General features: G+C 42.3%; 1 protein-coding gene across 4 annotated transcripts; it reads right to left on the bottom strand.

The window, feature by feature from the left end:
- Positions 1-15644: 15644 nt before the first annotated feature.
- AGTR1 (angiotensin II receptor type 1) lies at positions 15645-66549 on the bottom strand. 4 transcript variants are annotated; one of them, XM_045029790.1, is made up of 3 exons: positions 66308-66549; positions 28437-28461; positions 15645-17614 (listed from the first exon to the last, which is right to left on the bottom strand). In XM_045029790.1, exon 3 carries the CDS (start codon positions 17563-17565, stop codon positions 16486-16488), a length of 1080 nt encoding a protein of 359 aa, XP_044885725.1. In that variant the 5' UTR covers positions 17566-17614; positions 28437-28461; positions 66308-66549; the 3' UTR covers positions 15645-16485. The 4 variants fall into 4 exon arrangements, with proteins under 4 accessions (XP_044885725.1, XP_044885724.1, XP_044885727.1 ...); XM_045029789.1 differs by lacking the exon at positions 28437-28461; XM_045029792.1 differs by lacking the exon at positions 28437-28461 and having other exon boundaries at positions 15645-17610.
- Positions 66550-121896: the final 55347 nt, after the last annotated feature.

The following is a 121896-nucleotide window of genomic DNA, read 5'->3' as shown; positions in this document are numbered from 1 at the left end:
CTCCTTTGTCTTGATCCATGCTCCTGTTTGAAATGCTCATGATCTTTCTGTGTATATTTAAAATAACAGACGATACAAGTGTCAAGTTAAACAGAATGTTGATGTTACACATCACTTTTCTGTGTGTTATGTGTTGCATAAGTGATGTCAAAATAAAACCCTTCATGTTTTGTAATGGGAAGCTAAGGATATACCATTAATGAATTACCCCTCAGCAAGAAATGCTTATCCTTATTATCCAGCATATTTCACTGTTTTATGCAGCTGGGATACATCTGTTCCTACTTGGTTGTTTCTACAATTGTAGAAACATCAGATGTTAATATGTTTCTCTCATTCAGGGTAGAGGAAAAAGAAGCAAATTATGGATTTGCTTGAGCTTTTCATTCAAGTCATTCTCTTGGGTTTCTGGCATTCGTTCTTTAGCAATGGTATATCCATTCGCAGCTGTGTGTTTATGCTGGGGGATCGCAACCCATCATCATGGAATTCAAATTATAGTACTAAAATCTAGCTATTTTTGTGTCTGGCATCTTGCACCAAGTTGTGTTAACCCAAAGTAAGTTGTCATTGAATAGGCTGCATGTTTTAATTTATGATGTTAGTTTTCATCTTGCACCATGTGAATTGCTTGGTGGTGGTCAGTAGGGAGCTGGCATCTGACCTAGGTTTCTGCTAGACCTTGTTTTCAGCTATACAGGCTCTTCCTGAGAATGCCAGGCAATATGTGCAAGCGGAGAGTGAGTTTAAGAAAATCCAGGGCAGAGCCCTGACATGGGGCCCCTGTGTCTCTGCCCCTATAGCCCCATGTCTGCACTGGGCCCCCACACTTGGAGCAGGGCTGACAGCCCCCCTCCCCTCACCCAGAGAAGTAGTGGCATGAGGCAGTATCAGCAGAGGAGCAGGGGCACCCTTTCCCTCTGGAGAAGCAGGGTGACCCTCAATATTTACCCAGCAGCCAAAGAATATCTGCTTGTCTGGGTGGGTTGGGCTAGCTGCGCTCTTTTGTTACACACAGATCTCTGCTTGGGCCGTGTTGGTAGGGCCTCCTGGGCAGTGGTGCTTGGAGTTAAGACCCTATTCAGATGAACTGAACACTTCCCCCTCTTAGAACTGTTGTTTCATGCTGTCTGAAGACTCAAGCAAACATCATTGCATAGGTTAACTGTGATTATGTTTTCAAGCTTTCCTTCACAACCAGGAGGAAGGAAGGTCAGACCCACGGTCCATCTAGCCCAGCTGTCTTCAGACAGTGGCCGGTGCCAGATACTTCAAAGGGAATTAACAGAACTGGGGAATTATTGAATGATCCATCCCCTGTTGTCCAGTCCTAGCTTCTAACAGTAAGGGGTAAACATCTAATAACTTTTTTAAAATGAAAGCTGAGATTCTGATTTAGGCCCTGCCTCTTGAAGACAGGTGATTATAAGTATTTAGACTAAATCCCTTCGTTGATCTGGGTCATAGTGTCTGTGCCTTAATGTGGTCCTGTCAAATGAGATGAGGAGAAGGCGACCTATGGCAGTGGTTCTCAACCAGGGGTACGCAGAGGTCTTCCAGGGGGCACGTCAACTCATTTAGCTATTTGCCTACTTTTACAACAGGCTACATAAAAAGCTCTAGCGAAGTCAGTACAAACTAAAATTGCATTCAGACAAAATGAGAAAGTAAGCAATTTTCAGTAATAATGTGTTGTGACACTTCGTATTTTTATGTCTGTTTTGTTAGCAAGTAGTTTTTAAGTGAGGTGAAACTTGGGGGTATGCAAAACTTGGGTGAAACAAATCCAACTTCTGAAAGGGGTACAGTAGTCCCTTTCAGTGACCTAGGGGCCTGTTAACAGAGAAGCAGGTACAGGATCATGGGCAGGAACAAATGGAAGAGGCAGCTGACATGAAGAGCAGAAGAGACCAAAGAGGAGTAAATATGTGTTGTATTAAAAGCCGATAAAAATGTACAATGTCTTTCCCAATACTGCTTTTCTATATAAACTAATGCTGTAGTTGCCACAAGGATGTTGAATGATTTTGAATAGGTTTGATTGGAAGGGGAGGTGATCCAGGAGATGGTCTTTCTGAAGTGTGGTCCACATTTAAGAACACTATTCAGAATCCCCTGATCTTTGGAAACATTGTTGTGTTAGTGTAAGTTAACAAGAAAAGTAACGTGTGTTACTGCTAGATGGAAGTAGTAATTCTTGTGCAATTTTATTTGTAGCTATCTTTGTTCAGGTAGCGGTAGAAATTTTAGTGAAATAGCTGAAAGAGCTCATGTAAAATAGACTTTGTTACAACATTGACTTTTCTCTTTATAACATTTCTCTTTCTGTCATTTCTTCTGTCATTTTGGCAGTACTTAATAAAATTGTTTCATAACTGCTGTTCCCCTTATAATTCCTTTACTGTAATTGGGTTATATTATGTTGTACAAAGGTGGAAAATATGTAAGTGCTCGGTACTAAAGTGCATGTTATTACTTCAAAAACTCTGCTTGGGTGACAAGAATTAATTAGAATTCTAAATTATTACATAAGCCTTCTGTTCTACAGTGGGAGCTTTAGTGAAATGCTGACACTGGATAATTAACAGGCACTATTCTGTCTCTTCATTTTGGATAGTCCATAAAAGATTTGATGCTTCCTTTCCTGAAACAAACAAAAACAGCGTCTGAACTGTCAGAAAATAACAGCAGTTCTTGAAGGCTAATCATTACCAGCCTTTGTCATGGGGTTGTAATTGTTTCATGAATTCTGCTTCAATCAGGGAAAAATATGTTTAAGTGCCAATAAAAGTTTTTATGCTGCTATGATTTTTTCCCCCCCAATTAATGGCTTTATTCTACTGTTTGTGTCTAAGCAACACTGTACATGTTAACGCAAATTATTCCAAACTCTCAGTCAGTGAGGCACAATCTAGTGCCAATAGCATTGGCTTAATTTTCTGATTAATATGTGGTAAAAAGAAATGCTGTGGCACTGGAAAAGGCAGATACAAAGGCTAGGAAGCTGGTTTGAAGGTCAAAAGGGAATCAAAGATTAAATATTAATTTGAGTGAGTGTAGCAATTCCACATTTAAGAGCTGGCCCTCCTTCTTGAATCAGAGGCCCCAAAACTTCCCTGCCCAAGGTTCTATCACTTTGACTGGCATTGCTTTTTGTTAAGCAGCTCATGGGTCGCACTGTGTACATCCCATTGCGACACAAGTGCTGGCGTTGTGATTGTATGTCATTTTCATGTGTGTACAAGAAGAGATAACATTATACATCTGATATTTTACTTCTGATTGATTTTCAGTATTGGTGTGTTTCCACTGAAGTCAATAGGAAAGCCATCCCTTGACATCAATAGGACCAGAGCTAAATCAACACGAAGAGCTTCCGATAATCCCACCCATGCTATGCAACCTCTTAAATATTGTTCATTGCATGGGATTCCAAGTTAGTCTCATTTAACAGGCTTGAAATACAGTTTGTTCCCGAAAGTAATTCTTTAGGTAGAAAGAACTAAGGCAGACCCATCTCAGAATGGTGTGAGAGAATGCTAGAAGCCACACTGAAGGGTCATGTTTGATCACAGGACCATCTTATTTCAGAATTGCTTTTAAGGCTTGGTTATATGCTCACTGAAGTTGATGGCAAAACTCTTAGCATCAGGCCCTTAAAACATTGCTGAAATAAATTGGTGAAATATAGAATCTTCCAACAGTTTAAGTTCTAGGTATAAAACTTCATGTCCTTGCATGTATTTTTACATTTTTGATTGCTATAGTGCCGGGGTCAGCAACCTTTCGGAAGTGGTGTGCCAAGTCTTCATTTATTTACTCCAATTTAAGGTTTCATGTGCCAGTAATACATTTTAATGTTTTTAGAAGGTCTCTTTCTAGAAGTCTATACTATATAACTAAACTGTTTTATGCATGTATGTATGTAAAGTAAATAAGGTTTTTAAAATGTTTAAGAAGCTTCATTTAAAATTAAATTAAAATGCAGAGCCCCCTGGACCAGTGGCCAGGACCTGGGCAGTGTGAGTGCCACTGAAAATCCGCTTGCGTGCCGCCTTCGGCACGCGTGCCATAGATTGCCTACCCCTGCTATAGTGTATGAAGATGTAGATCTTTAAACCAAACAAAAATGGGAATCAGCCTTGATTGGCCCAAACAACATTTGCGCCCCCCTCCCCCTTTGTTTTTTAAAATAAAGAGCTGAAAAGGGACATTGAAACAGATTAGATTTCAAGTTGCCTAATTATTAATAGTAATATAGCGAAAATAGCTTCAGATACTACTCCTGCCAATGAGTCCCCCTCCCATTTTGTGTGTTTTTTATTACTTGTTTTCCATTTAAAAAAAAAAGTTTTCTGTCCTGTTGTGAAAGATCCACACAAATGGAAGGAGAAACTGAATATACAGAGGAAACAGTGAATCTTACTGCACAGGGAATGGTGGTAACTGTACAAAGTGAACAGACTGAAATTTAGAAAGAAAAATCAGTTTTTGTCCTTAGATCTTATTTAAAAAAAATAAAATAAAAAAAAACATTTTCACACAGAAACCTGACTTTTTCCAAGCTGATGATGTCCTTTAAAAGTAATTGCACATAATCTGAGGTAATAGACAAAGTCCACAAATAAGAGTGCCTTATCCTTTCTCCTTATGTTTTATTGAAGTGTATTGGATTTAAAAAAACTAGAAACATAAGATGACAAAATGATGGATTGCATCCTTGATATTATCCTCTGTGTTTTCCTCCACTTTAACAACTGTGGATCAAGTATTATCCGAAGGTTAAGAAAAGAACATGTATTACAAGAATTCAGCATAAACTTTAATAGATACAGTTAATCAAATTTAAGCCCCTCCAAAATCCTAAAAACAGCCAAACTGTACTTGATTAGCATTTGTAGTGTGTGAGAATGTGGCTACAACACAAATACTGCATGTGGTTGCTGGTTGGTATATGCAGTATGTTATAAAGGAAAATGAACAATGCAGGCACGGACATGGCTGGTTTAGTGTAGAATTCAAAGAAAAAAAGGTGTCGCAGCCTATGCAATTCATTGGGCCTTGATCACTTTAAGTAGGATTTTATTCCTCAAAACACTACTCAGCATGTCTAGAGATGGAATTTATGGAGCCGTAGATTTGACAAAATACTGCTAGCCTCTTCTGTTGCACAGACGCATTATCAACAAAATGGTAACACAAAAGAGAGCTGCTCTTATTCCTCTTTACCGTTACCACTTATTTTACACAAATATAATGGGCCAAATACTTTGATAGTGTAACTTTAAGTCAATGGAGTTAATTTGTAGAGAATTTGACCCTAAACCTGCTCCAAGATAAGCACTAAAATGCAGGGTGAAAAATGTGCCTCTTGACTGTAATTTATTAAATGTTTCCAGCATTCCATTGGAGAGAGGGTCAAAATTGAAGAACATAACTTAAGATTTTTCAAATGTACCATATTTTTGTAACATTAGGACAATACCGTAGTTCACTGGTCCACATAAAGGTAATGTATTGATCACAAACCTGAATTTTAAGGTTTCTTTTTGGCCCTGATCCTGCCAACTCTTAGGCACATTCTTAACTTTATTCACCTGAATAGTCTCACTGAGTTTAATAAGCATTTATAGTCTATCATGTAAACTAATTCACAAACCAAATTCATCAGCAAAGTAAAAATAACATTACCGCTTCCTAACCTTTAGGAGTATATATTGTAGAGAATTTGCATTTCCAATTGCAACCCAGCATTCTTTCTTTTGTTTTGTTATATATATACTGGGACTTATTTAAACTGATTCTCTATAGCACTGTTCAGCCAAAGATATCACACCGGTATTGAGAGGCTTCATTTTTAAAGAAGTAACAGGCCTGTCTCATCTTACGCTGGGGTTACATTCCGCGGTCAGCGCGTAAAGCGAAAACCGCGTATAGTCAAAATTACATTGAGTGTAATGGTGGGCGGAATCGCCCGCACTATAGGAACAGTATTTTAATTGTTGTTTTTCTCTTTTTTTGTTTTTGCCAACCGTGTAAAGCTGAATTCATGCATGTTAAATATTTCTGGGAAGATGCAAGATGCAACAGACCTGTATGACTTTCTTGTTTACCTATCAAAAAAAAAAATAAAGACTCTCCTAAGGTCACATATGGTATGTCTACCCCACAGTCAGGACAGCACACTTAAGCATACCAGATCTGGCTGGCTGAGCTAGCTTGCTAAAAGTAGTGTAGTGTAGCTGTGGCATCATGTTAGTTGCCCAACTGTGTACCTAGGATCTCCGGTGGAATTGTAGTCAGGAGGCTAGCCTGAGTTGCTGCTCATGCTGCCATGGCTACCTTGCTATTTTTAGTGAACTATCTCAATCAAAGCTAGCTCAGATATGCCTACCTGTGCAGTGATCATGCCTCCTGACTGCAGTGAGCCCTACCAGAGTCAGCGGCTGAGCCATTCAGAGCCCAGGTGTCTTGCCTCCTAGTTTGTACTGTCAAATAGTAGCCTCAGTAGGTTCACAAATATCCTGCTGAAGCTAAACACATGCATTAGACATTGTAGGCAAACAAAACTTGAACAAACCACCACTGGTTACAAACTGAAGATTAACTTGAATCAATGCTTAGTTTAAGTGCGACTGAGGTTGTTTTAATGTTTCTGACAGCTTAAAAAACTTGACGGGAAAACCTTTTGTGAAAAACCATTACTATTTCTGAGACTAGTAGTATAATTACTACTGGATTCCTGTCAAAATGTTGATAGATTTTCAAACTAGTAATACATGACTATCAAAATATCTCATATCTATTTAATGATTGTGCAATAAACACATCCGCTGCTCAACTCTCATGTAAAGATTTATGAGGGATAATAAATAAAATAGGTAATTGACAAAGTTAGTGTAAATACCCAGAGAAACTACTCAATTATATCAGATATACACCATTTCCATATGGAAAGCACAGAGATGCTTTGTAATATCATACTGAACAGTGTATAATATGGGAAAATGCACACTCTTTTCTGTATTTTTCTTGACATTCATACTAAAGTAATCATCTGAGCCAGCTTCTTGAAAAAGTTTAAAAATTAATATATTTTTATTATCTAAAATGTACACATAATAAAATTAGTTTTTACCATATCACTGAAGGGTACACTGCAGGTCATTTACAATCTTTCTTGGTGGTCATATGGTGTACACAGTGAGGGGATGGGGGTGTGTTTAAACATTGTTGGTTTACTTGATTATTTTTCACAGTGAAAAATTACATTCTAAGTTAATAATAATAAATATATAGACTCTTATTTCCAGCTCTGATTTGTTTTTTTCTGTGTATATATTTTATATATAGTAGATGTATATCTTTTGTGCAATGAACTAAGGAATATGTGATCGCAGGTTATTATGCATAGCTAATACACATTGCCGTATATTCCTTTTCATAGGTATAGAATTATCTATTGCAGTGGTCTTCAACTTTTTTTTCCCATTTGTGGACTCCTGAACAATTTCTGGAAACGGACAGAATTAAACCTATAAATGTTGCACATGCTCAGCATGGCATGTGATGCAGCATGAGAAAGGGCACTAAACTGTGGGCTTCTATGGTAATGACTACACGTCTGGGTTTTGACCTGTGGATGGGGATATTCCCATACTTTTGATCAGAAAACCAGGATGCCTTTTCTGGGCTCTGACATTTTTTTATTTTCATAGTTTTCTTTTATGGACCCTTAGACTGTGATCTAGGGACCCGAAGGGGGTTCCCAAACTGTTTGAAAACCATTGATCTATTGTTGCCTTTTTCCCTTAAGAACCCTTCTTTTTATGAAAGAGCTGCCAAACAGGGGCAACTAGCCACTAATAGATCCGGTCCAAAGATTTGATTTATTTTATTATTTGTGTTTGAGTTTTATATTAAAAAGCCTGTTTTTATGAACATTTGGGGGAATTTTTTTTGGTGCATGGGGAAACATTTTCCCCTCCTCCCCCACCCACAAGAAAACACCAAATTAAAACCTTTACAATATTCTGTTTTCCCCTTTTTCAGTGGCAAAGGGAGAAAAAGGAGCAGAAGGACCAATTAATTGCTAATTAATTGCTCTTTTTAAACCTGTGGGAGAAAAATGAGTTTGAAATTTTTGCACTTTTACCACAAATAACTAATTTTTATTCAGCTGGCTTCTAGCTATTGCCAATATGCTCCCCCAGTTAGATTATAAGCTCCATGAAGGTAGGTAGAGGGGTGTGTGTGTGTGTGTACACGTACACGCCTCCCATTAAAATGGGCCCTGATCCTGACTGGGGCCTCTGGGCACTTCCACAATATAAATAATAATAATAGAGATAATTAAAGTACATAGAGACCGAGTAAGTTAAATAAGAATGTACAGGCCCAGATGTACTATAATCCTCATCTGTTTTCTGCAGTGTGGAAATCTCTACAAGGCTGTGCCTACGGGCTGAGCACTGCTAAGTATTTGCATGGTTTCTAGAGTTCAAAACATAGACAGAAGTGGTGCCATTTGATTTTAGCCTAGAAGTTCTGAGTGCTGTGTTTGGGCCCGATCCTGCATTCTTTCTGCAAATAAACACTCCATGGAGTCTGGTGCCTGATCCAATTTACAATGAAGTCACGTGGAGCCTTTGCATTTATTTCAAAGGGAATTGAATCAGACCCTCCCCAGAGCACAATGAACACAGTCTAGTATTAATTATGAGAACTTTGGTATGACTGATCGTGATTGAGGAACAGAGCGAACATTTCATTCAAACTGCCATTATCTTTGCCACTTTCTCCAGTTTTCAGCTTTTCATCATAACTCTAATACTTCTTGAGTACTTGTAATAAAATGGAAACGTTTTAACTGTCACTCTCAAATGGCCAACATAACAGGAAAGCTGCCCCTGTGAAAAACATTATCTATTAAATGATGACCCAGGCATTAATGTTGATAATAAAGACAACAGAAGCAACTGTTATCCCATACAAGAATAATACAGTTACACAAGAAGGCCTTATGCAATTTAAAATAATTTCTAAGAAAGCAACAAACAGTTAACATTCACCACTTTACAAATTATCTGCACAAAAACACTGTAGAAAACATTCTACATTTAGATCTTGTTGCTTTAGTTTTTCATACGTATATTTAAAGTTATAGGACATCACACTAGCCACTACAATTATCACTGCTGCGCTGTTTTAAATTCATACGTTTTCCCCCCATAATGATCTGAATGAGTGTATACAGAGGGCTTGAACCTAAGGTGACAGTCAATGGCAATGAGCCTGACAACTCTTGCCAGTCGGATTAGCAATGTGCTAGTTCAGCCTTGGTAGCAAGGTTGCTGGGGAAACAGACTTGATGATTGATAACTCAGCCTCGTTGGCTTGCACCCTCAGGTGTCATGGGGTTTTGGCCAAGCCCATCAGCATGATGTAGTGGAACAGCGTGGAAGAGACCTTGGCCTTGCAGTGGGATAACAACAGCTTGATGAGGGTAGATAGATATTGTATATTTGGATCTGGTCATGCTGTTTTCAAAGATATGCCTTTCAAAACTTTTTCTAACTACTACTAACACAATGAACAGATTTTGTGTTTAGTGTTTTAACATCACATACTAAAAACAACTTTCTACAAACTTAAATGATAATTTTCAATGTAAGCAACCTCCCACTTTATAGGGTTTTTTTCAGTGTTTCTGACATTTGGCCCTCTTTCCTTTGCAAAACTTATCTTGGGGAACATCAACATGTACAATTGTAATATACAGTATATTTTGACAGGAAGCTACACAAGGAAAAGAGAAAAACATGGGAATCATACACAGCCACTGATGCTGCCAGAATGTCAAGTACATGATGACACATATCAGGGGGTAGCCATGTTAGTCTGTATCCACAAAAACAACAAGGAGTCCGGTGGCACCTTAAAAACTAACAGATTTGTTTGGGCATAAGCTTTTGTGGGTTAAAAACCCACTTCTTCAGATGCATGGAGTGAAAATTGCAGATGCAGGCATTATTATACTGACACATGAAGAGAAGAGAGTTACCTCAAAAGTGGAGAGAAGGGAGTACCTCACAAGGCAATGGCCCTGTCAACCCTGGTTTTCAACTTGTGAGGTAACTCCCTTCTCTTCATGTGTCACTATAATAATGCCTGCATCTGTAACTTTCACTCCATGCATCTGAAGAAGTGGGTTTTTTTACCCACGAAAGCTTATGCCCAAACAATCTGTTATTCTTTAAGGTGCCACCGGACTCCTTGTTGTTTAAGTACATGATGAGAATCTTAACAAAATAATTCTGGAAAACCAGAAAAGCCTTTTGGCATAATTCACTCTGCAGTACCTTGATGAACACTGTGAAACAGAAATCGTTAAGATAATGGCCAAATTCATCCCCGATATAACTTTATTGTCTTCATTGGAATTTAGTCCAGTAAGTGTGCACATATATGATGGAACATAAGAACACAAAGTACAAGCTAGGAGGATGTTCAGTATGAAACATGAGTCATATAAAGTACTATTACACAATAAATAGAATAAATATAATGCACATCTCAGGTATACCATTGCTTAAACATGATTCTGCCAGCAGAAAGGAAATACAAAATATTCATTCAAACATGGCAACAGCATATATGTGTGAAGTGACAGGAGTGGGTGAAGTAATTCCTGTATTTAGGACTGTATACTGTCCTTGATTCACAGCTAGAGACCCCATTAATATCTGCAGGAGTTTCCCATACTAACAGAGGAAAGTATAGAGATAGATTCATAGTTGGTAAAGTGCTGTGGCCCTTCTCTGGATGAAAGATGATCTATAAATGCATCTATTTTAAAATAGTCACATTATAATTACCTCACCACACATTAAGCTGTGGGCACCTTTGGCTGGCTTGTTGGAAAAGGTGTGTGCTCCATAAGAGTTAGAGAGCCAGGGAATGACTTTGCTGCAGCTGAAGACCAGGTCAGCATGGGGATGTTGATCCATCCCCCCAGGTTTATCAGAAGAGTGGTGGACTATATAGGTCCACACTGGTGCAGGAAAAGCCCTCTTTTACGTGAACCAGATGGAGCAGCACCTACCTGTGGAAGTAGTCAAATCCCAGGTTTTGTCAGGACTTGCTGTGGGCATTGTGTTCGGGCAGGTCTACACTAAGGGCGGGGGTCGAACTAGGGTACGCAAGTTCAGCTACGTGAATAGCGTAGCTGAACTCGAAGTACCCTAGTTCGAACTACTTACCCATCCAGATGCCGCGGGATCAAAGTCTGCGGCTCCAAGGTCAACTCCGCCACCGCTGTTTGCAGTGGTGGAGTACCGGAGTCGACCGGAGCGCGCGGGGAGTTCGAACTATCGCGTCCAGATTAGACGCGATAGTTCGAACTCCGAGAAGTCGAACTCACCGTGTCGACCTGGCAGGTAAGTGTAGTTGCTCCTTAGTTGCTCCTTTCTTGGGGTGCTGGGAAGAAATTTTTTTCCTTCACTGCCAGATTAACCAAGGTGAAGTGGGGTTTTTCCATCTTTCCCACAGTGGGTTTGAGGGAGCTTAGTTGGGGCAAACATGAAATGGGAGTTAGGCTATAATATCACAACTCTTTACATGGTTGGGCAGATGACCATTACCAGTACTCCATAGGGAATGGATACAGTGATCAGATAAAGTGGATTGGTAAAAGATTTAAGAAAGCAGAAACAGAAAGTGTTTGGGGCCCCTCCTTTATAGCCACCCCCTAGCCCTCATTTTGGTGAGGTCCCAGTAGCTGGCTGGCTGGGGACCAAGATGGGTAAGGGGGCGGGCTGATGGAAGCTCCTGGTGTATATAGTGAAATGATTATGGAATTACCTACACTGTACACGTTTATCTGCTGGGTACTCCCAGACACTTAAGAATAAAGTTGTGGCCTAATTAAACCACATCCAGTGTCTCCTGTCGTCCTTCCAGCATACATGGACAATGTGTACAGTATATTTATTAAACTGTGTATTTATTAAGCCCTTAGGGGTCTGTTCTCCTTAGGCCTGTATAACTAGCATTTATATAGGGCAAATTATACAGGCCTGATTAAAGGCCCACTGAAGTGAATTGGAGTCATCCGATGTGTCTAAGGAGCCAAATCTTACTCTTTCCTTCTGACCATACGCAAAGAGCTGAACTGCGACAGTAGATTGTGGAGAGGCAACTTTCTCCATAGAAGTGGAGAGGAGGAAATGGGGGCGTGGCTGGAGGGGTCTTCACTATGTGGATTCACTGGGCCAAGTCTCCTTCCCCATATATTAGGGGCAGCTGCTGTCACTATGGCCAATGGGCTGTAGTAGTGGTTATGAAGGAGCTGTGCTAGTGCTTTGTTCTCCCCCCTTACGCATAGCGAGCTCAGGCAGAGTTTGTGCAAGAGACCAAGAGTTGGCCTGTGGAGAGCATTCCAAGGCAGGCTAGGAGATACGAGGCACAAAAGCAAGAACACACTTGTGTTGCTGCAACAGCCCATAGCACTAGCACCAGGGATGAGTCTGCTCTTAAATGTCAATTTGGTGGCTTTGCAGAGGGCCCGGGAACTGTACATACTGTCCTTCCCACTCTTCTGACTCTGTGTTTTAAAAGAGTTAGCAGTGCTGCCTCCACCTAGCGTCTCTGGAGGCTGCACACTTGGAAGCCTGGTCTTTTTTTCAGATTTCTTGATTTTAATCTGTAGTATTTGGGTAGTTTCTTATCCACCATCTGTTAATTGGTTTTGCAAATGCTAGACTAGGAACCACACACATTTAGCACCTATTCTCTTCCTCTCCTCCAATAAAAGCCATGACTAAAGAATTATGTAGCAAAAGATTAATCCCCTACTCCCTCTAATTACCTATGTGGGGTTGGTTGTTCATTAAAAACACACCATGTGCACCCCTTCTCTACCTCTCCCATAGTCACACATCCAAGTATACATCTCTCTTATTTGCCCCAGATTTGTACAGGCTTAGAACCCCAAGCAGTAGTTTTCCTGCACTTGTTACTAAGCCACAAGCTTTCCTGAGGCCAAAGTGATCAAAACCACTGACCAATGTACCTCTCTGTTCATTTTCTGCTGTTAGACAATTGTTTTTCCCCCCAGATAATTTTAAAAATAAAACTCACAAGCCTGTGATGTGGTTACTCCTATGGAACTCATACCACAGATAGGAAGATTAATTGGCTTGCAGATGCATGAGAAGACAGGGAGATCATTTCTCATCTTAAGCTGATATGAGTATCCAACACACATAAATGGCCTTGTCCAGCAGATAGCATCCACAGCCAGCCAACCTGCAGATGGGAAAGATGGATGCTCTCTGGTAGATGAGGACCTAAATATCAATGCATATCTATATCTATATCCATATATATCAAAATCTAATACTCCTGCTTCAACTTAGAGTATTTAATGCAATGCAACTATTTTGGATACTTTCCAAAGTATAATGGACCAAATTTTGCCTTCAGGTACATATCTCCCATTAGTTTTAATTGAATATCATGTGCAAATCTCAGAGTAGATTTAAGATAATAAGTATTTAAGATAGTAAATGTAAGATATTAAATACATTTACATATATTTCATTGTCTAATTCTGAGCTATACATTAATATTAAAATCAATATAATAAATAATATAACAATAATGGTGCCTTTCATTTTCCACAGTGAAAATAAATCCTGGAATAATATTTCTCTGTGTATAATATAATATTCAGAAGTTAGAGATAATCCTACAACTCACAATCAAACTCAAAAACTAGTTAAGTGTCATCTCTAATTTGTGAAAATACTACATTTAGGATAGTAATCTCACTGTTATGTTTTGTTTATACCATTCATCTGAAATTATCAGGAACTTTTTCTTAAATTTTTATCTTTCTCTGCCAGACTGTTTTGTAAACAGATGATTTCCTTTTGCAGAGATTAGACAATTTTAAATTAGAATTGAACAAAGTTTTCTGGAAAGTTATTAGGTGAATTAAAAAGGAGGTAAAATGTAATTATGTCATTAGTTTAGGTTTCCTCAAAGGGGTGTCACTGTTCTCATTTAGAATTATAGAATCATAGACATGTAGGGCTGGAAGGGACCTCAAGAGGACATTTAATCCAACTCCCTCACTGAGATAGGATTAAGTATACCTAGACTATCCCTGACAACTGTTTATCTAACCTGTTCTTAAAAGTCTTCAGTGATTGGCATTCTGTAGTTTCCTTAGGTAACATGTTCCAGTGCTTAAATATCCCTTACAGTGAGAAAATTTTAAAAGTTAGAGGTTTATCAGCAGGAATCTGTCTGCAAATATATATATATGGCCAGATTTGCTCAGTTATTCAGATGTGAATAGGGGAATAATTCCACGTCCTTCAAGATGTCCTTCAGGATCAAATTTCTGCTCATAATTACTTTGGTGTAAATATAGAAATTGAGAGCAAAATTTAGTCGTACATTTTCATTTCTATGATTGAGAGCAGAATTTGACCCAATAAGTATGATTACATTTTTGCTTTGTGGAGTTTTGAGTGTCCAGAAATACTGAAGAAAATGTAACATTTTTAGGAGTTTGAGAAGTTCTGAGTGGATTGAATTAATGTGTTTATTTTTCATTTAGTGCTGTAATTATTCTATGAAAATAATTTTGGCTGATTCTTTAAAGCTTGCTAATGACCTCTGTCACAGGATGTCCAAATTTTGCTAATATGGAGCAGATTCTTATTCTCTTAGTCACATAAAGTAAAATTTTATTCCATGAGTAATCCCACTGATGTCAATAGGGGATATTCATGGTCAAGTGAGAGTAAGGGCTTGGCTACACTTGCAAGTTGCAGCGCTGGTAGAGGCTTTCCAGCGCTGCAATTACACCCTGTCCACACTTGCAGGGCACAACCAGCGCTGCAACTCCCTGGCTGCAGCGCTGGCCGTACACCCAGGTCTGCTTGGGGTATAAGGGTTGCAGCGCTGGTTCTGCAGCGCTGGTCATCAAGTGTGGACACTCACCAGCGCTGTTATTGGCCTCCAGGGTATAAGGAGTATCCCAGAATGCTTTTAACTAAATTATTCCCTTTGTTTTGTTATGCAGCCTCTCTTTGTTTTGTTGTCAATTCGGAGCTCCGGGCTCCGTGCACGGCACCGGGAGCTGCTTCAAACATAGCTCCTGTTTGCTGTCATTAATCTGTAACTACTGTCAACAATGAAATGAGATAACCCCCTGCAGGGGTTGAGTGTTTGCTTTGCTTGAGAGAAACGGGGGGAGGGGGCAGAGGGGGGAAAGAGTATGTTGGATGCAGGTTGTTTGCAGTTAACAGTAAGGGGGTGGGAAAATTTTCTGATTTTGCCCAGTGTCGGTTCCAAAAATCCACTCTCTCTCTCTCCCCCCCCCCCGTCCCTGTCACACTGCCCCACACCCCCCTCTTTTGAAAAGCACGTTGCTGCCACTTGAATGCTGGGATAGCTGCCCATAATTCATCACTCCCAACAGCGCTGCAAATGCTACAAATGTGGCCACACTGCAGCGCTGGTAGCTGTGAGTGTGGCCACACACCAGCGCTGGCCCTGCACAGCTGGACGACCAGCGCTGCAACTACCAGCGCTGCAGATTTGTAAGTGTAGCCATACCCTTTGACTGGTTCATATATAAACTGTGGCCATAAAAATACCCAACCTACATTTAACATAGTGATAAAAATGTGTGTGTACAAAGTAATGTTTCCTTGTATAGAATATAACTAATAGAAATATAGATTTATAAAAAATATATTTAATAAATAAAACTGCATTTTATTTTATATATTATATAAACTTTTGCCATGTTTAAAATGAATAATAATAGCAAAAATGTATGTGAACACAGTCTTGAAGTCCTTAAATCTCAATCTGAGATGGGAGTGAGACCTGCATATGTAGAATATATATATTTTCACCAACTGGGTGTATTATAAATGTAATGATACACTATATTTGTATCAAGGAAAAATTGATATTTTTCATATTTCAGACATAACTCTGTTCTCCACCATCCTCACCAAATATCATGTGAAAGAAAACAAACATTCTGTTTGACTCTGGCAACACTTTGTATAACAATTCCAAATGGTTAGCTTAGAATTGCTTATGTATGTTGAAAGTAAATTCTGCAGAGTTCATATAATTCACAAGTGATCATGCCATAACCTAAGTTCTGAGATCTTTTCAGGAGCATCATGTACGCTTCTTCCAAATTTCTGAGCTCTGAGGCAGGATGCCAAAAGACTGCCATCTTCTTGGGTTGCTTCAAATAAAAATAACAAACAGTCCTCTTGACAATATAAAAGGCCACTGCTAAATCTTCCAAAGATGATTTCTAGTAGATGATTTAATGTCTTAGTAATAATGTGCAGTAAGCTGTGATGGTCAGGACTGTGGGTGAACTTTGACACTCTTGCTATTTCATATGCAAGGTTGTTCTAGAAACATATAGCACAAAAGACATCACTCAATGTCAAAAGACCCAATAGTCTTTTTCATGGATAAACTTAAGTTTTCTGATGGTCGATAGGAAAGGGAACTCATTTTTGTTGTTAGACTTGGATGTGCTCTGAGATTTGGTGGAATGTATTTTAGTAGCTGCAGGAAATATTTTTTAAATTTTTTCCCAAAAAAACCATAAAGAAAGGGATTCAAGCAATTGTTGAAGTAAGCTATGCAGATGGTGAAGGGCATAGCTGTATCCACAACATCAACAATTTGGCATTCTGTTATGATACCTAGCTGGATTAATACATCCAGAAAGGTAAACACTTGATGAGGAATCCAGGAAAAGAAGAAGAAAAGTACTATTGCCACAATCATCTTAAAAATCTCATCATTTCTGGTCTTGTTTTTCTGAATTTGGTAAGCTTTCTTCAGCGTCTTCCAGATTAAGGTGTAACTTGTTAAAATTATCAAAAAGGGAATTAAAAAACCCAACATGTTCTTAGATAAACCTAGCCCAACAGGCAGTGTTGTATTATGGGTTTTGTACCGAAAAGCACAAATTGTCATATTCATATTCTCGACAAAAAATACATCACGGTGAATTAGGACAGGCAAACTAGCCAATCCTGCTAGCAGCCAGATGCCAATGCAAGTTATTTTGGCAACAAGCATGGTGCGCTGAAGTCGGGACTTCATTGGATGTACTATAGCCAGGTAACGGTCAATGCTAAGACATGTGAGTAGAAACACACTGGCATACAGGTTGAAACTTACCACAGCTGATGCTAATTTACATAAACAGTTGCCAAAAGGCCAGTGGTATTCCATGGCTGTGTAGGCTGCCCACAGTGGCAATGTCATTAGGAAACATAAGTCAGCCAGGGCTAAGTTCAACAGAAAGACACTAGCCACAGTCTTTAATTTCATGTAGAAGCAAATGACAATGACCACCAAGCTGTTCCCGAATATGCCTACAATAAAGATGATGCTGTAAACAGTTGGAACCATAATGTATATATAGGCATGCCTTCCTGAAACGGGGCAGTCAACATGGATTCTTTTAACAGTCCCTTCGGTAGATGAATTAAGGCTCATCTTGATCTCTTCAGTTGCAGGTTTGTTTCAGGCACAATATAAACTCTATCTGGGTGAAAAAGAAAAAAAAATCATGAGTGAAGGTTTTTTGGGGGCTTTTTTGCAATTAAATTTCAAGACTGTACCTTATGTAGCAATGATGAATCCAATTCACTGAAGGAAATTTTAACTACACTTCTAAGGAAATGAGGACATGAGAAATTAATCTACTTTTCATTAACTGAACAGCTCCATCTGATTCAGTTGAAGTCTGGGTTACAGGCCAAATCCTTAACGAGCCCTTGTTCAGGCAAAATTCCTGTTGCAAACTGATGGGGAAACATTTTCCAGCTCTTTATATTTCTCTCAATGTGTGCTGTCTTCTCTTTGTATTAATGTACCCTGGGCTATACATGCCTATTTTATGTATTTAACACTACCAAAATCCTTAATTCTTTTAAACCTCATATCATTGTATTTATTCTATTTAATTTTACACTCCCCCAGCCATATCCTGCCATCATTCTTTATGAAATCAAAATTTCAGTGCACAAGTGGATGTCGGGATAGGGCCTTTGGTTAGTTTCAGGTGGAAGCAAACATTCAGTGGTGCAAACTCACAGGTCTATTTTCCCCAGACCCTTTGCACAAAACTCCCATTGATATTAACTGTTTCAATCCTGTAGTTGTTTCTTGCCTGGAACTCTTATTGTGTGAATTTCCCACTGAAGTCAGAGAATCTCTGTAATTGGACATAGGTGGAAATAATATGCATGGAACAGGTAGAATATAGTTGTTGCTGCATAGGACCAAATATGGAGTACAATAAAAGTTGTGGTGATGATTAAATTCCCTAACCAAGTTTGCTCTCTCATTGAGCCAATGACGTACCTCAGCCAGCACTGTTCACTGATTTGGGATGAGAGATAAAGTCAGGTAATGAATTAAGGGCCTGATCAACTCCCATTGAAATCCACAGGAATCTTTCTGGGGATTGGATTGAGCCTCTGCAACGCACTGCCCAATACCAAAGCAGTAACAAAAGAACAAACCCACCTATGGGAATCCTCAACACTGGCCCACAAACAGTATGAGGCAAAACTCAAACAAGGAACAAACACAATGCCCACAATGTGATACATAATGTCAGTGCTGTTCTGGAAGGTAAAAACCACCCCACTGCACTACCAATTATCTACAGCAGGGGTAGGCAACCTATGGCACATGTGCTGAAGGCAGCACGTGAGCTGATTTTCAGTGACACTCACACTGCCTGGGTCCTGGCCACTGATCCAGGGGACTCTGCATTTTAATTTAATTTTAAATGAAGCTTCTTAAACATTTTTAAAACCTTATTTACTTTACATACAACAATAGTTTAGTTATATATTATAGACTTATAGAGAAAGACCTTCTAAACACATTAAAATGTATTACTGGCATGCAAAACCTTAAATTAGATTGAATAAATGAAGACTCGGCACACCACTTCTGAAAGGTTGCCAACCTCTGATCTACAGGAAAAAAATATGTCTTCCCATCCCCAGAACTGGCAGTCAGCTGCTTCTCTAAGGCCTGGTCCACACTAGGACTTTAATTCGAATTTAGCAGCGTTAATTCGAATTAACCGTGCACCCGTCCACACCAGGAAGCCATTTAATTCGACCTAGAGGGCTCTTTAGTTCGAATTCGGTACTACACCCCGACAAGGGGAGTAGCACTAAATTCGACATGGCTATGTCGAATTAGGCTAGGTGTGGATGCAAATCGAACTTACTAGCTCCGGGAGCTATCCCACACTGCACCACTCTGTTGACGCTCTGGACATCAGTCTGAGCTTGGATGCTCTGACCAGCCACACAGGAAAAGTCCCGGGAAAATTTGAATTCCTTTTCCTGTCTGGACAGTTAGAATCTCATTTCGTGGTTGGACATCGGGGCGAGCTCAGCAGCACCGGCAGCGATGCAGGGCTCTCCAGCAGAGGAGTTCATGTAATCTCTGAATAGAAAGAGGGACCCAGCATAGACTGACCGGGAACTCTTGGATCTGATCGGTGTGTGGGGCGAGGAGTCTGTGCTTTCGGAGCTGCGCTCCAAAAAACGGAATGCAAAGACCTACGAGAAGGTCTCCAAAGCCATGAGAGACAGAGGATACAGCCGGGATGCAACGCAGCGCCGCGTGAAAATCAAGGACCCCAGACAAGGCTACCAAAAAATCAAAGCGGCAAATGGACGCTACGGAGACTGCCACCATTGCCCCACCAGTGACCATGGACTCTGACGATGGGACAGTGTCGACGGCCAGTTCCTCGGCGATGTTCGCGGACGGGGAAGATGAGGAAGGGTTTGTGGACGACGAGGCAGGCGACAGCGCTTACAACGCTGGTTTCCCCGACAGCCAGGATCTCTTCATCACCGTCACGGAGATCCCCTACCAACCGTCCCCGGCCATTAACCCGGATCCTGAATCAGGGGAAGGATCAGTCGGTAAGTGCTTTAACCATGTAAACTTTTATTCTTAATATAACAGGAATCTGAAGTATGTGAAAAGGAGGTCTCTCTATATATGGGGATAGAACAGAAATCCTCCTGGGAGATCTCCACGAAGCTCTCCTGGAGGTAATCAAAAAGCCTCCGCAGGAGGTTCCTGGGGAGAGCTGCCTTATTGGGTGCTCCGTGGTAGTACAGTTTTCCGTGCGAGGCTTTCATGAGCTACTCAGGGAGCATTGCCTCCCCGAGCACGGCTGCATAGGGCCCTGGTTTGTGCTGGCTTTCACGCAGCATGCGCTCTCTATCTCCTTCAGTGACCGTCCTCAGAGTGATCTTGCTCGGAGACTCCTGCATCTAATTAGGGGAATTACTGTAATGTTACGCCTGGTCCAAAGTATTTTTAAAAAATCTCCGGACAGACGGCATAGCAGAGACTCAGCACGCTGCTGTGTGACGAGCGTAACGGAAACCCAAAGAATCAAATGGACGCTCATGGAGGGAGTGGGGACTGAGGACGCAAGGTATCCCACAGTTCCTGCTGTCTCCGAAAAGGATTTGCATTCTTGGCTGAGCTCCAAATGCTTCTAGGGTCAAAAACAGTGTCCGCGGTGGGTCAGGGCATAGCTAGGCAATTTACGCAGCCCCCCCACCCACCCCCAGAAGTGAAAGGGAAAACAATCCTCTCTTGACTCTTTTACATGTCACCCTATCTTTACTGAATGCTGCAGATAGACGCGATGGTGCAGCACTCAACACCAACATCCTTGCTCCCCCCACGCTATGGATGGCTGATGGTACAATAAGACTGATATCCATCGTCATCATCAGCCTATTGGCATATGGGGCAGTGCAAAAGGACTGGTAACCATGCAGACTACCATCTGTTAGGTCGATCAAGGGCGCCTGGCCCTAATTTTTCCTGGTAGATGGTACAGTATGGCTGATAACCATCGTCATCATAGCAACAGGGGGCTGAGCTTCATCAGCCCCCACCCTTCATGTGTCAAGAAAAGATTCAATTGCCCCTGGACTAGCAGCAGGATGCTGGGCTCCTCTCCTCCACACTCCTTAATGTCCTATCTGGACTATCATAGCAACTGGAGGCTGCCTTCCACTCATTTCTCACTAACAAGTCACTGTGTCTTATTCCTGCATTCTTTATTACTTCATCACACAAGTGGGGGGACAATGCTATGGTAGCCCAGTAAGGCTGGGGAAGAATGGAATGAACAGGTGGGGTTGTTGCAGGAGCACCCCCTGTGAATAGCATACAGCTCATAATCTATGCAGGATCTGACACAGAGCAGCTGTGCTCTCTGGTTCTCTGATACAGTGGTTCTCTAGTACACTTGCCCATATTCTAGGCAGGACTGATTCTCTTTTTAGATACCAAAAAGGAGGGATTGACTCAGGGAGTCATTCCCAATTTTGGCTTTTGCGCCCCTGGCTAAGAGCAGCCAGGGGCACTTATGACAGCAGCAAATGGTGCAGTGCAAAAGGACTGGTAACCATGCCCATCTTATTACCAATTTATGGTATGGTACATGGTACAGTATGGCTGGTAACCATCTCTGCTGTCATGCAAAAGCATGCTGCTGTGTAGCGCTGCTGGACCGCCTCTGTCAGCGGCATCTAGTACACATATGGTGACAGGCACAAAAGGCAAAACAGGCTCCATGGTTTCCACGCTGTGGCGTCTGCCAGGGCAATCCAGGGAAAACGGGCTTGAAATGATTGTCTGCTGTAGCTTTCCCGGAGGAAGGGATGACTGACGACATTTACCCAGAACCACCCACGAAAATGGTTTTTGCCCCATCAGGCACTGGGATCTCAACCCAGAATTCACAGAGACAGACTAGACTGTGTTCATTGTTCTCAAAAATTTATCTTTGCAAGGAATTCACTCCCTTTTTCCCATCACACAGCTTCGACTGTCTCCAGACCCGCCACAGCATCCCCCTCACAGAGGCTGGCAAAGATTAGGTGGCGAAAGAAAAAGACAGGGGACGAGATGTTCGCTGAACTTATGGGGTGCTCCTGAGCCGAGGCGGACCAGCAGAGCCAGTGGAGGGAGACCCTCTCTCTGTACCAGCGCTCACACAGCGAACGGGAGGAGAGGTGGCGTGAGGAAGACAAGCAGGCGACTCAAACGCTGCTTGGACTAATGAGGGAGCAAACGGACATGCTCCTGCGCCTTGTGCATGTTATGCAGGACCTCAGGCAGGAGGACAGAGCCCCCCTGCAGTGTATCTGCAACCGCCCTCCCCCGCCACAAAGTCCCATACCCCCCTCACCCAAAATAACCAGAAGGAGGGGCGCCAGAGGCCGTGTAAACTGTCACTGCACTCCAGCAGAGTGCTCAAGTACCCAAAAGCTCTCATACCCTAAATTTTGAGAAGTCCTTTCCTTCCCGCCTCACCCAAGCCCCCATCCCAGTTTCATCCCCTAACTGTCTAGTTGATAATAAAAAATACTTTTCTGTTAATTACTTTTTCCGTCATGTTCTTTTAGAGGAGACTGTGTTTGAAGGGGGGGAAGGGGGTTGGTAATTTGACAGGACAATCACCTTTACCAGGGTACAGACATGGGGGCAGGATCAGCAGCAGGTCACACACACACTGCTGTCAGTACGCACCCTGGTCGGTATGGGAGGTGGTTTGCAGGTTCTGTGTGGGTGGGGGGGTACGTGACTTTGTAGCGGGGGAGGGGGGCTACAGATCTCATGCAACGGTCCCTGTCCTGGACCACAGAGCCACGCAGCAGAGGAATCTGTATCCGTCCTCCCCCGCCAAAAGGCCACATAGCCCCCGCACACAGAGTCCCAAAAAGGAGGGATGGCAGGCTCCGTTGAAACATCCAGTCCGGCACTGCAGACCGCTCTGGGAGCAGGAGCCTGTCATTCCTCGAGTTTACAGGCGGTCTTTACATCACTGCACACCCTACCCAGCACAGTCCGTGTCCCGGTTTCAACCCTGTAACGCAAAGTCATCAATAAAAGAAACCTTTGTAAAGTTACAGTGGAACATGTATTTTATTTTTAAACGTGTGTTGGAAGTTGGGGAAGCGGGGTGGGCGGGGTATGTAACTGCAGATGCTAGTCAACAGTCACTTGGTAAAGAAACAGGGGCAGGTTCAGCTTCTCTGTAAAGAAACTGAACAGTCACAGGTCACGCTGCTCGCTGCTCGCTGGTACTTGAAGAGTTCCTTGTCGCTGTGCAAGGTGCCTGCACAGAGCTTCACGAGCCAGGGCATTAGCGGGTAGGCTGGGTCCCCGACGATCACTATAGGCATCTGCACATCCCCAAGACTTATTTTGTGGTCCAGGAAGAAACTACCTTCCTGCAGGCGTCTAAACAGACCACAGTTCCTGAAAACACGCACGTCATGAACTTTGCCTGGCCACTCGACGTTGATGTTGGTAAAATGTCCCCCATGGTCCACCAGTGCTCGCAGCACCATTGAAATGTAGCCCTATTTCTCAGCAGCTGACTGTGGAAGAGGTGGACGATAAGGTGCGAGGAGTTGACAACGGCCATAACTGCAGCGGGATCCGTGCTCAAAGTGCTGTGGCGCCCGCGCTGTCACTGAGCAGAAAAGTGCACGAACAGATTGCCCGCAGGCGCTTTCAGGGAGGGAGGGAGGGTGTGATTGACGGTTCAATTATGACAGTTACCCAAAACCACCCTCGACACATTTTTCCCCCCAGCATGCATTGGGGGGAAATCCCAGAATTCCAATGGGCAGCGGGGAGTGCGGGAACTGTGGGATAGCTTCCCACAGTGCACCACTTCCAAAGTCGACGCTGGCCCCGTTACTGTGGACTCGCACAGTCGAACTAGTGTATTTAGTGTGGATACACAACTTCGACTTCATAAGGTTGATTCCACAAATTCGAATTAAGTTGATTCGAAATAGTCTTGTAGTGTAGACATACCCTAAGCAAACCAGAAGATATGGTTTATATACCACACTCTTTAGTGGAGAACAGCAGGCTGAAACTGACAACACTCAAATGGAAAAGTATTACTTATAAGTTGTCTTAATGCATACTAAAGAAATGGGGAAAAGAAAGAGGATGTGTAGCTGTGTTCCACATTTTTCTGTGGCACTGTAAATAAAAAGGAAAGTTTTAATTTAGCATAAATGATTCTTTTATTTCTATGACACTATCTTTCTAATGTCATTGCAGTAAAGACTAAAGATAGTAAATTTCCATGGTTCCAAAAGTCCTTGCTTTCTGTTCCAGTTCAGTCATGGGAAAAAACTAATTTTAACCACCTAAATAAACTACTTTGAAATGCAGTGAGAATTTTGTATCTGTCCCGAACATATGTTTGGCTGCTCTCTGGAAGCCATGGCAAACTATATGAATTGTGTTGAAAAGATTTGCCTTGCAGCCTTCAGAGGTTTACCAGCATTTCTAACTCTCTGAACATGCACAAAAACCAGAAGGCCAGAGCCTCAGCTGCTATAAATTGTGATAGCTCCCTGGATTTCAATGGAACTATCCTCACTTACACCTGCTGATGGTTCAGCCCACAAAATGTTTATTCTTACAAATTCTAAAATATTTCTCATAACATTTTAATTGTAAATGAAAAATTCTGAAGTGCTTACTCAGGTAATACTATTAAGAAGGTCAATAGGCACCCTCTGCCTCTCAACTGAACTGAACATGAGTAAGGTCTTTAGGATTTGGTTCAATAGTGATAGCTTCTTTTGAAAGGCAAGGTAAAACTCAGATTCAGTACAATTTTCAGTGAGGCTGCAACTTAAAGCGGAAATAGCTAATGACTATGCAAAAAAGCCTCCCTGTGATAACAGGCAGGTAATAAAAAAAAAACCCATGTAATTACATTTTAGAAGAATCTTCTGATATCCAGGCTACTTTTTCAATAATCATAAAAATGATGTGGCAAATGGACCAACTTACTCAGATGTCTTTTAGATTCTATACTTGGATGTCATGCCAGTCCATACAGTAAATATGATACATGTGCCATAGGCTAGAGTTTTATCTAAAGCTGTGAATTCAAGCTAGGTACTTATTTTCTTCTATGGTATCTGTACTCTAATGTTCTTTTGACATAGTAATTTAAGCCTAATTTTTTAGGACTATTTGGAGGTTATATAGGCAGAACTGAGTGTGTCTTACAACTTAGTGGTTTGTTGCATTCACCAGGATTGTAACACAATCCTGCAAAATTTGTCGTTTAATTGACAATGAAAAACAAATCTGTAAAAATCCAGGGCCAGATTGTTTTTGTCCCACACTGAAACCTTTAGAAAGGTTTCAGGGGAAGGAATCACAGTTCCATTACCTCTTCAGTTAGTGCCTAAATATGGATCTACGTGCCTAAATTTAGGTGCCCAAGTGTGAAAATTTTGACATAAATCTACTAAAAATATATCCAAGCAATGTAAACATGTGCAAGTTGTGTAAAATCTACCTTTGGCTTTGCTAGGGCCTCTACGGTATGCACAAACAACTTATTTCTTAATGAATTGGAACCTCAGGGTGCAGTTACTAAATTATAACTGAAACAGACAGAACATTTTCTCAACCATCTACAGACCAGCAAATTTTGCACCCAAATTAGTGGAAACTTACAAGATGACACAGCATTCACTTGACAAGTCCGTGAGGACCCTAGCTGACTATCATACCTAACTTGTGCCCGAAACACAGATTAATATATTGGCTTTACTCTTAAAACAACCTGGTAAATGTAAAGTCACTGTTACAAAAATGAATATGCCCCTAAACCACTGGGGCATTATAACTACTTTACTTCATTTAAAAAAAAAAAGACATCTGCAGTACTGTACAGGCAACGGAAAACTTCAGGGACTAATACTGATACTTTGTTGTTGCTCATTATTTATACTACAGTAACACCAGAGGTTCCAATTAAGATCATGATAAAAGTTTTAAACAGACATAGTGGGAGACACGTCCTGTCTCAGAGAGCTTAAAACCTAAATATACAAGACAGACAATGGGAATATTATTTTCCCTTTTTTTTAAAAATGGGAAACTGAGACACAGAGAAATTAAAGCTCAGATTTTTAAAGGTATATAGGTGTTCTGCTCAGTGTTGCAACATCTATCTGATTTACAAGTCTACGGGCTTGTCTACACAGCCCTGCAGTTTGGACTGGGTGTGAATTGCAGCACACACCAAAGTACTGCGCTGTATCTGCCCCATGTGGATCCTGTTGGCATGAAGTAAAAGGTACCTAGTTCGTACTAATGTAGTCCTGTTGGAAGAGGGCTAAGTTAACGCAAACTAGGTATCATGCTGGCAGTGTCCACATGGGGGAGTTACAGCGAAGCACTTTGGTGCACACTGCAGTTCACACCCCTGTAGTCCACACTATGCAGCACAGCATAGAAATAGCCTCCGAGTATGTCTACACTGCAGTTGAAGGCCTGATTGCAGTTTGGGTAGGCATACTCATGCTAGCATGCCTAAAAACAGCAGTGAAGACACAGTGGCTCCTTACAAGCCCCCTTTGAATCCTGGGTAAAGCCTACGCAAGCTGCCATCACACCTCTGACTGCAGTGTCAACATAGCCTAAGTCTCACTGAAAGTTAATGGGACTTAGGTTCCTAGGTGCCCAAACCACTTTGGCCTTCCAGTGTTTAGCTGAGGAATGCTGAAAAACCTTTAAAAATCTGGGCCTAAGTGACTTGCCCAAGATCACACAGGAAATCAGGCAGAGTCAGGAATTGAATTAGATCTCCTGAAGCTCAAGCCAGTGCTTTGAGCCACAAGACCATCCTTTTACTTTAATAGGTTGCTCTTTTCTAAAAATGGAGTGAGCCTCAAATATGTTTTTTTTTCCATGAGTAATGATCTGTTAATGCTTCATTTATCCTTCTGATACACTTCCTTGTTCTAGGAATAATGCCGGACTTACAAAGCTGATTAATTTAAAAAAAGATAAAAGGGCAATTTCAAGATTTAGCTTCTTGGGAATTACACCAAGACTGGAATATCTAATTAAATGTAGCTTTAAATACAAAACTTTTACCAAGAACTACAATTAATTCCTCCCAATCTCAGCAACTCCTTCTGTAAATTACAATCTAGGTACCTCGTTTGTTACAAATGCCTCAAAAAACCCACCAAAAAGAAAAACAACAAAAACAACAAAACCCTCCCAACCAACCCTCAGTTATTTTTACCATTTTTTTTCCAAGCAAAAAACTCACGCTAAACCAGCTGGCACAACAAATACCTTATATTCTGATTATCAGTGGCATATTAACTTATTAACCCCTCAGGACTCAAATTCATGGTGTCCATGCCTCACAAAATCTGGCATGTCACAGGTTTTAGCTTTGTGGCCAGTCACATTATCCAGATCCTATAAGGAAAATAGCAAATACTCCCCTGAAGCACACTGTGGAGCCACCCACCATGATGTGAACTCCCGTGAATGCATATTTTTGTAGCTTGTGCTCTGCAACAACATGGTCCATCTTTTTATAACTTGCCTCAGCTCCAGGCTGGGACTGTACAGTCTGTTAGCCATTATAGCCTTTCTTCATTCATATAGAATCACAGAAGTATTGGACCAGAAGGGACCTCAATAGATCTAGTCAAGTCCCCTGCACTCAAGGCAGGACTAAGAGCAGGTCTACCCTACAGCCTAAGTCGATATAACTTACATCGATCAGGGGTGTGAAAAAGTCTCCCCCATTCCCAAGCGACGCAAGTTTCATGATGTCCACATTGGCGCTATGTTGGCGAGAGATGCTCTCCCACCAACATAGCTTCTGCTTCTTGACGAGGTGGAGTAATTGTGCCCATGGGAGAGCGCTCTCCCGGCGGCACAGCATATCTTCCCCAGATGCACTACCGCGATGCAGCTACATGAATGCAGCTGTGCTGATGTAGCACTGTAGTGCAGATTTGCCCTAAGTAATAATTAGGCCATTCCTGACAGGTGTGTGTCTAACCTGTTCTTAAAAACCTCTAGTGATGGAGATTCCACAGCCTCCCTAGGTGATTTGTTCCAATGCTTAACCACCCTGACAGGAAGTTTTTCCTAATGTCCAACCTAAACGGCCCTTGCTGCAATTTAAGCCCATTGTTTCTTGTCCTATCCTCAGAGGTTAAGGAGAACAATTTTCTCCCTCCTCCTTGTAACAACCTTTATGTTCTTGAAAACGGTTATGGTCCCCTCCTCAGTCTTCTCTTCTCCAGTCTGAACAAACCCAGTTTTGTCAATCTTCCCTCATAGGTCGTGTTTTCTAGACCTGTAATCATTTTTGTTGCTCTCTTCTGGACTTTCTCCAGCTTGTCCACATCTTTCCTGAAATGTGGGGCCCGGTACTGGACACAATACTCCAGTTGAGGCCTTATCAGCATGAAGCAGAGTGGAAGAATTACCTCTTGTGTCTTGCTTACATCACTCCTGTTGATAAAAAAAAAATTAACAGAAATCTGGGATGTATTTGCAACAGGGTTACACTGTTGACTCTCATTAGCTTGTAATCCAGTATGACCCCCAGATCCCTTTCCGCAGTACTCCTTTCTAGGCAGTCATTTCCCATTTTGCACATGTGTAATTCATTGTTCCTTCCTAAGTGGAGTACTTTGCATTTGTCCGTATTGAATTTCATTCTGTTTACTTCAGACTATTTCTGCAGTTTGTCCAGATCATTTTGAATTTTAATCCTATTCTCCAAAGAACCTGCAACCCCTCCCAGCTTGGTATTCTCCACAAACTTTACAAGTGTGCTCCTTGTGCCATTGTCTAAATCGTTTATGAAGATATTGAACAGACCCAAACCTAGCACTGATCTCTGCAGGACCCCACATGATCTGCAGCTTCCAGCTTGACTGTGAACCACTGATAACTACTCTATGGAAATGGTTTTCCAACCAATTATGCACCCATCTTATAGTAGCTCCATCTAGGCTATATTTCCCTAGTTTGTTTATGAGGAGGTCATTTGGGATAGTATCAAAAGCCTTACTAAAGTCAAGATATACCACATCTACTACTTCTACTCAGGGCCGCCCAGAGGGGGGGGGGCAAAGGGGGCAATTTGCCCCGGGCCCCGGGCTCCGCAGGGGCCCCCAAGAGAAGAGCGGAGGCTCCCGCCTCCGCCCCTCTCCTGGAGCCTCAGCGTCTCCGGCGGGGCCCCTGAGCCCCGCCCCGCTCAGAGACGGTCCCGGCCCCAGCCTCTTACCGAGCACGTCTCTGGCGGGGCCTGAGCCCCGCCCCGCTCAGAGACGCGTGGTGAGCGGGGCGGGGCTGGGAGCTCCAACGGGGCCTGAGCCCCGCCCCGCTCAGAGCGCCGTGGGGAGGGGGCGGGGCAGCTGCCTCCGCTCGGCGTGGAGCTCACATCCCCGCCCCCTCACCACGCGGCTCTGAGCGGGACGGAGCTCAGGCCCCGCTGGAGACGTGCTCGGTAAGAGGCTGAGGCCGGGACCGGGGGCGGGGGGGAGGAGCGGGACCGGGGCGGGACTTGCCGCCGCCGAAGCGCAGCCCGGTCTTCGGTGGCGGGGGGCCCCTTCTGTTCCGGGACCCGCCGCCTAAGTGCCCGGAAGGCCCGCGGCGGGGACACCCCCCCCGCCACCGAATTACCGCCGAAGACCGGGCTGCGCTTCGGCGGCGGTCCCACTTCGGCGGTAATTCAGCGGCGGGGGGCTCCCACCGCGGGTCTTCGGGGCACTCTGGCGGCGGGTCCCGGAACGGAAGGGCCCCCCCACTGCCGAAGACCCCGGGCCCCCGGAATCCTCTGGGCGGCCCTGCTTCTACTCATCTACAAGACTTGTTACCCTGTGAAAGAAAGCTATTAAGTTGGTTTGACATGATTTGTTCTGGACAAATCCATGCTGGCTGTTAGTTATCACCTTATTATCGCTTAGGTGTTTGCAAATTGATTCCTTAATTATTTGCTCCATTATCTTTCCGGGTACTGAAAATATCAGACCAGTCAGCTTAATTCCCCAGGTTGTCCTTATTCCCCTCTTTATAGACTGGCATATATATTTGCCCTATTCCAGTCCTCTGGAATCCTTCTGGTCTTCCATGAGTTTTCGAAGATAATAGCTAATGGCTCAGATATCTCCTCTGTCAGTTCTAGGATGGATGAATTTCATCAGGCCCTGCCGACTTGAAGACATCTAACTTGTCTAAGCAATTTTTAACCTTTGATCTTTTCCTATTTTAGCCTCAGACCCTACTTTATTTTCACTGGCATTCACTATGCCAGATGTCCAATTGCTACTAACCTTTCTAGTGAAAACTGAAACAAAAAAAGACATTTAACACGTCTATCATTTCCACGTTTTCTGTTATTGTCTTTCCCCCGTCATTGAGTAATTGGCCTACCCTGTCCTTGGTCTTCCTCTTGCTTCTAAGATATTTGTAGAATGTTTTCTTGTTCCCCTTGATGTCTCTAGCTAGTTTAATCTCATTTTGTGCCTTGGCCTTTCTAATTTTGTCCCTACAGGCTTTGTATTCATCCTTTGTAATTTGACCCATTTTCTACTTTTGTAGGACTCTCTCTTGAGTTTTAGATCATTGAAAATCTCCTAGTTAAGCCGGGGGGGTCTCTTGGCATACTTCCTATCTTTCCTACACTGTGGGGTAGTTTGATCTTGTGCCCTTACATAATATCTCTTTAAAAAACTGCCAGCTCTCTCAAACTGTTTTTCCCTTAGGCTTGCTTCTCATGGGATCTTATCTACCAACTCCCTGAGTTTGATAAAGTCTGCCTTCTTGAAATCCATCGTCTTTTTATTCTGCTGTTGTCTCTCCCATCATTCCTTGGAGTCATGAATTCTGTCATTTCAGGATCACTTACCAATAGACACTTATAGATTTGAAGGCCAGAAAGAACAATTATCATCCATTATATCATCTAGTCTGACCTCTTGTATGCTAGCTAAGAACCTGATTCTACCAGTGTTGTGCTGAGCTGGACCTTACTCCATGAGCAGACCCACTGATTCCAAGTAGTAAGGTCCTACTCTATGTGTGTAAGGTTGGTGGAATTGTGACATAAGATATGTATTGAATACAACTGTGGATTTCATAGCAAATAGTCAAGTCATGTCTAATGCAACATTTGGTAGATGTCCCTCTGCAGAGGGTTTAAGTATTTTCCTCTCAAAACAGGTTGCAGCTTTTATGGTTGTGCAGTCCATGAATCTTGAAGCATTTCTAATAACCAGCAGGAATACCGGGCTCTCTCTGTAGATTGGCCCCACCTTTGGAATTTATTCCCTTTGGCAATGCACCACATAGTTTAGTGTGCTTTGGGGTATGCATCAGTATTTAGGTTTTGACTTCCCCTTTCTGCTCACATGGTGGCTAATGTTTCTGGTGAGAGCGGTGGCCTTGATTAATGCTAACTATTGTTATCTGTGTTTTAAATGTTTGTAAACAAGCACCTACCTTAAATGTTCTAAAAATCATTACAATCAGCAATAAAATCAAGTTTGTTAATTTGAGCCTGACCCTGTAAGTTTGTGAGCACTTTCTGTGAGGTACTGAATGGCCACAACTCCCTTTGAAGTGAGGAGGGAAATAAGGAAGTTCAGCATTTCATAAGTAGAATCAGGGCCTTGGTCAGGAAAGAGTTTTTTGAAATGCTGTACATGAATACTAAATTAAAACAGCCATTTCAAAGTTAACAGAACAAGCTCATTTCTGGTGTACCACCACTCATTTCAGCAGAGTTACACCAGGGATGAATTTGGCCTGTTATCATCTTCAAAATATATCAAGCAATTGCAAATATTTTATTAATTATTCAAATGCACATGTACAAAAAAGGAAAATATGCTAATTCTAATTACAAAATGAGAAATACCAAAATAATACAGAGCTGAGGAAGTGGAGAGTGGAGAAAGAGATTATTAAGAAGGAATAAGGTAAGAAACTTAGTTTTGTTGCATTTTCCTTATAAGAGATTTTGATGCATCAGAAAGAAAAGAATGTTTTTGTGGATATATTTGAAGTGTTAGAAACACACACAGTAGCTTTGTAAAGTGTTTGCATGCAATAGGAATATGGAAGGACGTTTCCTTTGAGTGCAAATAAAGAATGTGGACCATGTCTTCCTAGGAGAAACAGATGTGTAAATTTCCCCTGATTGACTAACAGTGACACACTTGTAATCTTATCACCTGGCTGTATGTTGTGCTCTATATATTTGAGAGCACAAATGGCTTTATATCACTGTGAGACTGAATTTCTGAATGGCCTGACATCTTAAGTTCCCGTAAGGAAAGCATTGCTAATACTCAAATGGGACTTTTACAGTCTAAGGAACTCTTAATGTTTCAAAAGAAGACACAGTTGGTTTTGCTTCTCAGGAGATGCACATCCCCCTCACTGCTCTGGAAACTCTAAAGCGATAGAAAAAGCTTGAAACCTGAAGTGGAAACTCATTCCTTCTGAAGAGCTACTCAAGATGGCAGTTCTGAGAGAGGTAATGGAACATCACTGTTGATGTTGATGTCAATTCCTTGCAGTGAACTGTGCTCTTTCTTTGCTAGACATCACTGGGGTTTAGTTACATTAAAGCTATACAGAATAGAATACGTTAATGTGGGACACTTCACCTACTGCAATCTGCATCATTACCTCATCAATGAGTGCCAAAGCATCAAAATAATCTGAATGGTGCATAAAAGACAAACACAGAGGCTGCAGACAGACAGATTTTACTCTAGCCAGTGCCTGGGAACTTTAAGGGTGACATGGCAGTAGCGTTTGCTAAAAGGATTGATTTCAAGTGACTGAGAATAGGGGGTGGGGGCTGCTTCAGAGTCAATCTCTAAGCTAAGTGTCTGGTGAGCTGCTAATCCTTGTTGTACATTACTGTCCTGTTTGACCTTTTATTTTTTTAATTACAATGATTATAATAAGTCACTGGTAATGCAGGGTTTCAGACTGTTCTACTAGCTATTATTTACCACTCTATTCATTTCCTGTGTTGGATGAGCATGCATCCTAATTAAACTGCCTGTGGTAACAAGGCAGGATGCTGGGCCCAGGCAAGGTAAATAGTGCTTTGCCAACTGAAACATAAGATGAGATACCACTGACTCCAGCTTCCTGTGAAAACTTCATTAGCTATAAATGGGTAACCAGATGTCAAAGGTTTGAAACAAACAAACAAAAATGCTTTCAATATTTGTGCTTTGGCACTGACTCTATCGATACAGGCAGACCCAGCCTTAAGGATTTAGCTGTATTACAGTAGGTAATACGCCCTTTTTCTTAACCCAGCCAGCATCAGGAGATCTGTTCCCCCTGTAAATGAGAAATAAGACTTCTCTGTGTTTATCAGGATGAAATCTTCTTTTCACATGAGAGGGCTGTGGATTTAACTCAGAGTAAACTTCCTGAGACAGGCTGGAAAACATTTTGGAATATGTTCTATAATAAAAAGTGTTTGTTTATTGTTCCTTTTTTAAAAAACTCTGTCCCAGGTAGTCTTGCTTTCATTCCTTCTCTAGGTCTGTTGTAACTGGTTGCTGCAAAACTATTAAGGTTTTACAAGCTTTTTATTTCATTGTCCTTTTCCTTTACAGCAGTATAAACAGTATGTTCATCCCCACAGCCATAAGTGACTGTACTTTCTTCCACCTCATATGATCACAAATTCATCCTCCTTTCCTGCTTATCTCCCAGGACCTCGCTTCTCACAGCAATGAGACAGACTGCATCCTGTAAACACTCTGCCACCAACTAGGACCAAAGCCTACCCACAGAAAAAGTAGGTGGTGGTAGAATTCTTGTTTAACAAACAAAGATACAAAAGATAAAGTAGTAGATGTACTTAATGACACTCCTCTCTGCCTGTACATGACAAGATATTTTGGCAGAAAAAATACAAGTGCTTAAATAGGATAAGTTAACACAAGGTGGTCTGAATTCTAAAGAGCCCTGTGATTGCTCCTCTGCCCAGACTTATGGTACAGAGGGAAAACTTGATGGTGAAGCCTGATGAGCACTGCTGGAGAGGCTGCTTCCTCTAGGTTGCTGGGTCAATCCAGTACAAGTCAATAGAAGCAAAAAATGTTAACAGTATGATGGCTACTCAGTGGCCTGTCTAGAATAAGCTGCTGTTTTCAGACTGTTCCCTAGTGGGCAGCTTTCCATGTAACAGCTGTAACTTGCAGTTCAAGATAGAAACATGTTTGGTTTCTCAGATTTAAAGATGAGTTTATTTTAAAAATATTTTTTTTAGTATATATAGTAGGCTGATGGGCAAACTATGTGGCCTGGTCTCACTTTAGTTACAATCCTAAATAAGAATTTGCAAATAGCTGCAGGGGATTTTCTTTCTTATTTTCTGTGTACTTGTTCAGCTCCAGCTAAAGCCTATCCCAAACCCAGCAGGGATTGAGCTGAATCACGGGGTTTCCCCTGCGGTTACAATTCCTGGATTTCAAGAGCTCCTGTGGGGCAACCACTGAAGTCAGGGAGTCCGGCTCTTCTCCTCTGCTCTCAGTGCTCACCCTAGTGGCATCCAGCTGGCATGGAACAACCAGGTGGGAGAACAGGCAGCAGCAGCCTCAGGGCCTTGCTGGCAGAGGGGCAGAGACTGGAATGGAGGGTGGCAGGGCTTCAAATGGGATCAGAATGCAGCTCTGATCAGAACTAAGTGCCAGAGACTTTCCCAGGGCTGTTTCGTATAGGTTTTTAGGGAGCTATGGCATGCACCTTCTTCTGGCAAGACATGAACTCCTCAGACCTGTCACGTTTAACCTGCTGTTCAGCCACAATCTGCCCTTCTGCTGGTTCAGGGATTTCTACCCTTCCCCCCAACAAATGGCTCCTTAGGTCTCTCTAGTCCAGAGTTACTGCTGAGGAGCCCACATGTAGGCTGAGGAGACTGTAAGAAATGTGTTCCTGCCGTTAAATCACACCATGTAATTATAAGTATTGTAGTCTTCCTATTTGCATGGGCTTTACAGTCACGTGACAGCCTCCCCACGTTTCACGATGCTTAGTGCCTAAGACTTTAACCTTTTACAAATATAATCATGAAGAATAGATTTAGAGAAATACAATACAGAACTAGAAGTTTTTCTCCAGATATGCTCATTTGTATCATACAAGCAAACAGAAAAGCAGCTTTGATAATAACTGTTGAATTTGTTGCTGCTTGGGCACATTTTGGAATAATTAGATAAAACAGTGATTTAGCATGTGAGTCACCAGAAATCCCAGGAACTATATGCCTTCCTGTCCATTTCTAATGTATTTGGACTCTTTCACTAAGCAATTACCATAATCACATGAGAACTCACTACCAGTATTATTTAAGTGCTTTCTTTCTGCTACAATCTTTTGAATTGGATTAAGCTACTTTTTGGTTTTATGTTTCACAAGTATTAGTGAATGTATGTCCTTGTATTGACTGTTAAAATGTACTGTGTAAAAGTACTATTGTTTGAAAAGCAATGTCTATTTGTAAGATCTGCATTGATATGCTTTTGGCTGACCCTGTGCTACTCTCATGTATGCTCCAGTCCATTTATACGAGTATATAATCCCAGTGAGCTCAGCAGGACTACTCCTGTGTGTTCAAGTGTTTGCAGAATTGGGGCCCTAACTTGCAGTCATTATTTTGGTTGCTTTCTTTCATTGTGTTTCTATTTCAGGGCCGCCCAGAGGATTCAGGGGGCCTGAGGCAAAGCAATTTCAGGGGCCCCTTCCATAAAAAAAAGTTGCAATACTATAGAATACTTTATTCTCGTGGGGGCCCCTGCGGAGCCCGGGGCAAACTGCCTCCCCCCCCCCCCACCGGGCAGCCCTGTTCTATTTAGGCTTTGTAAGAATGACACAATTAGGCTAATTACTTGTGTACTCTACATACTTGGTTAATATTTTCAGCTGAAGTAATGCATGAGTAGACAGAGTGAGTTATTGCTTGCCCTGGACAGTTAGATGATCTAAATACCATTTTTTTAGATCAAAATATTTTAAATCTTAAAATTTGCAGTTTGTGATGAGAACTTTCAAATATGTGACAACAGTTTTTAAGCTGCCATGGTAAAAGCTGGGCTGCTTTATGGTGCCAGTTTTTCATAATCAGCAAACTGCAAGGGTGAGGCCTGACATCTTAGGAGGATGTGAATTTCATCATTAGAGTGAAACACTCACTTTCCTTGTCAAATTAGCTTTCATGATATTGGCTCTTGAGTAGCAGAGGCCCAGCTATTGTTAGCCTGTAAACTGGTACACTTTGTGATGCCGAGAACTCTCCTCTATATTTATCTCCTTCTACATACTTCAGTACTTAGAAAAATCAAATTATTTTCATTTCTTGCTTTTCTTCCTTACTTCCAGTTTTTCATACTCCCCCACCCCATCTGCTTTCCTGACTTTGATTAATTTTTTGACTTCGTTACCAAACCTCATTCAACTTTGCTCAGTTTTATCAGTGAAAGTTTCTGTAAGGGAAAAGTGCAGATTAATGTGCATACTCTGTGGGAAATCATCTACTTTCCGAAGGAGTAACCAGGGTTGAAATTATGGGGAAGGTATTTTGAAGGATTTTTTTTTTTGAATGGAAAAGCAATAGGAAGAAGATAATAGCAATAATCATAGTGATGCTGTTTAATTTGCTCTGAAATCTACTCACACTATGTATGACATTCTGACCACTAGAGGTCTGTATTTCCTATTTTAAAAAATATAAAAAACCAGTTTTTTTTATTCTCAAGTGTCATCATTCAGTGTCAACCCCAGAATGTTGTTTACATGAAGAATTGCTTCAAAGACACAAACACAGTACAAAAAAGTACTATCCTTAAGCTTTGCATTTAAGCACCGAAGAGTATAGCAGAAAGAGCAATTTTAGGATGGATTATAGGACATAATAGTTGTTTTCTCTCTCCAATTGCTATTAATCTAGGATATTCCTGGTTTTGCTGACATTTAACCCAATATCCTGTTCTAGTAAATCATGGAGCAACATCCTGACATTTGTTTTCCCAAGGACACATGGAGTTTGACCTCCCTAAATTTCCTGATGCAAATTTTAAAAAATGTATTTGCAGTCTGGGAAAAAATTATAGTTTCCTATAAAATTGTAAATGAAAATACTTGGCAACTAAATATTATTCTGTAAGATTTTTAGTTCTTTGTTATTAATTATACAGCATGTTTTTTTCAAATGCCAGCCAGAGAATAATACTGAAAGTAATTTTAGCTAATTCTAGGTCTACTTGACTTAAACATTCATTTTCCTATTTAGTGGGTGGTGTTTTTGTTGTTGAAGTTGTATGAAGATTCCACTTCAGATCTACTGTGGTTGTTATTAAAAAAAAATAGCACCATTTTTTTAAATTGGGATTTTGGAAAAGTACATGGCAATGTGATTCTATATTGATTTTTAGTACCCACACTGTCAATTTTAGATTTAAAGGTCTTGACATATTTAATTTCCTGTAAAATCAGTTTCAGGTTTTAAAATAATAGTTGTCTGATTTCCCCTCCTTCTGTTTACACACCTAACTCTCACATTAACCCTTGGGGCCCTCGTGAGACATGATGGTGTTTATATAATTGTTCTACTAAAATAATTCTCTTTTGAGCTAGGCAGTCTGCCAGTCCCCATTAAAGTAAACATCATTGTAACACTTTCCTCCATACGAGACTTCTAAATCTACGGGGAGGTGAACTTCTGTAGTAGTTGATTGCTACAATGGTATTTATTTATTTGGGGACTGGAAGACTATCATGTCAATAGAGGAACAACAGGGAACCACAAGTGAGTTATATTACTTCATGCCAGACAAACAAATAGTGTATTCTACTTTTCACTACCATGTCTCATGTTTGTGTCCAATAAGGTGGTTATGTTCTGTCTGATGGTGAATCCTTATAAAGTTAAGGAATGACGCATTGTATCTCAGATCCAGCAAAAACAGCAATATTTTTGAGAGAAAACAAAGGGATCTGAGAAAATGGGGGATGATGGGGGTGGGGAGAAGGGTTGGACATCTGTGGTGGCTGTAAAACCCAAGGTGAACGGATGTCACCAGTGCCACCAATTTTCTAGGCTGTTTAAAAGACAGAATAAAGAAAAAAAGGCTTTCACCTGCACAGGCCCAAATTCCGCACTTTGCATGAGAGTGGACTGTGGCAAAAGTCAGCAGGAACAACAGGCCTCACCTAAATGCTGGGGTGGGGGACACATCTGCACTTTTGCAGAGGAACAATCCAAGAGGCTCTCCTTGGGAATTTCTCCCAAAGTAATATCATTGGAGGAGGACTGGATTTGCCCCTTCCCCCCACCAACACACATAATGAGTTCTTCTGCCCCCAGAAGCCAGCAGATCCTCCAGGATTCAGAGGAAACAAGGAACATCTGCATAGAGGGCCTGTGCTTTGAGGCTCCAATACCCTGCTCACTCCAGTATCCTAGCTGTGCAGCTCCAATAGGACTACATTGACAGGGCCTCTGTTGCCAAAGTTCCACAAGGTTCAGCCTGAAGCAGCATTCTTTCTTTCTAGTAATCTGCAGGGATTGGTGAGGAGAATGCAGCAATTACAGCCTTATTTCCAGCCCACCCTCTTATCATAGAATCATAGGAATGGAAGGGACCTCAAGAGGTCATCTAGTCCAGCCCCTGCACTCAAGGCAGGGCCGAATATTATCTAGACCATGCCTGTCAGGTGGTGTTTGTCTAACCTGCTCTTAAAAATATCCAATGACAGAGATTCCACAACCTCCCTAGGCAATTTATTCCAGTGCTTAACCATCCTATTAACCAACCTAAACTACCCTTGGTGCAATTTAAGCCCATTGCTTCTTGTCCTATTCTCAGAGGTTAAGAACAACAATTCTCCCTCCTCCTTATAATAGCCTTTTATGCACTTGAAAATTCCCCTCTCCCCCTGTCTTCGCTTCTCCAGATTAAACAAACCCAATTTTTTCAATCTTCCTTCATAAGGTCTTCCTTCTAGACCTTAAATCATTTTTGTTGCTTTTCTCTAGACTTTCTCCAATTTCTACACATTCTTCCTGAATTATGGTGCCCAGATCTGGACACAGTACTCCAGTTGAGGTCTTATCAGCATGAAGTAGAGTAGAAGAATTACTTCTTGTGTCTTGCTTACAACACTCTGGCGGATACATCCCAGATTGCTGTTCAATTTTTTTTGCAACACTGTTACACTGTTGACTCATTTAGCTTGTGATCCACTATGACCCTCAGCTCCTTTTCCGCAGTACTCCTTCCTAGGCTGTCATTTCCCATTTTGTGTGTGCAACTGATTGTTCCTTCTTAAATGGAGTACTTTGCATTTGTCCCTACTGAATTTCATCCCATTTATTTCAGACCATTGCTCTAGTTTGTCCAGATCATTTTGAATTTTAATCCTATCCTCCAAAGCACTTGCAACCTCCGAACTTGGTATCGTCTGCAAATTTAATAAGTGTATTCTCTGTGCCATTATCTAAATCACTGATGAAGACATTGAACAGAACCCTAGGTGTGCTTCATCACTGCTCTCTGTCGGCATGGACCTGGCCATTCTGAAAGCCAAGAAGTTGGAATGGGATGAGTGACACACCTGCCGCGTATGGGGCAGGAGAGAGCTCCATGGGCATCTTGGGACAAAGTCATGCCTCCAGCATGTCAAAATCATAGGGCCTGACTCCCATTTGACATCAGTGGGCTTTTGATCAGGCCCTTAAGGCAGGACTAGCCAAGTATTAACAACATTTATTCAGAAAAGTTTTCGCTTTAGTAAAACATCTTGTTACTATTAAAAGGCAGAAATAATGTTTAGTAATACTACACCGTATCAATAAAAGAGTGTGCTAAATTGCCTACACATTTGTTGTGAGTAGGGCTGTCAAGTGATTAAAAAAATTAATCATGAATAATCATGCAATTAAAAAATTGCGAATAATTGTGCGATTAATCGGGCTGTTAAACAATAATAGAATACCATTTATTTAAATATTTGTGGATGTTTTCTACATTTTCAAATATATTTATCAATTACAACACAGAATAAAAAGTGTACAGTGCTCACTATATTATTATTACAAATATTTGCCCTGTAAAAAACAATAAAAATAATATGTTTCAATTCACCTAAATATAAGTACTGTAGTGCAATCTCTTTATAATGAAAGTTGAACTTATAAATGTAGAATTATGTACCAAAAAATAACTGCATTCAAAAATAAAACAAAGTAAAACTTTAGAGCCTACAAGTCCACTCAGTCCTACTTCAGCCAATTCCTCAGACAACTACTTTGGTTACAATTTGCAGGAGATAATGCTGCCCACTTCTTGTTTACGATGTAACCTGAAAGTGAGAACAGGCGTTCACATGGCACTGTTGTAGCCGATGTTGCAAGATATTTATATGCCAGATGCGCTGAAGATTCATATGTCCCTTCATACTTCAATCACCTTTACAGAGGACATGTGTCCATGCTGATGACGGGTTCTGCTCAATAACAATCCAAAGCAGTGCAGACCGACGCATGCTCATTTTAATCATCTGAGTCAGATTCCACCAGCAGAAGGTTGATTTTCTTTTTTGGTGGTTCGGGTTCTGTAGTTTCTGCATCGCAGTGTTGCTCTTTTAAGACTTCTGAAAGCATGCTCCACACCTCGTCCCTCTCAGATTTTGGATGGCACTTCAAATTCTTAAACCTTGGGTCAAGTGCTGTAGTTATTTTTAGAAATCTCACATTGGTACCTTTGTGTTTTTTGTCAAATCTGCTCTGAAAGTGTTCTTAAAATGAACATTTACTGGGTCATCATCTGAGACTGCTATAACATGAAATCTATGGCAGAATGTGGGTAAAACAGAATAAGAGACATACAATTTTTCCCCAAGGAGTTCAGTCACAAATTTAATTAATGCATTATTTTTTAACGAGTGTCATCAGCATGGAAGCATGTCTTCTGGAATGGTGGCCAAAGCATGAAGGGGTTTATGAAAGTTTAGCATATCTGGCACATACACACCTTACAATGCTGGCTACAAAAGTGCCATGCAAATACCTGTTCTCACTTTCAGGTGACATTGTAAATAAGAAGCAGGCAGCAATATCTCCTGTAAATGTAAACAAATTTGTTTGTCTTAGCGATTGGCTGAACAAGAAGTAGGACTGAGTGGACTTGTAGGCTCTGAAGTTTTATATTGTTTTGTTTTTTAGTGCAGTTATGTAACAAAAAAAATCTACATTTCTAAGTTAAGCTTTTATGATAAAGAGATTCCACTACACTTCTTGTATGAGATGAACTGAAAAAAACGACTACTTTTGTTTATAATTTTTACAGTGCAAATATTTGTAATAAAAAATATAAAGTGAGTACTGTGCACTTCGTATTCTATGTTGTAATAGAAATCAGTATATTTGAAAATGTACAAAACCAAAAAATATTTAATAAATTTCAGTTGGTATTCTATTGTTTAACAGTGCGATTAATGATGATTAATTTTTTTTAATAGCAGTTAATCTTTTTGAGTTAATCGCATGAGTTAACTGCGATTTAATCAACAGCCCTAGTTGTGAGTAAATTACAGAGTGGTAATTCCACATATGGAAACTACATCAGTTGTAACCAAAAGTTTCATCATTGTTACAATTTTGCCTTTGCACTAATACTTACAATGTCCAGGAACATTATATATTTTTCTTCACATTTAGCAGCATATAGTTAATGCTACATAGACCTAGGAGCTGTAATTTCCCATCTCTCATTTGTGCTCTCCTGCCAGAAGTTGGGAAATCCTGATATACAATTTATATTCATACATGATAGATGGCACCACCCTAGGATTGTGCAACTTTAGTGGTATTCAGACATTAACACTAAACTGACTTTTTGTTTTAAAATACTTTTATATATACCACAATTTGTTGTATGCTGTTTGCTGCTTTGCAAGCACATTTGTGGAAGGGTTAGCTGAAAGAATGTTATTTTCCAATTTCCCATACAGTTTTAGCAAAGTACTTCACTTTGTACGTTTCATTTTTCAGATCAGTTGGATTTGGTTTGAAAGTGACCTTTGATTTCCATATGCTCTTCTTCCTTATAAAGGGCCTGACTATGCTCTGACTGCAGTTAACAGAAAAACTCTCTCTGACTTAGGACTGAACTAAAAAATGCTGCAGAATCACTGCATTCCAAAACGTTACAGATTCACTGGATTTCATCACAACCTCAGAAGCCATCGGTGAGGCAATGTAGAGTGGGCAAAACATGATGCCAACGGAGGCCACCTCTCTACACTGAAAAAGCAATCCCCATGTCATGGTGTACTCCTTGCTCTCTCGCAGACTTCTGCAACCTTGTGATACAGGAATTGCCCAGAATCCACATGTTGACAACCCTGGCTGCATACATATTTATTTTCCCTCAGCAGTCAAAGTACCTGCATTGTCAGTTCCAAACCGTGACCCTATATCTCTTTGCAAATGCCACATTAATTTATCCTTCAATCAGGAAGTAGCCACTTGCCCTTCCCTCCCTCCCCAGGCCTAGTAAAATACAGATTTTTCCCCACCACTCCAAGGTTTACCTACTACCCATACTCATTGCCTACCCTCTCTGCAGCTGCAACCCCTCGCCCTGTCCCTCGTCCTCTTCCCCAGTGTCTCCAGTTCCTCCCCTACTGATATAACAAAAATTTGGATTAGACCAAGTGGTGACTATTCTGCTGTGTTCACTGTAAATCTTCCCATAAAATAAAAACATTCTATTGTAACAGAGACAACTTGTGACAAGCAACATGAGTTATTATATCTTTATTGCACAGGTGTACAAAGGTTTGGACTAGACACATCAGTGTCAAGGTGTTCACCAGAGTAATGGTGTTGACATATTCCCTCCAACTGTCCAGGAAAACAAAATGTCTGCCTAGAAACCTTCTCATGGTTTCAGGCCCAGTGAGAGAAATTTGAGGCCCTGGCAGGGCCGGCTCCAGAGCCCAGCGGGGCAAGCACCCGCCTGGGGCGGCCCTGGTACATCATATTCAGTGGGGTCCCACACCCTCCCATTTCACTTTATTTATACAGATGTTACAGATGTTTTGGTGCATACTGAGTTCGGGGCTCAGTACAATTGACACTCATTCACCCCCAGTTCGCCCTGCGTGTTTTTTCTTTATTGGTGCATGCACACTATAAGCCTTCTAGACGATACATCTTCACAAGCGAAGAAGTGAACATGTTCTTAAATACAATGGTTAATCTGGGTCCCCCAAAGATTCAGTGGGGGCTGTGCACTTCCTTGGCAGAGTGAGTTTGACCTGCATGAAATCAATAGTTTGAGCTGTAGCTCTGTGCAAAACCTACCCCCGTAGCAACTTTTTGAAAAATGGGCTACTTTTTTTTAGGGTTATATCTCTGCAACCTAGGCTGACCAGACAGCAAGTGTGAAAAATTGGGACAGGGGGTGGGAGGTAATAGGAGCCTATATAACAAAAAGCCCCAAATATTGGGACTGTCCCTATAAAATTGGGACATCTGGTCACCCTACTGCAACCTCTATCTTGAATGACTCTTCCCCTCCCACACTTTGGGTCAGTAACCCTACCCTGAACTCCCTGAACACCAAATTTCAAAGGGACTCCAACTAAGTATGTTGATTTTAGAGGCCTTGGAAAGGTTGACCTTTATACAGAAATTGTGACACAACCGTAACTGCTGTGCCACAGTAATAACAGAGACAGTCCCTAGCCCGAAGAGCTCACAACCTAAGTGAATTTGTGGATGTGGCCGGGGGGGTTGAGCACAAGTTGGGGGGCACTGGCAGAGTTGTAGGATGTAGGGGGATTGGGCTGCACTGGCGGAACTCGGGGTGTCATGCCTCCCTCATCTTCGTCCCACCCTTTCTCCCCTCCCCCTACCACTTATCCCCATTTATCCCCCTCCCCATAACCTCCTTCCCCTCGCTGCAGCCCCAAGACCTCTCCTGGGAAGTATTCATATGTTTCCCCCCCAACTTACATGCCACCCATGACTCTCAAATTATAGCAAACTCCTTTTATTTTAGGTGGGGAGCTTGTCATTCACTTTTCCTTTGTTACATGAATTGAAGGGAGAGTTCACAGCCATCAATCTCAAAAAGGTCTGTGACATCCAGGCTCGAATATTAATTGTATCTAGAAACACAGGTGCCGGCTTCCTCTGGGCCCCAGGAGTGCTCACCCCTATGCACTGCCCCAGGCCCGGCCTTCACCAACCCCTTCTCCCCAAGGCCCTACCCCCACCCCTTCTCCCAAGCCCCCGCCCCACCTCTTCCCACCCAGTTCCACCCCCTTCCCCGAGCACGGCTCATCCTTGTTCCTCCTCCTCTTCCCCAGTGCCTCCTGCATGCTGCGGAACAGCGGGCTGGAGGCGCTGAGAGGGAGTGGAAGGAGTTGATTAATGGGGCTACTGGCGGACGGGAGGCATTGTGGGTGGGAGGGTGGAGCTGGCTGCTAGAGGGTGCTAAGCACCCACTAAGTTTTTTTCCTGGGGTGCTCCAGGGCTGGAGCACCCACAGAGGTGCCTATGTCTAGAAATGAAGCCATTGCCTTGAAAAACAGTGCATCGTCAACACAGGTCACAGCTAATGCATCACTGCATTGGTTCTCCCTTCAACAGAAAGAGTCCAAATGAAAATCTCTGCCCTGATATTCAAAGCCCTCCCCATGATTGGGCCTCACTACCTGAGAAATATTCTTCCCCCCATGGCTGTGACAGCTAAATTCCATTGGAACAATGAAAGTGTTGATCACCGAGGAAAAGATCTTGACTGTGAAAGTCAGAATGTTCAGAGGGCTGAATATACATTATGGAATTTGCTTCTGCAAGAAATAAGGATGACTTTGGAAGTAACTACATTCAGAATGATATACATAACTTATTCCTGTGATTTAGCTTTCCTTCAATAAGTTACACACAAACACTAAACTACTCAAGCTATTTCTCCTACAGGCAGGAGAGGGTGAGAGATTATTATTGTTATTTCTATTTTTATATACTTGGGAGGCACCCAGATGCTATGGTGAAGAGGACCATATAAGTACCTAAAAGAGAGAGCTGAAAGGGTAGATTAAAGTGGATATAGAATTTGCATGCAAAGTTTAACACTCAGGAGCCATTTAAAAAATGGTCAGAAAGAAAGATTGATCAGTATTCCTGATCAATCAACTCTACTTACTGCTGGATGGCACTGCCTCCTGGCGGTTCTGGGGATTAGCTTGGTCAGGCCAACGCCCCTTCCAGTGGCTGCACCCCATCAGTTTCTCCTCTGTAGCCCCACTCTCACGAGCTTCAACTGTCCTCTTCAACGGCTATCAATGGCTATCTTACATGAATTTATCTAATTCTTTTATGAAGCCAGTTGTACTTATGGCCTTCACAACATCCCTAGCAACAAGTTCCACAGTTTGATGGTGTGTTATGTGAAGAAATACTTCCTTATATTTGTGTTAAACCTGCTGCCTATTAATTTCATTAGATGACCCTTGGTTCTTGCATTATGTGAAAGGATAAATAACACTTCTTTATTCACTTCCTCCACACCATTCATGATTTTATAGACCTCTATCATATCCCCACTCAGTTGTGCCTTTTCTGAATTGAACAGTCCCAGTCTTTTTAATCTCTTCTGATACAGAAGCTGTTCCATACCCCTAATCATTTTTATTGTCCTCTCTGTACTTGTTCCAAAGCTAATACATCTTTTTTGAGATGGGGCAACCAGACCCGCACGCAGTATTTAAGGGTTGGGGTACCATGGATTTATATACTGGCATTATGACACTTTCTATTTTATTATCTATCCCTGTCCTAATGGTTCCTAACAATCTGTTAACTTTTTTAACCGCTGCTGCCCATTGAGCAGATGTTTTCAGAGAACTGTCCATTATGACTCCAAGATCTCTTTCTTGAGTGGTAACAGCTAATTTAGAGCCCATCATTTTGTATGTATAGTTGGGATTATGCTTTCCAATGTGCATTACTTTGCAATTATCAACTGAATTTAATCTGCCCTTTTGTTGCCCAGTCATTCACTTTTGTGAGATCCCTTTGTAACTCTTCTCAGTGAGCTTTGGATTTAAGTATCTTAAGTAATTTTATATTATCTGTAAACTTGGCCACCTCACTGTTTACTGCTTTTTCCAAATCATTTAAGAATATGTTGAACAGCACAAGTCCCAGTACATATCCTTGGGGGACCCTGCTATTTACCTCTCTCCACGAAGACTGTTGATGATTTTTTGAGTCTGACTCATAATTTTTGAATGCTTGTGGCTGGCAATATTAAGTATAGAAAGGGGACAAAGGGCAGGGAGCAGGCACACTCCTAGTTAGTGTGGTTGGCAAAGGGACAGTGTTCTAGGAGAAAAATGTTTGAAGCACAGGAACCCAAAAACTGTTTTGGGTGTAGAGAATCCTCTTGTGTGACAGTCTTATTATTTGTCAAAGAAGAGACAATGGAAAGATGAAGCCATCTATCTGGTAGAAGTTTCAAACATATGTTGAGACTTCAGTTTGTATGATATTGGTGGAAGTTATTTTTACATAGGACTAAGGACTGTTCCAAGATTAATAATCTCCAAAGTACCACTTAACTCTCTTTTGTGACTTTGAAATCTTTCATCCTTTGATTTTTTCCCCCCTATATACACTTTTGGTTTTAATTTATTGTAGATCACAGTTGTGACACAAGGAATCCCATTGAGCTCAATCCACCAAGTAATTTTTCAGATATTTAGTCTTTATCCATGTTGAAATCCAAGGGACTTTGTGCATGAGAAAAGACTCTTCACATAAATTAGGGATTGCAAAATTGAGCCTGTGACACTGCATCCCATATTCTTCATCGTGATATTATTACGATAGGAGTATGGCGTAATTATGATGTATTTTAGGCAAGATAGGTCATGTGAGATATCATTGAAAAGGTTATGCTTTACTGAATATGATTATCCTATTTGTATGCATGTATCATTTTTGTGTCTGAAGTTAGGAATACTGACTATGTATCTGTATTTCAAATGTGTTTATACTTGGGGAATACCCACTAGACGAGATGCTTTAATTCTGAAAAGCTGGGTGGGGAACGGCCATTCGAGAACAATAGGCCATAGAAGAAGCTTATCTCCCACCTGGGTAGCCTTCCTGAGGACGCTGCAGATGGCCTCCAAGTCGTGGCTGCTGTGACACTACAGGGACATATGACCAGGTCACCTGGTGCTGGACTCCATCCAGGGATATCAGTATTTTTCCACTGGCTGGCGTGGGAATCAAGCTTTGAAACAAAGGGTTTCTGCCATATGCAAAAGCTGTATAAGGCAGGGGAGTGACATCATCATGGTTCTTCACTGACTCCTGACCCGAAGAGACTCCTGGAAACACCTGAGGAACAAAGACAGAACTGGGAGAAGTGCTGGACCCAGGCCAAAAGGATTTTTAGCCTGTGAATGGAACACCTGGGGATTCCAAGCTGTAAGCAAGTGCAGCTTGCCCCTTAGGAGTCTGCAGCCTGCTGGTACCATCACTTAGGGTGAGAATTTGCTATTCGTATCTGATCTATGTAGTATATTAAGCTTAGTTTGTGGTTTTTGTTTATTTGCTAGGTAATCTGCTTTGATCTGTTTGCTATCCCTTATAATCGCTTAAAATCTATCTTTTGTAGTTAACACATTTGTTTTTACTTTGTTTAAACCAGTGTGTGGGAGTCATAACTCAGGGCAGAAAGCTACTGCGTATTCCTCTCCACAGTGAGGAGGGGCGAATTTCATGAGCTTGCGCTGTACAGTTCCCTGTGCAGAGCAAGATGGTATAATTTTGGATTTACACTCCAGTGGGGGTGCATGCCTGAGTAGCTGGGAAATTGCCTAGCTGGAGCCTTCCCATGTAGGGCTGATCACAGCATCTGCATGTAATTGCAACTGGGTGCAGGGCTGACGGGGGGGTGGGCAAGGGAAAGCGGGTACAAATTACTGGGGCCCGGCAGTCTGGAAGGGGGCCTGGGGCCTGGCTTCATCGGCCCTGTTTAGCTGGTCCGCCCTTGCTGGGGGGCCCGAAAAAAATTTTTCACCAGGGCCCAAACCCGCTCTTGGCAGCCCTGACTGGGTGTGTCCCTTCCTGTATATGTGCTGGAGAAAGTGCAGGCTGGTCACAGCAGTACACTGTAAAGGGAGTCCAGGCTGGTGGGTCAGGGCTCAGTTCCAGGTGGCACCCCTGGGGGAACCCGTCACAGAGCCCATGAGTATTAGAGTCTCTTGGGCTTTCTTTGCTCATGGAAATAAATAATTCTGGTTCTCCAGGATGTAAGGGACTGAAAATATACATAAAGGGCTTCCTACCAGTGCACAGAGTGTGCAAATATTTTCTATATATTTCTGAACTAGAGTTAAAAAAAGTCTATATTTTTAACTCTAGTTCAGAAATTTAAATCTCGTTTAACAGCTCTTTCTGCCTGAGTCATTCCTATAAGAGTAAGAGATTCCTATTCCACAGAAAAGCGGTGCTAGTCTAGTAGAATGTCTGCAGGGAAATGATTTGTAATTGTCTTTATAAAGTTCACTTTTCTTCTAGAGACTCTTGTCCCTTGCACTGGGGAGATTTACCACCCTCAACATTTGTTTTCTATGGATGAGTCGATGATTTAGGAAAATATCTGATAGCTGTTTCTGAATCATGAAGCATATCAAGGCTATTAAATTTGGATTGAAGTCTTATGCACTTCAATCTGGGCCCATGCGCCTTCTCAGCCTGGAGAGAGAAGGAAAAGCTGACAAAACATAGAATTATCCTTCATATTCTCTTGCATTTGCAAAAGCCATAAAAAGGCCTGTCACATGGGGGGAGGGGGGAGTGAAATATGATATGCTGGGAAGGTATACGAGAGGATTCAGGACACCTGGCTTGGGCAAGTCATTTAATCTCTCTGTGCCTCAATTTGTCATCTGTATCATGGGGATAATACTTCTCTACCTCCCAGGGCTGTTGTAAGGATAAATTCATTAATGTCTCTGAAGTGCTCATTTATTATGGTGAGGAATGCCGTAGAAAAGCCTATAAGTAAATCTCTTTAGACACTTGGCACACGTTTTTGATTTACAGTAATTCCAAGAAGAACATAGGTAGTTTATGAGGGGTGCCTGACAATCAGGGGCGGCTCTAGAAATCAGGCTGCCCCAAGCAGCGCGGTGCGCTGCGCCGCCCTTCCCCGGTCCTGCGGCGGGTCCCCTCTTCCCGCGGCTCCGGTTAAGCTCCCGCAGGCATGACTGCGGCAGGTCAACCGGAGCCCGGGACGAGCGGACCTGCCGCAGGCATGACTGCGGCGGGTGCCGTGGTCCCGCGGCTCCGGTTGACCTGCCGCAGGCATGCCTGCGGGAGCTCAACCGGAGCCGCGGGAAGAGGGGACCCGCCGCAGTCATGCCTGCGGCAGGTCCGCCGGCCCAGCCTCCCGCCCTCCCCGGCGGCAGGGGACGCCCCCTACATTTTGCCGCCCTAGGCACCAGCTTGTTTTGCTGGTGCCTAGAGCCGCCCCTGCTGACAATTAACCAAAAATAGGGTTTAGGAAGTCTAAAATTGGGGGATTAGAATATTCCAAAGCATTGTAATATGTAGGTAATATGCATAAGGCAAGAGACCAACATCATTAGCATCCTTATTACTATGGACAGAGATAACATGTCATCACAGAAAGAGAGATCAAAGATATAATCACCTTCTGGGCCAAGTCATTCACTCACACAGGAAAAACTTGTGGGAGAGGAAGAGTCCTGTTGTAACTCCAAGCATTAAACTCTTGGTCCTGATTCTGATCTCATGTATATCATTATGAATTAGGAGTAACTCCAGTGAAATCAATGGAGATACACCCTTATGAAAATGGTGTAAGTGATATAATAAGCAGGCCCTCAAATTTTCTGCGGCAGTCTTGCTTCAATAGGGAAGCCTTTGTCTGCATGAAGAAAGAAGGGGATGTGACTGGCAAACTCTGAAGAGCTCAAGGATCTGTGGGCAAGACTGCAGGGACTTCCTCTACTTGCTGTCAAATTTTGCTTTTTGCCTTTCCTTCCTTCTCCTGTCTTGTAGCTTGGCTTATTCAGGGACCATACTGCCCTTGGCCTTCTCCCTCACAGCTGCACATTTCTCCCCCTCTGCACAGGCAGAAGGTGTTTTTTCCTAGCTAGATCTCAGGTCATCCACATATGACAATGTTCTGTAAGGTACAGGGGCTACCACAAGCACATTACACCTGTCCTCTGCTCTTTAGGCTGGCTTCCCATGGAATGCAAAATCAAGTTCAAGGTCTTGGTCCTTAACTTTGAGACACTCTCTAGGCCCAGAACACGTACAAGTTTGACTAAAGCTCTGGGATTAGGATTGTGGTTGATAATTTCATCCTTTAGGCACAATGCAGCTATTCACAACCAGGGTAAAGCTCATCTATGCAGGAGATAGAGCCCTTGGGGCCAGTCCCAGACAAGAATAAACTCCCACATGAACTCAGGCTCTCAAACCTCTCCACTTTCCATTCACAGCAAAAGGTGTGCAACTTTGAGCTTGCTGATATAAGGCACACAGCATAGTGTACATATAATTAAATAACAAGCACTGCACTGAACACACACTTTTACCCAGGGGAAGAGGATGAGAAAGAGATGAACCATACGTAACAGATGTTAGTTACATTACTTAATGCACTATTAGAATATACTTATGTACTCTGGTGATGAGGGTGGTGTAAGAACCTGGATAGAATAAAATAGCCCCTTCTGCATTGTACTGCAAATGGGGAACTGTTGGGCCTCTCTAGATGGCGTGTCCTTGGCACATCAACATTTGACAGCATCGTGGCTATAAAGTAGGTTTTAGTTTCTTCCTGGTAACAGGAGCAACAGTGCTTACATTTGGTGTGCAGAGCCTCATGGTTTAGAGAGAGACTTTCAAAGATACGGTGCTTGACTGACCTACATGCCTTTGAGAATCTGCACCTACATTCTACCCTTGTTGCTCATTCCTGATGCTGAGGTGTGGTATTTCTACCACGTTAGTCCTTGGCAAGGCCACCTTTCCATGTGGCTTTCTCAAAGTCACCAGGTATGAGCAGTGTTTCAACAATACACTGCTAGAGCCCTGATGTCTTAAAAACCAACCTGTCCTGCAGGGAGGGAGGGAGAATCTTTTATTCTTGGAACTAAGGTGTTACTAGTATTCACCTGCTGGACAAATATAATTTGATGGCTCCAGGATAATAGATTTTCCACTGAAACTTTTCAGATAACAACATTATAGCACATAATGCATCTTCATTTGCAACTAGGAGTAACCTCACCAAAATAAAACCAAACTAACCCGCCTCCACACACAAACTGGGAAGAGAAACAAAGTAACTTCATGTTGGCATACTGCACCCAGGCACCATCCCCCTGAAAATTAAAATCTCCCCACTTTTTAGCCAATGTAAAGAGCCTATATGACCAACTAATCAGCTGTAAAAAGTAGTTATTATACATCATACTTAGAAAGAGAGGGTTTCTCCCATCTACTAAATATAGGATTTACTGACTATGATTTGGTATAATACATAAGAATATTCCTATTTGGTACCAATGAGGTTAAAGTTAAGGCTTCAAACTGAACAAGTAATGTTTGTCTTACTGTTTAAGTCTGAAAGTAAAAACACAGTTTAAGTTCAGATGCACAAAAATAGCTGCTTATGCCCCCCCCCACAACCCAAAACAACTTGTGCTCTTATAACTCAGAGATACATGTTTTCAATGTGTTGTTTTGATTTAGTCTTCAGTAACAGGAGTAGTTATAGGATGCAAGTGTGACTGAGCCACTGGGTGACCCTTGTGTAATTAAGTTAGACATCCTCACAGCAGGGGCAACATCCTAAGACACTATGCTTCAGGAAAGGAGACTTTAAAGAAGGGGAGGATGTTAGAAACAGCCTGAAGGAAAAAAGTTAAAAAAGATTAAAAGCCACAGAATCAGCACTAGTCATAGTCATTATAGTCGATAGACTATAGTCATTATAGTCTCAGAAGGAAACCATAGGTGAGAAGGTAAAATGGTATGGTTAAATGGCAAAAACAGACAAAAAACAACAAACAAACAAACAAACAACAACCCCACCCCACCTACTAACAGAAAACTTCTATCTAATTTTGAATGCAGGGTTGGGTCCTAAGAAGATTAGGTGGATATTTGAAGAACAAATTGCAAAAGATATAGACAAATGATAAGAAATCTTTAAATACAGGTATGTTGGTAATTTTGGGCAAGTCAATGGGACCACTACAGTGCTAAGCGGACAATCAAAGAGGATGAAGAACCAAATTCTGCCACTTCTATGCATGTATAGAGAGAAAAAGTTACCAAAAATAGAGATGATGGAACAATCTGAGAATTTAAATAGATTGCCATTGTACTTTATTTCCTGTGGGGCCTCAAGCATCTTCCACTTTAAAAATTAAATATTCTTCAATTGTAATGAATCGCCAGTAGGGTGAGCAGATAGCAACTGTGAAAAATCAGGATGGGGGTGGGGGGGTAATAGGCACCTATTTAAGACAAAGCCCGGAATATCGGGATTATCCCTATAAAATCCGGGACATCTGGTCACCCTCATCGCCAGTACTGCAAAGGAGATCTGAAAGTAGTGAATGGAGCAGCTGCACTATTAAAAAAAAACAAACTTGTAGTCTGCCATTGTAATACAATATATCATTTCAACATCTATGGGCCAGATCCTGCTTCACCTGAGTAAGGGAGGTAGAATCTGGACTTTAATATATAATAGATCATCAAAACATTTACAGCAAAGATTGGAAGCTGACAATAATACTTAGCATTTTAGGTAGCACTTTATATACTGTATTCGAAGCACATAAGAATGGCCACACTCAGTCAGACCAATGGTCCATCTAGCTCAGTATCTTGTCTTCTGACAGTGGTCGGTGCCAGATGCTTCAGAGGGAATGAACAGAAGAGGGCAATTTATGGAGTGATCCATCTCCTGTCATCTAGTTCAAGCTTCTGGCACTCAGGCCTGGTCTATATTACGCGTTTAAACCAAATTTAGCAGTGTTAAACCGAATTAACCCTGCACCCGTCCACACAACGAAGTCCTTTATATCGATATAAAGGGCTCTTTAAACCGAATTCTGTACTCCTCCCCGATGAGGGGAGCAGCACTGAAATCGGTATTGCCATGTCGGATTAGGGTTAGTGTGGCCGCAATTCGACGGTATTGGCCTCCGGGCGGTATCCCACAGTGCACCATTGTGACCGCTCTGGACAGCGATCTGAACTCGGATGCACTGGCCAGGTAGACAGGAAAAGCCCCGCGAACTTTTGAATTTAATTTCCTGTTGCCCAGCGTGGATCTCTGATCAGCACGGGTGGCGATGCAGTCCCAAATCCAAAAAGAGCTCCAGCATGGACCGTACGGGAGATACTGGATCTGATCGCTGTATGGGGAGACAAATCTGTTCTATCAGAGCTCCGTTACAGAAGACAAAATGACAAAGCATTTGAAAAAATCTCCAGGCTATGATAGACAGAGGCCACAGCAGGGACTCAGCACAGTGCTGCATGAGAAGCGTAACGGAAAGCCAAAGAATCAAATGGACGCTCATGGAGGGAGGGAGGGGAAATTGAGGACTCCAGCTATCCCACAGTCCCTGCAGTCTCTGAAAGCATTTGCATTTTTGGGTGAGCTCCCAATGCCTGAAGGGTCAAAAACATTTTCCCGGGTGTTTCAGGGTGCATGTCGTCAATTTACACCCTTCTCTCTCCCCCTCCCCCCAGAAAGAAAAGGGAAAAAAATCATTTCTCGCCTTTTTTCAATGTCATCCTATGTCTACTGCATGCTGCTGGTAGACGGGGTGCTGCAGCGCTGAACACCAGCATCCCCTTCCCGGTGGGAGATGGTGCAAAATGACTGGTAGCCATCGTCATCATCAGCCCGTGAATGCTCCTGGCTGGCCTCGGTGAAGTTGGCCGGGGGCGCCTGGGTAAAAATGGGAATGACTCCCGGTCATTCCCGGCAGATGGTACAAAAGGCTTGATAACCGTCCTCATCATAGCAGTTGGAGGCTGAGCTCCATCAGCCCCTCCCTTTCATGTCTAAAGAAGATTCTGTACTCCCTGGACTATCATAGCAGCGGGAGACTGCCTCCTCTTCATTTTATCTCACTAAAAACTCAGTGTTTCTTATTCCTGCATTCTTTATTACTTCATCACACAAATGGGGGGACACTGCCTCAGTAGCCCAGGAGGGTTGGGGGAGGAGGGAAGCAATGGGTGGGGTTGTTGCAGGGACACCCCCTAGAATGGCATGCAGCTCATCATTTCTGCGGGATCTCTGGGGCTCTGACCCGGAGCAGCTGTGCTCTCTGGTTCTCTAGTACACTTGCCCCATATTCTAGGCAGGACTGACTCTATTTTTAGACAAAACATAAAGAAGGGAATGACCCGGGGAGTCATTCCCATTTTTGTCCATGCACCCCCGGCAGACCTCAGCGAGGCCAGCCGGGAGCACCCATGACAGCAGCAGACGGTACAAAAGGATTGATAACAGTCATCGCCAATTTCCAATTGCAAACGGTGCAAAATGACTGATAACCATCATCTCATCGCCAATTTACAATGGCAGATGGTGCAATAGGGATGGTAACTGTCTCTGCTACCTTGCAAAGGCAAATGAATGCTGCTCTGTAGCACTGCAGTACCGTGTTTGTCAGCAGCATCCAGTACACATACAGTGACAGTGACAAAAGGCAAAACAGGCTCCATGGTTGCCATGCTATGGTGTCTGCCAGGGCAATCCAGGGAAAAAGGGCGCGAAATGATTGTCTGCTGTTGCTTTCACGGAGGAAGGATTGAGTGACAACATTTACCCAGAATCACCCGCGACACTGTTTTTGCCCCATCATGCATCAACCCAGAATTCCAATGGGCGGGCGAGACTGCGGGAACTATGGGATAGTTACGGGATAGCTATCCACAGTGCAACGCTCCGGAAATCGACGCTAGCCTCGGTACACGGACGCACACCACTGAATGAATGTGCTTAGTGTGGCCTCGTGCACTCGACTTTATACAATCTGTTTTAAAAAAACGGTTTCTGTAAAATCGGAATAATCCCGTAGTGTAGACATACCCTCAGAAGTTTAGGGACACCCAGCGCCTGGTGTGGTATCCCTGACCATTTTGGCTAATAGCCACTGATGGACCTATCCTCCATGAATTCATCTAATTCTTTTTTTTGAACCCAGTTATACATTTTGGCCTTCACAACATCCCTTGGCAACAAGCTCCACAGGTTGACTGTGTGAAGGAGTACTTCCTTGTATTTGTTTTAAACCTGCTGCCTATTCATTTCATTGGCTGATTACTGGTTCTTCTATTATGTGAAGGGGTAAATAACACTTCCTTTTTCAATTTAACCAGACTATCCATGAATTTGTAGACCTCTCTCATATTACCCCTCAGTCATCTGTTTTCTAAGCTGACCAGTCAAAGCCTTTTTAATCTTTCCTCATATGGAAGCTGTATATATCCCTAATAATTTTTGTTGCCCTTCTCTGTAGCTTTTCTAATCTAATCTATCTTTTTTGAGATGGGGCTACCAGAACTGCACACAATATTCAAGGTGTGGGCTTACCTTGAATTTAGATAGATAAGACAGTGGCATTTTGATATTTTTCTATCTCCTTTCTAATGGTTCCTAACATTCTGTTAACTCTCTGAACTGCTGCTGCACATTGAGCAGATGTTTTCAGACAACTATCCAGGGTGACTAAGCACAGTACAGACATTAACAAATGTCATTAGGGATTCTGAAGGTGAAAGACAATTTGGGTGAAAGTGATCACGAAATGATGGATATCATGATTCTAAGGAAAGAAAAGAGTAAGAGCAGCAGACTAAGGAAAACAGATTTTTAAAAAAGCAGACTTTAACAAACTCAGAGAACTGGTAGATAAGGTCCCATTGGAAGAAAACATAGTACCTAGCTTTGAAAAGGGGAACAAAGAGGACCCAGGGAAATATAGACCAGTCAGCCTAACTGTGATACCTGGAAAGATATCCGAACAAATTATTAAACAATCAATTTGTAAGTACCTGGAGGATAATAGGATAATGAGCAATAGTCAGGTTGGTTTGGCATGATTTGTTCTTGAGAAATCAATGCTATTTTCCATCTTTGACAGGGTTACTGGCTGAGTGGATGTGGGGGAGCAATAGTTGTGATATGTCTTGATTATAGTTAGGCTTTTGATACAGTTGCACATTGCATTCTCATAAGCAAACTAGGGTGCGTGCACAACTGGTTGAAAGACCATACTCCAAGAGTCATTATCAGTGGTTGACTGTGAAACTGGGAGGGCATATTTAGTGGGGCCCCACAGGGTCCAGTACTTTTCAATATTTTCATAAGTGACTTGGATAATGAAGTGGAGAGTATGCTTATAAAAATTGCAGATGATACCAAACTGGCCAACTGGGAGGGTTTGTAATAACTTTGGAGGACAGAATTAGAATTCAAACTTCCTTAATAAATTGGAGAACTGGTCTAATTCAATAAGTTGAAATTCAATAAAGACAAATGAAAAGTGGTTCATTTAGGAAGGAAAACTCAAATTCACAACTACAAAATGGGAAATAACTGGCTTGGTAGTAGTACTGCTGAAAAGGATCTAGAGGTTATGGTGGATTACAAAATGAATATGAATCAATGTGATGCAGTTGCAAAAAAGGCCAACAAAAGAATGTAAGAATGGCTATACTGGGTCAGAGCAAATGTCGATCTAGTCCAGTAACCTGTCTTCTGACAGTGGGCAATGCCAGGTGCCCCAGAGGGAATGAACAGAGCACATAATCATCGAGTGATCCATCCCCTGTCACCTATTCCCAACTTCTGGCAAACAGGCTAGGGACACCATTTCTGCCCATCCTGGCTAATAGCCATTGATGGACCTATCCTCCATGAGCTTATCTAGTTCTTTTTTGAACCCTGTTATAGTCTTGGCCTTCACAACATCCTCTGGCAAAGACTGATTGTGAGTTTTGTGAAAAAATACTTCCTTTTGTTTGTTTTAAACCTGCTGCCTATTAATTTCATTTAGTGACCTCTAGTTCTTGTGTTATGAGGAGTAAATAACACTTCCTTATTTTGTCCACAACTGTCATGATTTTATAGACCTCAATCATATCTCCCCTTAGTCATCTCTTTTCCAAGCTGAAAAATCCCAGTTTTATTAATTGCTCCTCATATGGAAGCCATTAATAATTTTCATTGCCCTTATGAACCTTTTTCAATTCCGATAGATCTTTTTTGAGATGGGGAGACCACATCTGCACACAGTATTCAAGATGTGGGCATATAACAGATTTATATAGAGGTGATACGATTTTTCTGTCTTATCTATCCCTTTCTTAATGATTCACAACATTCTGTTTGCTTTTTTGGCTGCCATTGCACATTGAGTTAATGTTTTCAGAGAATTAACCACTGTGATTCCAAGATCTCTTTCTTGAGTGGTAACAGCTAATTTAGACTGTATCATTTTATATGTATAGTTGGGATTATGTTTTCCAATGTGCATTACACTTTGCATTTATCAACATTGAATTTCATCTGCCATTTTGTTGCCCCATCACCCAATTTTGAGAGATCTTTTTGTAGCTCTTTGCAGTTTGCCTGGGACTTAAGTATCTTGAGTCATTTTGTATCATCTGCAAACTTTGCCACCTCACTGTTTACCCCCTTTTCCAGATGATTTATGAATATGTTGAATAGGACTGGTCCCAGTACCGACCCTGGATGACACCACTATTTACCTCTCTCCATTCTGAAAACTAACCATTTATTCCTACCTCTGGACCCCTTTTTTAAAAATTGACGTCACATTAGCTATCCTACAGTCATTTGGTACAAAAGCAGATTTAAATGATAGGTTACAGACTACAGTTAGTAGTTCTTCAATTTCACATTTGAGTTCCTTCAGAACTCTTGGGTGAATACCATCTGGTCCTAGTGACCTATTACTGTTTAGTTTATCAATTTGTTCCAAAACCCCCTCTAATGACACCTCAATCTGGGACAGTTCCTCAGATTTGTCATCTAAAGAATGGCTTAGGTTTGGGAATCTCCCTCACATCCTCAGATGTGAAGACTGATGCAAAGAATTTAGTTTCTCCGCAATGGCCTTATCGTCCTTGAGTGCTCCTTTAGCACCTCGATTATTCAGTGGCCCTACTGGTTGCTTAGCAGGCTTCCTGCTTCTGATGTACTTAAATTTTTTTTTTTGCTATTACTATTGAGTCTTTGGGTAGCTGTTCTTCAAATTGTTTTTTTGGCCTTCCTAATTATATTTTTACACTTCATTTGCCCAAGTTTATGCTCCTTTATATTTTCCTCACTAGGATTTAACTTCCACTTTTTAAAGGATGCCTTTTTGCCTCTCACTGCTTCTTTTACTTTGTGCCTCTCATTGCTTGTCATTCTGGGGCGTATTAACAGGAATGGTGCATGTAAGACATGGGAGCTAATTGTCCTTCTTTACTCAGCACTGGTGAGGCCTCACATGAAGTATTAGGTCTAGTTCTGGGTGCCACATTTTAGGACATATGTGGACAAATTGGAGAGAGTCCAGAGCAAAGCAACAAAAATGAGAAACGGTTTAGAAATCCTGACCTATGAGGAAAGGTTAAAAAAAAACCTGTGCATGTTTAGTCTTGAGAAAAGAAGACTGAGGGGGGGGGACCTCATAAGTCTTCAAAGATATTAAGGGCTGTTATAACAAGGATGGTGATCAATTGTTCTCCATGTCCGTTGAAGATAGGACAAGAAGCAATGGCCTTAATCTGCAGCAAGGGAGGTTTAGATTAGAAAAAACTTTCTAACTATGAGGACAGTTAAGCTGTGGAATAGGCTTCCAAAGGAGTTCATGGAATCCCCATAACTGGAGGTTTTTAAGAACAGGTTGGACAAACACCTGTCGATGATGGTCTAGGTTGACTTGGTCCTGCCACCTTCTCAAGGTCCCTTCAAGCCCTACATTTCTATGAAATCACTCATCACAACATCCCTGTAAGACTGGTGGATAAGTGTTGTAATTCCCATTTTACTGAAGTTGAAGAAACTTGCCTTGGATCATACAGAGAGTAAGTGACAGAGCCAGGATTAGAATTCAGGCCCTCCTGACTCCCTGTCCTGTGTTCATTTCTCCAGCCCTCACAGAGGTCCAGGGCTGTCCCCACCAGAAAGTTCTAATAGCAATCCCAGCAATTATGTTCCAGTGAGCTTTACTTTGGTACCAGGGAAATAGTAGAGAAAATTGATACTAATAGAATTACCTTCTGTGTGAAGGTAGCCTAACTGTATGATAGAAACATTATTCACTATTTTGTTAAAGAAGAGTATGAAGATATTTAGTTAACTTTTTTAAAAAGTTCTCTTATAAGGTGCTTTTAAGAAAATTTGGTAACTGGGTTAGACATGAATGTTGTTGTGATGCTACACCCCATATTCTTCATAGAAATATTGTTATATTAATATGATATAACTAAGATGTTTTATGCAAGATGCGTCATGTAAGGTATCATTGAAAAGGTTATGTTTTACTGAATATGATTATCCTATTCGTATACATGTATCACTTCTGTATCTGAAGTTAGGAATATTGACTATGTAACAATTACAACTGTGGTTACATCTGGGAAACGCCCACCAGACAGTATGCAATTGGCCTAGATGAGCCATTAGGAAAGACAATGGATCTTTGAAGATGTGCATATCTCCCTCCACATTGAGGGAGGGGATGATTTTTATGAGCTTACACTAGGTAGATCTCTGTATAGCGCAAGACAATATAATTTTGGGTCTACACTCGAGAGGGTGTCTGCACTGGAAAGCTGGGCATTCCCCTAGCTGAGCCCTCCCAAAGAGAGCTAATCTCAGACTCTGTGAGATTCTACAGCTGGGTGTGTTCCTGTCTGTGTGTGTGCTGGAAAGGGACTTGAGAGCCTATCACAGAGTAAGGGAAACCCAGGCTGGTAGGACAGGTGAGCTTAGTGGGACCCCAGCACATCCATTGGCACCCCAAAAAGGGGGTCCAATCCATCACACTTGTCATGGGTTAAAACTGATTAAGACAAAGAAAGCAAAGAATAGGAGTAAATGACATGGAAAAATAGTTAATAGTGGAGAGGTGCACCTCCGTGCAGGAGTAGAATAGCACTTCTAAAATACCCGTTGATACCCACTCAGTGCATGCAGCTAAATGGAGCAGGAGCATGGGTATAGACAATACAATGTATTCCGTAGGAGAGAGGAACCAGGCGCTGTTGTGGGTAACTGCTGCTAGGGAATGGAGGGTAGCAGACTCTCTCTTGTTCTCTCTCCACTCCAGGACCTCGTAGAGGAACTTGCCTCTTTGTGTCCAGCTCCTCTCATGCTTACACGAGGGGCTGTAACTGAAAACTCAGAGCAGAGAGAACATTGAACAGCTGCCAGAGACAGCAGACCCACCCTCAACCCTTCAGGTAACAGGAGCATAGGTGAGAGGATAGTGGAAAAGGAAGCCCCTCAGGAGAGAAAGAGATAGGGAGAAAAGAAGGAGACAAGTGGAAGAATAATGGGGAGATAAATTCAAGGACAGAGCGAAAGAGAAAGGGGAACTTCAGGGGAAAGGGTTGTTAGCCCTTATAAAGGCAGATTATGTGGTATGTATGTTATTTAGGCAACAGTGTTCAGGGTGATTGCTCATCTTTCAAGACGACAAGCTTGCCAGGAGAGAGCAAAACTAGAACAAGGGCCAGCTGGAGGATATTGCCAATAGAAAAACATTTTATCTGACTTCACTAGAAAATGTTCTTTTTTCCTTGCCTAAGCCCGCCAACATGAAAGGAAAGTTGTTATGCAGAAGTTTCCAGGAATGTTTCCCCAGCTTTACATAGGTCTGTCTGAGGTAGAAATGCTGAGGCACAGTACTCCATTCAGTATACACCTCTACGTTTTGGGCAAGGTTAAAGTGGAGTGAGAAATCTGTTCTATTTGGGATCTCGTACTGCACCCATCACAGTGGTGTCTAAGCACAGTGGTGTCATTAGCCAGCAATCTTTCAGCCACTGGGAAATGTGTATGTTCTGAGAGGTAAGGAGCAGGGGAGTAGAGGTACCCACCCTCACTTTTCTATCAGGAAGTCTCCCCTCAAGGGAGTCTATAATCAGACATTGGTAATATACATTATTTCTGTGGCCTTGTATCTAACAGTTATTTCCTAAAAGGCACCAGCGAGAGCATCTTCCCTTCACGTTCCGCCTTGTCACCCTACATCTTAGGGTGCCTGACTTTAGCACATTTCTTCAGATATTGCCAGTGCTGCCTTCTGCTGCTATTTGATTTTTCTCTCTCTCCCACAATCATGCCACTAACTGGTGCCTTGTTTTATTGATGTGAGGTTGTCTTCAATTGTTACTCCTTTTCTACCCTACAGGAGATGTGCTAAGGAATAATGATACCAGATAACACCACAAATGATAACCAAGCATGCTAGCCAATATTTGTACACAGTTGATACATGTCGTACCAGGATAGTTCTGCTATCTCACAGATACCATATGGAATGAAGATTGCAAGAGGTGATTAGGAGAGTAAACCTGTAATAGTTTGAGGAGGCGGCACAAAAGTGAATAGAAAGATCACACTTTGTTGACCATCCTGTTTTCCACTTTTAGTTATGATTCACTTGAAAACCCAAAGTCATTTTAGCTTGGTCCATCATTTATCTAAAAGATAAGTCTGTAAATGATTAAACTAACCATTTAGTTTCATAGGCATTTTTGTTGTGAGCAATCACAGTTGCTATGATTTATAGTAAAAACAACCTCCCAAGACTGCTGGCTAAAAAAGGTCCAAAACAAAGTACCAGGAACTATATATTTTATGATGTCTAAAGTATTCTTATTATCCATTGAGTCCCCCAAAGTGTTCAAAATAATGCAGATTCTTCTTAGTGTGAAGACATGGGCTAAGCACCTTTATCAAATACTATTTTTTTGCCAAAATATATTTTGCAAAGTACAAAAGTTAGAAGCAGCAGAACAACAGGGATTAGAGAAAGGTGTTCAATATTTCAGATCAGGTACCTACAAAGAAAGGAAAGAAGCATGAGCATTTTTATGTATCTCTGTCTACTTTTAATTTTTCTTTAGAAGCTGTGATTTGCTACTGAATATTTGACTGAAGAGTGCACAGCTGTATTGGATGAGAAAGATAGTGTGGTGCGAGATACTTTTACACATGCTCTTTTAGGTAGTGGTGTTTTCAGAGTGCCTGCTCTGTAAGTGGTACATGTAAATGGAAATGATATTGGGGGAGGTAAATCTGTTGATGTCATTTAAACTGAAAGAAAATGTGTCTAACAAAAGCTTGCCCTGATCCGATACCTTGCTCTACACCTTGTGGAGTGTGGAAGTATGTTAAAGTCATAAGCGGAACCAGGAAATTAAAATGATGCCATGTTTAGTAACTTTGTTATATGCCTGCAGCTTCTACTATGTTCAATAGGAGTTGTACATATGAAACCATGGACAGGAATTGATCCTTTATGAAGTTCACTGGGGAAGAGAAGGAGATGGAATTGTTAGGCACATAGCAGTGTGTCTAAAATTCAGAAAGCACTATAGGTTTTACATAACAGCTCAGATGCTGTAAAATGTGAGGAATTATAGTCGAGAGCAGTTTCTTATTCTCCTTGTACTGCTTGGCATCTCGTTGGGGTCATACAGGGAGGTGGTTGCAGTCTGAGCACTGCAGGAGAATACCGATCATGACAGAGGAGCTTTGTGCTGGCAAGGAGTTTGGCTGCTTTATTTCCACATGGGAAAAATATGTTCCAGAAATGTCCTGAAGAAAATGGAGGGTTAGTTAGTACTTGAATGCATGACTGTGAATGTTTGGTCTAGTATCCATACATGAGGCTCTCCTTTCTCACTAGTGAGAGTTGTTTAATTGGTGCTCTGTGCCTGGAGCTTGTAATTTATATCATTTTTTTTAAACAATGGCATTCCCATATTTGTGTAGTTAATGTGACCGATGGTACGGAAGCACAGGGGATTGCCAGAGAGATTGGTAATACTGAAATAAGAGATTTGATTTTTAAATATTTATTTCATTACAAAATATGGTACTTAAAAATGATTACAGTACAGAAAACTTATGCAGTGGGCCCAAATAAATGCAGTGCTTTCCCACCATCTGAAATGAAATTGTCAAGAATTTAAAGTATCATTCTACTCTGAATATTAATACACTCTGAACATTTTCTGCTCCAGAGAGCAGCTCTCTTTATGTATTCACAATATCCGCTTAATTTACTGAGTAAAATAAATATTTCCTACCTCTTACACTTGATAGCTCTGGAGATCCCATACAGCACCAGGAGACTGAAATGGAATCGATTCTGGCTCATGCATTATCAGCAGAATTGTTAATTAAATTCAGATTAAGGAGACTCTAGTGGTGTTAATCCATGACCCAGAAAAAAAAAATCCATTTGACTTTCAGATCCCAGGCTGAGTTTTGATGGCTGGTAGCCTTCAAAACGAGCTTTTAACTGAACAGATTTTATCTGAAAGTTGTTGAGAGGCAATAAATATGTAACACCATGATGCCAATTTCAGTCAGTTCTCATAGTAGATCAGCACTTTAAAAGAATAGATTATCTAGCCCAAGAAGAGAGTTTTATACATCAGTTATGCTGTAGACTTCAAGAGGGAAAAAAAAATCACCTTTAGGTCTGCAAATACAGTACAATATTTCAGCGGTGTAATTAAAGTGTAAATTGGACTCTACTTCCACAATCTGTCTCTCTGCCTCTTTCTTTTACACACTTACAATAGTGGCAAAAAGGAAGCTACTAGGCAGACATTATTATTAGTTCGCAGATAAAATGTAGAAATTGAACTACTTTTTTGTCTTACATTGGGAGATTAATTAACAATATCTAGAGTGGTGATGTAACCTGACAAGACACCGTGTTCCTCCTTTCTGCAATGCTGTGGTACTAACACCACTGCCTGTCATGATTGTCATAGAAACAGATAGCTTCCTATTACCATGGGTTGGTATGGCATGTGCAAATTGCAAAGGGCTGTTGCCAGGCTAGAAGATAGGACATGTCACCCCCCTCAGAACAACGGGACCAATTCTCTTTTCCCCTTCTCTAGTGTAAATCAGGAATTAACTCAATTTCAGTCAACAAAATGCACAACAATTATGCCCACTATTTTCAAATCTCAAGATGAACATTGTTCCCCGTACAACAAGCAGTAAAGGGGCAAATTAGCTTCCCACTCTTAGCAAGTACATCAGGAAGTACTCAAGGGACGTATTCCTGACTTAACATTGCTGTGAGAATGTGGTTCAGGGTTTGTAGAGATGAAAAATATACAACAAATGCTCATTTCCAGCTGGAGAATTATACCAGTAAAAGATTGTTTTAAAAGATTATGAGGTCAGTAAAACAAAAAGGATCATCCTAATCAAGAGTGTGAAAGGTTTGTCTAATCATAAAATGCTGCTGCCAGAGCACTTTAACATCACCACATTAATTACCTGCTTTAGGCCATATTCAACCCCCCTTATTCAGGCAGATCCTATTGACTTTAATTCTAATCCACAGCATTGTTGTGTTCACACAGCTATGTTAAAGGGAGTGGTGATTTACCATCAAGAATATACAGACTGAATTTGGAGAGGTTTCATTACTTCCAGCAATTACAAGTGACAGGTTCACCAAGTTTATTTACTAAACTTCCCCATGTTATGGCAATTGGTTTTAAAAATACAATATGGTTACGCTCCCAATACCTGTGGAAATTCAAAATGAACTGCAAACTGTTATGGTTTGAATCCTGCCATTCATTCCAATTAATTCTCTATTAATTTCAGAAGAGTTGCACAGGTGTAACAAAGCATAATTTGACTCTGCAAGTTGATTACTTGTAAATACTGTGAACCAATTGGTGATTTATCCAGTTGCTTTGCTGGCACCAATGGGTTTGCTCAGATCTTGAGATATTCCAGGATGCATGTCTCTGTAAATAACATATCATAGATTTTTACAAGCATTGTACCTCATACATTTAAGGTCTGCAGTCACTTAAATATTAAATGTTAAAATATAGAAACCTCCTGTTGCTGTATTTTTCTCCACACGTTCAGAAAACATGGAATGAAATTTGGTTATGCAGAGAGAAAGTTACAGAATCTAGACCAAACCAATATCTGACATTAATAGCGAAAGCTGCATTTCCAACCCTTTAGAATGTTCAGTCTGGATTTGTAATAAAAGTAAACAGAAGAGATTGCACCATTGTCATCTCTGGTGCCTTTCATGGAGTTACACCAGGGCTCCATATGGTCTGTTATGAATAGCCTGAATAATCTCCTGAGTCAGAGGGGTCACTGCTCTAAGTTCCATCACTTTTGGTAAGTGGCATCTTTACTCTGTCTTGGAACTGTTGACAAGACATTAGAGAGCATCCACATGACATGGCTGTGAGTTTGCAAGCTGGACTTATCTAGCTATCTACAAAATAAAGATAAGTATGTGGCATGGTTTCAATAAATTGGCCTTGATGCAACTGTACTATCTTCATGCTGGGGTCTGCTTGTAGATGATTGCATTTTGGCAAGGGAAAAGGGATTCCACTTCCAACTTTATATAAACAAAGTATAAATTTATCATAAAACTATGTAACAGATTGGAAACCATGGATACATTTTTTTCATTAGGCAACTGGACATTTTTTTTCCTGTGAAAATAAGAGTAAATTAAAATAATCTGAACCAATACTCCTCTGATGAAAATGAAACAAAAACACCTTCCAAGGGAAAATCCAATGCCCAACAAATACGAATTAACTCCCTCAAATATACTGTAAACTTATTTTCCTGCAATTCTGTCCTATCAATTAACTTTAAAAGCAACTGAACCACGACACAATGGAGAATAGTGTAGTGCTCTCATAAAGCAAATGCAAAAAACCTTAAACTTTTCACTGATGTCTATAAAGTAGCCCCCGCAGTGCTTGAGTGGCAGATGGCCCTGATGTGGGGAGAGAAAGGAAAACCACAAGGGCTGTTACTACCTGAAGTACTGACAGACTTAGAATTACTGCCCCCTCCTCGGTGCTGCTAAAGTGCACGCGCCCCGCCGCCCTCAGTACAGTCTATGCATGAAGCCCCCGCTGAAAAAAACTTACAAGGCAGCAGGAACTTGCAGGCTGGTGCGCGCCCCGCGTGGCGAGCTGGCGGTGCAATGGCAAAGCCGGGAGGTCCCGCCCGGGCTCTGTGCGCGCTGGCTGGGGCGAGCAGCTCAGCCCTGGGCGAGCCAGGCTCCTCCGGATCTTCCCCCCCTCTGCTAGGAGCAGCCGCCGCCAGCCCGTCCCCTGTCACGCGCTTGTATCCCTTTGCGGCTCGGACCCCCAAGATTTATAGCAAGAGGCGTTGCTGCGCAGCCGGGTCCCGCTCGTCTCTCACTCCCCCGGTTCCTCTCCCTCCCGGGAGACCCCCTGTGACCTCTGCCCCTCCCACTTCCCCCCACGCATGAGTGGAGCCTAGAGACTCCCCCGAATCCATCAGCCCCCTTCCTCTCCTCCGGTTGCTGCCGCTTGACCCCCTCCCCCGCCGGGTGCAGCTTGCATCCAGAGTCGGGCAGGGCTGCGTTGTCTGCCTCTTCACACGGGGCTTGTCTGTCTACCTTTTCATTACACGCCCGGAGCAGGGAACTTTTCGTTCCTCCTCCAGAACTTGGCCCAGTGGGAGGCGAATCGAGGGGACCGAACGAGCTGAAACTTTGCTCTGCAGCGGCTGGGCTGCTCTGTTCCCGATATTCCCCTCTCGGGTGTTCAGCTGTTTGATCGCAACTTGCGTGCTTTGGAAGGGGAAGGCACACGGACATGTAGTTGTGCTGAGGACTGAATAAAATAAAGGCGACCTTGTGCATAGGTTTCCTGCTCCCCGTGCCATGAGTACAGAAGAGCTCAGTGGCGTATATTTCACACCCTAAAACAGCGTCCAATAGACATGCTGCTCGGCAGCCCGAGGGAAAAAAGTTATTTTAAAGGGGGGGCTCAACTCCACCATAAATGCGAATCGGGTAGTTTGTGTGGGGCTAATACATGCATGATGTGTGTGTGGAGGCGGGGGGGGGGGGAGAGTTGGGTTTTTCAGTCTCTACGGTGCATGCTGGATGAAGAGGCATATACATTTCCAGTTTGCATAGAGTTGTAGGCATCTCCAGAGCCATGTGGCAAAACATTAACAGCGATCTGAAAATTAATAATATACAGTAAATCAGTCAAACTTTACTGCTTGCAGCTGAATACCCAAACAAAGGTGAAAGAAAGAGACAGGGAAGCAGCCACTTTACATCAGGTAGGAAAATATGCTCACCAAATGGGCACACACTGAAGGTCAGTGCCAGACAAGGAATTTTTATTTATCTTAAGTCTGATCTCAGTTAGCTTGAAATAGAGAAAGTTCACAAGCAGGCTTTCTAAGACCCTCATGATGTTGCTGGATCAGCACAGGATTTTCTAAATATGCTATTAGGAATGTGTTTAAGTGCCATCATCCACCGTCAAAAATATAGATCCCTCTGTGAAGGGTGATGGGTGCTGATATGATGCCATACTGCAAAAAAGGCTGATCTCTAAATGTCTGTTGGCCAAGGTGAATTGTGAAAGCCCCCTAATGAGGATGACCTTGCTATGCAGGATAGTAAAACTCAGCTCACTGAGCGTTGGTGTATTTTCATGGTGTCCAGAAGCGGTTGGAACCATGGAAATACATTACTATGCCATACCACAAAAGAAAAAAAAGCAAATCAGGAGGAAAAATTCCAATTCTATATGCTGACATTGGCTGGAATAACATATGTTCTTCAGCATCTGCATATGTGTATTCGATAGGGATTTGTCTGGCTACAGGTTTTTTTAAACATCTGCTAGCTAAACCAGAGATTCAAATAAGAAATATAGAACTTGGAAGCATGACATGAACTTAAACTCTTTAAAGGAGTTTCTTATTGCTCTTAGCAATGAATGAAATACCTGGAGACACAAATACATCCCTGGACACAGTGTTGTCCTAATATTGTTCAAGTTATGTAAAGAAAAGGTATTTTTCCACCAGAATAATACTGTGAAATTTCTAAAGGAGAGAAGCATCTCTGTGCATGAATAAAATGACTAATGTATAACAATATCAGACCACATTTAAAAGCTCCATAGTTCTGTGATTAGCAATTTAGGCACAATTTTCCTTTATTTTAAAATCCCATGTGTTCAGTAACACACTAGAGTGCTTATCCAAAGTGCATTCTGAGGTTTCAGTAATTATGGAAGGTGTTATATGTCAGCAAAATGGGAGGCATGTCATACAGGCTTTTTTGACAATGATAGAGCAATTTGACTTTGCCATGTGTTAAACGAGCAGTGTTGTAGCAAGCCCACATGACTTTGCACAGTCCAAAAACCATGTGTCCCAGACAGTGCATATCTGGCTGAAATTGCCTGCCCCTCAAAGAAATGTAGGGCTGGAAGGGCCCATGAGAAGTCATCAAGTCCAGCCCCCTGTACTGAAGGAGGAACAAGTAAACCTAGACCGTTACCAACAGGTATTTGTCCAACTTGTTCTTAAAAACCTCCAATGATGGGAATTCCACAAACTCCTTTGGAAGCCTGTTCCAAAGCTTAACTATCCTTATAGATAGAAATTTATTTCTAATATCTAATCTATTACTTCTTGTACTACTTTCAGTGGACATGGAGAACAATTGATCACAGTTCCCTTCATATCAGCCCATAACATATTTGAAGACTGTTGTCAGGTCCCACCTTAGTCAGCTTTTCTCAAGACTAAACATGCCAATTTTTCCTCAGAGGTCAGGCTTTCTAAACCTTTATCATTTTTGTTGCTCTCCTCTGGATTCTCTCCAGTTGTCCACATTTTTCCTAAGGTCTGGCACATAGACACAGTACTCCAGTTGAGGCCTCACTAGTGCCAAGTAGAGTGTATATCTTATATTGTTTTAGCAGTGTAACTAAACAATTTATGTGTGTGCTCAGAGTTTCCAAGACAGGAAATGCAAGCCAACGTGGATGGTAGCAGTGTTCTGGCTTTTTTTTGCACTAGCAGCAAATTCCTGCATTTTTTTCTTTAAGTCCCAAGTTTGCATTTTAATAATAATACAAGATGTTGAATAATCAGGCTACATTGAAATTTATTTAACAGAGATTATTAGTCAAAGATCAATATAGAAAGAAAGGTTATGCATGCCAAGTCAGTGTGGAGAAGTGACTTTCCAGCTTGATTCATTCCCAGCTAACACCCAGCAACTCTTCCTCGAATATATCATGCATGTTTACAGCAAAATAGACAAAGAAAATGACTCATCTTTTCATGGTATCTGGTTTACCTAACTGATAACTGAAAGACACCTGTAATAAAGTCATTATGACAAAAACATCTGTAAGAAGTTCCTACTAAGCTCAATGCATCTCCCAATAGATCATTATCAATCACAGAAAACCGCTTCCTCACATCAGTCACATGTAGGCCCTTTCTGACCATGTGGACACAATTCTTAAGGATCAGAAAGATGACATCCAGTGTATCACTGATAACAAGCCAAGATTCAGTTTAAATTAGGGCTGTTGATTAATTGCAGTTAACTCACGTGATTAACTCAAAAAAATTAATCGCGATTAATCACATTTTAATCACACTGTTAAACAATAGAATACCAATTGAAATTTATTAAATATTTTTTGATGTTTTCTACATTTTCAAATATATTGATTTCAATTACAACACAGAATATAAAGTGTACAGTGCTTACTTTATATTATTATTTTAATACAAATATTTGTACTGTAAAAATGATAAAAGAAATAGTGTTATTCAGTTCGCCTCATATGAGTACTGTAGTGCAATCTCTTTATTGTGACAGTGCAAATTACAAATGTAGATTTTTTTTGAGCCAACAAGTCCACTCAGTCCTACTTCTTGTTTAGCCAATTGCTAAGAAAAACAAGTTTGTTTACATTTACGGGAGATATGCTGCCCACTTCTTCTTTACAATGCCACCTGAAAGTGAGAACAGGTGTTCACATGGCACTTTTGTAGTCAGCATTACAAGGAATTTACATGCCAGATATGCTAAACCTTCATATGCCCTTTCATGCTTTGACCACCATTCCAGAGGACATGCTTCCATTCTGATGACACTTGTTAAAAAATAACGTGTTAAATATTTTGTGACTGAACTCCTCAGGGAGAATTGTATGTGTCCTTCTGTTTTACCTGCATTCTGCCATATATTCAATGTTATAGGAATCTCGGATGATGACCCAGCACATGTTGTTCATTTTAAGAACACTTTTACTGCAGATTTGACAAAATGCAAAGAAGGTACGAATGTGAGATTTCTAAAGATAGCTACAGTACTTGACCCAAGGTTTAAGAATCTGAAGAGTCCTTCCAAAATATGAGAGGGACGAGGTGTGGAACATGCTTTCAGAAGTTTTAAAAGAGCAACACTCCGATGCAGAAACTACAGAACTCAGACCACCAAAAAAGAAAATCAACCTCCTGCTGGGTGCATCTGACTGAGATGATGATCCAAAGCAGTTGGACTACACTGCTTTGGATCATTATTGAGCAGACTTTGTCATCAACATGGACGCGTGTCCTCTGGAATGGTGGTTAAAGCATGAAGGTACATATGAATCTTTAGTGCATCTGACATATAAATACCTTGCGATACCGGCTAGAACAGTGCCATGGGAACACCTGTTCTCACTTTCAGGTGACATTGTAAACAAGAAGTGGGCAGCATTATCTCCTGCAAATGTAAACAACCTTGTTTGTCTTAGGGTACGTCTATACTTACCTGCCAGGTCGATGCGTAGCGTTCGACTTCTCGGAGTTCGAACTATCGTGTCTAATCTAGACGCGATAGTTCGAACTCCGAACGCGCTCCCATCGACTCCGGAACTCCACCACCGCGAACGGCAGTGGCGGAGTCGACGGGGGAGCCGCGGACTTCGATCCCGCGGCGTCTGGATGGGTGAGTACTTCGAACTAAGGTAGTTTGAGTTCAGCTACGCTATTTGCGTAGCTGAACTTGCGTACCTTAGTTCGACACCCACCCCTTAGTGTAGACCAGGCCTTAGCAATTGGCTGAACAAGAAGTAGGAGTGAGTGGACTTGTAGGCTCTAAAGTTTTATATTGTTTTGTTTTTGAATGCAGTTATTTTTTGTACATAATTCTACATTTGTAAGTTCAACTTTCAGGATAAAGAGATTGCACTACAGTACTTGTATTAGGTGCATTGAAAAATACTATTTCTTTTGTTTTTACAGCGTAAATGTTTGTAATAAAAATGAATATAAAGTGAGCACTGTACACTTTGTATTCTGTGTTGTATTTGAAAATGTAGGAAAAAAATCCAAAAATATTTAAATAAATGGTATTCTATTATTATTTAACAGTGTGATTAATTGTGATTCATTTTTTTAATCACTTGACAGCCCTAGTTTAAATACGAAGAATTATAGATATAAGCCATGTGAGACTTTGGCTCACCTCCAAAGAATCAATGAAGTCTGGATCACCTACTAACATTTAATGTGAGCAATATTATAAATGTCTGATGGGACACATTTATTGCTATTCAAATGTCACTCTATCTTGTGTACAACTGACTGTATCAAACTTTACTAAAATGTAAATGGGCTAAAGGGACATTGTCAGTATAAAAGCATGGTCCTGATCATTCTTTCCTATGGTAAAACCCACAGGATGGGGCTAAAAGGGAGGAAATCTTCGCAAGATTATGCTTGCAGAGATTTGTCCCCTATTGTTCCCTTGGCTTCAGTGGAGCTGTGCTGATAGACTCCTGCAGCCAACCCTAGCCCTAGGGAACCCTCTTTAAGGAAGATCCTCACCACAGAGGACTATTATCTTTCTACTCTGAGTTCCACTGTTCACGAAGGAGGGAGGTGGAAGAGACATATGTGCCTAAGGGAAGGTACAGGTGGAGTCCATAAGCAGACATTTTCCACCACGTATGGATTGGGGTAGGGAATACGAAGGGACTCTGAAGCACAAAACACCTGGTATTTTAAAGCTTGAATGTGAGAGTCACTATCTGTGCTGTTGGTTCCCTTATTGCTCTAAGATGGAAGACTGACACTAGACTAGTCGCCTTTAGTTCTGCTTCTAGTTAGTTTTAGTTTTCTGTCCTCATGCACAAGCACCATGCTGCAATATTTGGATTGCAAACACTGCCACGTAGGGTGACCAGATGTCCCGATTTTATAGGGACAGTCCCTATATTTGGGGCTTTGTCTTAGATAAGTGCCTATTACCCTCACCCCTGTCCTGATTTTTCACCCTTGCTGTCTGGTCATCCTACTGCTGGGGGTATTTATTTGGAGAGGGGAGGCGGCTAGTGGAATGATGATGACTTTCTGCTGGTATAACATGACAACTCTGAAACATTTTTTATTGATACTGGGCTTAAGTTTTGTAAAAGTTTATTTTTACACAATGTAAATTTTGGAACAAATTTGATATAACACTCTTCTTTTAGTCAGTTCATTGTGTGTATGTAGTAGGGGTCTGATTGTGCAGTCCTTGCTCAGGCAAAACTCCCATGTAACTTCAGGATCAGGCTCTATATCAGTCCTTGTACTTTTATCAAATAAGGCATTAAGTTTGTGTGGCATGATCTCTGCTAAAGAAGCCACAGTGTTTATGACTCATTAGGCTTTTCTAAGTGCATCCAAATCAATTATTATTTTTTAGAGTATTTTTCCCAGTATTGATATTAAACTAACTTGTTGATAATTTCCTCAATCTCTATTTTGGCACATCTTGAAGAACAGAATGATTATCATAATTACTTCTTCGTATCTCGCTGTAGTCAGTCTGTTTCACTCTGCTTTTTCCTGTACTGTTTCTGAATTAAATCAGATCTCCATGGTTTGTAAACATTGTCGCCTAAATTCATCTCAGATGTAACTCAATAGAAGTCCATGGAGCTACATCTAGGATGAATTTGGCCAGTTTGTCATTACCAACCAAGCAGCATGTTGAAATGACACTAATCATAAAAACGGAGTGTTCACCACACCCTTTCATTTATTTTAAAATGACCCTAAATAGTCTGTAATAAAAGTAGAAACTAGCATTGTATAAAATTAGAATATATTTCTTCCCAAAGGAGGAAATTGATAAGACACGAGGGCTATGCTTCTCAGGCAACTTTGTGCCAAATCTCCTCTTTTCCCTCAACCAGGGCACGGAAAGGTTTGTAAACTAGTCAACTTTGCCTGATCAGCTGGACTTGTTGTTGTGTATTTGGTTGTCATGGTTTTCGTTGCTATGGCAACTGAGTTAGATTATTATGGGTTAGCTCAGCCAGCTTCAGCCGGCTGAGTGAGTTCTCTGAGTCTGTAAATAAAATGGTGGTTTTGTTAGCTGTCTGCTGTCTGGCCTCAAGTGATTTCTTCCTAAACCGGCTGCCCCCAAGGATATAACAAGTGGCGACGAGGGTGAGATTCCAGTGCTGCTCCAGTAACAGAAGGAAGTAGAAGTCAAGGTAAAGAACAAACAAACAAAAAAGCTGCTTGTTTGCACTGACTGTGAAAGTGAAACTAAAATCATGGCTACTCTGACCAGGCCACTGGAACCTTTTGATGAGAATATAGAGCAGTGGCATGTGTATACTGAGCGTTTTGAGCTTTTTTTTATTGCAAATGACATTACAGAAGCGAAGAAGGTGCCAATATTCTTAAGTGTTGTAGGGGCTAAAACCTACTCCCTGCTACGCAGCGTACTACACCCTGTTAAGCCAGCAACTAAATCTTACAGTGACATTGTGGAAATCCTAGGGTCTCATTTTTCCCCAAAACCACTGGTAATTGCTGAAAGATATAGGTTCCACAAAAGAGACCAAAAGGAAGATGAAACAGTTGTACAATTTGTAGCCATTTTAAAAAAGCTAGCAGAACACTGTGAATTTAAAGAAATGTTAAATGATGCCCTGCGTGACAGGTTAGTGTGTGGCCTCTACAGTGAAGCTATACAGAAGCGCCTACTGACAGAGGCTCAGCTTACCTTACAGAAGGCTGTTGATATTGCTGTCTCCATGGAACTGGCTACAAGGGAGGCGCAATACATCGGTGCATCCCCTAGGGTGCAAAAAGTGTCACAAGAACCGACCCACAAAACTGTGCAGAGTCAAGAATGTTACCGCTGTGGTAAGCCGGGTCACCAGGCATCAGAATGCTGGTGTAAGTACCTGGTGTGTCGACACTGTGGCAAAAAGGGACACATTGAGTGTGCCTGTAAACAAAAGAAAAAGAGGCCTGTGGTCTGGCCGACAAAAAGAGGAACCTTGCATACCCTAGAGCAGACCCAGGATGATCAAGGTGACACCTCAGCGCAAGAGAAAGTGCCACTGCATGTTTTGTCTTTGGCAGTGGACTCACATGAATACTGGGTAACCCCGTTATTGGATGGCAAACGTATACGCATGGAACTGGACACCGGTGCAGCCGTCTCACTGGTTCCTGAGACTGTGTATAAAGAAAAGCTACAGCATCTTCCGCTTAAGGCAACAAAAACTGTTCTGAAGACGTATACGGGAGAAGCTGTGCCTATGCTGGGCACTACTGATGTTAAGGTGGAGCTCAATGGACAGGCTGCTAAATTGCCACTGTTTGTGGTGAGAGGTAACTACCCAGCCTTAATGGGTAGGTTTTGGCTTGGGAAGATTCAACTGAACTGGGCAGAAGTGCACCGGATGATTAAAGAAGAAACCAGTCTAACCCCTATACTAAGGAAACATGCTGCTGTTTTTGGAGATGATTTGGGAAGTATGAAGGGAATCACTGTGACATTGAACATTAAACCTGACAGTCCACCAAAATATCTGAAAGCCCGAACTGTGCCATATGCCATCAGGCCAAAAGTTGAAGCAGACCTGGAGCGCCTGGTCACCAATGGAGTCCTAATACCAGTTACCCATAGCTCATGGGCCACTCCTATCGTTCCAATCGTGAAGAAAGATGGCTCTCTCCGGATTTGCGGTGATTTTAAAGTCACTGTCAACCCAGTGTTGTGTGCAGAGCAATACCCGCTTCCCCGCATCGATGACCTCTTCGCAGGCCTGGCTGGGGGACAAAAGTTCAGTAAGATTGATCTGAGTCAAGCATATTTACAGATGCACGTCGATGAAAAGTCCCAAGAGCTGTTGACTATTGCGACTCATAAGGGGCTTTATCGATACTGTTGCCTACCCTTCGGAATAACGTCTGCTTCCGCCCTGTTCCAGAGGGCTATGGACCAGATCTTGTGTGGCTTGTCAGGAGTTCAGTGCTATCTGGATGATATCCTGGTCACTGGAAGAAATGAAGAGGATCACTTAAAGAATTTAGAGGCTACCCTACAAAGACTGGAAGAGTATGGCCTACGAGTTCGCAAAGACAAGTGTGAATTCTTCAAGCCCTCTGTTGAATATTTGGGACACATCATTGATTCTGCAGGTCTTCATAAGGCCCCTGCAAAAGTTAAAGCTATTGTGGAGGCTCCCCCACCTCGAAATGTAAGCCAGCTGCGCTCGTTTCTAGGACTACTGAACTATTATGGAAAGTTCATCTCACAGTTAGCCACACTGCTAAAACCACTTCATGAGCTCCTTGGGCAGAAAAAGGCCTGGAAGTGGACTGAAGCCTGTGATGTTGCATTTAACAAAGCTAAGGATGCATTGCTAAATTCTGAAGTTCTAACGCACTTTGATCCATCCTTACCACTGCAATTGGCCTGCGACGCCTCCCCTTATGGAGTGGGAGCAGTCGTGTCACATATTATGCCTTCAGGAGAAGAGAGACCTATTGCTTTTGCTTCACGCACTCTAAGCAAAGCAGAAACTAACTACGCCCAAATCGAACGTGAGGCATTAGGAATTGTTTTTGGAATTTGGAAGTTTCATCAGTACCTGTTTGGGCGAAAGTTTACTCTTCTTACAGACCATCAACCTCTGATGTCAATTTTTGGACCCTACACAGGCATTCCCCCATTAGCTGCTAGTCGTATGCAACGTTGGGCATTGTTACTTTCAGCACACACATATGAAATCAAATATCGGAAATCCACTCTACACGGCAATGCAGATGGCCTCTCAAGGTTGCCTTTGCCGGTCAAACATCAAGATAGTGCCCAAAAGGAAATCTTCTACTTTGAACAGGTAGAGAATACACCCATCACTGCTACTCAGATAAAGAAGGCAACTCGCGTTGACCCAGTATTGTCCCAAGTTATGGACCTGGTGATGCATGGAAAATGTCGACAAACCTCTCCGGTCTCATCTGACTTTGTTCCCTACATGTCCAAGCGGACGGAGTTATCGGTCCAATCTGGTTGTTTGTTGTGGGGAAGACATGTCATTATTCCACCACCACTGAGATCACAGATGTTAGAACAGCTACATTCCGGTCACTGTGGAATAGTGTGCATGAAGGAAATTGCACGAAGCTATTTTTGGTGGCCTGGATTGGACAGCGCTATTGAAGAGAAGGCAAAAGCTTGTATGTCATGTCAGGGTGTGAGGAATGCACCCCAGTGGGCACCCCTACACCCATGGGACTGGCCTGAAAACCCGTGGCAACGTATTCACGTTGACTTTGCTGGCCCCCTTGAAGGAAGCATGTTCTTGGTGGCAATAGATGCCCACTCTAAATGGCCAGAAGTCTCTATAATGCTGTCCACTTCTCAGAGAGTACTATCCAAAAACTACGAGGACTCTTTAGTCGTTTTGGTCTGCCAGAACAACTTGTGAGTGACAACGGACCGCAGTTCGTTTCTCAGGAGTTTCAAAATTTTATGAAGGCAAATGGGATACACCACATCATGTCAGCACCATATCATCCGTCCACCAATGGATTAGCTGAAAGATTTGTGCAGACAATGAAAAACGCTTTGAAATCAGCAAGGGGACAACACTCCATTCAAAAGCGTCTGGATACCTTTTTACTTTCCTACAGAAACACACCTCATGCTACGACCCACGCATCTCCGGCCTTTCTAATGATGGGACGACAGCTGCGCACTTGCTTTGATCTGCTGAAACCTTCTGAACCCCGACAAATTGTGCAACATCAGCAGCAATATCAAGTCATCAGACGGGCACCCAGAGCAAAAGACCGAACCTTTAGCCCGGGACAGCCAGTTTTGGCTCGGAATTATACTTCCAGAGCTAAATGGGTCCCGGCCACAGTCATCACTCAAACAGGACCTGTTTCCTACACAGTCCGGACTGCAGAGAATCTTACCTGGCGGCGACATGTAGATCAGCTGTTGCCAGGTCATGCCAGTCCTCAGGACCCATCTGCAGTTGAGGGGTCTGACTTCACCTCTTCTGGTGAGGCACCGAATCACGAGTCACCTGTTCCTGACTGTTCTTCTCCATTACTGCCGGCGGCTCAGATACCCCTTTGCCCAGCACGAGCTGATACCACCTCCTCACCCGTTCGTGCTGCGGACCCTGAGCCCCTAGTGCTTTCGGGTGCAATAACACCAGAAGTTCGCCGTAATCCACCTAGAGACAGAAGGCCTCCTCATCGGCTGGATCTTTAGCTAGGGCGAACCCACGGTTATGGGGCAAAATAATCCCCAGGGTTTAGCCGGGAATGGAGGCAGTCTACCCTCCTTCTCTAGTCTAGTGTGTGTTTTATTTAGGGGATGTTCTTATTAGGGGGGGAGGAATATGTTGTGTATTTGGTTGTCATGGTTTTTGTTGGTATGGCAAGTGAGTTAGATTATTATGGATTAGCTCAGCCAGCTTCAGCCGGCTGAGTGAGTTCTCTGAGTCTGTAAATAAAATGGTGGTTTTGTTAGCTGTCTGCTGTCTGGCCTCAAGTGATTTCTTCCTACACCGGCTGCCCCCAAGGATATAACACTTGTAACTTAGGTAAGAGGCATCTTCTATGTCTGAACTTCCTGTGCACTGGAACCCTGGTCAGAGAATCACTACTACAGTCGACTGAGGATTTCTATGCCAAATGTTAGCAGGTTCATCAGAGGACTTGCAGCGTTACCAACTCTTGTGGCTTTCATTACGAGCCTTCTGATATTTAGTTGGTATGGCTACTTCCACCTTTTCATGTTCTCTGTATGTATAAATATCTCCTGTCTGTGTGTTCCATTCTATGCATCCGAAGAAGTGAGCTGTAGCCCACGAAAGCTTATGCTAAAATAAATTTGTTAGTCTCTAAGGTGCCACAAGTACTCCTGTTCTTTTTGCGGAGACAGACTAACACGGCTGCTACTCTGAAACCTGATATTTAGTGATGTTCTTAAAGCCTGAGTTCACGGAGTCATGTTATTATGTGAGAAACTCAGCTTTCATGAAAAAAAAAATATCTCTCATGACTGTGAAGAAAAGCTTGAAACATGAACCCCAGAAGGCCAATGAAACGAACTCCAGTCTAAAAAACGCTAATAATTTTAAATCCAATTTCTTGATTTTTTTGAGTAGGTTGGGGCTCATGATTTTAGAGGCGTGGGAATGGCAGTATTGTTCTGGAGAGGCATGGGTGAGAGAACAGGCCTGACTGAATTGCAATTTTACAGCGATTGAGACAGAAAGGGCAGGGGAACTACAGACCATAAAGGCAAGGTGTTCAGGGACCAGTGTGTCAGGTTGGGGATCATGGCTATGCAACTGTGCTCTTGCCTGACAACCTGGCCCCTACTGTCCATCACCCTCCAGTCTGTCTGCCTAGCCCAGTTCTCCTAGCCTAACCTATCTTGTTCCTGGCTCCTCTCTGGCCTCCGTTATCCCCGTTACATGGTATGGTTAAAGGAGTTTTAGAGATGGGAGTTGCTCTTCACTTGTCCCCAGTTTAAAAAACGTTTATTTTTATTAACTTGAACTATTTTTATCAATAAATATTAATTGTGGGAAAAATCTATCTGTAGAATGTGGTGGGTACTGAAAAGGATAGAGTGAGGGCCATGGAAGAGCTAGGAGGGTATAAAGAGCCACAGCTCCACTACCTTTTCTGTGTCAGTTGTAGTTTGGCAACAGCCTTTGATAATTAACAATGATGTAGTGTGCAGGGAAGTAGTATAATGAACACACACACTTTTTGCTTCAGTGAACACCACTAATTATTTGGTGTAACTTTAAGGTTACACTGAATTTACCTTATTGTGACCTTTTTAAAATAGTTTCTGATTATCTTTTATTTCTGTTTTTGTTGCATCAGCAAAAGGCTTTCTGCCAGAATCGAGCATCACTAAGGAGTGCCATATACTGCTAATAACAGGAGGCCAAATGCTGGACCCTGCAAGGTGTTTTGCTGGATTGGGGTCAGAGTGCTCAGCAGTTTGCAGGACTGAGCTTTAAATTAGCTCTCTAAGAAGAAATGCATGTGAGATCATTTAGGTTTCATTCCTACCCTACGCTTGTCAAAGGTGGTGGAGGAGGAAAGAGTGTAGGTCGCATCTGCTTCCAGGACAAACAGTAGGGCTAGATTCAGGGGTGCTGGAACAATTTGTAGAGTGGGGGTACTGAGAGCCATTGAACTATAATGTAAACCCTGTGTATAATGGAAACAACTTCAAGCCAGGGGTGTGGCAGCACCCCCAGCACCTCTAGTTCCAGTGCCTATGGCTGGATCCCTGGACAATGTACTAGGACGTGAGCCAGGTTAATAAGCCAACTTATGCACTGCAACTCTATGTGGGGGTTTTCAGCTCCTCAAATCCCATAGCACAGATGCTGCCATCAGCAGCAAGCTTTATCTGGCAGATGGTGGAAATGCATATCACTCAGACAAACAGCAAAATGCACCCCACACTGCCCTACCCCTTTCCATGGAACCTTGCCTTAGCTGGCAGGCTCTTTATGGCAGAGGATGCACCAGGCAATATTTTTTGTACCCCAACAGTGCTGGCTAGAGCCAGATTTCAGTCTTAATGGGAAGATAATCAGTTGCAGAGAAGTGCAGTAAAATGTATATGGTATGTACAATATTTCCGTTTGTGTGTTTCCCCTGTTTGAGATGAGCATATCCTCTGTCACTCTAAAAGAGAGGATTCCTCCAGGAACTGTTTCCTGGACTCAAATATTGAATCATTTCTAAAATGACATTGGCAAAATTTTGTGGTCTGTAATAAATCAAGCAGATTTGCATCCATGTGATTGAGAGGAATTTGGCCTAATGTTTATTATAAATTGCTTTATAAAAGTATGTTATGTATTACAATTACATCACCATCCGTGCAATATTACATTGGGGCTGAGGCTTTGCGTGGGCTGCTGAAGCAGTGCGGTGAGTGTGTGAAATCGTAAAAAATAAAACAAAACAAAAACAAAATTAAGGGCTTGTTTAACTGGGTTTTTTTGGTTTGTTTTCCTCTTAGTAATGCCAAACTTTCACTAGTTTAATTCCAGGGGAGTTACTCATGATTAAAACCCTGATTCAAGAAAACGCTTAAGCATGTGTTTAACTGTAGAGCTCTTCCTGGATAGAGGTGCTTTCCTGTGTTCAGTCTTAAAAGTATGATACTGTAAGCATGTCTACAGATAAGAAGCTTTACTCACATAAGTAGTTATTTGAAACCAATGGAACTACTCACAAGAGTAAAGTTATTTATCGGTCTATGAGATTGCAGGATCAGATCCTTAAACTTGTGTGTGTTAGAACAGATTTTGGCCCTAAATTACTTTTTAACACTTCACTGAGGGAAACTCTAAGATGTCCAAATAGGAGGCCCAAAATATTTCTGCAGCAAACATGACAGTATTGAGGCCAAATAAATGAGATGGAATGGAGAGCATATTAGTGGTTCCAAATATAACTAAAATCAGTTAAATAATTTTACTCTAAAAAGTCTTCTCAGTCACCGTTAACACAGACCACTGGTACTGAAAACTGAAAAGCTTGGTGAAAAACCAAATCATTTTTATCTTGAAAAATATTCTTTTAATTATATTTATAAATTAGTTAAAGGGATACTAACAATTTAAGTTACTCTTCTGCCTCAAAGTTTTCTAATCTATTATTGTTACAAGTAAAATGATTATCACTGATAGACACTAGAGAAATATTTGCTCTGTCCCCCACCCCAAGTTTATTTGCTTTGTGTGTTCGATAGCACTTGATATATAGTCCATTTCATGTTTTTCCTGGCCCTGGGTAGTAATTGTTTTTCTGAGTGTGGATCTCATCTTGCACTTACACATGTACACACAGGTAGTTAACTTGATACATATGAGTAGTCTTCAATGGGATTGCTCACATGTGCAAAGTTAAACACATGAGTAAATGTTCTGTGTGGGGGGAGGGGATGTTTCAGACAGTGACATAGAAGAGAGACTTTAAAAAAAATAGGAAAAATGTGATTGTAAAACCACAAATTGGCAAAGGAACAATAGTAACATCTGAAACTACTTTTAGCTCATATTGCAGAATTAAACCATGTCCCTTAATTGGAATATTAAACTAGAAAAGACTGGGGATAGCTTGCCTATTCTTTTTTACAGGGGATCTTATACCATGCTCATCACCGTAGTATCTCAGCACCTTCCAGTAGAGAATTGAACAACTAAAAGGCTTCTGACTGGATGTCAGAAAATTAGAGAGTTATTGTAGGGGCATGTACAATATATCTTGGCCAACAGACCTGGGTTACTAAAGTTAGGGACCTAAATCTATATTTAGGCACTTTAATCTCCAGAGGGTGCTGAGCACTTAGAACTCCTGTTGGCTTTCATAAAGGTTGTTGGTTCTTAGCACCTCTGTAAATAAAGTGCCTAACTATGGAGTTAGATGCAAACTTTATTTTGGGCCAAATCCCTATTATTATGATGCATGATCACAACCTTAGATTTGCACACAGAGGGTTCTTCATTGTGTCCTCTCCCCTCCTCGGTGCAGAACGGGCAGTCAGGTGCCTTCTCAACAATGTCCACCCTGCCCCTGGATCTTAAGACAGTGAGTCAGGGCAGGCCAGGCGAGGAAGAGAGGCAGGTTAGGGGTAAAGAAGTACATTGATCTCCTTTCCCCGCCCTGAGGAAAGCAGCTAAGCTCTGCCCCCCTGCCTCTCTGAGGGCAGTTGTTCCTGAAAGTACATCACCATTGGAGCCATGCTGCACAGTGGTTGCTGCTAAAGACCAGAGATGCTGAAGGGTGCAGCCCCCCCTGACTCTGGAAATCTGCCAGTTTGTGGAGAGGGTTTTTTTGCATAAAGTGATGAGCAAACTCCATCCCCAATGGGAAATTGGTGGGAACATGGTTAGAAAATTCTCACAGGGATTTTTTTCCTAAAAAGTTCTCTGTGGTGGCAGTTCACATGGGAGACGATGATGTATCATGTAACTTTGGGGAAATATCTTCATTGACTGAAGTTAAACAAAGAATCTTTATGACTGCTTTCAGTAAATGTATTTTAATACTATGGCTGTGCAAACAGATACCCCATATAGAAATGTGGTTTATTTAAAAAAAAATCCAGTAATAGAAAGATTTACTGGGTATGATTCTGCTCTCATTTTAACTGCTCTAAATCCAGAGTACTGCCACCAAAGTTAATGGAATTACAGTATCAAAGTGGTATAAGAGAGCAGAACTGGTCCCACCTCTTGTTAACTGTGGAGCTATTTGAGGAAAGATGATCTGGTGGGATGAACTTATTAAAACAGTTAATATATATTAAATTTTCTATTAACATTATATTTACTGTCACCAATACCATATACAATATTACCAACTCCAAGCATTTAAAAATCCTTAGCCTGGCTTCAAAAGATCATGAGATTGTTTTAAAAATCTCCGAATTTTTAAGAATTAATACATTTTAGGTTCTAATTTGTCTTCTGGTTTCTGAGCTTCTGAGGTTCATGAGATTAGAAACTTTTTTTGTATTTAAATGAAAGCTGAGCTCACAGAATCATGTGACTTCAAGATCTGGGCTTAAGTAACATCAAATATTGGTGAGACTTCTGAGGAAATCACAATTGTTGGCAACACTACATGTAAGAACTCAACTCTGCTATATTCTCTTACATTGTATTTCTGATGTCTTATTCCACAGTTGCTTATTTCAGAAAATTGCTAGTGCTGTCAATAATTCTTTTTTCCCTTTAATACAAGATTAGTAACTCAGAACCAGGTCTCGCCCAATTGCAGGAAAACCCATGGTATGGAATAATGGGATAGATTCTAGAGCTACATGGATTTACATTAGCTGAAAATCTGGCTCAGGGGAAGGAAAACTCCTTAAGGCTTCAGCATCCTTTGAATTCCTCCACACTAGTAAACATTAGTCATGTAGAACCCTGCTCATAAATTGTGCACCTGTTCTGAGAAGAGGGGCAAGGAGTCAGCGTTGCATCATTGCAGCTATGGAGAGCCAGTCAGGGCATTTGTCTGTAGATTTCTGTTGACTGTTTACAACAAATGTGTGTTTCCCTTCAAGCCTAAATATCTACCACAATTAAAGGTGACTGGAAAACTTAAATGAAAACAAAAGTTTAGACGAGAGAGAAAATTTTGTGATTTTCTTTCTCTCCCCTCAAACCCTCCCACTTTCTTACCAGCTGTAGCCACAATGCAGCCAGCCTATCCTGTATTTAGGAATGGCTGTCACTGCTGTAATCCACCATTGGTGCCAATCGTGTTTTGTTATGTACAGCAGGTACAGCCAATAGCACAGGTATATGCATGTGTGTGAACTTTGTAAACAAGTAAAGGAGGTAATGTAGGTTCTTGAATTAGAATGAGCCTCTCAAGTAGCAAAGTTGCTGATATTCACAAAGCCCGCTTGGCCAGAGCCATGGAAATTTATTTTTATTTGCTGAAGAGGTCCTTGAATAATTAAAATAGTTAATCTCTTTCCAGGACACTATATGGTTTAACATAAAGTCTTCCTCAGCTTGTGTGCTTTAATTATGCCATTTATAATCATTGTGGCATAGTGCAAGCAAAATAACAGGGCATGATGAAAAATCTAATGCATGTAGGTCTTTAAAAAAGCTGATATATCAAAAAAAAAATTCAGAACTGCCTTTCAAAATTGTAGGGTTTAATCAGCTTTATTAGATTCTGATTATGAAAAGTTAGAAGCCATAATGGACTGAACCAGAAGTATTTGACAGTTCCTTGCATGTTTGTCCACGTTAACTGAGTGTGGATGGTTCTGTATTAATTACACTATATTCCTTGGATGTTTCTCATTTAGATTCTGATTACCTCAGTACTGATGGTAAATATTTTGCTGGTTTTGACTGTGGAATTATAAAACTATCAGCTCCTGAAGTTAACAGTGATAACTAAGGGCTCGATTGTGTCCCCCCTGATTTCCATGCTCCACATAGAAGAAGCAGCCACCTATGTGGGAACAACTTACCTTCCTCTTCACCCTTTGGTGGCCTCTGTGTTGAGTCACTGGATCTGTGTGGGAGGGATTTGGGGAATGGATGGCTGCAGGGAAACCTGTCATCCTTTCACCCGCCCTGCGGAGCTCAGGTTAGGGCGATAAAACAGTGCCAGGCTATGCTGTCTTGCTGGCAGGCAGAGTCGGGGAATAATGTCCCTTTTAAGAGGAGTCTTGGGGCAATCCTGGCCATTGGAGCAGCACCACCAAGTAACAAGACCTGGGCTGTATGGGCCAGAGCTGCTAGAGAGGCAGTGTCCCCAGGGAGCAATGCCAGATCTCCTAAAATCATGAATATTCTGGAGAGTCTATGGGATATGTGTTCTTGAGCTGTAGTCTGTTCAAAACTCTGTTCTCCTGATTGGGAAGAAATCTGCAAGGAGAATGTTGGAGAGATTTCCTCCCCTTTCAGCTGCTCGGCAGGTCTTCTGCAGAAGGGGCTGACTGCATCTGGCTCCGCGCAGCTCCTGGAAGCAGCCGGCATGTCCCTTTGGCCCCTAGGTGCAGGGGTGATCAGAGAAGTGCCATGTGCTGCCCCTGCCCCCAGTGCAGCTCCGCAGCTCCCATTGGCTGTGAACTGTGGCCAATGGGAGCTGTGGGGGAGGTGCCTGTGGGTGCGGACAGTGCGCACTATGCAGAGCCTCCTGGCCATGCCTCTGCCTAGGGGCTGGACATGCCAGCTGCTGCCAGGAGCAGCATAGAGCCAGGGCAAGCAGGGAGCTTGCCTTAGCCCTGCTGCTCACCACTGGCTGGGAGCCACTTGAAGTAAATGCCACCCAGTTGGAGCCTATGCCCCGACCCACCTCCCGCACCCAACCCCCCTGCCCCAGGTCAGAACCCCCTCCCGCACCCTAACTCCCTCCTAGAGACTGCACCCCAACCTCCTGTCCCAGACCAGAGTCCCCTCCTGCACCCTGAACCCCTCATTTCTGGCCCCACCACAGAGCCTGCACCACCAGCCAGAGCCCTCACCCCCTGCCACACCCAACCCCCTGCCCCAGCCCAGTGAAAGTGAGTGAGGGTGGGAGAGAGCGAGCAATGGGGTGGGGGCTGGAGTGAGCAGGGGCAGGGCCTCTGAGAAGGGGCAGGGGGCAGGGCAAGGGCATTCAGTTTTGTGCAATTAGGAAGTTGGCAACCCTACAGTGTTTCAAACTATTCACTGAATCAGAGGCCTCTGTTGTAGACTATTTAGTTACATGGTGATTTGTTGTACTTAATACCACTATACAGAAAATTTGTGTGTTTGGGGAACAGTGGGGTAGAGGGAAAGATACTGAAGTGAGATGTGATGTGTGACAAAGTTCCTCCTCTACCTTGGTGGGTCCTGCGCTTATTGGCGGATTTTGCTAGCCTCAGAGATCTTCCTGTGTTGGATCAGGAGTTGGGAGGTTTTGAGGGGAACCCAGGCCCACCCTCTACTCCAGGTTCCAGCCCAGGGCCCTGTGGATTGCAGCTGTCTATAGTGCCTCCTGTAACAGCTGCATGACAGCTACAACTCCCTGGGCTACTTCCCCATGGCCTCCTCCAAACACCTTCTTTATCCTCACCACAGGACCTTCCTCCTGGTGTCTGATAACGCTTGTACTCCTCAGTCCTCCAGCAGTACCAGTACCAGTACCCATACCCATACCCATACCCATACCCATACCCATACCCACACCCACACCCACACCCACACACGCACCACAAACTGAAGTGAGCTCCCTTTTAAACCCAGGTGCCCTGATTAACCTGCCTTAATTGATTCTAGCAGCTTCTTGATTGGCTGCAGGTGTTCTAATCAGCCTGTCTGCCTTAATTGTTTCCAGAAAGTTCCTGATTGTTCTGGAACCTTCCCTATTACCTTACCCAGGGAAAGGGGACCTACTTAACCTGGGGCTAATATAGCTGCCTTCTATCATTCTCCTGTAGCCATCTGGCCTGACCCTGTCACAGATGCTATAAAACAGTATTCAAAGGTAATATGTTAATTTAATAAAATGCAACATTACTACATCTATGAGGAAGTGTGTCACTGAACAATTCCTAATCTTGTAACAGATGCAAATATGATATTGTAACATGTTAATTCATATTTATGATGAATAATGAACTTAGAAAAGGGGCATTGTCATTATTACTAAGAACATGATTTTAGTTGTAAGTCCAATGTAGTGTTCAGGTTATAAACCACTGTTACAGTAGGTTTATATATATTAAATGAATGTTGCACGTTGCTTAGACACATCGTTTCAAATCATGGTGTCTTTCATATAGAGGGATGATGAAGAAATTTAAAAAATACATGAAATATTTATTTTAGACAAATTACTATTTGCAGATCTTCTCTTCCAAGTCATTCTATCTCTTAAAATATATTAGCCACTGACAAAACTAAACAAAATCCAGGGACTGAATTGCTAGAAAACGATCTTATCCTGACCTGACTCTTCTAATACAAGCATCAGTATTTAGAGTTTTTAAAGAACACTTCAGCCCAAAATGACGTGTTTGATCTTATTTTATTTTTTGTGATCACTCTCTATTATATTCTAAACTATACACCAGTGTCTCATAACCACTGAGGAGAAATTGACAAGTCTGGACTGAATCCATGATTTGGAGTAAGCAACTGTGCACACTGGGATTGTGAGACTTTGGTTTGTACTTTGGAACATAATGAAAGGGAATAAAGTAGAACCATGAGATCAATTGATGCTCAGAGTTCATGGTGATGAGTATAAATCCCTAGAAAGATAGATATGATTGGAATGTATCTGTGATCAACTGAGAAATTCTGAACCATATGAAAAACAAATCAAATGAGACAAACTGCATTAGAATTAATAATGTATCTTGCTTAAGTCTTTCTTTCAAAAGCAAAATATTGCGTTGAATCAAGAGGGAGGAGAAGCAAAAATAGTGTTTCTTTTCTTCTCTTTGTAAACAGTGGAATATCACAGCAAATAGAAAAACAGCAGTAAAATTCTTCACTTGGACATAAATCCCCTGAGATTACACAGCTCCTATTAAGGCTTCCCAGTCGCTTGCAATGTAGAAGTCTTTCTTTTTATCCCAGTGGAAAGTAGTGAAATGGTTCAGAGTGGAACATGCTGTGTTTTAACCATTTTAGGCCTCTGTCCTACACATACTTAACTTTATGCATTGTGAGTAGACCCACTGGGGACTCAAGCGGGTACCTTCATTTCAGTGACAGTGCATAAAAGGAAATACTTTATTTCTAGAAAACAGTCTTCTCTTTGTTAGACTGACAGTTTGACCATCTTGTTTTCAGGAAACATTTTAAAGACCCATCTTCTGGTCTTGGTCTCTGCCAGGATGTTGTTCTCCCTGACTTTCTCATCTTTGTTATCTCCTTATCTTTAGGTTCCTTTGATGTCACAGGGCCATTATCATAGCAACCATTTCTCAGAGTTATTCACATAGATGCTCTGGCTTGTTTTCACAGGAGATAACTCCTCATCTAGTTAAGATTTCCATTCTGGATTAATGGTATGCAATATATTGGCAAGCCATTTGTGTTTTTTCTAAGGTTGATTCCCTGTCCTGTCCTGATACAAAACCAGATGTGGTTTTGTCTGGTATTGGGTAGGGGATTCCATTTTGAAGAGCGTGACACACTGCCCCCACCAGTGTGAGGTCACACCAGTGGGGCAGGGTCATGCAGGGTCATGTGTGTGGGGGAGCTATGCCATTTTCAAAAGTACCAAAATGTTCATTATTTTGGGGGTGCATGAGGGCCACCTAACAATACTATTTCTGTTGCTCCTTTTCACTCCCAATTTTTTTGAAGATCGATCCTCATAACTGGGAACTTGTAGCTTCTTGTGGCTTTTCTCTGAACCCTCTCCAGTTTATCAACATCTTTCTTGAATTGTGGGCACCAGGACTGGACACAGTATTCCAGCAGCAGTCATACAAGTGCCAAATACAGAGATAAAATAACCTCTCTATTCCTATTTGAGATTCCCCTGTTTATGCATCCAAGGATCACATTAGCCCTTTTGACTACAGTGTCGCACTGGGAGCTCCTGTTCAGCTGATATCCTCCATAACCCACAAATCTTCTTCAGTCACTGCTTCCCAAGATAGAGTCCCTCATTTTGTATGTCCTATATTCTGTTTCTAGATGTATACATTTACATTTAGCAATATTAAAACATAGATTGTTTGCTTGCGCCCAGTTTACCAAGAGATCCAAATATCTCTGTATCTGTGAGCTGTCCTCTTCATAATTTACCATTTCGCCAATCTCTGTGTGAGCTGAAAACATTGAGTGATGGATTTTATATTCTCTTCCAGGTCATTGATATAAATGTTAAATAGCATAAGACCCAGGACCGATCCCTGTGGTACCCAATTAGAAATGTATCCCCTTGATGATGATTCCCCGTTTACAATAACACTTTGAAACATAGCAGTTAGCTAGTTTTTAAGCCAGTTTTTAATCCACATTCTGTGCCATGTTAATTTTATCATTCTAGTTTTTTAATCAAAATGTTGTGCAGTACAAAGTCAATGCCTTACAGAAGTTTAAGTTTATTACATCAACACTGTTACCTTTTATCAACCAAACTTGTACTCTCATTGAAAAAAATATCAAGTTAGTTTGACAGGATCTGTTTTCCATAAACCCATGTTGATTGACTTTAATTACGTTATCCTCCTTTAATTCTTTATTAATGGAGTCCTGTATCAGCTGTTCCATTATTTTGCCCAGGATCGATGTCAGGACTGACAGATCTGTAATTATCAAAGTCATCCTATTTATCCTTTTAAAATATTGGAACAACTTTAGCTTTCTTTCAGCCTTCTGGCGCTTCCCTTGTATTCCAAGACTTAACTTTGAAACTAACTTTTGTCTCTTAAAAGAAACAGGATAGGTTTCCAATATAATTCCCTTTTCCCAATATTTGTACTTTATTTTGACAGATTAATGTCCATCTTCCACACCAGTATACTTTGCTACCAGTTACCCAAAGTGGAAACGGAGTCTATGCCATTGGGCTGTAACAGAAAATGTGGTGGCAATCAGGAGAAGGCACAAAGAGAATTATTTTTTTCTTAGGTAACAAGCAAAAGAGTTTGTGGTGTACTACAAAGTCTTTGCTCAGTTTGGCAGACTTGGAGCATGCATAGTATTTCAGTGCTGGTCCATGTATTATGGATAAGATTCCCTGAGACATATTTTTGTGGCTACATAGAATAAGGGTCAGTTATGCTACAAATATCTAAAACTTGGAGTCCTATTATTTGTGCTGAATTACAAGGCAGTGCTTCAGCATACTTATTCTCTGGCTCAAGAACCTTAAGGCTCACCTCTTCATTCTAGCCACCAGACCTTCTTTAACAGATTACAAGAGTTTTAGATTAACCATAATTAGTAAACTGTTTGAGACAATACAGTCTCAGGCTTACATGCAACCTGGAGAGAGCTGGCCAGTGCTGCAGTACATGTTTTGGAGTGTGTATTGCCCTTTATTTCCTAGTGGAGGATTTCTGCTGAACTGCAAATTACCTGTGGGTTTTCCTTGGGAAATAAAAGGAGGGGGACTCTCCTTTCCAACTTAGTTGGGGGAAGAGTCAGAGGCCTATTTCCATCTGTGGGCATCTCCTAAACTCAGCTAGAATTATGGCTGTAAGATTGTCTTTGTGATATTGTATAGGCATTAGCTGGTGGAGGCTCTTGACTGATTGTTGGGGACACTGGCTGGAGGAAACCTCAGACCGTATTTCAATGAGTGCCAAGGATGCCTGCTGTCTCCTTGAGGAAATGTAACCAAAAGAAGTGTCTCATTTGACACTACCTTCTAACAGATGGTTAGGAAGCTCCAGCTTTCACTTCCATAAAGTCAAATGTCCCTTTTCTCATGAGAGTACCTGGCAGTGGTGGTGGTGGTGATGAATCACAGTAATACCTAGAAGTCCCAACTGAAGTTGAGGCCCCATTGTGCTAGGCGCTGTAATGACAAGTAGCTCTTTCCCTGAGGAACTTACAATCTACATAGAGAAGACAAAGGTTGGGAGAAAAGGAGTGTTATCTCCACTTTACAGATGGGGAACTGAGGCACAGAGGGGGTAAGTGGCCTGTCCAAGGTCAAGAAGTCTGTGACACAGCAGGAAATTGAACCCAGATCTCTTTATTCCTAGGCCAGTGCCTTTATCACAAGATCATCCTTCCTCTATGATTAACATGAGAATCATCACTTCCAAAACAGGTTGTTTTAAATATAAGCACAAATTATTATATAAAGAAAGATATTACTAAAGCTATCACAAAGGCAATAGATTTAAGTTTCCAAATATGTGATATGGCAGAAACCATTCCTTCTCTAATTCTCAAGGTTATCAGTTGAGTATATTACTGAAAGGCTGTGTATCACCTACAGAGCCAATAGGCCTGACTCTCCATTGGCTTACACGTCATGTAATCACTTACACCTGTCTAAAGTGGGTGTGTGAGAAACCCTGCCAGAACAGAATAGCATTTTATATCCACTGTGCCTAGACCTAAATGACTAGAAATGGTTGGAAACCAGAGTGTTCATTCTGCAGGAAGTTCCAGCATTTTGAAATTGTCTCTGTTTTGAACTGGAATGAAAAGGTGAAATTTCCCATGAAATGAACATTTTGAAAAATTGTCTGGAGCCATCAAATTATTTTAATGATGTTGAAACACTATAATATTATAATATAACATTTTGGTACATAAAAGATGAAATGATAGTCATATGAATCATTTCAAATTTCTCATTTTGGTAGGTAAAAAATTTCATTTTGACTTTTTCCCATCATTTTTTTTTCTGTCAAAAGCGACCCATTACTATGAAGCACTTCAGTTTTAATGGAATTGCATTTTCTGACTGAAAACTGTTTTTTGCCATCTCTATAAATGACTATACAGGAAGCAAGGCAGTGGAGAGTCAGGTCCAGTGTATCTTAAGCATCATTCTGCTGCCCTTAGCTTTATACTGCTTGATGGCTTTTTGAGTCCAGAGGTTAAAAATCCTCATTAACATGTTGCATAATGCCTCATCTGTTAGTTCAGACATAAATGTTAAATTGGTATTCTAAGATGTGTTCGATCTGATGAATTCATTTACACTTTTTCTTTGGTTACTTATACACACATGAACAATGTAAAAGTTATCAGTTTATTTCAAAGATCTTTTGCCCAGTTCAAAAGCAATCTAAGGGTGAGTTCGGTAAGTTGGAAATATGAACATTGCACATCAGATGAACTAAGTAGTGCAGACCTTTAACATTTTGGTGCCTTTACAAGAGTCCTGTCACCTCTCTCCCTCCCTTGTGTGAATGACTAAGTATCCTCCTTGGAGCTGCTCCTTCTAATATGTTAAATGTTCACCTCTATGAGCAATAGGTAAAAACACTGCAGATCATGCTGAGTAGGTATCTAAGACTTTTTTTTGGAGCTGGTCTCAAGCTGTAAATTGTGAGTATGGATCATATTCCAGCTTTCAAACACTCCATTATTACAGTGTCTTTGTGTTGAATCCAGGGCTTGATTTGGATCCATCTTTAAACAGATAAAACCAACCAGAGACCAAGATTTCTAAAAATGGGTGCCTATACTTAGCACTCTTGAAATCAGGCAACTCATTTAGGGCACCTAATATGAATTTAGAAGCCTGAGGACCTAGGAGCTCCCACTGACTTTAGTAAGAGCCACTGGATACTCAACATTTTGATGATCAGGACACTTATGTGTTTAAATATGAACTTGGAAGCTTAACTTTAAATGCTTCTTTTAAAAAATCTTGGCTAGAATACATTACCTCCCCTATTTGTAAACTGCTTTATCAGTGTTTAGCTATGGCTATACATAGGCTCTGAGTGTACCTTTGTCACTTTTGCTTCCTTGCTTTCAGATGCATTGGGTGGATTGTGGTGGTATATCAGGACATTTAGTTTCTGATAAACAATCAAATTAGTTACTAGGCAACCATAATGAACGGTAAGTGGTTCAATTTAGATCATCTTAGCTTGTTTACAGCATTGTTCAGTTTAGGCTAGCTTGTCCTGTTAACTAGGTATATGTGGAGACAGGAATAACAATCTAACAACAAGCAAAGTATATGAGTGTAGTTGGGCATTTTATTACTATTTATTGATTGCTTGTTTCCATAGGGTATGCAATATTCAGGCCTTATTTTGTTAACAAACACGACTTTTATTGTCCTAAAAGCAGCAACATTTAGAACTATGACCTTAGAGAAAATAAATGTCAGGAAAGTGGTTTGTAGCTCACTGAAGTTTCTGCAGAGGGTACATACAAAGAAGCATTTTTTAGATGTAAACATTTGTGCTGTTGTGATGTGGTGTACAAACCCTACACTGGACAACAAGAGCTTATGGAGCTGCTGTGGGCTCAGCCAATCCACAGGCTGAAGGAGAGTTAAAAAGGAGGAGCAGAAACAGCTCACTTGTGAGTAGGCCAGGGAAGAGAACAGACTTTCAACCCTCAGCTTCTGAGGAAAGACAGGATCTTTACTGGTAACAACTGCCTGGATGTCCCACCCTGAGGGAAGGGAGGGCCTGATTCTGATACCTCATGAGAGGGAGGCATTTCCTTCTCAACTACTAACCCAGTTTGAGTTAATTCACCTTGCTTTTTGCTTATGGACTACTCTGGAAAGGGAGAGAGTTAGAAGTGACTTGACTACAGTGACAAGTCACAGGAAGAGACAGGCTACTGCAGAGATGGATCAGACAGTGACTGCAGACCCTAGCGGGGGGGGGAGCTGCCATGCCATGCCTGGCTGTGAGAAGGTGCCAAGAGGTGAGTGTGACACTACACCCCATATATGTCATAATGATATTATTATGATACAGTTATGGCATAATTATGATGCATTTTGTACAAGATGGGTTATGTAAGGTGGCATTGGAAAACTTATGATTTGCTGAATATTATCATCCTACTTGTGTGCATGTATCATTTTTGTATCTGAAGTTATGAATATTGACTATATATCTGTATTTCAAATGTGCTTACTCTGGAAAACAGAGTCTAGCCTTTCAGGTACAACAATGATGAAGCTAGACAGTGCTAATGGCTCATCAACAAAGACAATGGGTTGTGGAAAAGCTTAGCCTTCCTGTAAATGTTTTGGCCAGCTTGTAAGTAATGGCTGCTATGACTCAGAAAGGGCATGTGACCAGACCACATGATACTGAACTCCATTTTGGGTACCTGAATATTTGCACAAACTGGGCTAGGAACTGTTTTTGAAACAAAGGGTTCCTGCCATATGTTAAAGCTATATAAGGTGGGATGTCACACCATCTAGTGGCCTCACTCCCCAGACAAGGACACTCCTGGAAACATCTGAGAAACAAAGACTGAACTGGGGAAGTTCTGGTCCCAGGTTAAAAGGATTCCTAGCTGACTGCTTCTATCATCAGCCAGGGTGAGAAATTGCTAATTCATATCCAACCTTTCTAGTATTTTAGGCTTAGTTTGTGGTTTTGTTTATTTACTAGGTAATCTGCTTTGATCTGTTTGCTATCATTTATAATCACTTAAAATCTATCGTTCTGTAGTTAATAAACTTGCTTCACAATGATTGGGAGTTGGATTTTCAGAAACTCCTAAACAAATTTCAATGGGACTTGTGGTCCTAAGTCCCTGAAATGCTTTTAAAAATTCCCATCCTACATCAACCTTTTATTTGAGGTATTGAGAGAACACTTAGGAGGATACAGAAATGTGCTTTCTTCAATCATTCTGTCTTATTTTATAAAAAATCACTAGTTCCCAATGCAACTGCACTTCATTGTAGAAAATATTTAAAATACATTAAATTCCCTATATTTGATGGCTAAGATTGTCATTGTAGTATGCTATCAGGAAAATAAACTTTTTGGGGGGCAAATTCTGCCTTCATAAAATAACCGTATTGGGGCAGTAAGGAAAATAATGTGTAAGCAGGGGCGGGGGGAGTATGAGGACAGGTTTTTGCCAAAATGACTCTGACCATTTTCACTAATACCAATTACTACAGTTAAAAATATTCTATAGAAAAATCAGTTCAACAGAACTTTTATGCAGTTAAGTCCATACACGCAGTAAATTGGGCCTGATTCTCCTCTCTTACCCTGGTATAAATCAGGAATAGCTCCATGAAAGTAAAGCTGTGCAGATCCCAGGAGAACTGGGCCCATTGTTTTGTTATGGTTCTCTTTAATCAAGTAAGGAAAGTTATTGCCAGAGTATAAGCTGTCAATACGTGCATTACAGCTTTCCAGATACTTCTCAATCCTTGGTATGTGAGCTAATTTTGATCCCATTGAAATTTTCCTCACATCTAGGCAGTTTATTTATAGAGCTGCCTTCCACTTGTGTGGTGATTGTACCTCTGTGACATTGTGGTGCTAGAATGCTTCCTGCTCCATTCAAGGTACATTAGCCACAATGGCAAGAGGAAAGGGAGCAAACAAGTAGTACTGGTTTGCAGCAAGTCAGGCTCTGTCCAAAAAGTCTTTCAGTACTCAGAAACCTACACACAAATGCCCCTTTCTGTCCAGTAGCTGTACCATAGGTAGGGTTACCATATTTCCCAAAGGAAAATGGTTACCATATTTCCCAAGCCCTCCTCCCCCTCCGCTCAGTGCTGGCCCTTCTCCAGTGCCGCCTCCTCCCCTGCACGGGGATGGCCCGAGCTGCTTGCTTGAGCCGTCCACCCCGCCCCTGCGAGGCTGGGGTTATTGGTCGCTGGAACCCTGCTTGCCCCCATGTATGAGCCCTGCTTCCCTTCACCACAAGGGGCTGGCATCACTGCTCACCCCCCCACCCCGATGTTCCTCTGCACTGCACCCCACTTTTTTGACAAAAGTGGGCATTTGTCCCATTTGCTTTGCCAACTTGATCAAGTCGGCAAGAGCAAACAGGACAAATGATCACTTTTGCCAAAAAAGTTGGGATGGCCAGGATAGGGCTTAATAAGGGGACTGTCCAAGCCAAATCAAGATGTATGGTCATCCTAGCCATAGGCCTAAATATAAGTCATTCATAGACTTTGAACCTAAGTGTTATTTCCTTGGAATTTACTGCCTAAAAACAGGATGGTTGCCCAGTAAGGGGTGCACTCTGTAGTTTAGTGAGTACCCAGGAAAGTTCCTAGGCTTGGCAGAAACCTTCTGTAGTGAGGCCGAGTGCCCCGCCCCCTCCTAGCGGGAAAGCGAGGGACCATTATATGCCTCTTGGAGGGCGGAGCCCCGCCCCCCTAGCCGGAAGTACTGGGGTGTGGCCAGAAGTAGAAAAGGCCGGCCCTGAAACACAGTTGCAGGGGAGCCTGTGGAGGAGAATGATTCTCTGCCGGTTTGGCTGTGTCCCCGAGAGGAACCCTTGCTGAGCGGTCCCTCATCCGCAGATGCCAACGAGGACTGGCCTGGGGTGCCTGCTGCCATCTACCCCGAGAAGCTGGAAGAGGACTGGAGGCTGGAGGTACCGAACCCCAGGGTGGCAGGAAGTAGCCCGGGGCAGCCACGGAGAAGCCGGATGCTGAGCCTGGTGTGGCTGGATCCCCACCGATGCAGAGGCAGCCAATCCTGCCCCTGCCAGGGCCCTGGCCTGGGACACAGTGGAGTAGGGTGGGCCTGCGTCCCCCTGCCACCCTACCCTGGGGTGGCTGACTCCTTACACTGGAGAGGGAAGTTCTAGCCCTGAGGAAGAAGCCTCCCTTCCCAGTTCACCTGTAGACTGTTCGTTTGCTGGCTGCCTGAGCCCCGCCCTGGCTAGAGCCAGAATTAAGACTGTTGCTTGCTGGCAACCTAAGCCTACTCAAGCTCAGGCCCAGCTCACTGAGAGACTGTTTGTTGCCTGAGCTCTGCCTAGGCCAAAGCCAGCCCTGATAGACTGGTTTGCTTGCTGGGACCCTGAGCCTACTCAAGCCCAGACCCACTTCACCTGTAGACTGTTTTGTTGACTGGCTGCCTGAGCACCCAGGCGAAAGCCAGCCCAGATAGACTTGTTTGTATGCTGGCTGCCTGAGCTCTGCCCTGGCCAAAGCCAGCTTGGATAGGCTCTGTTTAAGGCTTGACTGCTTGAGCTACCCAAACCCAGGCTAAATAAAGCCTGACAGGGACTATTACTTGCCCAGCCCTATTGTGGGCTCTTGGCTGTCTCACAGACTCTGGTCCTGGCCTGACAGGACCAGCCTGAGTGGCCTCCCTCCGAGCAGGAGAGTGAGGGACCATTACAACCCCCCAAATGAGAGCAAGAATCTGATGTTTTAGTCCTCAGAGGAAAGTCATTAAAAGTATAACACTTCCCAGTTGATCTGCATAGCAGTCAAAATGTCTACTCTATCTTTACTAGTCTCTCAAAAAAGAAAAATGGAATTATGAAAACATGAGTAACAGTATTACTATAGCACAATTCAATACCTAGTGGATTGGGGATGTAATGAGTCGGATACATTTTGTTTTTTGTCTCTGTGGTGGTGATGTTGAGTTAATGATTGGAAAACTTGCCTTTCACCTCTGAACAGAGTTGGGATAGACGCCTGTGGGAATGAATTATTTTGGGACACAGTCAGTCTTCTGGTGAATGGATTTTTATCTCATCCACCACTCCAGTATCAGGGCAAAACTGAAGACGAGGCCAAAATAAAATTCCTGGCTCTGGACACAATGAACTTTGGAGAAGCTCGGGCCTGAGCTTTGCAGGCTTTGCTGTATAGTGTAGGCCCACCTCTAATTAAAAGTAGCTCCTCCTGTATGATATACTGCTGTAGAACTGCTGCCACGTTCTCTTTTGAGGTGAATAGAAATCTGGCTTAACTGTCAAAGCTGCTGCAGCATATTAGCCTGGATTTGATAAAGGATATTGGGGTGAAACACCAAAACTGATTGTCTGGGGATAAGTGCAGAAATAAAACTGGACTGTGGATTGCCGTTCCCTCTGTTAAATGAAGTGATCTGTATTGTAATCTATAGACACATCATCCTGAAGATAGCCCTCAAAGGAGGGAAGCAGTGCTGTGCTTTTGCTTTTTGTATGTTAACAAATTGTTTCATAAATTGACTGAGATGTAATTATAAATATGGTTCTCTGGTGCCAGATACCTAATGCTGCCTTGGAGCACTTACTAAAGGAAACAGCCACTAAATTCAAAGACAGAAAAATGAAATTGCCCTATTACAAAGTCAGATGACTGTAAGTATTATTTCTGCGTAAGGCAAAATCCTCCTCTTCCATCTTTGTGTCATGTTCTGGTCGAGAGCGTAGGGAGAGCAGAATAGCAGCTAAGAAAAGTGTCCAGGGGGCATCCTATGGGGGCAGCATAGGGGATATTGATGAGGACCAGGTTGAAATGTGCTCCAAAAAAGAGCATTTGATGTACCCTGTACTTCCACCTCTGCATCTGCTACTTACTTCAATATTGGAGCTGGGAGGAGGGGTTGGCATCTCACCATGCCCATACACTCATGGAGCTGTAGTAACTGTATACCACATGGGCCCCAGTCTCACTTAGGGCCTAATTTGCAACCCACTGAAGTCAGTGGAAAGATTCCTGATGACTTCAGTGTGTTTTGGATTAGGTTGCTAGTGAACAAAAGGAGTGTTAGCCCTGATCTACACTATGAGTTTAGGTCGAATTTAGCAGCATTACATCGATTTAACCCTGCACCCATCCACACGATGAAGCCATTCTTTTCGACTTAAAGGGCTCTTAAAATTGATTTCTATACTGCTCCCCTGATGAGGGTATTAGTGCTGAAATCGACCTTGCTGGGTTGAATTTGGGGTAGCGTGGTCACAATTCGATGGTATTGGCCTCTGGGAGCTATCCAAGAGTGCTCCATTGTGACCGCTCTGGACAGCGCTCTCAACTCAGATGCACTGGCCAGGTAGACAGGAAAAGAACCGCAAACTTTTGAAACTAATTTCTTGTTTGGCCAGCGTGGCAATCTGCATGTGAGTGCAGATCTCATCAGTAGAGGTGACCATGATGGAGTCTCAGAATCGCAAAAGAAATCCAGCATGGACTGAATGGGAGGTATGGGATCTGATCGCTGTATGAGGAGACAAATCCGTGCTATCAGAACTCCATTCCAAAAGACGAAATGCCCAAACATTTGAAAAAATCTCCAAGAGCATGAAGGACAGAGGCTATAACAGGGACCCACAGCAGTGCCACGTGAAACTTAAGGAGCTGAGGCAAGCCTACCAAAAAACCAGAGAGGCAAACGGCCGCTCCAGGTCAGAGCCCCAGACATGCCGCTTCTATGATGAGCTGCATGCCATTCTAGGAGGTGTAGCCACCACTACCCCAACCCTGTGCTTTGACTCTGTCAATGGAGTAGCATGCAACAGGGATACGGTTTTGGGGACGAGGAAGATAGCTCACTGCAAGCAAGCGGAGAAACCGTTTTCCCCAACAGCCAGGAACTGTTTCTCACCCTGGACCTGGAGCCAGTACCCTCCCAACCCACCCAAGGCTGCCTCCCGGACCTGCCAGGTGGAGAAGGGATCTCTGGTGAGTTTACCATTGTAAATATTATACATGGTTTAAAAGCAAGTGTGTTTAATGATTAATTTGCCCTGGCATTCGCAGCCAGTACAGCTACTGGAAAAGTCTGTTAACGTGTCTGGGGATGGAGTGGAAATCCTCCAGGGACAGCTCCATAAAGCTCTCCTGCATGTACTCCCAAAGCCTTTGCAAAAGGTTTCTGGGGAGGGCAGCCTTATTCCGTCCTCCATGATAGGACACTTTACCACGCCAGGCCAGTAGCACGTAATCTCTAATCATTGCCTAACACAGCGTATGGTCCCAGTGTTTCCTGGCATTCAAACAACATCCGTTCTTTATCTCTCTGTGTTATCCTCAGGACAGTGATATCATTCACAGTCACCTGGTTGAAATAGGTTGATTTCATTAAAGGGACATTCAGAGGTGCCCGTTCCTGCTGGGCTGTTTGCCTGTGGCTGAACAGAAATGTTCCCTGCTCTTAGCCACGAGGAGTGAAGCGATCATTCCAGAGAATTGAGAATTGGGTATGTGTGTAGGGGGGTTAGTTGGGTTTGTGCTGCACGTTAATCCAAAAACCGCAGCCCCTCCTTTTAAATTGCCAACCCAACAGGTGCTTGGTATGGGAAATGAGGGTGCTGCTGTTTGAAACCATTCCCACATGTTATGAAGGTTAAAGAAGCCAAAATACTGTGTCTTACTATGACAGCCTGCAAGGCAAATTCTGTTGTCCAGTCCTGCGTGAGTGATCTCTCACACCAAACCGGCATACCCTCAATAAGAGGCAAAATGCGACCGTATAACGAAAGCACATGTGCTATGTAATGTTAACAGCAAGGTTTACCATGGAAAAAGTCTACCCATTGTTCTCTAAAATGTCTTTTTAACTACCACGCTCCCTTTTTTTTCCCCCTCCACCAGCTGCAAATGTTTCAACGCTCGCTGTATCTTCTCCTTCCCAGAGGCTAGCGAAGATTAGAAGGTGAAAAAAACACACTCGCAATGACATGTTCTCTGAGCTCATGCAGTCCTCCCACACTGAAAGAGCCCAGCAGAATGCATGGAGGCAAACCATGTCAGAGTCCAGGAAAGCACAATATGAATGCGAGGACAGGTGGCGGGCTGAAGATGATAGAAGGCAAGAAGCAATGGTGGGGCTACTGGAGGAACAAACTGATATGCTCTGGCATATGGTTGAGGTTCAGGAAAGGCAGCATGAGCACAGACTGCCGCTGCAGCCCCTGTGTAACCAACCACCCTCCTCCCCAAGTTCCATAGCCTCCTCACCCAGACGCCCAAGAACGTGGTGGGGGGGCCTCCGGGCACTCAACCACTCCACCCCAGAGGACTGCCCAAGCAACAGGAAGCTGGCATTCAATAAGTTTTAAACTGCACTGTGGCCTTGTCCTTCCCTCCTCCCCCATCCCACTCAGTGCTTCCCTACTCCCCCACCCCTCCTGGGCTACCTTGGCAGTTATTCCCCTATTTGTGTGATGAATTAATAAAGAATGCATGAATGTGAAGCAACAATGACTTTATTGCCTCTACAAGCAGTGATTGAAGGGGGGAAGGGAGGGTGGTTAGCTTAGAGGGAAGTAGAGTGAACTGGGGGGCGGGGTGAGGTTCATCAAGGACAAACAAACAGAACTTTCACACCGTAGCCTGGCCAGTCATGGAACTGTTTTTCAAAGCTTCTCTGATGCGCACCACACCCTCCGGTACTCTGCTAACCTCCCTGATGTCTGGTTGCACGTAATCAGCAGCCAGGCGATTTGCCTCGACCTCCCACCCCACCATAAACGTCTTCCCCCTTACTCTCTCAGATATTGTGGAGCGCACAGAAAGCAGTTATAACAGTGGGGATATTGGTTTCGCGGAGGTCTATTTGAGTCAGTAAACTGTGCCAGTGCACTTTTAAACGTCCAAATGCACATTCTACCACCATTCTGCACTTGCTCAGCCTATAGTTGAACAGCTCCTGACTACTGTCCAGGCTGCCTGTGTACGGCTTCATGAGCCATGGCATTAAGGGGTAGGCTGGGTCCCCAAGGATAACTATAGGCATTTCAACATCCCCAACAGTTATTTTCTGGTCTGGGAAGAAAGTCCCTTGCTGCAACTTTTGAAACAGACCAGAGTTCCTGAAGATGCGAGTGTCATGTACCTTTTCTGGCCATCCTACATTGATGTTGATAAAACGTTCCTTGTGAGCCACCAGTGCTTGCAGCACCATTGAAAAGTACCCCTTGCGGTTTATGTACTCGCTGACTTGGTGCTCCAGTGCCAAGATAGGAATATGGGTTCTGTCTATCGCCCGACTACAGTTAGGGAATCCCATTGCAGCAAAGCCATCCACTATGACCTGCACATTTTCCAGAGTCACTACCCTTGATATCAGCAGCTCTTTGATTGCATTGGCTACTTGGATCACAGCAGCCCCCACAGTAGATTTGCCCACTCCAAATGGATGCCCGACTGACCAGTAGTGTCTGGCGCTGCAAGCTTCCAGAGGGCTATTGCCACTTGCTTGTGAACTGTGAGGGCTGCTCTCATCTTGGTATTCTTTTTCTTCAGGGCAGGGGAAAGCAAGTCACAAAGTTCCATGAAATGTGAAAGTTTCACAGCCACTGGGAATCATCCCAGACATGCAACACTGTGCAGTCCCACCAGTTTGTGCTTGTTTCTTGGGCCCAGAATTGGCGTTCCATGGCATGAACCTGCCCCATTAACACCATGATATCCACGTTGCCAGGGCCCATACTTTGAGAGAAGTCTGTGTTCGTGTCCTCATCACTCTCGTCACCGTGCTGCCGTCGCCTCCTTGCCTGGTTTTGGTTTTGCAGGTTCTGGTTTTGCATATACTGCAGGATAATGCGAGTGGAGTTTACAGTGCTCATAATTGCTGCGGTGATCTGAGCGGGCTCCATGCTATGGCATCTGCACTGAAAAAAGGCGTGAAATGATTGTCTGCTGTTGCTCTGACGGAGGGAGGGGTGACTGACGACATGGCTTACAGGGAATTAAAATCAACAAAGCAGGTGGGTTTGTGTCAAGGAGAAGCACACACAACTGTCACACAGAATGGCCCCCTCAAGGACTGAACTCAACACCCTGGGTTTAGCAGGCCAATGCTCAAATCACTGAGCTATCCCTCCCCCCTATTCATGGAGGGAGGAAGGGGGGAGCAAATGAATACAAAACAAATCTGATCTCTTTCTTGTTTTGATCCACTCCATTTCTTTTATACATCTTAGGCTGGCAGCAGACAGTGCAGTATGACTGCTAGCTGTCGTCATCTCCTGGGTGCTCGCCAGAAGATGGTGCAGTACGATTGCTAGCCATCGTCGTCTCCTGGCTGCTCGCCAGAAGACTCTGCGGTACGACTGCAGGCAGGACTGAATCTCCATGAGACGAAACTTAAAAAAGAGAATGACCTGGAGTCACTCCCATTTATGTCCAGATGCCCCAACAGACCTCACTGAGGTCTGCCAGGAGCACCGATGTCTGCCGAGGCACCCCCGATTGACCTCACCAAGGTTGACTAAAAGAGCACCCAGGAGATGATGACGATGGGTACCAGTCGTAATGCACCGTTTGCTGCCAAAAGGCAATGAGCTGCTGCTATGTAGCAATGCATTACCACGTCTGCCAGCACCCAGGAGATGTATGGTGACCGTGAGCTGAGCAGGCTCCATGCTTGCCGTAGTATGGCGTCTGCATGGGTAACCCAGGAAAAAAGGCTCAAAACAATTGTCTGCCGTTGCTTTCACAGAGAGAGAGAAGGGGGGGGGGCTGACAACATGTACCCAGAACCACCTGCGACAATGTTTTTGACCCATCAGGCACTGGGATCTCAACCCCAAATTCCAGTGGGCGGCAGAGACTGCGGGAACTGTGGGATAGCTACCCACAGTGCAACGCTCTGGAAGGCGATGCTAGCCTTGGTACTGTGGACGCACTCCGCCGAGTTAATGAGCTTAATGATCTTAAGTCGGGATACACACAATCGACTGTATAAAATCGATTTTCTAAAATATCGACTTTTATAAATTCAACCTAATTTCATAGTGTAGACATACCTTTAGGCTGGAATCTTGCCCGGTGGCTATGCTTGTTGCTAGGTTCCCTGTGTCCTCCTCATACCCTTCCTTTCCTGTATGCCTCTCCTCAGTAGACCTGGACAGATTGGGGTCCTGCCACTTATTTTGTAATGCAATGTATATGTTAAGGGGGAAATCATAATATTTTAATTTTGCTGATTAACTTTTGTTTCCAGAAGTCCTTAATCCATGTTAGGAGTGCTCTGGAGTAGCCCTTTAACAGTGTCAGATGAATATTGATGGTAACTTAAACACAATTAATATACTTAAAGATTTAGAACAGATGTTTTCCATTACATTTGACATTTTGTGGGAGGATTACATACACTTTAACCAGTGCTTAATAGTGACATTTTAATAAGGTTGAAATAAAAACAAAGTAGAAATATCAAAACAACAATATTATGTCCAAAAGGGATTTATAAATGTACAAATCCCCCAAAATTCACAATGTGCATTAATGTTTATTATCCTAATTACAATAGTCCCTTTTGAGACATGCTCTGCCATGAACTAATTGGTTTTGATGCATCTAGACCAAGATGTGTAACTCGCTCCAGTCAATTATCTTACCGTAGACCCCACAAGGGTGAGAACTGGTGCTTAAATGTATTTTGATCTCGGCTTCTAATCAGCCTTTAACTATCCTAAGGGATCCTACTCAGGTGATTGAGACAAACCATTTACTTCAAAGTTTATGTGGATGTTTTCCAAATCAGATCAAAAAATTTAGGAGAGTTCCCCTAATTCTAGAACAAATATAGCAGTGATGCTAATTTTGTCCTAGTAGCAAAAGTATATTTGTATTCTCTATCTTTTTCCCATGAGGGATAAGTTGTTACATTTGGCTCATGTAGTTCATTTGCTGTGAAATATTTCTTTAAGCCATTCTTAGAAATGTGTTTTTGTTTGAAAAGGGCTTCAAGACATTTGCAATAAATCTAGTTGAAAGGGATGGTATATGATTGATTGAAAGATTGTTCTGAAATAATAAAGGGGCCAGAAAGGAACATTTAATGTACTGAAGTTACATTAACAAAATGTGGGCAAAATTACTCATCTTGTGTAACTGGAACATACTCATTTTTGTTAAAACTGATGTGCTGTGTTTGTTGCATCTCTGTATCTAACTTCTGACTGAAGGTTATTAATTTTCAATATCTACATTGTCCAGAAACCCCAGTCTGGGTGGAGGCCCCCCATTGCATTGGGCACTTTAGGAACACCTACTAAGGCCTCATCCCAGCTCCAAAGAGTTAAGAGTCTATGGGCTAGACTGTCCATTAGATTGTAAGGTCTTTGAGACAGGGCTAGTTGTAAACAGGAGTAAGTTATGCTAGCTGGGTGCAGAACACTGGAAGGGGCGGAGAGAGAAGACAAGGGCAATGAAATGGAAAAGCAAGGCTGCAGGTCTTGAGAAGGGATTTGAAGGAGAAGAGGGTAGTGGTCCTGGTCCTGTCATTTGTATGCTGGGGAAAAGTACATCATTTGTATGCCATGCCACATAAGGAAACCTGTATCAAGATTTTAAAAAATCGAATTGATTTATCTGTAGAGATAACCAGCTAGTCTCTACTAGCATATGGCATGAGAGAGAAGGTAGTAAAAATGGAGTCTTATTTCTATGGAGTCTTATTTCCAAGCTTTTTTACTTGCCCTAATACTTTATACACCATAAAACGGACTGAACATTCAGTATCAGGAATAAAATTCCCAATGAAATGGAGAGAAGGTATTGAAGTTAGATTAGTGCATTTGTACTTATTTTTATTGATTTTCAGATATGAATCATACCCATAGTCAATTTTTATAAGACACCAAATACACAATTATTGAGGGACAGTAATATCAATAACAAAACCAAGTGTCCATCTAAAATGGATCTGCTCCAGCCACACCACAGTAAAAAAACATGATATAGAAAAATCTAGATGTATTATTGAAAATCTCCCTGGGATAAAACTACCAAAAGAAACTTAGAGCAGGAATTTAAAAACAACACTATTTATTGCCATGAGAGGCCTAGGATCAGGTCAGTGTTGCACTGAGTGTTGTTGGTCCCCCTAGATATCTTCTGAGCAGTTGGCTTCTTAAGCTGAAAGGACCAGATTCTGTCACCATTAACTAACTCACAAAGTGAGCTGCTATTTATCAAGAGTATGAGTAGCTGCATCTGGCTTAAACTAAGGGTAGGTCCATACTTACCGCGCGGGTCGACGCGGTGAGTTCGACTTCTCGGAGTTCGAACTATTGCGTCTAATCAAGACGCGATAGTTCGAACTCCCCACGCGCTCCGGTCGACTCCGGAACTCCACCACCGCGAATGGCGGTGGCGGAGTCAACCTTGGAGCCGTGGAGTTCGACCCTGCCGCGTCTGGACAGGTAAGTCAGTCGAACTAAGGTAGTTCGACTTCAGCTACGCTATTCGCGTAGCTGAAGTCGCGTACCTTAGTTCGACCCCCTCCCCCCCCGTAGTGTAGACCAGACCTTAGTGGAAATTATTCTCCCCTATTTTTCACCTTCAGTAGTTATTTACACCTGTGCAAAATGGATGTCAAGTGCTATCATTGTGAACTTGTCTTTTTCTGAGTTGAATTTTGAGCTCTTCTGTCTGAATTTCAGTCCAAAAATAGCTTGTAGCAATTAGCCACACTAGAGAGAGGAAGTTGCACACCTTGAGGGCCATCATGCTGTGGAGTTGGAGATAGAACCTGACAGTGTTGAGAAAATGTCACTTCTCTAACAGAGAAGTGTTATTAACATGTCATTGAAAGCTTATTTCCCATTGTTCCCAGTCTGAAGACCCTGGCTTTCGTTGTTCACTCTGAAGCCATTGACAAAGACATTGACTTGAGACTGAACAATGGGAAATAAGCTTTCAATGACATTTTAATAACACTTCTCTATTAGAACTTGTTGGGAAAATGTCATTTCTCTATCTCTAACTCCTGAGCATGATGGTCCTCAAGGTACGCAGCTTCCTCCCTCATGTTGCTAATCACCATGGACTTAAGAAAACAAAACTCTGGGTATCTCCGAAGTGACTCTCAAAAGGGTCATGAGTACAGAACTAAAATTCAAAATCAGGTTTTTCAAGTTCTTGCATAACTTTTTGCTCTCTCTTTAGAATCAGGGAGTGGAGTGATCTGGGTAAAATAAAATTGGGGCAGGAGGAGAACCAAACCTATTTTCCCACTGTTTGTATTGAATAGGCTGACAACAGCATAGGTCATAACAAAAAACAAACCCTCGTGTGAATTTTGTCCTTCTTGCTTGATTGCTAGTAAAACTTTTCAAGTCTTATATGTGAAAGGTTCAATGAAAATCCTACGCAATAAGGATCTCCAGAAGCAAACCCTTTTTAAAGCTTTTCGTATGACCGGTGATGTCTGTACATGGAAAGCCAATGTCTTTTTAGATGTAAATCTCAAAAATAATTGCTTGACTGACTGATTTACCTTTTGGATCACCTAATTTTCTGGTAGCTACATAGTTCCTGTGATTCATTATAGCAGATGCCTAGAGAAATGATTCGTTGAGAACGGTGCAGGAAGTGGTGCAAAATGGTGCTATGTCCCTGATTCAAAGTATGAGTGTGCTGGAGAGAGCGCTTTTTGTTGCTGCGTGTCTTATTTTGATGTGGGAATACTTTAGTAACAACAAAATCTAGGAAAACAGGTATGTGTGTTTAAAAGTTGCTTTGTTTGTACAGTTGAAAAATTTAGAGATACAGGGAAATTCTATAGGAAAATATCTATTCCATTGTAAATTTTCCTATTTTTATCGCAGATGCTAGAAAGAAAAATCAGCTCATTAATTTACTTCTAGATGCTCTCATTAGACTGTGATTTTTCTGATAGAGGTTCAAATTGAATTTGAGATAATAGAGATAGAAAGGAAGGTAGAAATTAAAGATGGAAAAGACATGACAGAAGTGATTTATATCTCCCTCCAAGTGTTCCTCTATCATCTTATACTTGAATTAAGCCAAAAACATTAGAATTTTCTATGAATATTTTGGATTTTCTGAGAAATACATTTAGAGTAATCGCCGCAACATAACTAGTGGGAAATGGGAAACAGAAGTTTAAATAAGCAGTATTACTGTAAGTTGTGGTTTTGTTTATAAGATGACTTGCAAACAGTTGTTGGTCTCCGTACATTACAGTTCTGAGGCACATCAAACCCTATTTCAATATTAATAAAGCATATTATCTAAGTGCTTAGAAGAAGTGCACTTAATACCCAAGGAGAGCAGGTTGGAGCATGGGAACCATCTTTACAACACAAATCTGTCCTGTTTGAGAACTCTCAAACATGCCAGTGCAAATCTGTTTACTTAACAATGACTGATAACTGAGATAATCCTCAGACTTTATTCACTGTTGCATCTGACGGCATATATATTTATCAAAGTTCACTGATTAAAGTAGGTGGATCTTAATTTTTTTGGTATCCCACTAAATGCCAGGTTCCTCAGACTCACAAATTGCTTCCCCAGGTGTGCAGCTGGAGATGCACTGTATTAAATACATAGTAATATATTTGAGACATGTAATGATTGTAACCAGAATGCATAAATCACATTTGTGCAGGAGGACCCTGGTGTACCACAGAGGAGATTTGAGAGAGGCTAACAAATCAGTAATTCAGTGGGACAGGTTCCAGGGTGGGAGATACTAGCAAATGGCAAAATTAAACAGAGCAATACTGAAAAATGAGAACTTGGCAAAGGTTGGAAATATGTAAACAAGAATTTTTTTGTCTGGTGTGCTTTTCAACCTTGACATTAATCCTTAAGTCCAATGACTGAAAAATAAGTATGCTTCTTTGGGGTGAATGAGCAATGCCCTGTGTTGCTGGTGGTGTACAGCTGCACTACATCCAGGAAGAATGTGCATAGCCTGGATTGTTTCCAGAGCTCCCAAAGTCCTTAGTCTGATCCTATCCAGGTTCTGAACACCTCCTGAGAGGTGATGAAATCAGTGGGGGTTCAGTATGCTCAACAGCTGGTAGGTTCAAGCTTGTGGAGCTGGATTTTCAAGAGCGCCAAAATCAACATGCTGGGGTTTTGTGAAAATCTGGCCCCTCTTGTGGGGGTTGAGCTCCCTATGAAAACTTGCTCATTATAGAAAGGCATTAGTAGGCAGTCAGTAAAAGCTTCTTGGTTCCAAACCCCATCTCCCTCATGGATGGTCCTCTGTGGCTCTAAGAACCCCCACAGTCCCACCCTGCTCTTGTCATGGCTGATAATGTAGCAGGCTGTGGACAAAGCTCACATGTGCAGAACTGCAGGCTCAGGAAGCAGTCTGCTATTCAAAGCTTCTCTCTTTTGGGTGTGCTGCTGGATCTTCCTTACCCCAGCAGCATTCTGGTGAGAAGGGGAATTGGAAGGGGTTGAGAGCTGCTGGGTGAAGAGAAAAGTCAGCAAAAAACAGGTAAAATAAGCAAAATAGGAAAGAAAAAGGAGAAAAATGCATAAAAAGTGACTTTTTGCAGGTCCCTTGGATGGTGTAACGCCAACTACCCTGGTCGTTGTTATTGGGGATCAAACCTGGGACTTCTTGAACTAAACGCAGGAGCCTCTATTGTCTGAGCTAAAAGACAGGTTTGTCTTAGGCAGGGCTATATCAGACTCATCAATCTCTACCTGGCCTAGCCATCATTAGAGGGGATCACAGCACCATACTTGAGCAGGCATGTGTTACATTGGTTTCTGTGCGTGTCTATATCACTCTCACATATAGCCAACTCAATTCTGGCCATCCAGTGTTTATTATATTGTAAAAAATAGGCTGAAGGGCCCAGTTCTGCTCCTGTTGAACTCAGTGGCAAAACTCCCACAGGCCTAAGTGGGAGTGGGAGTGGGCCTTTAGTAACAGCATGCCATACAGGGTGAATGCAGCCATTCATCTTCCTGCACAGATAGGTGGTGAATGTATTGATTATCTAATATATTTTTCAAAATCATCAAGAATATATACTCTGGAAGGCTCAGTTCTCTGTAACAAGGAAGGTAACGGTGCTGGATGGAGACAAACATGAAAATATGCTGTACATGGTCCCATCTTGTTAGGATGAGGCTGAAGGTCGCACTTGTGCCCTCCACTTCAAACTCTGCTTTTGGACTCTGGCAAGGGGAGCAAGCAGGCTTTTGCTCCCAGCTTCAGGTCCTCTCCTCTGCTTGCCCAAGATAAATTCCTTCAGCTCTTCCCAGGATACTCGCCTGAGTTTCCATCCTTCACATCCTTGGCCCAGAGAGGTTTACATAATCGTTTCTCACATCAGTGTTTGACTCTCCAGCCAAGCTAAATCGCCCCTCCTTGGGGGATTATTCCACTGTAACCTTTATTTTTATTTTTGCTTCCTAATTTTTTCCATCTGTGTAGTTAAAATTCGATATGGTCACATCTCACATGTGTAGGCATGGGATGACTGCTTTGGACGGAGGTTTCATCTTTATAGAACTATTAACGCTATCTTATATGTTAAGGCATACTTAGCTGTTTTGGAAATGGTTTTCCAAGAACCACAAAGTGAAATGTGTGGTGAAAATGAAACACTCTTATGCAATAACCAAATCCCACCTGGGAGATTGTGTGTTAAGTAGTATCTTGGGTGTTCTTTGTTCAGCTCCCACACATCTTGCTGTGCAGAAGATATACAAGGACAGAGTCCAAAGTTTACTTTTTTAAACACTCAAAATCTGACCCTTAATGCATGTGTAATAAGGAGGGTTTGTTAACATTAAATTGTAGTAGTGATAAGGTTTTGAAACTTAAATATGGCACTTGGTTTTTAAATGATTTAGGCTGTAGTGTGGGTAGAATTGCTTTATTGCATTATTTTTCATTATAGAAAAAGCAAAAACAAAACAAACAAATCAGCCCCTGAGCATTCACTGTATCCACGTTTCTGTCCATGTGAGCCCTCCAGGGTGAATATTTGAAGGAACTAATTTGTGCTATTACTGCTAATGTCTACAGCTTCCTTAAGAATCCATTTAGTCATCCTGAATTGTAATGACAGATGGTAGATCTTCCCTCACAGCATGAGAAATGAGTAATGCAGACTGAAGTAGAGGATTACCAGCTAAAATATTGGATGCCCTAATATTCAAAGCATGATCCTTATCAACTATTCTTGGAAGGTGGAAAAATGGAGCTGGTAAAACAAGGATTACAGCCTCTAGTTAGACATTTAGTTGCTGTCATGAGATCTATTTTTTTGAAGGATCTATTTGTATTTATTAACACAAATTAAAATTTTGATGAGTTTTTGATTAATTACTGATACCTGAATAAGATAGAGGGCTGGTCTGTATGTAATTTAATACAGAGTCCGCTTGATTAGTCACCCTTTTCAGAAATAAGAGTACTTCATCTGAGGAGGCCTGTTCCGGCCAAAGAGAGGGCATGGCAGTGTTGTGTTAATTTAGATGAAATAAATGGTCCCAAAGAGTTAAAGATATTAACATGACTCTATCCAACATTAAATGGTTTTGAGCAAGGTTTTGGGGTTGCTATACAGAGACTGCAGACTGCTTAGTACCATGGCAAACACACCTTTAACTTTTTATTACAGATATAGAAAAAGAAGGAAAAAATTAGTGTGACATTGCTCTCCATATGCTTTATAAAAATATGCTTGGAATGGGAATATGCTTTATGCAAAAGGTCTCTTGTAAGGTATCATTACAAAGCTTATAATGTACTGAGTGTGCTAATCCTATTTGCATGAATGTATCATTCTTGTATCTGAAGCTAGAAATACGAAGTATTAATCTGAAGTCCTACTGTAATTATGCAAAGTGTGGGCCATTAATGGTGGTTTAGAATCTTGATGGCTCCAATTGACCAGGACAATTGGTTGTCTTGTACCTTGTGCCAAAGCTATAAAAGGGAGTGGAACAGAACAAAAGGGGCTACAGTAATGAGAAATCCCCTAGTTACCACCTGAGCTGGAACTAACAAGAACAGTACCAGGGGAAAGGATTAGGCCCAGACTAGGAAGTAGTCTAGTCTGTGAAAGAAGCTTATTGGAACATCTCTGAGGGTAAGATTTACCTGTATTCAGTTTCTTAATGTATTAGGCCTGCGTGCTTTGTTTTATTTTTCTTGGAAACTTACTTTATTCCATCTGTTATTACTTAAAACCACTTAAATCCTACTTTTGATACTTAATAAAATCACTTTTGTTTATTAATTAACCCAGAGTAAGTGATTAATACCTGGGGGAGCAAACAGCTGTGCATATCTCTCTATCAGTGTTATAGAGGGTGGACAATTTATGAGTTTACCCTGTATAAGCTTTATACAGAGTAAAATGGATTTATATGGGGTTTGGATCCCATTGGGAGCTGGGTGTCTGGGTGCTGGAGATAGGTGACCTGCTGTGCAGTTTTTGATTAAAGCCTGCAGCTTTGGGGGCATGGTTCAGACCTGGGTCTGTGTTGCAGCAGACTAGCATGTCTGGCTCAACAAGGCAGGGTTCTGGAGTCCCAACCCATCAGGGAAAATGGGCTCAGGGGTAATTTTAGCACATCAGGTGACAATCCCAAGGGGATCTCTGTGACTGACCATGTCACAGTTAGACTTTGAAATGTAAAGTAATAAATAAGGCTTTTATTTTGACATTTGTTATTCCCTTTCCTTTGAGCTGTAGAAATGTCTTAGAAGGGGAAAAAACATCTTTGACCACCTCTTAGATGGTAATTGTTCTCTGGGGACCAAAGAGAATTTAAGAATGGTTGGAGCTGTTAAAGTCCAGTCCTGTTTACTAGAAGACAAAATGTGTCAAACACACACAAGGGGGAGAGAAAATGCAGCTTCTGCCTCTGGTGTTAACGCTCACTTGCAACCTCACTGCTGGAGAAACACAGACCAGCAAACAGTCTTATCAGCCACTCTGACACCTGGCAAACTTGTATCAGCATCAGGCTGTTTTAGAGCATTGCTTTTAGTAGCATCTCTCATCATAGGCTTAGAGCAGTGTTGGAAAATATGCAGCCTTGGCTGGCTAAGCTAGACTTCTGTTGGACAGAAGGGGAAAGGAGAGAGATAGGCAGGAGAAATAAAGAAGGGAAGGAAAAGGATGCATTGGAGGAGCATAGAGGTCGGGGGAGACAAAGTCTCACATTCCAGGTGGGGAGTAGGATTAATCTGGAGCCAGTGGAAGTGGTGATGCCCCTTTCTCTGGCCTGATCTGGTCAGGACGTTCCTCAGGAGTAGGATGAAGAAGGCACAGTGGTGTCATGCTGGGTCCCAGGAGACAGTGCAGGTGGCAGCCATGATCACAAAGCTTAATCCTTCCTCTTCTCATGTCTTTCAGCCAGCCCGAATCACAGTAGCCTGCTTTTTCCCCTGGAGTCTCTTTGATAACTTCAGAAGGGGAGCGATGGGTGAAATAGCCCATCCTCTCATTATTTTGTCCATCAGTTAGGCCTAGTTTTCAACATATCAATTTTGGCTCTCACTGATTTCTGGTTCAACATTTCTCTTGTTCACCCATCATGACCATAACATAGTCCTTGATTATATCTGGACGCCTTTCTGTTTGGACTAATTCAGTCTTTCGCACCTCTTCCCATCAACATTTGTTGTTACAGGTTATTGTGACATGTTATGAACTTACACTCACTTTTTGCAGATGAGCTCACAACTGGGTGAACCCATAGGCTTGATTTTCACACCACCAGTATGGCATCCTCATAACATCACACACAGGTCACCTGAGCGCTGAGCAGGGATAATGCATATGAAGGACTAGTGATTGCCCAGTCAGAGAGCTTCCATGCTGAAATATGTGGTGCATGCCTCCTGACTTCGCCCTGGAAATATCCAGAGGGCCTTTTGATAGACCTATGTATGAGTTTTTGGATAGCAAGGACTGGGACAGAGAACTTCAACCATCTGCCCTTTTTCTGTGTGTGGGTTTTCTGGTGCAGATCTGTATTCAGCCCCTGCAATAATTTGGCTCTCTCTGTGTGTAACATGTAAGTAAAAGGTCACTTTCCTCTCCTCCTGCCCCTTCCGTTGAGAAGATAACAGCCTACTACAGTTTCCAGCTAAGGGGAAGTTAGCGCAAGCTAAAGTTCCCTGCTGCTATTGTGGGGTGTGTGTGGTATGTTTAATTACACCCTCAATTTTCCTATCTTTCAGTAATATGAATAATATTATGAATAACCCTTCAAACACTGCAGAAAATATTTGAGATAAAGGGATATGTTTATCCCCAAATCTCCAGTAGTCCCTGGTACTTCTCTGTGCTTACAATAGGAAATAGATGGTGTAACTTCAAATACACAGTTATCTAAGACAAAAGGCATTGCTGACATATATTGGCAATAAATATGGTATTTTAAACTATTGAAGAGAGATAACTGACCATATTCTGCTTTTTATGGGTAGTCCCCATGTCTGAGGACACAAGTTTGAGTATTGGGAATGGTTATGTGGATTTGCCCAGTTGACTTCACTGGGAGCAGCATAGGACCTTAAATTAGCATTTTTATACTTAACAATATTGAGAGAGAATATATTCTCAAAACTGATTCAAATCATTCACTTTAGGGTTCACACCAATAGTGACAGAGCACACTCTGCCACCTGCCTAGGGAGGGCGTTACTACTTGTAGGAAAGACTACTCCTGGTGCCCTATGGTACTGTATCTTGTTAATCAAGGCCTCTGTATTGGGGATTCCTGGCATTTTGATGCATCTTTTGTGTCTGTGTTGATATGAATCTCATTGCTGCCTCTGAGGATAATACAGTGTCATTATGGTTGCATACATTCAACAACCATTAGGAATGTGAAGCCCAGGTTCTGCTGTACTTATTTCACACCTCATGCATTTACTCTCACCTCCAAGGTACTGTATGGTGACTTTGTCTAATGACATTTCCATTTCCAAGGAAAGGAAGTAGGCAGTGCAACTGACAGGGTGAATGACTTGCATTAGGTATAAAATAAAATAACTCGATGTGTTAAATATTTGACAAGGTATTTACCGATAAACTCAGTCTATGCTATATTAACACAATGCATGTGGCTTCTCCGGAATAGGCCAAATCCTAAATGAAGATTTATGCCTGATTAAACCCAGTGTGAAAATTCTTCTGCCACATGAAAGCAATTATAGTTTAGACAGGAGGCTGCCAAACTTGCGTTATTTTAAAATATATACTATTGTATGTTTGTATATAAACATGCAACTGATGCATCTTTTAAAAAACAATGTATGTAAATAATCCCAAATAAACATGGGATGTAATCTGGCTAGGACATAATTGCTTTAATCTGTAAATCTCCATAAACATCTATGACCAGGGTCCCTCCTACCATGTATCAAACTAGACTTAAATGACTGTATCTCAGGCAAACTAGAATTTATGCAACAATATGAATTCACTACTAAAGTATTCAGTTATTGAAATAATTCTAAAATGTACAGTAGGTGCTATGAGAGGGAGAAATTGTCAGTAAATTTCCAGAAAGTGAAAGGCAATAAACAGATCTATGTAGGTGTTAAAATGGTTCACAAGTTTGAACTATTGCGTAGATGGGGAATTTCTGGGTGTCAGGCTCACTTGGCCTACTTCTGCACCAAGAGCTCTATCTTGCAAAATATTGAACACTTTCAGATCCCATTGATTTCACAGGGAGCTACAGACCCTTGTTGCCTTTCAAGAGGTGAACAGCAATATCTTTCAGAACTGGGCCCCAAGGGCAAAAAACACTTTTTAATTTGTCATCTGTCAGGTGTACAGCTTGTCATGCAGCTAACTGGCCCTTCTTGCATGAATAGTTCCTTAACATGGCAGGATTGATTTATTTGTTTAACAGAACTAAAAAAATGTAAACTCTAAGAATTGTTGAAGCTAATTAAAGTGAATTAATTTCCAATATAGCAAATAAGTCCAGTTTTTATAATACAAAATCTGAGTCAATGAGCAACTTTCCATTAAGTCATTTTGGCCTGCATAGTTAAAGGGAAGTGCTGCAATGAAGACCAAGAGATCTCTGAATCTGATCAATTTACATCTATTATAAAATTAGTATGAAATAGCCCTACCCTGTGCTTGATATCCTTAATCTTATCCACTATAGCTGAGCATTGAGATCTTAAATACAATTAACAAAAAAATGGAAGACCCTTGCCTAGATGTACACAACAAATATTGGAAGGTATAGAGCTAAATTCTTGCCTGGTGTGATTCCACTTGAAGTGTCAAGTATCAGAGGGATAGCCGTGTTAGTCTGGATCTGTAAAAGCAGCAAAGAATCCTGTGGCACCTTATAGACTAACAGACGTTTTGCAGCATGAGCTTTCGTGGGTGAATACCCACTTCTTCAGATGCAAGTGGTGGAAATTTCCAGGGGCAGGTTTATATATGCAAGCAAGAAGCAAGCTAGAGATAACGAGGTTAGTTCAATCAGGGAGGATGAGGCCCTGTTCTAGCAGTTGAGTGAAAACCAAGAGAGGAGAAACTGGTTCTGTAGTTGGCAAGCCATTCACAGTCTTTGTTTAATCCTGAGCTGATGGTGTCAAATTTGCAGATGAACTGGAGCTCAGCAATTTCTCTTTGAAGTCTGGTCCTGAAGTTTTTTTGCTGCAGGACGGCCACCTTAAGATCTGCTATTGTGTGGCCAGGGAGGTTGAAGTGTTCTCCTACAGGTTTTTGTATATTGCCATTCCTAATATCTGATTTGTGTCCATTTATCCTTTTCCTTAGAGACTGTCCAGTTTGGCCGATGTACATAGCAGAGGGGCATTGCTGGCATATGATGGCATATATTACATTGGTGGACGTGCAGGTGAATGAACCAGTGATGGTGTGGCTGATCTGGTTAGGTTCTGTGATGGTGTCGCTGGTGTAGATATGTGGGCAGAGTTGGCATCGAGGTTTGTTGCATGGATTGGTTCCTGAGCTAGAGTTACTATGGTGCAGGGTGCAGTTACTGGTGAGAATATGCTTCAGGTTGGCAGGTTGTCTGTGGGCGAGGACTGGCCTGCCACCCAAGGCCTGTGAAAGTGTGGGATCATTCTCCAAGATGGGTTGTAGATCCCTGATAATGCGCTGGAGGGGTTTTAGCTGGGGACTGTATGTGATGGCCAGTGGAGTCCTGTTGGTTTCTTTCTTGGGTTTGTCTTGCAGTAGGAGGCTTCTGGGTACACATCTGGCTCTGTTGATCTGTCTCCTTATTTCCTCGTGCGGGTACTGTAGTATTGAGAATGCTTGGTGGAGATTTTGTAGGTGTTGGTCTCTGTCTGTGGGGTTAGAGCAGATGCGGTTGTACCTCAGTGCTTGGCTGTAGACAATGGATCTTGTGGTGTGCCCGGGATGGAAGCTGGAGGCATGAAGGTAGGCATAGCGGTCGGTAGGTTTTCGGTATAGGGTGGTGTTAATGTGACCATCAATTATTTGCACTGTAGTGTCTAGGAAGTGGACCTCCCGTGTAGATTGGTCCAGGCTGAGGTTGATGGTGGGGTGGAAGCTGTTGAAATCGTGGTGGAATTTTTCCAGAGTCTCCTTCCCATGGGTCCAGATGATGAAGATGTCATCAATGTAGCATAGGTAGAGAAGGGGCGAGAGTGGACGGGAGCTGAGGAAGCGTTGTTCCAGGTCAGCCATAAAAATATTGGCATATTGTGGGGCCATGCGGGTGCCCATAGCGGTGCCACTGATCTGGAGATATATATTGTCATCAAATTTGAAATAGTTGTGTCTGAGGATAAAGGCACAGAGCTCAGCAACCAGTTGTGCTGTGGCATCATCAGGGATACTGTTCCTGACAGCTTGTATTCCATCAGCGTGTGGGATGTTGGTGTAGAGAGCCTCTACATCCATGGTGGCCAGGATGGTGTTTTCTGGAAGGTCACCAATGCATTGTAGTTTCCTCAGGAAATCAGTGGTGTCACGGAGATAGCTGGGAGTGCTGGTGGCATAGGGTCTGAGAGTCCACATATCCAGACAGTCCTTCATATTTTTTTGGTTCTATTAAAGTGTAGTGTTGTTTAAATTCCCTCTGAACCAGAGTTGACAGGTCAAAATCAATATGTGGAACTGGGGTTATTCCAACGATTTAGACACATGTGACTGTGATGAAATACAAACCATAGAACATCTGTTGGCTTGCTGGCTCCTGGAGAAACTGTACACCATGGAAAGTGTTGTCAGGGCTACAGACTGGGCCATACCATATTCACAACATTGGAAAATCTATGATTGATGGCAGGACATGAGGAGAAAAACCACCACCACTCAAGAATCAATTTGTACAGCAATTATGCCTGTGGAGGCCAGGAACAGACATAATGCCTCCAGGGAATATTCAGTAGTAGCACTCTCTATCCATACAGAACAGTTGGATTATGCACTCCTCCCAGCGCAGTATTGCAACCTCTTGCCAGCATGACTCCATCCAGACATACCTCCTGGGCTGTTGAATGTTAATGGCAATGCTACTGGCGCCCTATTTGTGCCCAGTGAACCACAAAACAGGGATCACTGTTGCCTCTCTGGGACAATTACATTGTGGGGTGGATGGGAAAGGAAGAAGGGTGTCTCCCCCTCACAACCTCCCAGCAGACCCAAATCAGGGCAGACAAAATTTGTTGTTGGTTGCTTTTTATATATATTACAGTGGTGGGCACATAAGAACAGTGTTATAAATGTACCATGGAGTCCAACACTACAAGATGAGTGCTTTCTGTGTGGGTCTGATCACATGCAAATCTCGATGAGGTCAATAGAAGCTGAAGTCAGAAGGAGCTGACTTCCCTCTGCCCCCTCCAATTTCATGCTCATACTTCATTATCGAACAGTGAAGTTTATAAAACACTTTGGATCCATTATCAGGTCATAATTTAGTTCATCCTCCTCATGTACTCTAATTGGCTTTGCAGTAAACTTACCGTTTGGACAGAATATTTTCAGTAACACTTTTTTGTAGAGGCAGTGGTGGCTTCCTGTGTGAATCTGTGTATGTTAACTAGCCAGAGCAATAATGGCAAAGATTTTTTTTTAGTACTTTGCTAATTATCACAACTCAGCTTGTCATTAGGAAGCTGCAAGGATGTGTCTTGCCACATAAGGCCGGATCCAACACCCACTGAAGTTAATAGGAGTCTTTCCATTGTCTTCAGTGGGCATAGGATCAGGCCATAAGCTGTCAGGTAAGAAAAGTTTGAAGGATTTTGCTATATTTAAAGATAAGAGTAACTGCAAACAACCTTCACCTACCATTATATTTCCCACAGTAATCAGGAAACATTCATAACGGAGGATGTTTTTTTATTTATTAAAAATAGTTGACTGCTTTCTGGTATCATCATTAAAGTAGCCACTGGATAACAAACAGTTGATGGACAACTTCCTGATGTGAAAGGCCATGGCTTTTCCATTTCCCATGAGTATTAAAGGTCAGTGATATGTTGAGAGTGGTGGTGCAGATAGAGATCTTGAGCCCTGGGGCCAGTTGCAGTAAAAATGCAGTAAGAAATCCTCCAAGACTGTCTTTGAAAGCAGTACAAAGCATATTTACTGTAAATAGTAGGGACAACATAAAAGACTCATGGAATTTGGGTAAAGAGTATCAACAGTACTTTAAAAGCTAACTGCAGTTTCCATGCAGTGGCATAATACAGAGGAGCCAGTTTTGGGAGTACTCTTCTGCTGAATGGTGGGGAATTGATGCATATGAAACCTAGCACTTGGGGGAAAGGTTTCAGAGTGGAAAGCTGCTAAACAAATCTTTCTTTTGATTTAAGTGAGCTTTGGAGCTTTGGCTCAGACCACAGCTCATCATACAGCCCAGTCGTTGAGCAGAAATAGTGACTATAGGCCACCATAACTTCAATCATTTCCAGCTAACTACCAGATGAATTCCACACTGTATGCTATGCAATTAGTGTTGATTAATAGTTATTTTGGATTTGATCCTGTTCCCACTGGAGTTTTGCCTGTGGGAGCATGGTGAGGGCCTGTGGGTAGTTCACACAAGAGGTCAATTACTTGAATTTTTCTATGTAATTGCTTTAAATTGTTCTAGGTTTTTTTCTTAAAAAATTATATTCTCCATTCAGTGTACCGGTACTTGTATAACTCCTGTTGCCTCTAGTGGAAATTACTTGTGTGAAGTGAGGAGGGAATACACCCTGTAGTGAGGCGGTCTGGTTCCCCGCCGCTCTGGAGAGGGACAAGCCCCTCCGGATGCCAAAGTCGGCGGAGCCAGTGGAGCTTGCACCCGCCCCCCAGAGGTCAGGGCACAGGACAGGAAGTACAAAAGCCCAACCCCAGAGCTCACTAGAGGCCCAGCCACCGGAGAAGCCAGATGCCTGTGGCCTAGCTCCCGGTGGGGAGACTCCTGGAGTCTGCGATTGACCTGAGGACTGGCCAGACCAGCAGAGGCCTGATGCTGACCAGACCCTGGGGAAGCTGTTAAGCCTGCCTGTTGCAAGCTACCCAGAGGAGCTGCCAAGCCTACCGCTCACCGGGTACCCAGAGGAGCTCATGGTGCTTGATTCCATGGAGGACACTGTCCAGGTACCTCTAGTCTGGCTGCAGCACACCCTGAGCCAATGTCGGTGTGTTGTGGCCAGGATCCCCACTGACACAGCAGCAGGCCATCTACCGCTGTTAGGGCCCCGGGCTGGGACTCAGTGGAGTGGGTGGGCCTGCGTCCCCCCCGCCACCCAATGTGCGGGTAGCAGTCTCCCTGTCTCCCCAGGCCTTTCAGAGCCAGGGCCTAGGCCTCCTGAATTCATTTGTTTGCTCAGCCCCTGCCTAAGGGCCTGAGCCAGAGACTCTTGACTGCCCTGCCCTGAACTAGGGCCAGGGTCTGCGGAATAGAGCTGTTTGTTGGTCTCTACCGTTGCCGTGGTGTGAAACCCTGCGGCCAGGCTAGTTCCCCTGAAACAACCCGATGGACGTAGTGATGCCATCTGGTTTCCCTCCACCCTGGAGAGGAATGAACCCGGCCGAACCTTTCTACACTCCCCCCTTAGGAAAGTGCCTGAATAGAGCATATAAATACTTTTCATGAAAATTTCTAAAATCCTATCTTGGCGTATTTGTAAGACACAAAAATGAGAAGAAAAGAGAAGTTTAATAACAAAGTCAATTTTGAAACTGAATAATATTTTTGAGTGTTTTTTACAAAGCTTGGTTAGCTTTGGGAGCCCTGTGCAAGAAAATGTATTTAGTTCTGATATGTTCCAGGTCTAGGAAAGTGATATCAGGACTAACACAGGAAATGGGTCTTACTTTTTTATTCTCTTTAACAGGAGGGCAGCAGGCGGCTCCAGTGGACCTCCCACAGGCATGCCTGTGGAGGGTCCAGTTGTCTGGCGGCTCCGGTGGACCTGCCGCAGGCATGCCTGCGGAGGGTCCGCTGGTCCCGCGGCTCGGGTGGACCTCCCGCAGGTGTGCCTGTGGATGCTCCACCGGAGTCGCGGGACCAGCGACCGGCAGAGCGCCCCCCGCAGCGTGCCACCCTGCTTGGGACGGCGCAATTGCTAGAGCCGCCCCTGCTCTTTAAAGTACATGGTATTCAGATACCCATATAGAAATGGTTGATTATAAATGCAATTTTATTGTCATACATGCATACACAGCATCACAAACGGTTGAGCCTGACAAAAATCTGGAGTGAGGGTTTATAACAATATTACTTATTTATTCTGCAGTGTTGTTCAGAAGCCCCAGTCAGAATTGGAAGCTTATTCTTCTAGGTACTGAACAAGCATAAAAGACGACAATCCTTGCCCCACAAGAATTTGTTCTCCAGTCTTTCTTATTTTAAATTCTGTTCACGTCTTCAAATATTAATAACTTTTCCTAATCTGTAGCTAAAAAGAGATGTTCATTCATATCATGAAAGCTGGAAGGATGTAATTCAGGATTAAATTGTGTCATAGTGAACCACTATGAACTATTAGAAATGATCTGACATCTTGATAGGGGCCCTATTTATATTGTCCAATAAATTACCATCTCAAGTTTAAAATATCTCATCAGAATTCCCTTTCTGGTGCTAAGTGAATCCTCAAAATGAATCTGTATAGCTCCTGAGATCTTTAAGTAGAGGAGGCCTAGCTCTTAGAAAAACCTGAAACTCTAGATTACTATTTTTCTTTTCTCAAATCAATCAAGCTAGCATAGTCATTTCCTCATGGTCAGAGCCAAACTGCTATACAACCCGAGTTTAACAGTTGGATGAATGAAGATTTCAATAAGTGGATGACTCAACAGTCATATAGTCTTTCCTTCTGGGACAAAAAAAAAAGCTAACTATGGGGAAAAAATTCTGATTGATTTAATTAATTTTCAGTAAGCAAGAGACGATCTCTCCTAAAAAGCAACTACATTCAATAAAAACATGAACACTTTAAGATTGTATTATTCTGCCCACCTCTTTGTAAGAACAGGGTAGCTATTTCTAATACAAATCTTTGTTTCTGGCTAGGTGTACTGGACACATTACATTTCTGACCTTTTTGAAGTTTTGGAATTACAGTTGCAAATCCTTATATAGGGGAAATTTACTGTGGCTATGTATACGCTACTGCGGTAAGTCGACCTACGTTATGCAACTCCAGCTACGTGAATAACATAGCTGGAGTTGATGTACCTTAGGTCAAGTTACCACGGAGAAACTCTCCCGTCGACTTACCTTACTCTTCTTTTCAGGGGTAGAATAGAGGGGTCGACTAGAGAGGAATCTGCTGCTGATTTTG

This window comes from Mauremys mutica, chromosome 9, assembly GCF_020497125.1.
Source record: "Mauremys mutica isolate MM-2020 ecotype Southern chromosome 9, ASM2049712v1, whole genome shotgun sequence".
Taxonomy (NCBI): Eukaryota; Metazoa; Chordata; order Testudines; family Geoemydidae; genus Mauremys; species Mauremys mutica.
This window is presented reverse-complemented; position numbering and strand designations above follow the sequence as displayed.

Coding starts and splice junctions, on each gene's coding strand:
- AGTR1 (XM_045029790.1), bottom strand. CDS start 17,565: ATGAGCCTTAATTCATCTACCGAAGGGACTGTTAAAAGAATCCATGTT.